The sequence below is a fragment of the Microtus oregoni genome, unplaced genomic scaffold (genome assembly GCF_018167655.1).
Source record: "Microtus oregoni isolate MIOR12 unplaced genomic scaffold, Mior012 000065F_ref0000479, whole genome shotgun sequence".
Taxonomy (NCBI): domain Eukaryota; kingdom Metazoa; phylum Chordata; class Mammalia; order Rodentia; family Cricetidae; genus Microtus; species Microtus oregoni.
The window spans coordinates 10,061,300-10,193,002 of NW_024543875.1; the positions used below are offsets into that span (position 1 = coordinate 10,061,300).

A 131,703-nucleotide genomic window follows, 5' to 3' on the forward strand; every position below is an offset into this window, starting at 1 on the left:
ACCCACCCAAATTCTAAAGCTGGACCCTTCACTCCAGAACTCCTAGGCTGAGGGTCACGTCTCAGTTAGGGTTTCTATTGATGAGATGAAGCACCATGACCAAAAAGCAAGTTGGGGAGGAAAGGGTTTATTTAGCTTACACTTCCACGTTACTGTTCAGCATTGTAGGAAGTCAGGACAGGAACTCAAGCAGGGCAGAATCCCAGAGGCAGAAGCTGGTGCAGAGGCCGTGGAGGGGTGCTGCTTACTGGCTTGCTCTGCATGGCTTGCTCAGTCTGCTTTCTTAAAGAACCCAGGACCACCAGCCCAGGGATGACACCACCCACCATGGGCTAGACCCTCCCCTATTGATCACTAATTGAGAAAATGCCTTACAGCTGGATCTCATGGAGGCCTCTCCTCAACTGAGGGTCCTTCTCTCTGATGACTCTAGCTTGTGTCAAGTTGACACACAAAGCCAGCTAGTACAGACCACTTCTGGAGGCCTGTGTCTTGAGACTTTCCAAGGCTGCAGGCTACGTTTGTTTCACAGTGAATTGCCAGTGTTGAGAAACTCAGCAAGCATCTGTGTAGGCCTCCTGGTGAGGCATAGTCTGGTTCTGTTTTGTGGAATTCTAATCTGGGACATGGAAGGGGTCCAATATTCTCCCATCCAGGGTAAATAGTGAGATGTTGCCTGCCCACCTGGTTCTGGTTGGTTGAAAAGTTTTGCCTGTTTTGTTTGAAAAGTTTTGTCTGTCCATTTCTTCCATGGATACTTTCCAGCAGAACGATTAGTATCTAAGTAAGGCATTGTGTTAGTGCTGCTGTAGATACAATAATTAGAATAACTGAATTCTAATTGTTCATAGCTCGGCTGTAGAAATGCAGCTGATTTTGCTTGCTTCTCCTGAATCTGGAGCCGTGTGAAAGGTTCCAGGAGCCTTTTGCAGCTACCTAGGTAAAAAATATCAAATATGAGTCTTTTCTCTCAAATACTATAAATTTGTGTTTAGTACAAGGAATTAAAATCATTTGTCTTCTCAACTTTGCAGACTTTTATGCAAATGTTTTAATCTACTCCCACCCACTTTGTTTAGACAAAGGTCCCAGGCTGTTTTCCAGCCACTGATTTCTTGGATTTTCTAGTGTTGAAGCAGTCTTGAATCCTTGCAATACAACTCACTCGAGCCTGGTTGGAGCTATTTCAGACAGCTCTAGATTTTGCCTGCTAATATTTTATTAAGGACTGCTGGATTTGTGTTCCCAAGGAATGGGTATTAATCCATTCTTACTGGGGGAGAAGGGGTTCAGTTATACACAGCTGAGGGCAGTCCTGGGTTTGAAAGTTAAGGGGGAAGGGAATAGGTGTTCACCAAGGGCTGGGGAATGCTTGTGAAAGCCAGGATAGAGATAGAGAGGGCTGTGCCGGGAAGGGGAGTTTTAGAGGAGCCCCTGTCTTTGGCTGTGCCTTTTTTTCTGGTCTGCTTCCTCACTCATGATATAGGAGGGTTTATTGGGATCAAAAGCTTTTGATTGGAAGCTTTTAATCCAAAGTTCCCGGACAGATTTTGTTAGGGTCAAAATTACATTTTATCTCTATGTGTACTTTTCTAGAGAGAGTCCTACAACTTGCATAAGATTCTCTGAAAGGTTTATAGCTGCCAAAGAGTTAAGAATAACAGCTTCTGGCAGGAGAAATTTCTCAGACTTTATTGTATTGGCTAGAAAGAGCTTTTGGCGTTTTTATGGGCAAGAAAGAGAACACAATAAATTTAAGTTTTAGATAACCGAAAAATAAATTTAATCTAATAATAAATACTTAAACTAATGTGTTTTAAGAAGGCAAAAAAAATGTACAAAAAGAATGAAATGTTCTTACAACTACTCTGCCCTCTGAGCATCATAACATAATATTTATATAATATTATATAACATTTATAATATAAAACATATCAGATGAACCTACCACATTGTAACCTGGCATTTCCACTCATTATAAAGTCAACAGAGGTTGGGGAGAGAACTCAGTGGGTCCCCGTGCTAGCATGATGCTCTGTTCGGAACCCCAGTACTCACATAGAAAGCCAGGTTTGGCAGTGAACTGTTTTTCCAGTACTGGGGAGGCAGGGACAGGAGGATCCTTGGGGCTTCCTGGCCAGCCAGTCTAGAAAATTGGTAAGAGAGACCCTATTTCAAAAAACAAAGTAGAGAGCAATTGAAGAAGACACCCAACATTGACCTTTGACCTCCATACAAACATGCATGCTTGCACATACAGACATATAAAATGAAAATAAAAAAAATAACCCTTAACATGAAGGGAAATGAGCACCTCCCTTGCACTATCAAACAAGCATTTTCCTGGGATGTCTGTTTTCATGGCTGCAGAGCCTCCTGGTTAGGACCTTCTGGGTGCTTTCCTTGCCGGAAACAGAGGTTTTGAGACTATGTGCAGTGTGGTCACCAGGTCAGGGAGAACTGGGCCCTCTGAAAAATGCTAGGGAGACCTGCATTCCCAGCCTGGTTGGAGTCAGAGAGAGAGAAGTGATGGGTATGTCACACACACACACACACACACACACACACACACACCCAACATTGAATTAATTTCCAGAATTGGGACTTGATGGGGCGGGGCATCCTAAGCACAGTGACGAACCCGAAGGATTCCAAATAGGCCCGAACAAGGAGCCAGAGGCAAATTCTGAAGCAAAGCCCATGGGAAAATGGCAGCCGTCCCCCATGGGTGGACTAAGGGAGGATGGAGCCACTGGACTCCCTAGGAAACACTGCTGATTTCCCCGGCTCCCAGCTCCTCTCCTTCGCTCTGCCAGGACTCCCTCGAGCAAAGCTGTTGGAGAGTGTGCCCTGTGTGGAGGACCCGGACTCTCAGAGCTTCACCGTCCCAGGAGGTCCTGGGCTGCTTTCAAATTTGCTGAGCCCTAGGTGTTACCCTTCCATCCTTTGAGTGTGGAAACACCGGCCAGGATTGTCCAGTAAAGGCCCAGTGTGAAGGAACTGAAGAGAGTGGGGAGCAGAAGGGGCCCCCAAAGAGAGCCTAAAGGCTAAGAGTGTCACTAGCCTCCCTGGAGGTGGTCAAAGTGGTCTGTGGTGAGCCTGACCTGTGCCTTTAGAAAGACACGGTTCAAACCGGTAGCTATGAATACTGTTGAAAAGATCGCTGGCTCCAGAAGCCACCACAGGATCCTGAATTAAGGTTGGGGCTTCTTCAGGATAAGGCCTGTCTTGAGGTATCAGGGGACTCTAGAAGGCGACACTGTGGTCTTTTAGGTAGAAGCTTCACCATGAAGAGGAAGGGCTGGGAGTGCAGAAAGAGGAGCTTTTGTTGTCTGGAGGTAGGGAGACCTGGGGTGGGGTTTTGAGGTTTTAGGTCTGGAACTAGTCTGGTCCATGTTGTAGAATGCACCTGGGAGTGGCTAGAGCCTCCTCTCTCTCCAAGGTAGAGCTCAGCTAGGGTTATTTCCACAATTCCTTCTGGGGGTTCTTAACCTGGTCATTCTCTCCTCTTTTCCTTAGGGGCTGCCTTTCTCCACCAGGGCTGAGATGCTTTCCCCACCCCCATCCGGCACAGCTGCTGTGCTCTGGCTATAGATGGCCAACAGAAGTGCTTCTGTGTAGGTTGCAAGACTCAGAGGCCCCAGACAGGCCGGGGCATGTACCTAAGAGCAGTGACCATCTTGGCTTTGGAAGTCTATAAGCAGATAGTGCCAGCATTGTTACCCTGATGACCATGTGGCACTATAGGTATTCTGTAGTGTCTCCTTCAGCTCTAGGTCACTTTCAGTTTCAACTTCCAGAAGGATGGGGGTGGAGTACAATTCACGAGATTCCCCAGAACATTCCATGGCTTCCTCAGAGCCCTCCGTTAACTAGCTACAGTGACCACGTTAATTGGGTATACTGAGAAGCCACCTACAGCTCTTAACGCGGTGACCAGGCTGTGTTCCAGAAATCTCTATGTGAGCCAGTTTTTGGAACTCCGAATGCATTTCCCCATAGAAACCAAGTTATAAATGGTGGTTGGTTTTTCAGGCCAGTCCACACATTTCTATTTAACTCATAATATTCTTGCAGTTTATTGGGGAGAGAGGAACGTTAACTTAGGATGTGGGGAAATGTATTTCAGGTTTCAGTTTGGTTATAGGAATATGTATTAGTTTGTTTTCTCATTGCTACAACAGTTCACCTGACAAACAGGACTTAAAGAAGTGCTCATTGTGTCCCACAGTGTGAGGGTATCGTCCCTCATGGTGGGGAAGCCACAGAAGCTGGCCACATGGCATCTGCAGTCAGGAAGCCAAGAGATATGGCTGACTGGTACTCAGCTAGTTCTCTTTTGGGGAGTCCAGGAATCCATCCCATGGCTCACATTTAGGACCAGACTTTCTATCTCAATGTACCTAGTTTAGAAACTGTTATAGACACACCTAGAGGTGTGTTTCTATGCTGGTTCTAATCACATCAAGTAGTGGATTAACCATCCTGGCATGCATCTCACTTCTAAGTGATGTTAAGGGCCTGGGAGCTCCTTGGAATGGAGGGTGGGTCAGTATTTTGGGGTACCAAGACACACACACACACACACACACACACACACACACACGAATGGACAATGTGGATTCTATGCTACTGCAAAAATCCCACACTGAGCTGTGGCAGGGGCACAAACCCAGACAACAAACATTTCTTTCCAACCTCCTTGGGCAAATCAGTCATGTGCCTGCATACATGATCTTGCTTGTAGAAGTACCCGAACCCGGACTAGCCAAGCTAGTCCCTGATTGCAGGCAGGCTCCATGCAGGCCACCTGGAGACTATTTGGTTGAGAGAGGCATTGGGGAAGAGAGGAATGCAGAGCTAATTTTCCTAAGTGCTCCACGTTTGGACGGAGAGATAGAGAAGGACTAGATCAGCTGGGAGCCAGGAAAGCCAGGGATGGAAAAGATACAGGTTTACAGGAGGCAAGGGCAGGCATTGAGCCTTGTCCATCAGACAGAAAAGATGCTTCAGAAAACAACCTGGGTCTGAAGCAGCCTGACAGTGCCACGTGAAGAGTCTTGCACTGCCCACTGTCAGGACAGTTCCTGGCTAGTGTACGGGGCAAAATGGAAGAGTTAGAGTTGACGGCAATGGAAAAGAAGCTTTCAACCAATGATGGGCGGAGAGTCTATCTTATTGACCAACACAAGATCAACGCTCCCCTTGATCAACCGTATGGAGGAGAACACTCCATCCTGGATGGGAAGAGCTGCAACGTTGCCTTACCAAAAAAAGGTGTGCTGGATGCTATGGTGGGGAGATAAAGCCCATTTAACAATCTATCACACATTTCCTTCCCTGTCTCTCTTCCCTACTCTCTTGGCAATGTCTTCTTGGGGTCACTTGGAATAAATACTTAAGCTGGAATATTGGAATCAGGGTCTGCTTCTGAGAAAACCTAAACCATGATCCACACAGCATCACAGGAGACTGGGAACCAGCCAGAGACTTAGTTCCTAGGCAGGGCAGCTCAGGACAGGCCCCGGGAGAAACCTATCTGTCATCTCCAGTTCTGTTCTGATAGACCCTGGCCTCGCTTTCTATTTCTTCAGCAAAGCCCAGTTTAGTGAGATGCTGGGGAATTTTCCATGAACCCAGGTATGGGCCAGAAGAGAAGATGCAGATGACGGGCCCATTTTTAATAACAGTTCTGTACCTCAGATTTTTCCAGATATGGAAATATTCCTGCATTATTTTGAGGAAGTGTTCATATTTCCAGTTTTCTATATTCAACACACACATACAATGGCACATGTGTGGTGGTCAGAGGGGAGTCTGGGTGGAGGTGGATGGTGGCAGTGGAGCAAGATGGTCATCTTTGGAAGCAGTGAGAGACAGACATTCCTTCTTTCCTCTGTCTGATTGTGAGGCTACTACATGAAGATGCGACGACAAGGCTGGGTAACCATTCTGCAATCGTGATGATAAACTGGAAAACAAGAACCCAAACACTGGCAATTAGGGTGAGAAGATTGGAAAAGCAAACCACCACCAGCAGCAGAAAACACAAAAAACCACAGGGCCTTGATTACCTGAGCCTCTACACCTAGCTTGCTCTCGTGGCTCCTCCCACAGTGGGTCGTAGCAAGTCAGTAATGCATGGATTTGTGGTTTAAGCCTCGAGTGCAAGATTTCCTGCTCATCACAGTTGATAGTGGCCTGACGAACAGCACTCTCAAACCATGTTTCTGGTCTCTGAGTCCTCTGGTGCCTGCAATGAAAGCTATGACTCACTGCGGTTAAGGACAACTAGCAGTTTGCTCATGCTGTGTTTATTGCGTGTGTCTGTACACCAGGCACTTATTTAGGTTCGAGATTGGAAGTCCAAGACCAAACTAGGAATCTGTGGGAGGCAGAAACTGGAAAGAGACTAAAGAGGTTTTCTCTCAGTGCTGTGAGTCTAACTACGAGTGTGGAAACTGGGGTGCTGGGAGTCTAACTATGTGCACAGAAACTGGGTTGTTCGAAAGCTGTGCTAGTATTCACCTTTCAGTGGCTCGCCAGCTTCTAGTAGGAGGCAGTGGCACAACACTTGGGGTGCACATGAAGAGACCAAGGCTCCAGGAGGCTTCTCCATGGCAGCTTGACGAGTACGGGTTAAATCTCTGGCCCCACACTTGATCCCATTTCCAGGCAGAAGGAAAAGAACATGCCTCAGTAGAGAGAACAGGAGGAAGTGCCCTGTTTGTTCCATCAGCGTGCCTACCAGGTGGTTGGGCAGTCTAAGGGAGCAACAGACTGACTGGTCAATTAACAAAGGGGATCCACTTAATCATGCATGAGGTCTACCACGTGCATGGTCAGCGATGGGAGGTGCAGGGGACACGAGGGTGGAGCCGGTCCCATCTGTGCCTGTGAGGCACTGGCGGCTAGACACCAGCCTGGTCAGAGGAGGATGTGACAGGCTGTGCTCTTTGTGTGCTCAAGAGGCTCCAGAGCACAGGGGAGAGCCCCTGGGACGTTTCACAGTGGAGTTGATGTTTTCCCAGCATTTAAAAGCAAGACTCAGGAAAACAGTTTGAAGGTTCCTTTAAAAAGTTAAGCATGAAATTACCATATGACCCAGAAACCCTTCTCTTAGATATACATCAAAAATAACTTGGTTCTGGGAGCTAGATATTAAGCTCTGGTGCTCACACGCCCCTGACCTGATAGTGGCTGCCGGGTAGGAGCAACCCGGGGTTACAGAAGGACGAGGACATAAGCAACACGTGATGCATCTGTGCAATGGCATGACAACCAGTTTATGGGATGTGTGTAAAATTCCATCAGTGCTTCAACATGTGAAGGCATTATATCAAGCCGGAAACAAAAGAATGCATGTTTTATGACTACTACCAGAGTTAACCCCAAATAGGCAAATTCACAAAAGTGATACATTATCTATGTCCTACCATTTTCTCTTTTTTATGATTTATTTTATTTTGTGTGTATGAATGTTTTGTCTGCACATCTATCTATGTACCACATGCATTCCTAGTGTCTGAAGAAGTGATGAGTCTCCATGTGGGTGTTGGAAATTGAACCTGGGTCCTCTGCAAGAACAGCGAGTTCTCTTAACCACTAAACCAATTCTCCAGCTCCATGCTCCACTATTTTCAATACCAACCAACCAACCAACCAACCAACCAACCAACCAACCAAATAAATGAGATTCAGGTTTGGCTTAAACTTTGTCCAGTTTGAGACATGTTGCGCTTCCCCCAAGCACAGCAGAGAAACAAAAATGACATGTCGTGTCAATCCAGGTCCCAGACCTCGGAGCAGAAGAAGGGATTTGTGAGCAAACAGACTAGCAATTCAGGCTGCTTGGCCTCCTGCTGGAGTTGGAGGAGGGCAAGTGTGACCTGGGGATGGATAAACTCTGGAGGATGCAGATGCTTAAGTCTTCAGGAGGATGTAGATACCTAAGTCTTCTGGAGGATGCAGATGCCTAGGTCTTCAGGAGGATGTAGATACCTAAGTCTTCTGGAGGATGCAGATGCCTAGGTATTCTGGAGGATGCAGATGCCTAGGTGTTCTGGAGGATGCAGATGCCTAGGTCTTCAGGAGGATGTAGATGCCTAGGTCTTCTGGAGGATGTAGATGCCTAGGTCTTCAGGAGGATGCAGATACCTAAGTCATCTGGAGGATGCAGATGTTCAAGTCTTCTGGAGGATGCAGGTGTTCAAGTCTTCTGGAGGATGCAGATACCTAAGTCTTCTGGAGGATGCAGATGCCTAGGTCTTCTGGAGGATGCAGATGTTCAAGTCTTCTGGAGGATGCAGGTGTTCAAGTCTTCTGGAGGATGCAGACATCTATGTCTTCTGGAGGATGCAGATGCCTAGGTATTCAGGAGGATGCAGATACCTAAGTCTTCTGGAGGATGCAGATGTTCAAGTCTTCTGGAGGATGCAGGTATTTAAGTCTTCTGGAGGATGCAGATGTTCAAGTCTTCTGGAGGATGCAGATGGCTAGGTCTTCAGGAGGATGCAGATACCTATGTCTTCTGGAGGATGCAGACACCTATGTCTTCTGGAGGATGCAGATGCCTAAGTCTTCTGGAGGATGCAGATGCCTAGGTCTTCAGGACAGGCAGATGATGAGACAGGAGTGTTGCCAGAGAGTGGGATGGCTTTGAGGAGAAAAGGCCTTAGCCACTCCACCCCTGCTGGAGTGCTAGGGTTGTGATACAGGTGTGGCCTGCCAGGAGATGACTACATGTCCCTCGTACTCTTTGCTCAGGGAGTCTCCAGGTATCTCAGAATCATTTGATTCCCAGCTTGTGAAGGAACCTAACAGCAAACAGTCCTTCCTGTGACCAAATTCACTAAGCCCCTCCCTGCCAGAGTAAGCAATGAAAACTGGGAGCCCCTATCATATCAGCCAAGCTGCAGAGAGGATTCTCTGCAGACAAGTCAAGCTTTGAAGAAAACCCTTAGACCAGCAAGCTACGCATAACAGGCCTTGAGATGAATGTGCTGCCAACACTTGCCAGACTTTCCCTTCAGACATTACTGCCATCTCACTGATGAATCCTCTGAGCTTAAGAATTTTTGAGTTGGGGCTAGAGTGGCTACAGAGATGATTCAGTGGTTAAGAGCACCGACTACTTTCGCAGAGGGCCTTGGTTCAAATCCCAGCACCCACAGGGCAGCTCTCAACCATCTGCAACTTCAATTCCGGGGAATTTGATCCCCTTTTCTGGCCTCCACCGGCACTGCATGTATATAGTATGCTGTTACACATGCAGGCAAACACTCATACACATCAGATAATAGAAATAATAAAATCTTTTAAAAAGACTCTGAGAGTCCTTGGGGACGGTAACTCACACCTGTTAAAAATGGTTAGTGATGCAGCTTCGTGGCAGAGCAGAGCTGGCACAGGCAGAGGCTTTGGTGCACAAGGCACGAGCCCCTGGATTGATGGGATAGGTGGAGTCAGAAAGCAGGAAGTCCCTCGTCACCAGAAGCCTTGCAAAGATCTTTTGCAACCGGACCCTCCCCTTCCCCGGCAGCCTTCAACTGCAGTAGCTCTTCCCCTAGGGATGGGGAGCTGTGAGCTCTTCTGATGCATGCAGAAATAGGTACTGTGTGGGTCTCTGAAGGCAGCTACAATCGCTGGCTCCATGGGTAGGGTAGCCGTGTAATGCCCAGAGGGCACTGTTTTGCAATGGCTCTCTCTGTGCTCTGACTTTCCCAATCTTTCTGTCTGCTCTTCCAAAATGGTTCCTGAGCCTCGGGGAGGGGAAGGGGTGTGACATAGATGCTTACTGATGGTTGAGCACGCCACAGACATGGATTCTCTCCACGTTGACCTGTGGTGTCTCTGTATTAACTGTCATCCCCTGACAATTACAAGCTTCTCTGATGGGGATTTTCAGCAGCCCAGGCCTCGTCTCTGAAGGATGACTCAGAAACAACTCGGTTCACTGAGGGTCATGCAGATGGTGAAGCAGAAAGCAGGCTGAACCACCCGAGGCTCAAACAGTGGCCTGGGAATCCAGTGTCAGAAAAAGAGAAAATCTGTATTTCCTGTCGCGTTAGAATTTCTTTGGGTTTTTCCTCCAGGTGAGGCACGGTGCTCTTCAAGTCACTCTGATCAAGGACACCCAAGGATCTTCATTGCCACAGATCAGTGCTGGACCCTAGTGTCCGCATGGTGTCGAGTGCTGGGCATTCGGTGCAGAGCAAAGCTGGGACAGAGCAGCTCCATTTTGAGCTGAAGGTTAGCGTTCAGAGCTATGCTTTCCTAAGAGGGGCCCTGATCATCTGCATGATGGAGGTGGTACTTATTAAAATACGCAGGTCCAGGAGCTGAGGATGCAGCTCAGTGGAAAAGCGCTTGCCCAGGTTCAATCCCCACTACTGTCAAATAGCAAAATACCAGAAAAAAAAGATATTTAGGTTCTAGGGTCCTGTCCTGGGTGTCCTGAGTCTCGAGGTCTGAGATCCAGAGACACTTCTGTTAAATAGGATGACTGGTATGTGTGTGTGATGAATGCATGTGTATGTTTGTGTGCATGTGTGCATGCAGGTGTGCTTAAATGTGCACATGGAGGTCAGAAGTTGGTTTGGGGCTCCATTGTGCTCTGTCTTATTTTCTGAGACAGAGACTGAGAACTCACTGATTAGATATACTGGTTGCCCAGTGAGCTCCAGGGATCTCTCTGCGTTTGCCTTCTTAGTGCTGGGATTTTGCACCAGGCCATGGTGCAAAACTTTCTGCGTTGGTGCAGGAGATCCGAATTCAGACCCCATGCTTGCAAGGTAAGCACTTCGCTAACATAGCCCTCTCCCAACCCCTCCACCTGATTCCTATGTACACCACAGTGTGAGCAGTGGCTCCTGGGAATGGTACATCTGTGGATCGCCCTGTGCTGTCTGTCTCTGTGTGTTTCCACCCCACATCCACCCACCAGTTAAGAAAGAGGCACTGAGGGAATAAAGAATCAAGATGAGGTCATACTGTCTCTGTTAGCTACAGGGAAATTTAAGTAATCCTTCCATCCTCTCAGAGCTGGTTTCTTCATTACACCTTTAATGTTTACTTAATACTTCAGGTCTGTAGGCAGAGGCTGCTCATTCATTCCTGGCTACCCATCCCGAATAATCACACAAGAAACTGTATTAATTACAACACTGCTTGGCCAATAGCTTAGGCATATTCCTGGCTAACTCTTATATCTTAAATTAATCCACTTCTGTTCATCTGGCTATGGCTTACGCAGTAAAGTTCCAGCATCTCTCCTTCAGCAGCTACATGGCTTCTCTCTGACTCCACCTTCTTTTCTCCTCTATCTATGCTTGGAATTCCCATTTTGCTCTATTCTGCACTGCCATAGGCCCAAAGCAGATTCTTTATTAACCAATGGTAATAAAGCATATTCACAGCATACTGAGGGGAATTTCACATCACTGGCCACTCCCTCTGCTTTCCTTGGTGAACTCTCCGTGTGCATTTTAAAGCATGCAAATTTGCAGTTTACCATTTCAGTAAGCCTGAATTTGGTCTTGCATCATTGTCAGAGCATGTCACTTCTGCCTAGTGCACACATGGGGAAGAACAGTTATGGAATGTTTGGATACCTGGTTGTAAGCTATGACTTGAATGAGACAGAAGTTTAATTTTTCTCCCTGTATTTAAGAAACTGTAGGAGTACTGTCCTGGGGTTGGTGTGAAATCACCCAGTGTGGTCCTTTGAATTTAATTGGCACCCATAAACGGATAGGGAGTGGCACTGCTTTGGAGTAGGTGTGGCCTTGTTGGAGGAAGTATGTCACCGTGGGGGCGGGCTTTGAGGTCTCCTATGCTCAAGCTTCGCCCAGTGGGGAGGCAGTTTACTTCCTGTGGCCTGTGGGTCAAGATGTGTCTCCTTCTCCACCCTCAGCTCTTTCTCCAGCACCATGTCTGCCTGTATGCTGCTATGTCCTGCTATAATAAAAATGGACTAAACCTCTGAAACTGTAAGCCACCTAATTAAATGTTTTCCTCTATAAGAGTTGCCATGGTCGTGGTATCTCTTCACATCATGACTAAGACCCTAACTAAGACACTCAGTATCTAAGACATTTCAAATTGCCCCTTCAGCATCTCCAGCCTGTCCTTTCCACTTTATTGTGTATGGATGCTCCAGTTCCAGCCTTTATACCCACCTTCCAGTTAGTACAAATGATACCAAAAAGAAGAAAGGCATAACTCTCTGCCTTGACGAGCATTTGTTATAAGTCCACATGCAGTTCTGCTTGCATCTCATTGGTCAGAAGTGAGCCAAGAGCCATGCTTGACTGCAGTGGAATCTGGGAAATGTAGTCATTATATTCAAGTAAGAATAAGAGGTTACTTCATCAACAAAGAAGAGCAGAGCAGATGCCGGGGCTGCTAGCAGGTCCTCAGCATCACTTTGGTCGTCTTCTTGTCCAGTCAGAACATGCTGAGAGCCAAACCACTGTATGGGTAACAAGGAGAAAGCTTGCCCTTCAGAGCTGAGTTTGAGAGGCCTTTGAGTGGTGCCACTCTGGGTTTGGGGACAGATGGATTTGGCACGGCTTTTGGAATCTCATGTGTCATAGGAAAGCTGTCGGTAGAACATTCTTTTCCCTGGTTAGGAATGTTCGGTGTGTTCTCCTCCACCCTTGCACTTGTGTTCAGACTCAACATGATGTTCTGGTACCTGTTTTTTCAAACCCACCTAACTGATGTCCGGGCCCTGTTTACTGCCCTGCTTACTTTGTGTATGGACACATTTTTTGTCTTAACCCTGCACACCAACTCTCACAGTGCTGTTGCTCCCTGCTGCCTACCAAATACAAGCTTTAGATCCTTGCCAGGTGCATGAATGCATACATGCACACACACATGCAATATGCACATGCACATACACACACACACATGCACACACATAGGCACACATGCATATACACAGACACACACACATGCACACACACAAAGACACACAGAGATACACACACACAGACACAGATACACCATCATATTTCCTTGGCCCTCTGCATAAGCTATAACCAGCAGCATGCAGGTGTTCCCTTGCCACCATTGGAGGGCGTGCTGTAAGCAGCTAAAAGAGGCTAAGACAGGAGGAGTAGAGTGACCATAGCAATGCTATCACAACAGGGGCTGACCCAATACCATCAGAAGCAAGAGCCACAGGATGGCTACTAGGTAAGATGGCTACTAGCCAAGGATGGTTACTAGCTACTTTGTTTTGCTTTCTTTTACTTTTGAAAATAATTCAAAGACAAATGTAGGAAAAACACATAATGGACCTTCATGTATTTTCCCAATTACTAACTCAAAGCCTGTCCGCAAGGGTATGGTTTCATTTATATGCATCTATCCTCCTTCTGCTGAGCAGTAAGAACCTTCCAGACCAGTGGTTCTCAACCAGTGGGTTGTGACCTCTTCGACAAACCTCTATCTCCAAAAAGTATTTACATTACAATTCATAACAGTAGCAAAACTGCAGTTATGATGTAGCAATGAAATAATTTTATGGTTGGGGTCACCACAACATGAGGAACTGTGTTAAAGGGCCGCAGCATATGGAAGATGAGAAAACTTCTGCTCTAGATAGCTTCATATATATCATCAGGTAGGGGAAAGGTTGTGCAGACACCACTGCAACACCACTCTCTGTTCTGAACACAGCAGTCCTCAGAATCCCAAAGGCCAGCTACCGCCTTTCCCAAATTACACAAGTTACGTTTCACAAAAGCCTAGATACCGCGTGGATGACTGATCTTTTGTGCCTCTGCAGGCTTCCCCTCCGTCACCCCTTTTCTTCTGATAATTTAGTTTTGATAGGAATGGTTGGTGTGTCCCGTTGAGCCTTTGACCTGCTCATCATTGATTTTATCTCCAAAGGATTTTCATTACATTTCCATTTCCTATTGATTGATATTCTCTGGGGTGTTTGATCAGAGTCTTTCTGATCAAACTTTCTGATCCACTTTCTGGAAAGACTAAGGTGGTGGTGTGTCCTCAGCTGGTAACTGTTTTTGAGCAGTGACACGATGTCCCATTGCCTTTCTTTTGCTGATAATGGCAGTCAATCGAGGTAACTGCCTGGAAGTATGATGTCATGTGGGTGACACTATAAATTCCTTCTTCATTATTTCCTATTAAATTCACATCTTAGCAGCCTGCAGTCAGGAGAGGAAAGGGAAGGTTCTAGCCTCTCTCTAGAAGGAGCGGTGTCCTCTGAGAAATCCACCCCACGACATCTCTGAGTTTCACTGCTAGGACAGTCAGGGGCTAGGATCATTTCCCTGTGGCACTGGAGAGGGGCACTGTACATGTGGGGACTTGGCTAGAGCGGAACTACCTCATTCTGCTCCAGCATTTGCTGGCACCCAAGCTCTGCTGTGACTGCCTGCAGAGTACGAATGGGGAGTCCGGTCCCGTCTGTTCTTACGCGTAGCTCAGCCCAGCCTATCAGATCAGCCTGCACACAGAGCTACATCCCAAATGGCTGAGGGTCCCCTCCACCTCCCTCGCCTTCCTCCCCGGGCTCCCCCCACCACCCGCCAGCACCTCCTCTTTCTTTCTTTGAAATTCCTTCTGAGACTTGTCCCCAGTGTCAAATCAAGCTTCTCAGCCTGTTCAGATGGATCCAAACTTTAAGGTCTTCATCTCAGCCTGACCCACTAAGAGAATTTCTTGATTATTCAATCCCACCACACCCTCTCCCTGGCCTGTGTGAGAGGTTCTTCTTGACCACTTCTTTTTCTTTTCTTCACATAGCCCTGACGGTCCTGGAACTTGCTTTGTAGACCAGGCTGGCCTCACACATACTGAAATCCGCCTGCCTCTGCCTCCCAAGAACTGGGATTAAAGGCATGCATCACCACTGCCTGGAGATTCTTGAGTTTATGGCCTGACCCTCAGAAATTGAGGCACTTTCTGCAGCTGACTGCCTCTGTAAGCCCAATCATGCTCAACACGGAGGCACCAGTCTGGGGGGTGGGGGAGTGTTCACTCAGAGAAGAACCACTGCTTTGCGCAGACTTTGATACCAGCACGGCATGGAGATGAGGAGGGGATTTTTCATCATTAGGCTCGGACATTTTTCTATCTCCTTGACTCCTGTGGTGGACTGTTTTCATCTGTGGATTCAAGAGCAACGATTGTTCACAGCTTGGATCAGTGCTGGGCTCTGTGTTAGCTTTGCATCTCTGTGAAAAATACTTGAGAAAACCAACCAAAGATCAATTCTGGCTGCAGTGCTTTAGGGCCCAGAATAAGACGGACATCATGGTGATGAGCGTGGAGGGGTAGAGTAGTGGGGATCGCCTCACAGTATCCAGAAAGCAAACCGAGAGGAAGGGGCCAGGGGCCAGGTTCACCCTTGCAATAGTCTCCCTCCCCCTAGACCCCTCCTTTTAATAGTGCACACAGCTACAGATTAATCTATTGATTAGGAAATGCCTTTGTTCAATTACTGCTCAGTAACTCCCCCAGCTGAAGACCAAACCTCAACACATGAGCCACTGGGAATATTTTGTATCCAAACCGAACAGGCTCTGAGGCTGTTCTCAAAACAGATGCTCTAGGCTCCAGAAACATGTTGAGCTGTAGAAAATTTTTTTTTTTCCGTGGGTGGCCACAGTGGAGCAGGAAGAGAGGACTGGAAGTGTGGGTCTGGGACAAAAGATAGCATTGACTCTGTTCAATCTCTGCCTTTTCTCTATAAATTAGTTAATTAATTTTATGTGTATGGGTATTTTGCTTGCATGTAAGTCTGTGTACCACGTGCATGTCGGGTGCCTGCAGAGGCCAGAAGAGGGAATCAATCTCAGATGACAGAGTGTTGTGAGGCACCAGGTGAGCTCTGGTAATCAAACCCAAGTCCTCTGGAAGAGCAGCACATGCCCTTAACCAGAGCCTTCTCTCTCCAGCCCTCATTTATTTGTTTTTGCTGTCATGGGGATTGGCTTTAGGATCACATGCATGTCAGGGAGGGGCTTTGCCACTGGGCTGGACCCCTGTCCCTGACACTGCTGACTCTAAAGGACCATGTTTTCCGTCTTAGCTCAGCAAGTACAAACGGGCCTTCACTGTTTGTTTCGTAGACTTGTTGAGACTCACGCTAAGCCTGCAAGCAAGCAGTGCATGACTTTGGGCAATGGACGGAAACAATCTGTGAAGAAGCTACCGCCTTTCCTCAAGAAGTAGAAAATGTCCACAGAACCATTTCATAATGGGAATATGCTTTAGTGGACTTTCAGTAGATTTTAACTAATGGGAGGGAGAGTTGAAAACACTTATCCCAACATTATGGGTTTAAAAACGAGAGAGAAATGAGTTATACCTAGACTCTACCTAAGGAGCTATGGATTCAGGCTCTAACTCAGCCTGGAATGATGGCTGCCTTGTTCACACTCTGTCTCTGAGCCCGTTTCCTCATCTGTAAAGCCTATGTGGGCAAAATAACAACCACGCTTCATTCTTGGAGCCCCTATTGCATTTATGCTTTTGTATTTCTCTGCATTATTTTCAGTTACTCCTCATGGCAAACCCATGATGATGTAGATGTGTGGCAGGAGATATTGTGCCCATTTAGACACTTGGGTATATTGAGGCTGAGAACTATTAGATGCTGGGTCAAGGTTTCGTTAACATTGAAACTCCTCTTCCTACTCCACAATAGTTCCTTCTTCACAGACCTGTGCTGTGGTGGATGTTGGTATAAGGAGCAGTGGGCACTTGGTGCTTGAATTCAAAGTTTGCAGTTCTTAGGTGTAGTCATGATTGCTGCTCTGTCATTGATTACTTTTGTCTGCTGGACCCTGAATGCATTAAACAGGCAGTCATAAGTGGTACTGGATGGAAGAAGGTGATGGGTCAGGAGAGAAGGACAGGTTGGAGAAAAGCCTGTGTACTCTCCTGGCCCCCAATACACTCGCTCAGATTAATTCTAGGGTAAAGCTGCCGTCTTTACCCCCATTTTCCAGACCTAGGGTTGAAAATTTGTCAGAGTCAGGTTGGGAAGCCAGGCAGGCAATCTGGTGTCAGAGTTTGCACTCTTACCACACTGATGCCAAGACTGAACTAGATAATAAGAAACCCTGTGAGCTGCTGTAACTGAATGTGTGATTAAAAATAAAATGCCTCCCTAAGGCTAGCAACTTGACATTGGAGCGGACATAATGTATGTTGTTGTAGTACTGACGAGTAGGTTTTATTATTTTTTTAACGCAGTATATGGCAAGATCTGCAAAACCTTGCCTTCTAGGACTAAAGAATGCCGGGCCCAGGAGTTTAGTCAGTTTATGGTTCAGCCAATGCAGGGGGCCATGTTCTATAATAATGGAAAACTGGGAACGAGTCAGTAGCCTAAGTAACTCATGACTAAGTAATTTCGTACCACACTCACTAGCTGGACTATTAAAGGGCAGGAAAATGAGCCACGTGTTTAAATGTAAAAATATGTAGATTATGACAACAGCGGGAACATTTGCACGTGCACGTGGCAGGCAAGGCCTGGAGGAGGACAGAGGAAATTCTTGTAGTTCGGGGTTGGTTAAAGTCTTTGTTCTTGGACTTTTTTAGTGGTGGCATGTTTAACAGATAACAAAACAGGACAGAATGGCTGGCAGGCTCGCTTGAGGTGATTACGTGAGGGCGGGGCATGGGGCTTTGCTAGGTTTCCCTGATTGCCTTCATCCGCAGTTCGCTGGGGCTCGCCAGTCTCAGGAATGTCCGAGGACATTTTGCTGGAGTCCTTTCAACTGCTCCGCTAGCTCCTACCCCTCTCCAGGGTAGCTACCTCCCTTTCAGAGCATGCACCCGGTGGCGCGTCTGTGGCTCGCGGTGGTAGTGAGGCTCAATGGGATTTCCTCTTGGCACTACTGAGGCATTCTGGGCTTGTGTAGTTCTCAAGCTTGTGTGCACCAGCTCTCAGTGCCGTGACTGAGCACAGATGGATGTCCTGAGTGGGGTGAGATTCCTTCCACTTGCATATGTGGTTTCCCAGCTAGTCCATACTAGATGAATTAAAGTAGTCACTGGCTTTGATATGGACTGGGAAGCCTTCACTCTGTCTTTCTACCAGGTAGGCCAAATGTGCTGGAGGCAGTCTGGGCTGTCTACTCTGTCTACAGAGTTTTAGAAGGTGTTTTGATCTCCACATATCTAGCTGGCTGGCCAAGGGTCACACGTGACATGGTACCTGGGCTTCCACGTGCAAATCTGCACCTATTTGCCTGTGAATGTGGAAGTGGGCGTGCCTGTGAAATGGCTGGAGATGCCGGAGCCAGAGCAGGTGAAGGGTGAAGGCAGCTTGGGTTTCTGGACAGTGTGTTATTGCAGTGGTCGTGTGCACATCTCAGGGAATGTGTGCTTTTCAGTTAAGCAAATTTTGGGGAGCTTTATGCTCTGCAAGAGCAAGATTGCAGTGTGTCGGGCAGAGAGCTAGGAGTGTGCAGTCTTACCCGCGACTGCATTGTGTGTCCCCATCTGTGTGTCTTTGGGAATGCGTTTTCGGCACGCATCCTGCTTTCACAAGGCATTTGTTCGTTGTTGTGTGCAAATGTGTCTGTGCGGCAGTACCCGGGTGCTGTTTGAGGCTGCTTGCTGGCTTTCCAGCTTCACTTGCGCCTGCAGTCAGGCTCTGCACGTGCGCCAGCCTCTGTGCGCACGTCCCCGAGTGACCCGTGTGCGGTGCCCGGGGACCTCTGGGTCGTGTGCACTCGCTGCCTGTCACGGCGCTGACGAACGCACCTCCACATGTCCGAAAGCACGTCTCCCGGCGTGTGCATGCTCCGTGTGCACGCAGCCCGTGTGTGTGTGTGTGTGTGTGTGTGTGTGTGTGTGTGTGTGTGTGCAGAGCGCCGTGCGCTGCGGCCGGAGGACCGCGCCAGGCTCCACGCGCCCCGCGGCCGTCCCCCCTCCCCCGCGCGCACCGCAGCGGGCCCCGCGATTGGCCGCCCGCTCCTCTAGCCGTCACCTCCTCCCCCGCCCCGCGCGCCCGCGGTCCCCGCTGTCCCCCGCGGTTCCGGCGAGGCCGCGCCGCGCTGCGCTCCGCTCCCATTGGCTGCGCGCGCCTTTGTGTGGCGGCAGCTGCGGCCCCAGCGCCTTTGAATGTCGAGAGGGGCCGGGAAGGGAGCCTTTCCATGGGCCATCTGTCTCCCCGCCAGCCGCCGCCCCGCCGCCTGCGCCCCGCGCTCCGCCTCCCACCCCGGCGGCTCCCGCAGCCCCGCCGCCCGTGCCCCGGAGCCGCGCCACAAAGGGCCCGCGCGCAGCCGCCGCCGCCGCCGCCGCGCGAGGAGCCAGGATGGTCCTGGTCCACGTCGGCTATCTCGTGCTTCCAGTGTTTGGCTCTGTGCGAAACAGAGGTATCGCTTTTTCCTTTCGGGGGTCTGCTTCCTTCCGAGCGCGGATCGCCGCAGGCACCGGGCGGGGGCGGGGGCGGGCGCGGCGGGCGGGGGCGCAGGCACAGCCGCCGGGCGAGGCAAGCAGTGCTACTTCCCACCCCCTTCTGGGGAGACCCCCGAGTGTGGGGTGGCACCCTCGCGGGAGCTTTTATAGTGAAGTTAGGGTTTGGTGAATTTGGGTCCCTTCTTCCCCAGCCCCATATTTTTTATTATTATTTGCGGCGGACGTGGTTCCTGCAAATCACAGCCCCTTCCCCTACCTAGCCCTGTGTGACCGAAGGGAGATGCATGCTGTGTGTGTGTGTGTGTGTGTGTGTGTGTGTGTGTGCGTGCAGTGAGAGAGAGAGAGAGAGAGAGAGAGAGAGAGAGAGAGAGAGGGTGGTGGTGGTGGTGAATAGATTTAATTTTCTGTGATTTCCTTTTTTTTTTTAAAGGGCATATGTGTATTTCGTTCTGTTTTGTAATTTTTATTTTGGGAGCCTTAAGGCCAATGGCCAGTGAGCTGGGATCAGCCGTATCCCATGCTCCAAGCTCTTCCCTCTCATGGGTACTTACACCTTCTTGTCCCTTCCTTTTCTCTCATTTAATCCTTTTTTTCCATTGCCCTTATTCTGTGGCCCTGCATACCTCCCTCCCCGCAACTGTCTTTGTATGACAGTTGCAGTTACAGGTTCAAAATGCTTGTATGTATGCGTGTGCATGTGTCTGTGTGTGTATGCATGTATACATGTGTGCGCGCGTGCTTACGCGCTTCGGAAATCAGACGTGCGCTGCCTTGCACCCCTGGGCCCGTCCGGAGAGGGTTGTCTGTTTCTTGGGTGTTGAGCTGTGAGTGAGGATGAGGTGGGAAGCTGCCCCACGCCAGGCCTTAGCCCGGGGCAGGGGTTGACCAAGCAGCAGGCTGGCGATGTCTTTGTTTTTAACTGTGGTATATGGGGTGTGTTTGCACGGTCCCTTTTCCCACACCCCCTTTTCCTTACATTCCCCTGCAACAATAGCTTGGTTTCCCCCTATCTTCCCCCCACTCCACATTTCTTCCATTTTCTTTTAATCAAAATTCCCACCACCCAAAGCAAATCTGAGATACATCAATTCATTTTTTTCCCTTCTTTTTGTATTCTGCCTCTGGACTCACATTTCTCTTGGAAATGTTTCTTCTCTCCCACTCCACGTTTGCATAAATTCCCACTGGCTGAGCACCCCCTCCCTCTCCAAGAATGATGTCTTTCCTTCGCGGATCCCCTCTGGTCTTCCGAGTCAGAGCGGGGGAGGGGGTCGTAGAGCCAGCGCTTTAGTGCGCCCCAGGGGCCAGACTGCACCAGGCTAGGAAAGCCCAGCCCTCTTTTATTCAAACTGTCCCCAACCCCGCGCCTCTCCCCAGAAACCTAAAGGCAAGGTTGGTCCCGTAGGCCTGTTTGAACTGCAGTTTTTTTTTGTGTGTGATGATAGAATGATGACATTCTGCATTTATCAAATCTTTTTTTTTCTTCATTGTGTAGCTCAGTGAATGGTCAACTCGCTGCTGTGTGCGCTGTGACCCTTCTGCCTCCGCATTTAGCTGTATTGTGACACCCTCTTAACCATTTCCTGTCTCCATCCGAGGAAGGCATTGCTATTTAAGCGGCAGTATCCCCTATCTCAGGCCAGTGTGGTGATGGTTGGGGGCGAGGAGGAGGTCAGGCTAGATCATGAAATGCCACCCCACCTCCCCAATACACAATTATCTCTTATTACTTGGCATTTCCTCTTAAAACGGGTGTGGAACATTACACTCGGCAGAAATTCAAAAATGATTAAGAAGGGTGTTGAGCCTGAAAGTATAATTATCCTGATTAAATCATTATCATCCTCATTAATACCACCAATCTCTAAATACCATTGCAGCATGCTGGTTCCAGGTTTTGAAATTCAAATTGTTCAGCTGCCTTTAAAATTTATTTTTAATAACCCTCCCCTCCACCAACAAAACCAATTCTGCCCCGTCAGAATTGCAATGGCAAACTTTCACGGTAAACACACCCACTGGAAATTTTAGGGTCTGAGGGGTGAGTTGGGCTGTGAGTAAAATTCAGCACAATGTGCTAAGAGCTCATGACCTTCTGATAGAGGATACTAATGCTTAATTCAAAGGTCCTAAACCACAATTTTCTTGTAAAACTATTAGATAGTCTGCTAGCTTAAGCCTGTTCTTTTAGTTTCCATTGTAGTAGTGTAGGCCATTCCAGAATAGATGTAGAGAAATAACCATTTTTGTATCTTCATCTTGTTTAGCTGAGTACATTGCACTGTAAATCCCTGTTAAGTGGATTCCTTTTGCCTTGGCTTGGAGGCTGTAGCAGCCCATTTTCCACTTGTCTGGGTGACCATCAGCTGGCCTCCTGGCAGCACCCAGGCATAAAATTTAGTTGGAGGCAAAATTTATTAAATATATAAAAGAAAATCTCTGATGAGAATGACAGTTGCTGCTATTTCAGCCTCTGAAAAAACTGGTGCACCAAGGTCCCTGGTTTAAGGGCAGCCACCGTGGCCATAGGGTCCTAATTGTTTAATTGTACAATGTCAAGAGCATCTTTGGACATCTGCCCTGGCCCTCGGGGCTGCCCCTTTAACAGCCGGCTCCCTCTGCTGCCTGGCCAGCCAGACCTGCTTGAAAACGAAGAACAGCAGCAGTCATGAAAAAGAAGAAGGCGCCTACTTTGAGGGCCCTTCCAAAACAGTCATAAGTAGCCTCCCCAGAGCGCTCTTTGGCAATCTGAACAGAAAAAGAAAAGCACAAAAACAAAATAACGCAAATGAAAACAAAAACCTCAGCAAAATGGTTTTCCATTAAACAGGGGTAGCGTGTTCCGCTGTGCTGAATTACTTCCTGTTCTTATTTTGTGGGTAATTTTTTATGTATCAAATATCCTTTTGGTTGTGTATCTTTTCACCTTTTCTTGTACTAAAACTAAAGCATGATCTGTATTTTTTTACATCCCCCAGTTGACAATGTACAACGCTCGGTTAGAGACGTTCCCCTGCTGAACCGTACTGTGGTCGTGTAGCCCGGCCATCTGCTCATTGTACGCTGCTTTTGTTCTGTTACCCTTCCGAAGCATGGTGGGCCCAGCCTTTTCTTTTTCTTTCTTTTTTTTTTTTCTTTTTTTTCTTTTTTTTTTTTTGTATCGTGTGCATGATGACATTGTTACACACAGAATCCACTAATACTAATATACAATCTCAATAAAGAACTAGTTTTCCTATATTAACCTAGTGTGCTTTTTCTCTTGCTGTTTTCCCATTTATTGTCGTTCCCTGCTGTTTAGAACCTCCTTGCTTCTCTGTCCTCAACCTCGCCCACCCACCACCCCCACCTCCCATTGTAAGATTTGAGTGAATGCCTTTTCTTTTACTTTCCTTTTTTTCTTTCCTCTCTCTCGCCCTCTTTTCCTTTCCCCTTTTTGTGGTATAGATATGGTGACTCTAATCTCATGTAGCCCATATCTTATAACAATAGAAGCCTGGGGCCATGGGAAGGGTCAGTTGTCACACTGAAACAGCCCAACTGCATAGAGATCCTCTATCTTTGGCCACCTGTGTCCTCAATACCATCCACTTGGCATCTTAGTGTCCAAGCTACAAGGCATTGGAAAGAAAGGAGAAATCACACTGGGGCTGAGAAAAGGGGTACTGTACTTAACTAGCAGTCTTGTAGTATTGGCTCACCTGAAAAACCCATTTTGAGTTGTGTTTTAACGTTTTGTTCACTGTCTCATTGATTTACTGTCCTTATAAATCATTCTGGGGGTGACACGTGACATGTAGCTGAAGCCATGATCCAAAGTGCTAAAACATCCCTCCCTGTGTGTATTGACATCCTGGAGACCTACAATTGTAAGTTTGTCATTTGGATCCCTGGTAAGGAAGATGCTTGGGACAGAAGCCCCTGAGGTCCCTCCCCATCCCAGGGCTGTCAGCCCCACCTGGGACTGTTGGAATAAGAATCTGTCTGGTCTTTCTGTGGGCTGTGAGCCAGTTAAAGCTGATTATAGCCTGCTAGCCTGACAGCTGCTTCATCTGTGGCCCCAGGGCCTCTCTGGGGAGAAAGCAAACCAGATCTGGCCATTGTCTCAGACTGTGTGCTCCGTGGAGTGGGGGTTGGGAGGTCAGGAGGAAAGTCAGGACCTGTGTCCAAATTGAATCGCAAGAACCCTTCCAATGTCTTTACCCCCTTCCTATAATTGCTCTGGAAAAGCCAACAGAGAAGTGTTTTCCCTGCCCCCAGAGTGGAACCCAAATTCAAGCATTTGTCAATTACATCTATTCAGTTTCAGCCCAGAACAAGCCTTGTTAAATGAGGCGTTTTAGACACCAGAGGAAATCAGTTGATTAAAGAAATTCATGGTTCCTTCAAGGGGTCATCATTTTGAAGCCGTTTCTCTTGGTGGATGTTCTCAGTCCGTGCTTTCTAGGCAGTCTCGGGGCGGGCCTCCAACCGTCCCCTCAGGGAGGATGGCCTGCTACCTCACTGCTGCCTGACCACAGCACTTCCTTGCCTTCTTTGTGGCCTCGAGAGACACTCCCCACCCCCAAGAGCTGCCCTCTTGGCTCTGGCTCTTTGTTCTTTTCTTCCCAGCCTGGGTGGAAAAGCTGAAGTGATTTACTGTGACACATGGACACACACGGATGTTCTTGGCGGAGGCTTGTGCTGTGTGGTGTGTGTAAAGGGAGACATGCAGGTCTACAAGGCCAGACCCTTGAAGGGCTTCTGGGTTTTCTTTAATTGATTTTCTTTTGGTTTATTTGAGACCTAAGTTGGGTAAAGCAAACTAACACTTCCATCCAACCTCAGTGACAATTAAAACAAACTGGGTGGCCACTTTTCATTTCTCCCTAAAGATAGATCAATATTAATCAACTCTAATATTTTATTTTTTTAAGTTAATGTTCAGTATTTCAGAATTCTCCAGCTAGCAGTACATCTCAAGGATAGTTTTCAATAATCCGAAATAGTACAGAATGCAATTGGCTTAATGGCCTTTGTGCCTTAGCAATACCCACGACCTGGGTTATCAGAACTAAATATCTAACGTGTTCCGAAGAATTCTCCCCCAACTTAAGACCCAACGGCTACAAAGTCAATGCACGCTGTCTTCATTCTCTCAGCCATCCATCTGCTGTAGGAACACTGACTTCAGGATCTTGCACAAGTCGCCTGTAAATGGATCAGGTACCCCACGGCCCCCTAGAAGATGGAGTCTCGCTCTTGTTCCAGTTTTCTCTGGATTTCTCTTCTGACCAGCATTCGATAAGCCCCGCTAGTTAACTAGTCTTCTTAAGTAAAAATTTCCCACAAAGCAACAAATACTATTGTACTTTCCATATGGAGGGGGAAGGCCGCCCAGACTGGTACTCACGTGTGCAGATGCCAGCCCAGCAACCTCTTTTTCCGTTTTCTCACCTTCCTTTCCCCATGTCCTTTTTCTCTTTAAATAAACATCTTGAAGTTTCTCTTTGGAACTTCAGTGGCTTCCTTGGGTGGCGAAGCCACGGCTTTGGGCTGAATCTGGTGTTAGGTGGAGGCCAGAAGACAGTCGGCTCTTGACTCTCACCCATGACTGTGGGTGTCTCAGTTCTATCCGGGCCACAGCTGCCCAGATGTCTAGAATACTTCCACATTAGTTTCTCCATGGATGTAAATAGCTTTCAAAAAACTCCCAGCTTAGCATAGTGTGAAGCAAATTAGCGTCAGCTTCTGGTATGGTTCAGCCACACCGGGGCTTTCCCTCGGAGCAGTCGGGTCAGGTGATTGACGAAGCGCTGGCAATGCCTGTTCCTCATGTGTTCACCCATCCATCCCACCACTCGCTTACTTGTTCATTCATTTGAGTTAATGAATATTCATTAGATACCTGCTTGGACCAAACACTGCACTAAGAGGTGCCAAAGAGAGACCCACTAAGACTTAGGCTCCCCGAGACATCTGAGCAGATGGCCCACAGGGGTGGCAGAGTGGCCTCAGTTGGAGTAGTCTAGAACTTGAGTCCTGGCTGTCTTGACCTGGAAGGGGAATTTAGGGACCGTTATGAGCATCATCTGGATAGTGACCATCTTAAAACCTACCTCCTAGGGTGTGTAAAAACTATGCAAAGGCACCTGGCTCAAAGCTGGTATCAAAGACAAGGTAGATAGCTGCCCCCCCCCCCTTCCCCGCAGTTTATAGCTGTAGGTCTTTACTGTCCCGAGGATCAGGATCATGTAAAGTCAGAGATGGTATTGTGGAGGGATGTTGGGGGTGCCTCGAAGGTGGTATGTGCACTGAGGTAGATTACCAGGTGGGGTGGGAGACAAGTGCCCAAGAACAGGATATGCATGTAGTATGTGCGCATGCGTGATGACGGAGAGACCTGTGTGGAACTGTTGCTTTCTACAGTTTCATCATGGCCCTGTGCTTGAACAAGTCTCTCTAAGTCCTAACTCCAGGGCTGCATAGCACAAGGTCTCTAGAATGTAGACCCTAGTCTGGAAGGGGGAGACCAGTTTCTGAGGCCTTTGGGATAGATGGTCTTGCTTCTTTGGCCACTGGAACTCACGGGACAAACAGAGGTGTTCATGCAACTTATTCTGAAACCAGTGTCTGAGAGCTGATACTAAGGGACTGAGGCCAGGGGGAGGCCATGCAGCCTTCTAGGTGTGCTAGAGGCCCAAGGTTCAGGTCTAAGGACTGAGAGGAAGGCTTCCATCATGGGCCTTGCCATGAAGAGGGGGATGACCAGGATCAAGTCGATGTGGAGGACCGAGAGACAGTAGGTCTTCAGTGTGCCTTGGACAGTGTAAGATCACAAAGACAGAGACAAGGGGAACAGCCAGCTTTGGGGAACTATGAGCAGCCCAGCATGTGGACAAACATGGAATTCGGCAGAGGGAAGGGGACTTTGACAATGTCTGGGAGCAGAGACCTCTGGGATTCTTTTGTAGACTTAGCGGGAGCGGGACACAAGCTTCACTAGTAAGAGTTGCCCATACTGTCTTGATGCTCTCTCCACATCTGAACAGGTAGCCCCTATCCACTAGGCTCGCCCTGTGAGCTGCCTGTCTCAAAACCTCAGCTCCTCTGGAAGCTGTGCCAGTCTGTCCAGATGTCACAGTCTGAAGTTTCAACCCTTAAGGAAAGAGACTCCAGAGCATCTGAATGCCAGGGCCCTAGCTGGGTTTGCAGAGAGGTGAGAGGAAAAGTCACCTGTACCATGGGGGAGAAGAAGCTAGAAGGAACCAATCTTGGGGAATAAAGTTGGAGAATCAAAAGCTTGGGTGTGGCAATGAGACCAAGAAGGGGTGTGTGTTTCATGTGAGGTGTAAGCTCAGGGTTGGTCCATTGTCATCTCATTTCCTCCAGGTATAACTATAGCCTGTGATGAGAAATTGAGAACCTGGAAGGAAATTGAGGCCCAAAGTGCCAAAAGCCTTTGCCACCCTTTCCTTGTTGATACAAGTGATTGATCCAAGGTGGCCACCCAGTCTTGATCCCCCTGTGTCTTCTGTAGTTTGTAGACTGTCTGGAACCCTTTCCACCCCACTGCCACCACCAACACTAAGGTAAGCATATGCGAGGAGTATTTGCTTGGCGTTTGTATCTGTTAGGAGCAATTCCAGAAAGCCAGGCTCTGTGTCCATATGGAGATGTCAGGCTATGAGGAGGTTTCTGTTCTCGGCAGGGAGCCAGTGTCCCCACAAGGGAGCTGCAATACAGGGTTAGAATGCCTGGAGGACTGTCCCCATGTCTCCAGCTGGGAGCTGTGTCCTGGGATGGTAAGTTCTTTACCTTTAGATGCTTACCCAGAGGCAGCTGCCAGAGGTCTGAGAGGTGCAGCCTGTGCCCTGATTTCCACAGACAGACAAGCGATGCCTCTCATGCCGGGAGTCTGTGTTGCAGTGTTTCTTAGAGCACCTTGGCGGCATCACAGAGGACATGCATTACATCACAGAGATGACGGAATCCGGATCTGGAAAGTCTAGAAAGTAAAGTGAGGGCATTCACTCTGGTGTGATCCAGTGAGCACGTGCCCGTGATGCCTTCCACACTTACCCTGGTGTGATCCAGTGAGCATGTGCAGGAGACGCCTTCCACACTCACCCTGGAGTGATCCAGTGAGCACGTGCATGTGATGCCTCCCACACTCACCCTGGAGTGATCCAGTGAGCACATACACACCATGCCTTCCACACTCACCCTGGTGTGATCCAGTGAGCATGTGCAGGAGACGCCTTCCATTTTTTTTTTTTTTTTTCAAGACAGGGTTTCTCTGTAGCTTTGGAGCCTGCCCTGGAACTTACTCTGTAGACCAGGCTGACCTCGAACTCACAAGATCCACCCACCTCTGCCTCCTGAGTGCTGGGATTAAAGGCGTGCATCACCACTGCCTGGCTCCTTCCCGATTACCTGTATATGCACTTGGTGTGCTCCTAGAGTTGGCATATAAACAGTGTATGTCTCCAGTACTGGAGATGGAATCAGGTCTCATGCATACGAGGCAACTGTTCACTCTTGAGTTCATCCCGTCCTTTAAAAATACCCCCCCCACCCATTTTTTTGCTTTTTGTTTTTAAAGTTTTGAGAGTCTTCCCAAGTTGTCTAGACCAGCCTCAAACTTCCTGCCTCAGAGTATAGCTGGGACTGGAGGCTTTCACCACTAGGCCCAGCTACACTCTCCATTTTTATTTAACATCGTAACATGAGCAGCTCAGCAGTTTTCTGCGCTGTCCTCAGAGGCATTCACTTTTAGGGACTGTGTAACATTTCCCTAGAAACGTTCCTGGTGCACCACGGTGTCATGAACTGCATGCCTCTCCAGGTCGGCCCACCGCAGCTAAGGGTTACTGTTGGAGTCCCTGCCCTCTACCAGGCCCTTCTGTCTTCACGCTCGATGAGGGTACAGGCGAGGGGCTAGAGCTGGGATAAACTCAGCAGCAGCCCAGGGACTGGTCCTTCTTCCACCAGGAGGGAGCATGTCTTCCCATCAGTTCTGGGACTCTGCTCAGCAGATGGTGACTCCGGAGTTTGTGCTTTCTGGGGTCTGTCACATGAAGAACGCAGAAAAGCCAGCCAGAGGCAAGAGTAATATAAAGGCCCTTGTAGAGCTCAGTGGAAGCAGCCCTGACTTCCTCTCTGTCACTTACCGCCCTGTGAGCCTGGCCAAAGCTGAGGCCTCTCCGACTTCACTTCCTGTCTGCCAAGGAGATAATTGGCGTAATTACCCTTCCTGCTCTAAAAAGCCATGATTTCCTCTTGGTGTGAACTTGCACTTCCTCTGCCCTTTTTGCCTTTTCTCTGGGAGGCAGCCTCTTGTGCCTTGGCACCTGGTGAGTAAGTGCCCTTCTGTTGGCAGGTTACAGGGTGCTGCAGGCAGGGAAGGAGTGGTGCTGGGCAGGAGGCGACTTTCCTTGAAACATGAATGAGGTGTGCTGCCTAGGGCATGGTCTCTTGGGCATGGCGATGCCAACATGTGCTTCCTAATGCTTAGGGCTGGCCTCCCCAGTTCAGGAGAGGAGGTGTCAGAGATGAGGTGGAGGGGCAGGAGCCTCAGACTGGAGGGAGCAAGGCTCAGCTAGCACCTGTCTCGAGGATGGAAGAAACCTGAACAGCGGCTGCTTCTCTCCCCTCTGATGCAGGAGCTGAGGGTTTGCCTTGCTCCCTCTCTCACCAGACAGCTCAAGTTGCTCTAGTTTTCCTCCTCAGCTTCCAGAATCCCCCTTTACCCCCTTCCTGAGAACTCGGGGCACCTTCTGGGCTGCCTGCCTTTCTGGCCTACCCCTATCCCAGAGCGACAGCTTTGGCTCCTGAGCTCTGTGGGAACATGGATTAATGTGACCTTTCCCACTCTGGGCTGTCCTAACCAAAAGACCTCAGCCTACTTGACAGGGCGCATTCCCTGGAGTGAAAAGCCCCAAGTCCTCCCACTACCTGTCTCTTTACCACCGAAGTCTTGGCCCTCTGACCAGAGCTGAATGAAGAAGGTCCTGTTCCCCAGAAAGAGGAGAGAGATGGAAGACAGGTCTGGACATCTCTTCTCACATCTCCCTGTACTACTGTTTTCATCCCACAACCCAAACTGTATCCAGCTTCTGCCAGGGGAGGGTGACCACAAGGGTGTGGGGACAGGCCTCAGTCTTGGCCCAGTCAGCGTTCCCCAGAGCCCCTCACCTTGGATGCCAGAGTGAGCAAGTGACAGCCTAGGCCTCACCTTATGGGCAGAGGAAGAAGTCAGCCCAGGTCAGGAGGGAGGCACCCTGCGCTAGGGAACTGAGGGATGCTGCAGTGGCCCCGCTGCAGGGTGTTGCCTGCTGCAGAACCGCAGGGGACAGATGCATGGGTGAGAAGATAGGCCAGCTGCAGTGCGAGGCCCTCGGCTTGGGTGCCGACCTGGGGTGGTGCTTCTTCTGGAGGGTCCCCCAGCCTCCCCAGAGAGATACGGGAGCAAGCCAAAACAGACAGGACAAGAGGCAAGAGGGGTGACAGAGACCAGCTCCATTGTTGCTGCCCTCAGGCTCTCCCAACAGGGGCATTTATCAATTCCATGGATTCCAGGTCTGTGGGCCCCCTGGCAAGTGGGTGTCTGCCTCTAGACAGCAGGGAATCTAGATATGTGCTTGGAAGAACCCAGAACTCTGAGTCTGGGGCCAGAAAAGGGCCTGGAGTTAAGGCGGGGCAAACTGCAGTTTCCAGTTCTGAATTTGTAGAAAAAGTAACTTTTAGATAGATTAAGCAAGGAATTCTACTTTACATGAACTTGAGGGAAAAGCTAGAATTTTGCAATATATTCATTCTAGGCCATGCCCGATTGTGGGGTTGCATCATGCCCCTTCTAAATGGGAGCGCTTAAGGGGAGGAATACTTGGTTGACCCAAGGCCTCATCTTTCCTGTGCTGGAGACCCCAGCTATCTAGTGGCTGGAGGTGGGACTCTGTTCTCCATAGTCCCCGTAAGGATGAGAGCCAGGTCTTTTGACTCTGAGGGCCAGTGGGCTCTTGGGTCTTGACCTAAGACAACGTAGAAGTGCCATGCATCCCCTCCCTCTAGGTGGGGCAGTTGAGGGCGGCTCTAGGGAAGATGGGCCTGAGTGAGTCTTGAAGACAACAGGGCTGTAACTGGGCTGAAGGGGTCAGAGCTTGAGGATGAATCCACGGTTGGGGCCTGAGAGAGGCCTCCTGAGGAGACAGTGGGAGCTGTCCCTGGTGCCCTGAGATATCTTAAGGACTCTCTTCTTCCTTTGATAAAATACATATCTCATAACATTTGCCTTTTAAATCAGCGGTATTACATATACCCACACACAGTTTGTGCAGCCCTCACTGTTTGCTGTCTCCAAACCTTTCTAATCACGGCAAACTAAGGTTTCTTTAGTTTTTCTCAATTCCCAGGTAGGGCTGGGGCTACATTTGCTGAGTGTCCTTCAGAAAGGCATGGTGTAGTGGTGGTGGTGTGTGTATATGTGGGGGGGGGGGGTAGGAGAGAGCAGAAGAAAGGGACACACACACACACACACACACACACAGTGATAGCAAAGAATGCGTAGCTATTGCCCTCAGGTAATCTGGCTTACTATTTGCCAGTAGGGCAACTTGGTTGTCTTCTTTGAACCTTGCTGTCCCCTTCTGAAAAGTTGGGATAGAGTTGCTTTAATCCCAGCATCATGAGAAGACAGACGCCAACTATGATGCCTATAGAGTGTGAGATGTGCAAAGGCCTGGAAGTTCTTAGCCAAAGATGGTCATTTTCTGAGCCTCACCGGTGTGCTTCCTGCCCTCCTGCAAGCACTGCCTGCCTGTCGGGGTCAGAAACGGTCCCGAGGGTACTGGGAGGTCCATATGAGATCTAGGCAGACAGGAAACGGCCAGGCTTGGCGCATGTAGCTTACTTGTCTAAGCACTTAATGAGCCTCCATTTTGGGTTGTGGGTGGCAGAGACACAGATGGCCCATAGCCACAGCCTCCCTGGGGACACCTCTGAACACCCCTGAAGCGGGTAGAGAACGCATCACCAGACTCCATAACCAGAACTAAGCCCGTGGTCTGTCTGGGGATCAGCGGACCAGTCTTTTGCCACATGGGATGGGGAGAGGCCACACAACCCCACAGAAGTCTGGGGGTCCTCTAAGGGAGGGAGGTCTGGATTCTGTAGCTGTTAGGCCAGTTCTGGCCCCACCCCGCCCGCCATGGGCCCACATCCAATCCAAGAGGTAAATGTCAGAGTCCTGTGGCTGACACTTTTGTCTGAGTCTTCTTTTCTTTTTCTGGAGTATTGGGTCCCCCTCGCCTCATCGTCATCCCACCCATTCCATCCACTTCCTCCTGCCTTCCTGCTGGTCCTGTCATTTCTGCTGTTTCTCTGCTTCCTCTCCTGTCCCTCCCCTCTGCTGGTCTGAACCTGCCCCAGTGCCCTGGTGGGGGGCTTCCCTGACTTGAGAAGAGCCGGGTGAGGGGTGACGGGATGTCCGAGGTCTCCTGTGGTCAACCCTTCCGGGCCATTGGTTCTAGTCTCTGACGATACGGTTCTCATTCTCGCCTGCCACGATGATGTAAGCTGGGGATGTCCTGCACCTGCGGTGAGGCCTGGTGTGCAGCAGGACGCCTCACTGTTACATGTGGCTGCCGGCTGGGAGTTGCCATGTGCAGACATCCTCTGCTGCCTCCTACCACCTTGAATATGGTAAGAAGAAGAAAGTTGAGCCTCAACACATTCATCTGTGAAATGGGAACCATCACAGTGACCTCCCAATAGGTCATAAGGTTATAAGGAGGCCCTGATTAAGTAGGTGTGAGTTTGTTCAACTCATCTAGCAGATGCACACTGAGCACAGGTCTCTGCCTTCGGCCCAGGACCCCATGCCAGGTTCTAGGGACAGAAAGATGGCATCAACACAAGAGCATCAGCAGACATCCGTGTAACGTTCACTCTGTGCCCATGCGTGGTCCCAGTCCCTTACCTGCCCTGAAGAAATTGAACTCTGTGGGAAATGGTTCTCTTAGTCTGGGGACGGATATGATGGGGGAGGAGGTGCTGAGGCTGAACAAGGGTTAAAGGATGCTCCCTGAGCTGGCCGGGGGTGGGGGTTCATGCTGCAGGGAAGGCAGGGATGGCGGGGCAGGAGCTCTGTTGAGAGTGAGGTGACTTGGGCCATCGCCAGCCCTCCCAGTCAACCCTAACGGACAGAACAACATTGCCTGGTGCCCAGGGATCAAGCATCCATAGTCTACTCCGAGCCCAGGCTTGTGAGTGAGGTGTTGTTCTAGAAGACCATGACAACACACAAGGATCTCTGCAGTCTCCCAGAAAGCAGTGATGGGCGGTGCTCTCAGTAAGGGGTTAGCTAGCATGCTTCTAGGGCATGGGGACTGGGAGGAGGAGAAGCAGTGGTGTGTGTCCTAGAGACTTCTAGAAGACGCAGATGGGAGTGAACGTGACATAGGAGCTTGGAGTGCAGTCTCATGCCTTTCTACCAGATGCCAGGGCCCTTTACTGCTAGGTGGCTTTCCCGTGGGAAGGTTACGGATGCTCACAGTCCTGCAGGGTTGTAATATGCCCCTGGCATGAAGAGTTTCATCTTGTGTTCATTCGGAGCTCGGCAAGGGCCTGCCATAAGAAGAGATCTTTGGTTTTCCTTCACTAACATTTCCCAAGCTGTCCAACCACAGACATTTGTGTTCTGTATGTGCGCACATATGTGAATCAGGGTGTATGACTTCTAGAAACATCCATTAAACTTGATGTCTGCAACACGACATGGGAAGGATTAGCCTGGGAACCCAGGTCAAGGCTGGTCAAAGGCAGCCCCCATATTGAGGGGGGCGGTGTGTTGATTGGGGACACCTGGATCTTCCTCTAAGTCCTTAGGACTATTTGAGTCTATTCCAGTTGCAATAACAAACACAGAAGTTCATTTCTTATTGTTCTGGAACCTTGGAAGTCCCGGATCTAGATGTCAACAGATTTGGGGCGTGGAGAGGGTCCACTTCCCGACAGCTGTCTGTTTACTGTGACTTCACATGGATGAAGAAGGAGGATCTCTCTTGTTTGAGTCATGCGCACTTAGCACTTACTGCTTCCGTGTGTGCACGCACACATACTCGTTGTTCACAGGAACTCAAGCTTTAGTGTCTTGTCATTGGGTTTTCGCCTTCTTTTCTCCCACCTGTCCCCTGAGCCCCATGATACCCTCACACTGCCATCACCAAATTCCCAAGATAACTATCGCAACATAGAGACAGAGGTCATTAGGTTCATCTTCAGGCCTAGCCAGGCTGACTGTGCTAATGAACCCAGGCTAGCCTCAAAGCGTGGATGTACATACCTATTTAATCACTGTCCTCAGGGCTCTGCTGCCTCCGCGAACCCTTGTGAAACACAGGTGGAGAGGGGAGGCCACTGCCGCCAAACATGGTGGCCTTGCTGATTTGGTGTGGTCTCTATCATTTTTGGTAAAGCGGACATCCCAAGGCCCCTGAGTGACGGTGAGTGGCCTGGGAGGGCACCCGGAGAAGGCGGATCTTGAGCTGGGACAGAGTGGGAGAAAGGAGGCACTGGGGTGTAGACACCACACAGAGGGCACCGGGAAGAGTTACTGGTTGTCCCGGTCCTAAGGTCTGAGCATCAGGTACGGGCACAGTCCACGGAGGTTGAACCATGGCTGGTGTTTCCCCTATTGCCCCAGGCATTGGTCCTGACCCCGGCTGAGGTGGCCACTCACCTCTGCTACCCCTGCTGTGGAGTCCAAGAGGCTGGATGATATTAATGCTGCTGCCTTGTTTTATGAAGTGCCCTAACGAGCTGGAGAGCCAGACACACTCAGTCTTCTTTACGGGCCGCTATGATTTCTCCAACATCGAGATTAATTTGACGATAGCTGTTTATAAGCTCTTCCATCATCAGATGTGCCTGGTACCTGAGAGGAGAGGAAGACTGGGTTAAGTTTGTGAGCATCCTTCCAGGTCTCTCTGTGCACGAGCCCCAGCCATCAATCATGGCTGACGCTGGCACCACTGAGACCAGAGGGCGGGAGCTCCTGCTAGGCAAACCCCAGCACTCACGTGCCAAGGAGAAGTCCTGGCAGGCAGACTGCTCTGCAGATAGATCAGGACAGGTAGGGACACTCCGCCATCCATGCTGGGAGGGAGACCCTGGGGAGGGTGTCATCTGGCTGGGAAATTTCACTTTCGTGAACCTACACTCTGTAAGAATCATCTGGAAGCTTGCTAAAATGAACTGCACACATTCCTCCATTATCTAGTCTTCACCCTGCCTTCAGGGTCCAGATCTTTCTCTGGGAAATGCAGGCTCCCACATGCCTGTCCCCAGTCAGGCTTGGCCTGTGGCGGTGACTCTGTAGAACTGAGCAAAACGTAAGATGGCGATCATGACGTGCCTAGCCCAGGACTGGTATAAATAGACCCTCGTCTTGGTTACTTCTCTGTTGCTGTAACCAAGGCAGCTTTTCTGTTGCTAGGAAGAGATGCCATGACTAAAAAAAATTATAAGAGAGTTTACTGGGACTCATGGCTCTAGAGGATTAGAGTCTATGATCACGGAAGGGAGCATGGCAATGGGCAGCCAGGCAGCCATGGGGCTGGGGCAGTGGTTGAGGGCTTACATCCTTATCCACAGGTGCTAGACAAGGGGGAGGGCATGGTGTGGGCTTTTGAAACCTCAAAGCCCACCCCCCAGTAACACATCTATTCCAACAATGCCAGGCCTAATCCTTCCACCAAGTGAATACCAAACATTCAAATATATATGCTTGTGGGAGCCATTCTCATCCAAACCACCACAACCCTCACCAGAACTACCCACAATGCCTCAGTTTTCTGAACTGAGTAATGGGATGGAATTGTGATATTTCCCTTGGGTTGATGGAGTTCATAGGAGGTACCTGGCACAGTGTCCGGGTCCTGGGTCAGTCTCTTCAGTGTGAGCCAAGGCATGAAACCTCCCAAGCCAGCTGTTGGGAGAGTGAAGTGAGATCCATTTTGTTTTTAACTAGTTTTATGGACTTGGTGTTAGCCAGTTCATGGTCCCTGGCCTCACTGCTCTTCTGTGTCTCTGTCTATAGATGAAAGTGAAGGAAGTGTTCTGGGAGAGAGTGAGAACGACAGGCCCAGGGCCCAGCTACTGAAAGGTGGAAAGCCAGGACTCTAGCTTCTTAGATCTATGCCTACCACCCTCCACTCCTGCCCAGCTCTTCTCTTTTCTGAGGAAATGAGGCTGCACTCGGGAAGAGACAGGTAGACACAAGAGGCCCATGGTGAGAGTTCAGACATCTGAGCCTGGGACCTGGAATAGCAAGGTGGGTGGCTTGGTTGGGTTCCAGGTCATTCTGTCTCCTAGTCCACCAGAACATAGCTCTTGGGGTTTGTAGACTGAGAAAGCCCTAGAGATATTTGGCCCCCCTTACCCTTCACTTTCTGGGAGGGGAAGGGACTTGGCCAAGGTCCTTCACCAGGCAGAGACACAGAAGAGCAGGAATCTCAAAGTCATCCTGAACCCTGCATCTCTCCCTTTTGTCTGCTCACAACTATAGATTATTATGTTCTGTTGGTGTTTTCCTCCATGCTGTGGTTCAGAGAGGGGCATATGTATCGGCAGAAGTACCATCAGTGGAGGAGGGCAGCCTCTGGAGGGGAGGGGGTGGTAAAGGAGGAGATGGTGGTGGAGGAGGAGGTGGAGGAGAAGGTGGTGGAGGAGAAGGTGGTGAAGGAGGAGGAGGTGGTGGTGGTGGTGGTGGAGGTGAGTTTTTCAAGGTCAGGAATTGTGAGCCTGAGCTCAAATGCCAGCTCCAAAGCTCACTGGTGCATGCTGAAGGGCAGGTGTGGAAAAGCCAGACACAGTTTCCAGGGTTAGGGTGGAGGAGCTCATGTAGCCCACAAACTTCGACAATCGTGTCCTCCTTATAATGAAGCTAAGGTTCCCACTATATGTGTTAGCTTTTATGACTAATTATTATTTATGATAAACAGCTGAGAAACAACGTAAAGGAGGGGAGCTCTATGTTGGCAGTTGCATTCTGTGCTGGGCTGGCTCTGCTGTTTCAGGGCTACGATGAAGCAAGACATCCTGGTAGATGGGCATAGCTCACCTCAGAAGCAGAGGGAGAGTCAGGAAGGGGCCTGGGCCAAACAGAAGCTTCACAGGTTGGCATTCCTCCTCCCAGGCCTCACCTCCAGTATGCCACTGAGGAAGAAAGTCATCAATGGGTTAATTCACCAATCCTCACTTCTCAAGAACACCATCTAGAAACCAAGTCTCCAACACATGGGCTCTGTGGGGTGGGAGGTAGGGCGCTTCATAGCCACACCATAACACAGAAGATGTGACAAGCAGAAAGCCCTGTGGAACAGGCACATGTCACTTCTCAAACCATCAGTGCTATTGGCAGGATGGTGATGTGCTCTTCCGTCTTACAGGCTCCATGGGGAAAACCCTTATGAGAGACTTAATGTCAGTTGGACTACTTTCTGGGTCTCTACCTGGTCCTCTTTGGGGTTTTCAAAGAACATCTCACTACTATTAGCTGTCATATGATCCGAAAGTACATACATGTTCACACCTCACATCTTAGGAACGGACTATACTTTCTCATGATGGTGCACCCTAGTTTAATTTCCTCCTGGAAGTCTTTCAGTGGTTCATAAGACATGGTGAAACCGAGGGCCTTCTAGGGTTGATGCCATTTGACATCCGTAAACAAAGCTTTGGAAACCACAGAATTCTCAAACAAACATGGGTTTTAAGACGTAGGTTTCTTTCTTACCTTAGTTGTTTTCCTCTGTCACACTTGTGACACATGTAACTTAATTCAGGCTGCCCCTCCGTCATGTTTGTGCCATGTGTAGTTTACTCAAGCGCTCGAAGGGACGAACACATCCAAGTAGGTCAGAAGTCAGAGGATTAGGAGGTAAAGTTCCAGAGTCCCCAGAAGGCCAACCTGGTTCTCTTCTCTCATGGCCCAGGGATGCACACACCTCCTCTTTTTTCTTTACAGTGTAGCCCCCAAGGAAAATCTCAGAAGATATGTGATGTTAAGAAGACTTGAAGAGGAAACACAAACCCCAGAATTAATTCCAGAAAAATCACTAGCTTCAGCCCTCCTCCCCACAGACCGGTCACCGAGTCCCCTTCCTGTGCCTGGATGAAGTCAGGACACCAATCTCCCCCATACAGATGATCTAAAAGGATGCTGTCCCCTCCTTGTTTCTTGTTTCCCCAGCAACCATTATCTCTAAGTATCTTGGAATGGCTTAGGTCCCTGTTGTCCCTGGCTCCCTGGCTGCCCCCTCCGTTTCTCTACCCCTCGGGTGTTGAGTTGCCTAGTCCTTTCCCAGATTCAGCTCTGCACACACGACCAAAGTCTCGCATGGCTCACTGTGCTCGCAGAACAGCTCCACCTAAATACCCAGATTGGTCTTGCCACATTGGGTCCACTACCGCCGTAGGTGACGATGACGGTGATAGCTTTGACTGTGATGATCTAGAGGGCTCAGCAGTGAGTTGAGTGACCGCTGCTGGCCCAGGCACTTGTCGGAAAGGGGCTGGAGATTGAAACTCACACACACACACACACACACACACACACACACACACACACAGAGAGAGAGAGAGAGAGAGAGAGAGAGAGAGAGCAAGAGAGAGAGAGAGGTAAAACCAAGAATTACCCAAGAATGCCCCCTTTATTGTATTCCAGGGCAGCTTATATAGGGCTCCCCTTCACTAATGGCCACGTCCTAACTCTCAGCTGCAAGCCCTCCAGAAACCACTCCCCTGCCATCAGGAACTCCTGAGGGTCTTGTGCTCAGAGCAGCTGCAAAACAAGTTGCTTGCTCAGAACAGGCATAGGAAAACAGGTTGTTAAGTTGTTTACTCTAGCAGGCGGGGGTCATAGGAAATTCAGGGTCTGGGGGTCCACAGTCCACAACAACCCTTATTATTGTTTTTATTTATTACTAAAGTGTTTACTAAGGCCCTACTCTGTCAGGAACTCTGCAGAATCTGAGAAAGATACTGCCTTATGAATGCCCACACATTCAATTCATTCATTCATTCGTTCATTCATTCCCTCGCTCACTCGCACATTCTTCCAAAGTCCATTGCCGCCTCTGCCCCACTCCTGGCATGCTCTGGTGCCGAGGACGCCGTGAGTAGTCCCGACTTGGTGGAATTTGTTCTCTATTAGAGAAGATGACAGTAGACAGGTCAGTAGTGTATCGGAGGTCATGTGTGCCACCATGCAAAATGACCCAGGTGAGGGGGATGTGGTGCCGGTGAGGAGGTGGAGAGAGGAACTTGCCCTGTGTGCCATGCAGGGCAGATCTTATTCCTTGATGCTATGTTTGCCAGTGCCCTCAAGTTTCGGGAGCCCTGTGGACATCAACCATGAGCCTTGGGTTCTGTCTGAGTGTGACATTATGTGGCTAGCCTGGACACTTCAGAGGGTAGTGTCTTCAGCCTTCCACACCAGTTGGTTCCATATCCAAGGATTCAGCCACTCATTTCTGGCCACAGAAAACGAGAAAATGTCTTGTTTCTGTATTGAACACAGACGTTTCTTTCTTGCCCCTCTTCCCCGAACAACGCAGTTGAACAACTGCTGACACAGCAAATTTGTGTTTATTGCTGTTATAATCCAGAGGGATTGAAGGCGCATGGGGGATGTGCGTGGGTTATATGCAGCTGCTATGCCACTTATTCAGGGACTTGACCACCGTTGGGGTTGGGAATCTGGATCTCAATTCCTAAGCGTCACTAAGAGTCAATATGAAGGACAGCCATACTCACCTGAGCACACACTGAATCAGACCCCATGAAGCCTCCATGAGTCCTGCCTGAGACACCAGCCACTCACACTAGGGCCGAGGGGTTCTAGGCCTCTACACCCTCTCCTTCTCCAGGCTCTTCTCTAAGTCCTTGCCATGGGCTTTTTTCCCTCTTTTTATCTCTTTTAACCACATGTGTGGCCACTTCTCTATAACTCCCTGCATCAGGTCTAGACCTTGGTCACTTGTAGTCATGGTGCCGGTGACAGGATTCACAGCATGGAAAAGCAGGGACTCCAGAGGGTGTGGGGGTGTCCTCCAGAGTGGCAGAGCCTCCGAGAAGTAGCCCTCTGCTCCAGCTGCTGTGCCGGGGTCTGACTGCGGACAATGCCCTTTTGCTAGCTCCCGTCCCCTACCGTCCCCTTACCCTCTGGGCCCCTTTCCCGGAGGTCACAGTTGTCAACACTTGAGTATCCAGCCCAGCATGAGACATGACGTGGAGTTTATCAGGCTTAGCCTCATGGAAGCGACAGCGAGCGCACTATCCACAGAGAGACGTGTGCGTGTGAACATAGAGGAGGTGGCAGTCAGGATAAAATGTCCTGACCTTCCCAGAATTCCTTGTGATTGTGAAGGAACTTGGGAAACCTCAGGTCATCTGTTAGGCCATCAGTCTTTATTTATTCCTGCTCAAGGGCACTGGGCTTGAAGCCTGGGGTGCATGGGGAACAAGACTCCTGATGCCTTTGGGCTCATTCTCAATTTGGGAAGGAAGACATCCATCTATCAGACATGGTAAATATTGTCCTAGTGCCATAAACTGTACCTTAGAGCAACGGCAGTTCTCTCCCAGCCCTGGAGGATGGGGTCATGGACTCGAGGGGCCAGCAGTGTCCCCAGCCTGTTGATGCTGACAGTCCTTGAGTCCCTTGGCTTGTGCACATAACACTCCCGCCTCTACCTCTGTTATCACCTGTGTCTTCTCTGTGCATCTCAGTGCCTCTCTAGGTCGTATAACACATTAGTTACTAGGATCTCACCTTAACTGATCCTATCTGCGGAGATTTTATTTCCAAAGAGGTTCCCATTTGCAGGCTTTGGCCTAGGACTCCAGAGTACCATTTTTGGGGCAATACAGCTCAAGCCGCAAGGATAAACTGTGCAGACTTGGGTACGAGGCAGCATAGAAAGAGGACTCAACAGAGGGAGACTGGGTCCCAGTGGGCTCCAGGAATGGGGACCTCCATAGTTTGGGTAACTCAGTGGTGCAGAGATGATGATGAACAGTGAATGATTGAATGAAACAGTCGAGTTAGGAATGCATAAACCTCGCACACTGCAGGAGCTGGATCCTGACCCCCTCCAGCTGCCTGCTAGAACTGTAAGGCAGGGACAATGAGGACGCAGAACTTAGGAGGCTACAGCCCGTCCTGGAGGCCATCCATTTGCCCCTCCCTTGCAGGAAGCATTATGGGGTGTGTGTGTATGTGTGTGTCTGTGCGCATGTGTGTGTGTGTGTGTGTGAAGACATGCTTCTCTGACCTTTCCCAATGCCTGGACTTCAGACATGGTGGCTAAAGAGAACTATGATGACTGTACTCTGAACTGTTGGATAAGCTGACACATTTCACCCAAGCCTTGGCCCCTGACATTCTCCAAACACCCAGAACTGGCCTTTCTTTCCTTGTTCTACTTGTGTTGTGGATCTGCTTTTCTCCCATTTCCTTTCCTTTTTGTGTGTCTGTGGAGAAACCTGGGTGAGTGAGACCCCTCTCGTCACTAGACTGATGGCCCCTGCTCCCAGTTTGCTCACAGAACCACAACAAATGGAAAGACTCAGTCACCCTACTAACCCCTATTCTTGTCCCAGCACAGCTCTAGTCCCCTTCCCCTGTATCCATCCCACTGTGGGCTCTGATTCTGGCACTGATCGTGGGCAAGTCCTGGTGTGTGAAATGGAGGTAGGACGATCCACCCAAGGCGGACATGAAAGAGCCATCAGCTATGAGAAGCTGGCATTCCGTAGTGTGGCTTTGTGCTACCATCTGAGGTTTAGCCCAGCAATTCAAGTGTGATGCCTGGGCCCAGGGACTGACTTAAGGTGGACAAGCCTGGCTGCTCCCTGCCTGGTGGGTTAGGGCCAGCCTGCTAGGAAAGGTGAATCTTAGGTAAAGCGTTCACCAAGCGATGACACTCTACAAAGGGTCAGTGTGGGCAGCTCTGGGAGGGCAGAAGGGAGGGAGTGTCAGGTAGTCTTCTGAGAACATGGCACATAAGAGGGACCTGGTGATAAAGCGACATCAGGTCTCAGCAGAGGGTGTAACATCTGGGTGGCTGGAGCCCCTGACCTCTTTGTCCAAACTAGGATCTGGAGCAAGGACCTCGTGAAAACCGATGCCAGAGAATCTAGAGGTATTCCACCCAGAAGAATTAGCATCTAATAATTCTAGTTGGTTGATAATTATTTTATTTTACTCATTTGCTTAGGGAAAAGTTTGTAGATAGAAAATCTGGGACTGGTGTGATGTTCCACATTGTCAGACAGTGTTAGGCTTCTTTTACTTCTGTGGCCAGTTCTGTTATTGGTAGTGTCTGCTCCAAACGTCACTCATGACCAAGGTGGCTGCTAAAGCTGCGGCTGCTAGATTTATTAATTCTTCAGCAAAGTGCAGAGAATATCTTCAGAAAGGAAGGTGTTTCCTAGAAAGTGTGAGAACCATGTCCCTTTCCCCTGAAATCCTAATGGATAGGTTTTGGTCAGTTAGCTGCAAGGGAAGCTGGGAATGCATCTTTACCCCAGGTGTTTATGTGCCTGTTAAGATGGAAGGAGGGGAAGAAGCATGTTGGGGGAGGCCCAAGACCTCTAGCACAGTCAGTGATTTGTACTTCAACTGACAAGTGGTACTCTAGGTCCAGATTAGCTGGAGATGCATCAAGAGACCATCCACTCTTGGTTGGCTCAAGCTAGGATGTCCCACTCATGAGAATCATGCAAGAACGGCCTCTTCTCCATGAGGCCGAGTTCTTTACTGAGGGTGTTGTGAGGTTCTCTGCTGCTAGGACAAGAAGGGCTGATGTGTTTGCAGCTACCAACCATGGAGCAACACAGAGGGTAGTCTCTACAGGGGCTAAGCTAGACGTCAGAAAGTAATATTTTTATGTCTGCAGACTGCTCTGGGAGCTTGAGGTTCCTAAGGAAAATGCAATTGAAATCTGGATCCCTTACAAAAACACTTTTGAAACCCAAGTGGACTGTGTCTTTTTCTCAAAGCTATTTCCACAGCAATCCCAGTTTTCCACCTCATCCCTTCTTTCCTCCCGTCTCCTTTCTGTAGGAAAGGGTAGTGAAGCCCCGGCAGCACCAGGAAAAGCCCCTATTGTATTAGGAAACTTGTCAGTGTTCCTGGAGGAAGGAGGTTCAGCTGCTGGGGAAGAGTCCCCTAGCCCTGGCCTGCCTCACCACCATCCTCACAGGCCTGTGTTCTCTGTCTCCCTTGGGCTACAAAGCAGGTGTAGGGATCTCTGGGAGCAGCAGAAGATTCCCAGAGCTCACTCTGTAGGGGAAGTCCATGCATGTCCAGCCTTGGATTGCTCCCCCTGGACTATGGAGCTCTGGTGTAGCAGGGCCTTAGCTCCAGAGTGGGCATCTTTGGTGTCATCCTCTAAGGGGGTTTCCATGGAATCCTGCATCTCTAAGTGGGATTGACCCTTCAGCTGCCCTCTCCCAAAAGTGTAGGGTAGGAAGAGGACCAGCTTACCCAAATTCTTGCCACCAGCTGGTGACAAAGGAGGTGTAGGTGTCTTTTTCTTGATGTAAGCTTTGGAGCTTCTCTACCCCACCCAGCCCATGGCCTCTGGTCTACTTGAATCAGGTATTGGTGTTCAGGCACTCTGAACTGGACGCTTTCCCTCTCCAGATGTTAAAACATCTCTTAGCTGTGCTCTGGAATGAAATTTCAATCCAGTCCCTGTAGACTTGCTTTTCTAAGAAGAACAAGAAGTGTATTAAGAGACATGTAAAACGGCATAGAAAACACTGTGTGTAGTATGTGTATATGCATATATATGTTATGTATGTGCACATTTAAGATTTGATTGGGAATTATAGACACATAGCACAATGGCCTAAGGATAGGCACTGTGTACAAGCAACACTCCTTCCCCAGGCTGGTTGCCCTCCAGGGTTTCTTTCTGGACCTTTCCAAATATTGTCATGCTCATTCCGTCTCAGCCCCTTTGATCTCTGTGATTGTCATTGTGTGCACACGATCATAGAACGAGGCAGAAGCAAGCCAACAAGCTGGCTCTCTATAGAAGAGCCCTTCTTACATAGAGCCGAGACCAGCTCCTCTTCGAGTACAAGCTAGAGACCCCAGAGACCACTCACCCTCTCCTCTTCTGTTTGTATGCTCCTGGTGACGCTCTCTGTCCCTCCCCAGTCCTTAGACTTCTGCACTAGCAGGAGAGGGGGTTGGGTGATATGCTTTTGAAGATCCCTTTTAGCTCAAATTTCCATGATCCTATTATCTACTTCATGCCCCGTTTCCCCACTTAAAGAAATTAGAAATAGAGCAGCATTGAAGATAATAGCTCATTTGTGTCCCTGAAGGATTTCAAAGGCATTTCCAGATTGCAAGCAAAATGGAGCTCGAATTTGACTATGCTTGGCTTGCTAAAGGCACCCCCTCCTGCTCCTCCCAGCTCCCACTCGTGAGTGGAGTGCTATAGGGATGCCTTAGGTTTGCTTGGGGGCAAGTTCCAAGATAAGGAAACAGATTAGGGGCAAACAGTAGCTTCTCTCCAGAGGCCATGGCCTGGGCGCAGCAGACCCTTGGGATGAATTATTGGGAAAGCCGGTTTACCCCATAAGGATTTTGCATGCAGGGTTTACATGCCAGCTAGATGCTCCTAAGAAACTTCTCTCAAGAGGCTCGACGTAAAGGAGTGGGCTGTGGAGCAGAGAGCTGTGGAGGCCTGGCAGGCCATAGGAGCTTTGGGCTGCTCTACCAAATCCTGGGGTTCCGTTCTAGATGTCATCCTTAGGGCCCAGGCTTTAGCGTCACTAGGAACCCCGAAAGGTAATATAGAAGCCACTCAAACGGACAGTGGCTCAGCTTGGCACCTCTTGTTGGGCAAAAGAAAACCCCCAAATGTTGCCATTTGTAAACAGAGAATGTGTAAGCCTTCACCAGTGAAATCGGGCAGCTTGTGTCCGGGGAGCTCAGTCTGCAGAAACTCAGCCGCCCTCACCTCTGTGTTCAGAGCACTCTACAGTTAGTTCAGCTCCACTCACTTGCTTGTCTTCACCCACTCCGTCACCCATGTGCTCAGCACATGGGACACAGTGCCCCCTCTGAATCCAGCACGGGGCTGGGGGAGCTTTAGCAAACACAGCCATCTCCAAGCAGGAAAATCCAAGTCCGGAAAAAGATCCTGGTGTCCTGCTGGAAATAAGGGGTTTCCTAACACTGGCTTGGGGCCAGTTCCTGCACTCATCTGCGATTCACACCAAGAGGAAACTCATCATATACTTAACTTCCAGGAAAAAAGAAGTAAGTGACCAACCAAAACATTCTGAATCCTCTAAAGCAAGCAACAGGAAGACACAGGCTGGATGGATGAAAAGCTCCTGCAAGGCTGCTCCAGTGCTGGGGGACATAAAATTTTTTTATTTTATTTTACTTATTTTATTTTACTTTATTTACAGTTACAGAATTTGGCAGGTTTGCCAAAGGCCTTTCAGGATGTTTAGCTTCTCATCCAGCGTTTTCTATTACTGACTCCCATATCTGCTTCCCAGATGTCGGATAGATCAGATGACTCCTGATGTTTCTGTCTGCCTTAAAATTCGACAGTTTGGAGTTTTTGCAGGAGACTGGGATCTGAACTCCAGTTGCGGGACTGCACGCATAGGCAATGGGGGCAGCTTGTTCATAGCAGAGGCCTGGAAGGCAGCGGGCTTCAGCTTAGAAGAGAAGGAGTAAGCTCTGCCTCTGCTTGTTTGTACTAAGACCGTGACCTAACGGTTGGCTACGGAGGGGTAGAGAGGTTTGTCGGGCCCATTTCTTGTTACCCTTATAATCAGATTGTTCAGAGAAAAGATAGGCTTCTATATAGGGTTTTAACCCACACTCCATAAAACCGACAAGGAGAAAGCTGTATTTGTATGACCCTCAGCAACATACTCTATCAAACTGGCTTAGGCTACTCGACCTGCAACTTATGGCTTTGTACTATAGTGAAGATCATACCCTAGAGCCCGTGGATGTGAGGTTAGAGGCTAGTTCTCACGCATTCTATCTGATGCTTACGACAAGAAACTATTTGACTGAGGCGAGGCCTGGTTAGGGGACAGGTGTATGTTTTCTTTCCCTACATCCTTTACTCATATCCAGTCTCTCTTTTTATCAAACAAACCCTTCCTTTTTATTTTATACTCAGCTCAAATGTCACCTTTTCCTGGGGGATCCTTGGGAAAAGATACTTTTACTCCATTTCTACTGAGATATCTATACTTTTAACTACTGGATACATGGTTTTGAGGCCCAGTCAGGTTTGAGAACCACTACCTGAAACCACTGAGTCCCTAGATGTCATCTCCTAGGCAACACTCCCTCTTGTAGAGTTTGTTAAACAGGTGAATTTCCGGGCCTCTCCTCAGAGCTACTGAATTAGAAGCTCTGAGGTTGAACTTGAGAACCTACGTGGGCACTCTGATGCACACTGGTAGTGTGTTCTAGACCTTGTTTGCTTCTTTGAATCTCTGGCACCCGTGTCTTTGATGAGAGAAATCCTCTCAGTGCTAAATCTGGTTAGAATTCACTAAATGGATTCATCCTTAGAGACAGAGATTGTGCGTATATACTCCTGTTGGGTGAGATAGACTTGGGTTCCAGAGACCTCAAATAGAAAACAAAATGTATTTGATAAGACATTTAACTCTTTTTCCACATCTTAATTACTTTTTCATTGCTTTGATAAAACACCATGACTGAGGCAGCTTATAAAAGAAAGCATTTAATTTGGCTTATGGCTTCAGAGGACTAGATTCCACGATGGTGGAGGGAACAGCTTACCTCTTGATCCACAATCAACTATGAGGCATGGTGAGACTTTGGGAATCACAAGTCTTTTGAAACTCCAAACCTGCCCCCAGTGACACACCTCCTCCAACAAGACCACACCTCCTAATTCTTCCCAAATAGTCCTATCAATTGGGAACCAAGTGTTCAAACATAGGAGCCTCTAGGGGCCATTCCCATCCAAACCATCACATTCTGCTCCCTGACCCCCACTGAAGTGTGGTCATATCAGAATGCAAAATGCATTTAGTTCAACTTCAGAAGTCCCCATAGCCGTTAACAGTCTTAACACTGTTTAAAAACCCAAAGTCTCTTCTGAGACTCAAGGCAATCTCTTAACTGTAATCCCCTACAGAATAAGAAAGCAAATTATATCCTCATAACACACAATGGCACAGAATGTATATTACCATTCTAAAAGGGGAAGAATCAGGACAGAAAGGGGAAATGCTGGACCAAAGAGAGACTGAAGCCCAGCAGGGTACACTCCAGAAGCCTGTAGTTTTAAGTCTGCTGTCAGAGGGCTTCCGTGACTCTGCCCTTCTGGCTTTGCTGACATTGCTTTCTTGGATTCTACTCCTTGAGTGTAGCTCTTCTTGGCAGTTATCCCATGGCTCTGGCACCTCTAACACCACAAGGTCTCCAGTACAATCCAGCTTAACACAGTAGCTGCTCAGGGCCTCTATCCATGCACTCTTCTGCCACACCTTGGCCTCAGCAAGTCTCCTTGACTACAGAGAGAGATTTCACAACCCCTTGTGTATGTACTTGTGAATCCTTCTTGACTTTAAATCCAGAACCGTGTACACAACTCTGCGGGGCAGCTGAGCGTGGACGCAACCTGGTCCCCTTGAATCACATTTGAAGCCTCTTTCCTTTTTTGTTGCTTTTTGGGAGCAGAAAATTCCTTTGCCTTTTCCTTTCACAAGTTGGAATCTTAGCTTGTTGGGTCTTTCCCTGAGGGTACCCTTCTCTTTGTTCCGGTCAGGATTCGTCCTCCTCTCCTCATCTCAGCTCAAGCCTTGGCTCTTAAATTTCCTGGAGCTCTTTTCCTTTTCACACTCTACACTTTGGGTTTCTTTTTGCCTCATTTTCTCCTTTTCACTGTAAACCTGCCTAAGAGTGATTGCTGACAACCACGTGACAGCCGATATTAGACTGTCTTGAAACCTCCTCTACCAATGAAATTAGTCCATTACTTTTCAATTTAGCCTCAGGAGACTTATTAGGGCAAGGAGAGGAAGCAACCACAGTCTTTGCAAAAATATCACAAAAATGGTCTCTAGCCCAGTTGCTGATATTATTCCCCCCTGAAACCTCTTGAGCAGGGCCTCCATGATCCGCATGGCTCTCAGCACCAATGTCTTCCAAGTTCCTGCTAGGATGGCCCAGGAAGCCCCACTTACAGCACTCAATGCTTTCCTACCCTGAAGTCTTGCATATTTCCCCCAAAGCGAGTGCAGTTAGACCTGTCACAGCAACTGCCCACTCCCTGGTACCCACTTTTATTGTAGTGATTTTTCTATTGCTGTGATGACACATGATGACCAAGGAAACTCATTAAAAAAAGGATTTAATTTGGCTTATGGTTTCAGAGGGGCAGAGTTCATGATGGCAGAGCAGTGGGACACCTGAGAGCTTACATCTTGATCCACAGTCAGCTATGAGGGAGAGAAAGAAGCTGGGAATGGCATGAGTCTTCTGAAACCTCCAGGCCCGCCCTCAGTGACACACTTTCTCAAGGCCATGCCTCCTGATCCTTCCCAATCAGTTCTGTCAACTGGGGACCAAGTCTTCAAACATATGAGCCTACAGGGGCCATTCCCATCCAAACCACTGCAACCAGTATCCATCCTTCCCTCCCTGCTTCCTTCCCCCACCCTCTGCCTGTGCCACCACCCTAAATACATGTGGTCATTGAGTGGGAACCCCAAATTCCCAAGTCAAAGACTGGTTGCAAGACACAGGAGAGTGAAGATGCCCACAAGTTTCTCCAGCTTTCTTACGGACCAGGGATATACATGTCACCTGCATCAAAACCTAGCCTGGCCTTTGTTCCTGTCCCCATTCATCATATAGAAAAAGCCACATGAAGTTTGTTCTGGGGCAGTATAGTTCTGCTTTTTTAGGGCAACTTCATTGGGATTATTCTGTTTTAGGGAGTCAGGGGGCAGTGCGTGTACCATTGTGAAGGTCTGTGTGAAGCCTGGGGTTACAGCGTGGAAACAAAACGCACAGAATTAAATTTAAGCCTACTGTGACTTAAGAGTCCACATTTTTCCTTCTCTGTGTGAGTGTTCTATGAAAAACTGGAAAATATGTTGTAAAATTGTATGCAGAGCCAGCGTGTAGTTTGTAGGTTGAGTCAGGGACTGCCTGTATTAGACTCGATGGAGAAGCAGGAGAAGTCTGGTGTGTATGTGTGTGTGTGTGTGTGTGTGTGTGTGTGTGTGTGTATACATGTAACAAGACAAGGATAGAGACAACACCTGGAGAATTCAGCATGTGGATGGGGTGAGACATGGGAGCCTCTGGGAATGTTTGCTCACATCTGAGTACCCAGGGAGGTGGCAGGTGCCTCAAAAGGCGGCTTCTGAGGTGTGGCTTTAGGTATTCAGGGTAGGATTCCCTTCCCCTAGTACCCGGTGCAAAGCTCAGTCAGCCTGTTGGCCTGGCGACTGCTCTGCCTTCAGACGGGGCTGGTTTTCTAGTTGGCCTCACTGGGCTCTGCTCAGCTTTTCTCCAAGTGCTTCAGTTTCCAGGGCACAGAGACAAACTTCACCCCTCCATCTCACCAAGAGGTCAGGGAGCCTGGGGCTGCTCTCCTCCTGGTGCTGTCAGGGCCCATCTGCTGCCAACAGCCAGAGTGCTCCAGCCCGGGGACAGCCGCTGGTGATCCGTGATCCGCATGCGTGTGCAAGGGTGCACTCATTTGGAGATGGTTTGACCCGGCCACCTTGGGGAACAGGGGAGCTTCTTGCTATTGGGGCTCCCCTTAAGGGGAAGGAACTGGAAAATTTCTTGCTGCTCCTGTCCCCACAAAACATCTCCTTCCAGCCATGTCTGCCTGGGTCCCTCCATCTCTTTTGAAAAAAAAAATAAGAGAGATATAATGAATAGTAATAAAAAAGACAGACTAGAATGGACCAGCCTTGTCTTGTTCAGTGGGCTTCACATCTATCCGTGGAGCATCCTCTATGGGGAAGGTAGAGACATGTAACATTACAGAGAAGGAGACCGAGGAATGGCTCATTATCTTGTCCAAGACAAGACCACTAATAAGGGGTGGAGGCAGAATTTGTGTGAAGGAGATCAGTGTTCAGAATTTACTGCCTGGCCTGGTTCTGAACACAGCCCTAGTTCTGTGAGCAGGGTGGTGGTGAAGAGAGGCTAGGAAAGGCAACTCTCTCAGCAGGTCTCTTGATGTATTTTTTCCCTTTTTCTGTCCTTGGGTATAGAGAAAAAAAATCACCTCTTCACAAAAGCATCGTCCCCAGGTCCCTGTCTCCACTTTGAGCTTGGACATTCCAGATGGGGGTCAAAGTCTCTCCATGTCCTGCCCCCTGTCAGCCCTAAAGAGATACCTTGTTCTCGGGAGTCACTTTCTAGGTGACAAGGCTGGAGGGACAGTTGTGAGGAGACAGGGGTCCCCACATTGCAGAAGGTCAGCCTAGAGAATTGTGGCGCCCAGGGAACAGAATTAGTGTGGGCTCTGGGGGATTAGTAGGAATTTGGTACAGGAAAAGAGGCATTTGGGAGGAAAGGAGGCCAGCAAACAAGAGGGACAGCTGCAGGGGAGGGATGGGGCATGGCGGAGTTCAGTTGAGTGGGAAGGGTAATGCATCTGGGTTGGGGGTGGGGTGTCTGAACATGGAACAGTCTGAGGAATGACACAGCCCTTGCTGGATCCCCAGTCACACATGTAAGACTCAGCAATGCCCTCTGGTTGAGAGAGAAGTTAAGGGAATCGTATTTTACAAAGTTGTGCAAACACAAAGATTTTTAAAGAAGCAATAGGTTTGGATGATGATGTGGGCACAGAGCCCCCATCTAGTATCTGGTATTGAGGAGACAGCAGGATTAGTTTACTTACATAGGAACTGAGAACTGAAATCATGGTCTGGGGACCCGCTCCATAAAGTATTGTTGCTTATCTGAAAGCTTTGCCCTAGCTTTACGTAGGGTTTGTTCCCAGTGGTGTAGCTGAGAGAGTGAGCAATGGGCCCGCGTCACAGTGAGGCAGTGATAGATGGGAGCAGGGGTCTTTTAGCAAGGTTGCAGAACATGTGTATTTCAGAGGTGGGTGGGTTACCCTTTTGTTCATTGTTCACACATATCTGCTTGTCCAACATCTATGCATTATAAACGGACCCACAGTGAACTGGATTTGACCATAGGTCATTTCTGCAAGCGGAGTACAGAGCCCTGGATGGGCAATATTGAACAGTGTCTTAAAGAGAAGATGTGGTACCCTTAGGGTAGATCAAGGGACTGACATCTACTCAGAAGTCCACTTGATGGCAGGTGCTGGGGACGGGGGTCGCTTCTGTGGCCATAACGTGGCACCTGAGCCTTTGCATGGGACTCCTCAGAGGACACTTACGAAAGTCACCACAAGCTGGGTGCTAAGCCATGGGATGCCACAATCCACTCACTGCATCCTTGGTCATTCATCCCACTCCTTCCTGCCTGGCTTCCATCATTCCTCCGCTAGGATACGCCACCACCTCTCCCGAGCTCCGTGTGGGGGCCCCAAAGGAGCCCGAAAACAGTGCTATGTGACATCAAGGACATCCTTGTCTTTTGTTACCACTATGTGGGGCCACCTTACGAGCCTCATTCCCAGCTTCCTTCAGCTTACCGAAGTCCCAGAAAAGAGATCCACTATTTGTGGGACCAAGTCCACGTTACCATGGTAACAAGCGGGGGTGTGGATGCTGACCTCACAGGAGTCTCAAAAGGGCTAGTCTGAGGTGTATCCTCTTAGGATCTGGGAGTAGGAGGGAGTGGAGTCTCCCACTTAGCTACGGAAACAGGTACCGGTTGCCTGCAGCCAGGCTGTTTTGTTCATACTGTTCAGCTTTGGACATTTGGAGAGACTCTAATCTGACCTTATATTGCAATATTGTCCCATGATGACTGCATGGAGTTCAAAAAGCCATGAGGGCACAGACCAGAGAAGCTTCACCACCACACCTCACCCTACAACCTCCAAGTGGCACCAGCACAGCTTCAGTGATGGGGGGAGGAAGGGAGGAGAATGCATATGTGTGTATGTGTCCGTGTGAGTGCGTGTGGGATGTGCAGAGTGGACTCACGCTCAGTGGTGATAAAGGGACACAGGGTTTGTTCGTCCTTCCGTGTTGCACACTGACATGAGCACAAGAGCTTCTTGCCCTGGTTGTCCTAGCCAGGAAATCTGTATTCTCTTCCAAGGCCTCCCGAGACCTCAGGGCCTTGAGCCTGGCAGCACGGCTCTTGCCCTTATCCCTGTGTGGCTGTGGCCTTGTAGTGTGAGGGTTCCGTGTCTACCCTTCATACCCAGAGTCCCAAGGAAGGTGACCAGCCATCCAGGCTCATGATGAAAGGGAGGCGCCGAGGGAGCTTGGAGGCCTGGGCTAGAGGTGCCGGGGAGTTGTGAGCTCTCTACAGGCTTTCTGAGTTCCATGTCCTGGGAAGAAGGGGCTGGCAGAGTTGGCTGCATACTAGGAGTGAATGGTCTCTGTGAGGGCACCTCTGGCGATGGATACCCTGTTGAGAATGTTGTGGCAAGAGAGAAAATACAGTGCTAGCCGCAAGAGCTTAACAAACCCTGCCTACTTAAACCTAGATGAGGGCTAAGCACCCAGATGTACCCCCTGGGCTCTGAAGTCAGCACATCCCTGAGGTGGATAGGTGCGGCTTTGCATGGTTCTTCCTGGGACTCAGCCCTCTGAGGATTCTCCAGGGGACTAGAAGGAGCTATTATCTGCATCACACACAGGGGTGCTGAGCTCAGAGTAACTCAATGCCTAAGGGAGCAGAGCCGAGGCGTGCTGGGCTCCCAGACCTGCCTGTGCCCTGAGCCCTCCTGGCAGCTGCCTGCTTTCCCGGAAGCAGATGGAAGGAGGTTCCCACAAAGAGGCTGTGGCGCCCTGTGCCGCAGTTCCCATGGTAAGTTCAGGCCCCTTGTGTTTCTAATTACTCCTGGTGTTCTTTTCTTCCCATGGTGTGAGTGCAAGCTGGGCCAGGGCCATTCATGGTACCCTGTCCCCCACATCCCCTCCCTACCAAGGACAGCCCTCACAAACAAGAGCACCAGCCATGGGAAGCTTGCAGGGGTCACTAAGAGACTTGGGTACCAGCCAGATGACTTTTAGTTCATTAAAATGGTTACAGTGTTATTGTGGTCAGATACATAGAATGTATGTTTGGCTTTTAAATCCATGTTAAGTACTACAATTAGTGGCATAAGTACATTCACAAGGGTTGTACCGCTCTCCCTGCCGTCCATCTCTAGAGCAGCGCTACCTATTATTACGCTCTGATTGCCCGTTTCTCCTCAGCGGACTTTGGTCTACATTTTGCTTGTGGATTTATCCACTCCAGGTCTCTCATAGACGCACACCCGTGTAAGCGTCTGAATGTGTGCCTGCCTTATTTCTTTCCACATAATGCCTTCAAGGTTCCTCTGTGCCGTAGCACGAATCAGAACTGTCTCCCCCAGCCAGGTGGCTCGATGCCTTTTCTTCTACTTGCGGGCCCTGATGTCGGGCACATGAAAGTAGTGGGCCGTTGTTGAATTGCGGAGTGTGGGGACCAGCTCCGCAGCACAGCCTTGGACTCTCTGGAGACACCTGCTGGGGGCTCTTGGGTTTCTGCCTTTAATAGACCTCATGTCCTGGAAAAAGGGAGCAGAATTTGACTAACCTCAGGTCACAGAGCCCAACTGTGGGCGCCGAGGAGGAGGGCCTTCTCCACTGCCACGCCCCCTGCTGCTCTCCCAGCATTCCCCCTTTGTGTCCTCCTCCAGGCTCAGGCCCCAGCCAGGTGCCCAGACCATTTTCACACGAGTAGAGGTCGTGAGACAGGCTCAGTATTCATTGTCTGGGGCACTTGGGGTTTTTCCATACATATCTTGTCCAGGCTGGCTTTAACTGGCCCCGCCACTCTTCCCATAGTACCTCACTGTCTGTTCCCTACATCCTCCAAGCCTTGCTTGCCCTTGGAGACTCCCATTCCTTGGATTCAGAACTCTTGTGGAGGTCCAGATTGCATATGGAATTTCAGACCCCGTGATGGACAAGACAGGGACAATAATTGTGGGATAGGAGTAGCACATACAGCCGAAGCTCTATTGAGAAAGACATCAATTCATCCCAACCATCATGGACAGCACACCAGACAGTTGTGTGTTGATGGCAGCTGCATCCCTGTACTCAGGGCACAGATAACAGGCTTAATCCTTGCCCTTGACAACAGTCTGTAGTGTTGGGCTACTTACCTCCATCTTCTTTTGTTTCCACTTGCTCATCTGCAAAATGGGCCGATAACATTTCACTGTATAGTCTGGGGATCAGTGAACTCGTTAATGAGTGAGTGAGCCAGTGTTAGCCCAGAGAGCACTGGCTGCCAGAGTGTTTCCTATCTGGAGCCGAGAGTCAGCAGGCTCCCCCATATACCTGTTGTTAGCTCCCGACTTTTACCAGCCTAGTGGCAAGGTGGTTACCCGTCCATTCAGTTCTCTCAGATGACAGTAGATGGCAGGGGACTCGTAGGAGCTGGGCACTTCATCTGTGGGCAATCATGCTTGCTTTATGGACAAGCGGGGCAAGGAGCAAGCCCAGTGCAACCCAGATGGACCCAGACAGAACTTTGCTCTTGGACAGTGATAACAAGGAGTGTGGGCATAGAGTAGCCAGCAAGTGTAGCCCCCGTGGAATGTGTCTTCTTTTGCTATGACAGTACTGAAGAACGGTTAGCTGAAGGGAGAAAGGGCTTGTTTCACCTCATAGATTTGCTCCATGGTTGACTCAGTTGGCACACACACACACACACACACACACACACACACACACGGGTGGCGGGGCTGAGAGCAAGTCAGAGCTCTCATAACTTGGTTACTTCCTTGAACAGCTGCACTGGAGACTAGTCTCCTCTCAGCACCTGCTCTCCTGGGAAATGCTTTAGATCCAAAACATAGCAGGGATGCAATTCCTAGTCTGGTTGGTTGGTTGGTTGGTTGGTGTTTTGAGGACCCCGTCCGTGGTCCTGTAGAGCCCACTGGACTGTTAGGCTAGCCATTGTAGGATGTTGCTGGATCACGTCCTCGTGACTTGGATAGGAGCATCTTTGGGGGCCTCGGTTCATTTGAAATTCATTTAGCAAGCACCCACTAAGAGTCACTTCTGTGCGTGTGGGAGACTCCGAGGTGAAACCCACACCATCCCTGGGTCGCCTCCAGGCTAGGAAGGAGGTGGCCATCATCTCTCTGTCCTGAGGAAAGATTCTGTATGTCCTTATGACGCCAGAGCAGCACACGGTCTGACCATGCACTTTTTCTAGTGGGGAACATGCCAGACCTGAAGAAGGTTAAAGAGAAGTCATATTTAAATTGCAGTGTCAAAGCTGGGCACAAAGTGTGCACAAAGGTGCCCTGTGGTACCAGTGCTCCAGCACTGTGGAGGTCGAGGCAGGAATTCATGATTTTGAAGCCGATCTGGGCTGTGTAAGAAGCTCTTCTTTTGAAAAACTGAAACAAACAATTCCATACTCTAAGCAGCCAACCTTGTACTGTCAATAACTAGATTTTAACACGAAACTAAGCCTAGAAATTGGAGACGGTATTAAAATGTGTTCCCTCACTCTTTCTTGGAACACATTCTGCCTAGGGCATTGTGCTAGTCACAGTGGGTGTGTGTTTTTCAGTAAGGTGGTTGGAGCAGGACGAACAAAAGGCGGTGTCAACACAGCTCCAAAATGTCTTGACCAGCTTGAGACAGATGGTAAGAAGCACCGTGGAGGAAGTTATAGAAATACTGTCATGTTTGCCAGGGGAGACTTGGGGGTGGGGGGGATGACAGACACGGGGCTGGAGAAAGCTGATGTTTGAGAAAAAGGTTCCTTTGTAAACAAGGTCTGGGAGGTGAGAGAAGGGTGTAACTGGTTTTGCTCAAGGGCGGAGGCATGGAGGTAGATTTTTTTTTTCTAGAGTTGTCATATGGGACATTGTGGGATGAATAGGAGTTCACTAAGCAAAGTTTGAGAACATTTCAGACAGAGGAAGTGGTATGAGCCAATAAATACGTGGCATATTTAGACAATGAAACATGTTGGTACAAAAGTGGGTGGGGCTTGCCATGAGGAGAATTCTGTGGCAGGAGGGCCGCTATGGGTGCTGTTTGGCTGTGTTGGAGGAGCTGCAGTGGGAAAAGGCAGATTCAGGTGTGTGTGTGCTGACAGCTGAGCCATGGCTGTTGATGTTCATAAAAGACAGCCTTGGGGTCCACAGTTGAGCTAACTCTTCTGCCAGCTCCTAATGTACCTCATTCATGCTCACAGAAACCCTCTTCCCACCGTCTGTCAGTTTGCACCAGGAAGCGAATATGTGCAGTTGGTGTTCAAGGGTGGATGACTAGGTGGGTGGGTGGAGGGCAGGGTAGTGAGAGGACCAGCAGTCAGGCTCTAAGACTTCTAAGCCTGAAAAGCATCCTCTAGATCGGCGGTCCTCAACTTGTGGGCTGTGGCCCCGTTCATGTCGAACGATCCTTTCATGGGGTTCACCCGAGATCATCGGAAAAACAGAAATTTACATTATGATTCATAACAGTAGCAAAATTACAGTTATGAAGTAGGAACAGAAATAATTTTATGGTAGGGGGTCACCACGACACGAGGAACTGTATCAAAGGGGCCACAGCCTTAGGAAGCCTGAGAGCCACCGCTGTAGACCCTTCCTCCCTGTCAGCACCAGAGCAAGAGAAGGCTTTTGCTGTGCTTCCTGGAACTTCCCAGGCCAGCCCTAAGGGCATGCAAACCTGTGGTCAGGCTTAGGTTCTTCCATGTTGGGCATCTAGCCTACCCACTCTGTGTGGTTCAGATCTGAAGCCAGCTGTGTGTAAGGTGATGACCCCAGTGTCCAGGACCCAGGCAGACAGATAAGGAGGCATCAGAGGGTCGCTACTGGATCTGGTCTCCAGTACCTGTGAGGATATCTGATTTTTGCCCCATCATCAAGAGTTGCTGGGATACTGTTGTCCTAGCTAGCGACTCAGGCAAGGACAGGTCTCATAAATACTGTTTGGGGCATCCATCTTAGAGTTTGTAAGCTTTTTGGCTACACTTTGACAGACCCCAGACCTTCTTCTAACACTCGACTTGAAATTAAAAAACGAAACAAAAAAAAAAAACAGGCCAATTCTGTAAGAGAAAGTTCTGGGCTTGAAACCATATTCTTTCAGGCTGTAGGAAACCCCATGTTCCAATTGACTATTCCTCTTCACGCCTCTGCAGATGAGGAGACAATCCTGGAGAGACAAAACAAGCTTCCCACGGCCCCCACCCCCACTGGGGTTTGGCCAGCTGCTCTGTCCTGAGCTCTGTCTGGGCCCCTTTCTCTCCCAACAACTGACAGGCTGCTCTGCTACTTCCCTGCGGAGCTAACGGAGCTAACGTCCCTAGTCTATAGGGATGTGCAGCTGCTAAGTCTTTGCCTGAAGTGTTTGAAGCCAGGGGTCTGCTCAGGGTCCCTTTGGGGGACACGTGGAGGCTACCCTGTGTATGTTTCTGTCACTAAACTCTGCCGGAACTCTCTGCATTGCCCACTCCTGTCTTGACCCACACGGAGGGTCCTGCTACCTCGAGCGCTCTCCTATCTTAGGTGGAACTGTGCTGTATTAGAAAGTGGGCCACCAGCCGAGGCCTTCTCTGCCTTCAAATCCCTCCTGACCACCAACCTCGTATGAGCTGTACTGTGGCATTAACTACCTTCTCTGTATCTTTTAAAAACTGGTCACTCAGAATTCAAAGAGGGAAGCACCTTAAATCACGCTTTTTTGTATATCCTTGCCCTTGCCTCAGTTTGCTGGGATGGAAAGTGGGAGGCTGGGGTTGGAAGGTTTCTGCACATATTAGCCCTACCCATCTCTTCTGCTGCAGCCAGTCTGGACACGGGCAGGGTGTGCAGGGGGCATCCCTTGTTCTGAAGGAGGCCTGCTAAAGTGTCATTGAGAAGTGAACATAATGACACTCTTGCCCGTCTCCTCAGAGGCCATTAATGGTCACGGTGAGGGTGGGCGATCCTTGCGTGGTGTGTGAGCTGGATCAGGAATTGTTCACAGCGCTTCACCTCTGTAACTCTGTTATTAGGGGGCCTGCGTCCTTCTTTTGGCTCTATTTTTCTGGTCTTGCAAGCGTACCTTCTCAGGGAGACACTACGCTGTTGCTGAGCATTGGAGTGTGTGTACCCCCCCCCCCCCGTTAGTGGTGGCTTTGACTTCTGAGTTCCCCAACATCCACTGTCCAAGATTCTGGAGCCTTGAGTCTAGCCTGTGTGTCCCGGGCTGTATGTTCAAGCGACACCTGCCAAGAGTAGAGACCTGGGAGGGAGCAGCTGTCCCACCCAGGCTGGCTGCCCCTTCCTCCTGGTCTTGGAAACCCCAGAACCTACCCATGGTAGAAGTGGAAGGAAGGGGCTAAGGAAGACTACTGAGAACAAAGGCTGCCCTGGGTGCTTCTCTTTCAAACCAATCAAAACAATCTTTGGCTCTGGCAGAAATTCCTGCCTTACGTCCTCAGACAGACAGGGGACAGTGTCGATGCCTTGGTTGGGTGTACCCTCCACTGACTCAACTTCTCAGCTGCAGAATAAAGACAGTGCTGTCCCCGAGACCCACTGGGATGGGTGAAGGTAGCAGAGTACCCACCAGGGTTGGAGAGAAAGGCAAACACGTGATTTGAGGCTGATGCCTGGTTCCTGCCTTGACTTGCTGTCCCCTCCAAGATCTCCGAGAGAAGTTACAGTTTTCTGTTTAAAGCCACAAGAGCAATCCCAGTTCCAGGGAGCTGGTGGAGCTTTCATGCTGAGGCAGGGGTGGGTGAGGTCGCCTTCTTGGGGAAAGGAGACAGAACAGGGGAAGAACTTGAGTCCCTGGGCCAGGACTGCATACACATATCAGCTAGCTAGACCAGTTGAGGTAAGAGATGGAACCGACCTAGTGCTTCCTTTCTTCTCAAGGAGGTGGAATAAGAGCAGGCCTGAAGGATGCAGGATACTGGACCTGATTCTATAATGCCTACAAAGGAGATGATTTAGATTTCAGCCAGCCAGGGAAGGCAGTGAGTTTTGGTGGTGGTGGGGCTGAAGTTGGAAGATCAGGTCTAATAAACAGCAAAGGTAAAGTTTTAAAGTATAGTTATCTTATATTTTGAAATATAAACAATTATAAAATATATCAATCTTAGAATTATCTTATATCTACTTACTTATACACAAGTAGGTAGAAGTTTTTTTTTAATTACAACACTGTTCATCCAATGACTCAGGCATATTTTCAGCTAGCTCTTACATCTTGAATTAACCCATTTCTATTAATCTATGTATTACCACGAGGCTGTGGCTTACTGGTAAGGATCCAGCATCTGTCTCCTTTGGCAGCTACATGGCGTCTCTTACTCTGCCTACTCTCTTTCTCTGTCTCTGTTTGGATTTCCTGCCTGGCTTTAGTCTGCTAAGCGTCTTTATTAACCAATGGCAATGAAACATAATTCACAGCATACAGAGGGGAATCCTACATTATCTCCCCGTTTCTATCTAAATAAAAAGGAAGATTTTTAACTTTACATACGTACACCAAACAGTTATCAAGCAAGAATTATAGTTACAATATTTAGTCCTTTTACATAGGGCAAAACGAGTAGGGAGAAGTTTATTAGTTAATAAAGGAGTCATCAAAGCAATTCCCTTGGTTGGAAGTAATATATAAAAACACGTATGTGCATAAATGCATGCACACAGAGGAGAAGAACGCTGGGCATCATGGGTGATGAGACCGTCATCTTCGGGATCACTGAGCACAAATGACTGACCCATTCATTCTCCAGTGACGGTCCTTCTATGCAGTTTGGTTCAGCTTAGCTGTAGCTAGATGAAGTGATGCTGCAGGCTGACCCCAGACAGGTCGGGCAGACCCTTTGCTGGCACGCCTTTGGAATGATTCTTAGCCAGAGCGCACTGCCTCCTGTTCTCGGTCTGCTCCCAAACCTATTGCTTTCTCCTCGAAATGTTCTCATGGATACCTGCTTCAGTCACAGCCACCTTGGTACGTGCGTGACCCTTGCCGTGAGCAAGCCCACTGACTTAGATGCCTTGTGGCAGCCGGAGAGGAACACTGTCGAACACGCTCTCATTCGCCTCTGCTCCATGGGCTGTGGTTGGCCTGGCCCTCTACCTTTGCACGAAGTAGGAAATGCTCTTTCAGTTCACAGAGGCTGCCCTGAGCCAGGGCTTCATTCCCACTGGCTCCTTGCTGGATACCTTTATCTATAAATGGTGGCTTTGTCCCCTCCCCACAGGGGTTTCTGGAGTGGTCTCCAGGGACCCCTCAAATTCTCAGCTGGCGAACCTCTCTAATATCGACTGGAAGATGGCCCAGCAGCCAGTGCTGTGCATCCTCAAGGGTCCTGTTTACCACACGGCTGCCAACCTTACCGTGTCCCAGAGAGGATGTGTGATGTCAGGGGCCAGAGGAAGGCCGTCCTGTCTCCGAATTAAAAGGTTGCTTTCTAGGTCCAAATCCAATAGCACAGTAATGTGAGTCACTTTGCCAGTTCCCTTGGGGAACAGATGTGGAGGCTCATCATCAAGAGTGGCTGTAAATACTGACAACACATTGTCTTGTCTGGAGGGCTCTGAGCACTAGGCAGACTGTGTGTGTGTGTATGCACCTGCGTGCAGGGGCACTGAAGAGGAAGGTGATGGATATCAGTTTTGGGACTGGAAGATTTTCCATGGTGGCTCTGTTGACTTATGAGGACACAGAACAGCCTGCCCCTCCAAACCCCCAGTTCTGCTCCTCCCTAGGAAGCCTCCCCCACCCCTATCCCCAGCCCCCCAGTTCTGCTCCTCCCTAGAACAGCCTCCCCACCCCTATCCCCAGCCCCCCAGTTCTGCTCCTCCCTAGGACAGCCTCCCCACCCCTATCCCCAGCCCCCCAGTTCTCCTCCTCCCTAGGACAGCCTCCCCACCCCTATCCCCAGCCCCCCAGTTCTCCTCCTCCCTAGGACAGCCTCCCCACCCCTATCCCCAGCCCCCCAGTTCTCCTCCTCCCTAGGACAGCCTCCCCACCCTTATCCCCAGCCCCCCAGTTCTCCTCCTCCCTAGGACAGCCTCCCCACCCCTATCCCCAGCCCCCCAGTTCTCCTCCTCCCTAGGACAGCCTCCCCACCCCTATCCCCAACCCCCCAGTTCTGCTCCTCCCTAGGAAGCCTCCCCCACCCCATCCCCAGCCCCCCAGTTCTGCTCCTCCCTAGGACAGCCTCCCCACCCCTATCCCCAGCCCCCCAGTTCTCCTCCTCCCTAGGACAGCCTCCCCACCCCTATCCCCAGCCCCCCAGTTCTCCTCTTCCCTAGGACAGTCTCCCCACCCCTATCCCCAGCCCCCCAGTTCTCCTCCTCCCTAGGACAGCCTCCCCACCCCTATCCCCAGCCCCCCAGTTCTGCTCCTCCCTAGGACAGCCTCCCCACCCCTATCCCCAGCCCCCCAGTTCTCCTCCTCCCTAGGACAGCCTCCCCACCCCTATCCCCAGCCCCCCAGTTCTGCTCCTTCCTGCTGATGCATGGCAGTAGGAACAAGGCTGGCTTTTCAAATGCATACAGCGATGAATCTCACCACAGGCCACAGCCCTATCTGGAAGTGTCAGCTCTCACGCCTGGAGTGTGAGCCAAGCGCCCCAAGTGCCCCATCCCCTCTCACAGCTTCTCTGTGCCTCCCCAGCCTCCCCCCTGCTCTGCATCTGTGGTTTGGCAGGACCCCACTGGAGGTTATTAATTAATAAATCAGTGTTTGCCTTCTTCCTGGAGAAGTGCTCTCTTTCCCTCTGTAAGTGAGAGGTGTTTCAGTGGAGCCTGGCGAGGTGTCTAGGGCTGGAGGAATCGCTTTTATTCATCCATGCCGAGGAGATTGTAATGTTGTCTCCATGAGATGAGCTGATGGGGCTTGACTGCCTCATGGTGGCCTCTGCCGGTCCCAGCGCGCTAGCTTCAGGAAAACGTTGCTTCCGGGGCATCTGAGTGTCTTTTGCTGAAAAGGAGGTTCTGGGGTTCACACCCAGCTTCATGAGGCCTCAGCAGCAAATGCCTTGGCCCATTGGTTCAGACAGAATGTTCGTGTTCCCTGCAGCTCTTCCTTCTGGCTCCCATGTTGAATAAAGCCTTCTCCATCCACTTGCTGTGACCTCTGACTCCCTGGCCACTCTTTTATCAGAAACATCACCATTGCCTCCGACCTACACACAGTCTGTTACAGGGGTAGCTGGTGCTGGGCTCTCAGGCTGACAGCCTGGCTCTTGGGATGGCAACAGTTTAATTGACGATGGCGTTTTCCACCCCAAGTGGAATGTAGCATCAGAACCCTTCAGAACACAGCCCCCAGGCTGCGACTTCCCAACATTCAAGTTGGTGTTTGAGGCCCAGGTAAACCTCTTTGCCAACTCCGATCTGGACCTCTACCCCATTATTTGACATAAACCTGAGGGGAGAGATGATTTGTCCAATGTCACATGACTCATGTAGATTAGAGCTGAGGAAAAGCTGGCAGCTACTTAGTAAGGTGGCCTTTTCAGAAGGAGCTTGGGTTCCCTGGCTGGATGAGCTTGAGAAATTCCATTCAAAACAGCTGCTTCCTTTAAAGGCTCTAAGGAGAGTTGGCAGGAGCACCTGTTTAACTCCTTACACTCTGGGTGCTTGTGGGTTTGGTCCTGGGGCCCTTTGGAAGCATAGAAGCTGCTGCTTTGGGACAACTCACTCCTGGGAGGCATGGATTCCTCTGACCAACCAAGAGGACAGGTACAAGGTAATATGCATTCCCAAAGTCTGCCTTGCCCATGGTCACAGGCTCGGGAAATTCATGGTGTCTGCACTAAATAAACTTGCCATCAGCCAGGATCTGGGGTGCAATGGATCTTTAAGGCTTTTTTTTTTTTGCCTCTGGCAGGTTAGGCTTACTAAGTCCTAGTCAAGAAAAAGAGGTGCTTTGGAGAGGTGCTTTTAGGACAAGTCAAAGAAAGTTGCACATCCTAGCGAGGGGAATAGCCGAGGAAGAGCTGGAGAGATGTCATTGTGGGCAGGAGTTCCAGCGACATGGTAACACCCACTTACAGTCATGAACACAGACCCAAGGGCTGGGAGGTCGCGCAGAAAATGTGCTTACCTGCATTCACCGCTGGCCTCCCAATCAGTGATCACATCAGATCAGAGCCAGGAAGGCAGAGGTTAAAAAGCCCACGCTCCCGGCTCTGGCACAGTTCATTGGATTTCCTTTGTAGTTTACTGACTTCCAGTTTATGGACAGCTCCACCAGATCTGGAGTAGCCTCCAAGTCCACAGCAAATGGAACAACCCTTTTGAAGGGGAGTCATGGCCTTAGGGACCCCAGGAACTGACAACAAAGGACTCATGCCTACTTCCCCGTCTCATAGCTCAACACTATGTCATGAGGGTTCCACAGTAACAAGCCCACCGTGTTTATTCCCTTCCCACGGAGCCAAAAACGAGCAAGGGTGAACATGTAGGAAGGCTTTCTACACTAGACACGTGTGTTTCTGCTGTGGGAGAAATTCGCTTGTGTGACTCTTCCCTAGCAGTGTTGACAAGCATGCTGTCACTCCCTATAAATTCTCAAAGCTTTTGATAAATTCCTATGTGGCAGATATGCGGTATGTTATAGAACACAATACATGTCTGTTATTGAATTCAACTCTTGTCTTTGGTAGGCAAAGAAGCATTGAGTAGGGCTCTGGAGGAGTCACCCTGCTGAATGCTCACAGGGAGTTTCCCACTCATGGTCCAGAGTGTGCTGTTGTCAGGGGTAACTGTGGTGGGAGGTTATTACACCTGCTCCTGTCCACCCCTGCAAACATGGCCTTCCTGGCTGTGGCAACGTTGGCCTGCCCAGGGTCTGTACCTTGGTGAGAGAAGCAGAGAGGTCAGAGAGCTGCACAGGCCTGGAGTCACTTAGCGGCAGGACGAGTGCTTTGGCGTGTGGGATGCACAAGCTCTCCTGGGTTCCCACGTGTGCAGAGTCTACGCTTAAAAGCTGCAGTAGGGAGGCTGGTGTGGTGGTTCATGTCTGTAATTCCAGCACTTGTGGCAGGTGGATGGCTGTGAGTTTGATGCCAGCTTGGGTTAAATAAAAACTAGAAATAAATGAAATAAAAGCACCCCTCAGAAAGGTCTTTGTGTTATGAATGCTAAGCTGCAAGACAGCCTGGCCGCATTCTCCTGAACGTTTCCTGTTATGTGTGTGAACACTACCAAGCCTTTAGGTCTCAGGTGAGAAGGGCAGTTGGCCAGACCCCACCCGACCCGCCAGGGGCTCTCTCTAAGAGTGGGACTGCCCAAATAAAAGGCCACATTGGAAGTCCATGCCACATCCTCTTTTCCTCGGGGACGTAGAAATGCAACTGGAGAGGCCGGCTCCCTTCTTTTTCTTCCAAAGCTTCACTTCTTCACAGTTCAGGCCATGGCGCCTTGCTCTCCATCTAGCAAGACTCCAGTTTGTCCTCACACCATGTGACCCCTTGTCACTCACTCCGGATGTCTCTCAACCTGGATGAATTCTCCAGGTGTTTCACTCATCTCCCTGGGAAGACATGTCCCAGTGTTCCGGAGCACTGGCTGCTCTGTAGGGGTCACTGGGGACATGGCCTGTAAGTAGAGAAGACACAATGGCTGTGTGGGAGAGACTAGCAGTTAGGAGCACTCCTATGGCCCAGCCAGACTGGATCTGCGAAGCCGAATGCAAGCCTGTCTGCTGCCCAGTAGCTGTGTGGTGTTGAGTTTCTGTTCTGCCCCATCCCACAGCTGTTCATCCCAAAGAAACACACAGAGGCTTACATTAATTATAAACTGGTTAGCCTATTAGCTCAGGCTTCTTATTAACTCTTATAACTTATATTAGACCATAGCTCTTGTCTGTGATAGCCATGTGGCTTGGTACCTTTCATCAGCGAGGCATTCTCATCTTGCTTCCTCTGTGTCTGGATGATGGCTGCAAACTGAATCTTTCCTCTTCTCAGAATTCTCTTGTTCTCATTGCCCCACCTCTACTTCCTGCCTGGCTACTGGCCAATCAGCATTTTATTAAACAAGTACAAGAAACAAATCTTTACAGGGTAAAACCATTGTCCTACAGCAGTGTGGCTCTGTAACCCTTCTGGATACTGTCAAGCTGTCTTAGTTTCTTGTCCCATCGCTGTGATAAAATACTCTGACAAGGCCTCTCGAGGGAGAGAGTGTCTCTTTTAGCTCACAGCTCCAGGAACCATCCGTCATGGCAGACGGTCAAGACGGCAGGAGGTTGAAGCAGCTGTAGCAAGCAGAAAAGAGACTGAATACCTACTGCTCTGAGCTCTTTTTGGCCATTTTATGTATCCCAGGATCTCCTACCCAGAAAATGGTCCTTCCCACAATTAAGGTGGGTCTTAATTGGTTTAACCAAGCTTAATCTTCACGGGCATGCCCAGAGGCCTATCTCCCATGTGGCTTTAGATCCTGTCAAGTTGACCATTAATATTAACCCTCTTGGATGCCCAGTGAGATAAGATGCCCACCGCCTTGCTGGAATATAGGGGCTCCAATGGAAGGTTCTACTGGGTTGTCTTCAGCACCACAGGAAGCAGATAGAATCTGAATTAGATGAGCTGCCTTCCCCACTAACCTCCTGCTGCCCCAGAGAGTGCACATCTTGTTGGAGACCAGGTTGTCATTGATCTCCTGCGTCCAGAATATTCTTTTCACTTAACTACAAGTGACTGAGATGGTGAGACAAACGGCACCCATCCCTTGCAGAGGAGAGACTAAACAGGGTGAAAAGGGGTCCTGAAGTGACAGGACCTTCCCTGACGTTATTGTGGCAACATATTTCTGGGACAATGGCAAGTACAGCCCTCATCTGGGAAGCTGTAGCCCTGGCCAGTCATGTCTCCTGTCTCCTGAAGCATTGTCTCCCCGTCTAGCCTGCCAGCTGTCCTGGAAAGTGAGCTGTGATGGGTTCGATCCTGCTGTGCCTCTCCCCTTCCCTCCCAAATAGTCTGCTGCAGCCGGGCGGTGGTGGCGCACGCCTTTAATCCCAGCACTTGGGAGGCAGAGGCAGGCAGATCTCTGTGAGTTCGAGGCCAGCCTGGTCTACAAGAGCTAGTTCCGGGACAGGCACCAAAGCTACAGAGAAACCCTGTCTCGAAAAACCAAAACAAAAAACCAACAAACAAATATAAAAACAAATAGTCTGCTGCCTGATGCCCACGTGGTCCTTAGAGATATTTCCTGCTGTGAATTATGACTCTCCATCCTCTCCTCACCATGGCCAGGCCTGGCACTCAGTCTCCCTTCACTCTCGTGACTACGGTGGCAGAGAGCCCTCTACCCAGATTCTACCCAGATTCATCAACCGGTTTGAGGCATGCTTGTGTCAGTCTAGAGACCCCTCTCTACACCATCCCCAGTCCCAACAGTTATGAGATCCATATCCCCTCCATGTCCATCGTTGTGCAAGAGCAGCTGTGGATCTCAGAAATGTCCCCACACTGTTTCTGCCACAGCCATGGGCTTTCTGAATCAAGTCTTTTAAAACAGACGCCCTGTGGGAGGGTGTCAGGGGAACCCTATGAACCCGGCGCATTCGGCGAGCCAGGGCCTTGGATGCACGGGCTTTGCTCCAGGCGTGCCGTGAGTTCCCTGCAAAGCCTCACTCCTCCTGGTTGTCAGAAACCCAGGGTGACGCCTCCCTGCCAGAGTGCAAGCTTCCTGCCTGAAGTGGGAGGGTGTCAGGGGAACCCTATGAACCCGGCGCATTCGGCGAGCCTGGGCCTTGGATGCACGGGCTTTGGCCCTTTGGCCGTGAGTTCCCTGCAAAGCCTCACTCCTCCTGGTTGTCAGAAACCCAGGGTGACGCCTCCCTGCCAGAGTGCAAGCTTCCTGCCTGAAGTGGGAGGGTGTCAGGGGAACCCTATGAACCCGGCGCATCTGGCGAGCCTGGGCCTTGGATGCACGGGCTTTGCTCCAGGCGTGCCGTGAGTTCCCTGCAAAGCCTCACTCCTCCTGGTTGTCAGAAACCCAGGGTGACGCCTCCCTGACAGAGTGCAAGCTTCCTGCCTGAATTCGGCCCAGACAAGCTGCACTCTCTCCAATTTTTTAGGCTCTGGGTTGGGTGAATTCAAAACAGAAGGCACGTGGCTCTTTGTCAAGCATATTTGCTATCAGTGTTCCTTGAGCCCCCGAAGGATGCAGGGGTTGCCACGCCCCACATTCCCAGGGAGTTACACAGCCTTCACCATTATCTTTTGCCGTGCTCTAAGAACCGGATTTCTTAATTTCAGTACCCTGGACACTGGCTGGGCAGTCTGGAGATCTGTGGTCATCATGGTAGTTTTTTTTTTTTTTTTTTGAGCAGCATCTCTGGCTTCTCCCCACTACATACCAATGGTACACCTGCCCAAGTTTAGCAGTTATAAATGCTCCTAGAAGTCCCCAGATGTCCCACACGTGTAACATGCAGTCTTCATGGCAAGGCTTTGAGGCCCCAGCTCAGTACCATCCCTGTTGTACAGATGAGTCTGCCAGGCCTGAACAAATCAGCTTGCTTCTCTGCAGCTAGTAAATGACAGACCTGGGACTCAAACCTGAGTCTGCTCGACATCAAAGTCTGTGGTTTTTATGTGTGTGTGAGAAAGAGAAGTGTTAAATAGTCTTCATTTGTGGTGTTGCGCATAACCACGCTAACATGCCCATCAGTAGTAAAAGGTAGTGTCTTTTTACTATTAGAGACTTCTAATTAAATTAGCATACTCAAGAACAATGGGACACCTGCCTCCTTATCTTTAGCTGTTGCTGATAAAGTTAAATGATCACAAATTGAAGCACAAACCAACCTTTGCTCAGTTTTGAAAGGGTGGAGAGGTTCAGCCCCCCAGTGTTCAAATATGTTTACATAATCTTCATATGAATATAAGTATAATACCAATCTTCAGTAGATTTTGAGGTGCCATCTCTCATCTTTGAGGAAAGTCAAACATTACTAGCTCACCCCATCTTTAGAACAAGATAACAGTAATAGTATTTATGGAGCTGGAATTGCTATTTTTAAACAAATTTTTAAACAATTTAAGAATTGCTATTTTTAAATAAAACCAATTTCACGTAAGTTTGGACTCTCCAGCAAAAATTTTGTTATCCATTCATGATCTGAATTCTGGCATACAAATTAAATTGTGGTACACATTACACAACACCAGGCATTTGTTTTTTTTTTATGATGAATCAGATGGCAGCTGTTACTTACTGGTAGACTTTTAACTAGGCCCTGCCCTTCTCCCCTCTAGTCCCAGGAGAGAGAGTTTTTGTTTCAGGATGTACTTTTAGGGATTCTCTAACTATTTCATCGGTGTACCCTCTCTGTGGGTGATGCCTTTGTTCTTTGTGGCATCTACGTGAGAGAATCCAGAGGCCTGGCCTGTCTTCCATCCTGATTGGCCACTGGGACTTGACCCCGCCTCCCTTGTCCACAGAGTGGCACTGGGCACACAGCTGGACGATAACAATGACTTGCTCAATATCACCTCTGGTCCACACCATCAACATTTTGATGCTGTAGGAAATCCTACAGCCAGTAGCCTTTAAGTTACCCGCCCACTGGGGGCGTGGCCTCTTATACTATTTATGCCGATGTAAAGTGTGCATCCAGCCTCTTTTCTGGCTGTGGGATTTGGGTTGCTGTTCTCCGTTCCAGCAGAAGATATTGATTTGTGAGTCTCCCCCTAAATAAATAACCATCTATTATTCTCAATTCTGAGCTAGTGTGGGATTTCTTTTAAGTGTCCATCTTCATTATGACACAAAGCCAGACCTCCTGCTCTCTTCCAAAGTTTGTTTTCTTGACTTTTGACCAGGATTCCTAACTCTTTCCACACACAAGATCTCCCTGGAGTGGAGGATCTCAGCCGTGTGCACCTAGTGACCCACCTAGGTTTGCACTGGGGAAATGCAGCTTATCTAGTGTCCAGAGCGGGTGCCCCACGTTCTGAATTATCTTCTTCGGTGATGGGAGGAAGCGGAGGGAGAGGCCGTTCTTCTGCAGTAGATTGTCTGCTTTGGGTGCAGGTTGGTTACCATGGTCACAGTAATGCTATACAATCACCCACAGCTACGAACACATCCACTATCATCGCTCATCCTTCCACACGTGTGTAGACTCAGTGGGGCTCATCCAGGCAGGTGTGACTTGACTCTCTGGTGTCTGTGGACCTGGGTGGGATGGCCTGGCCAGCCTGGCTTTGTTCCCTGCGGCTTCCTTGGTGTGGTGGGTGATCTCAGCTTTGCTCGGATGGCAGGAACAGGAGTCTGAGAGAGAGTGGTGTAAGATGCTCAGAAGCCTAGGCTCAGAAGGGGAATAGTTTCTGCCCTTCTCTACTGGCCAGTAACTTACCAAGCTAGCCAACTTGCATGGCAGGGAATAGACCTCCTCTCCTGACCAGAGACGATGAAGAGTCACCTTACAGTGGAGGTGTGGGATGGGGTGTCCTGGATGCCATGCACAGCAGAGGTGTGGGATGGGGTGTCTCAGATGCCATGCTGTCCTGGCATAGTGCTTGCATAGTGCTCACATGTCCTGACTTAGCTATGGGAAACTCAGGGTCCACCAGAGAAGACGGGGAAATATCAGCGGGCATAGGCATCTGTACAGAGATTCTTGCCACCCAGACACAAAACAGATCCCTGCCCCTGCTCAGGATGTAAGCTCTGTGACGGTATGGTCATTATCCGCTAGCACGTGAGCACTAAGATCTAACATGTGCCTGGCTCACGGTAGACTCTGTTAATAATGACTAAATATAAGCTTAATCCAGTTCATTCATACCAGCTCCCTTCAATGGAATTTGATGGCAGTGGCCCTTGTTAGTACCTGCTGCCTATTGGATTCAGCTCAGTCTTCAGTCTGGCTGACAAGACCATGCCCACATATATAATCACGTTAGTTATGGGACTGTAGGAAAGCGATCTGAGCAACTTTGGTAATGCCGGCCTAGCGTACTCCACTCGGCCAAGACAGCTTGAGCCATCAAGAGGAAGGTGTGGCAGAGGCCAAGTCTCTGGAAACTCTTTACAAAGTCTTGGCATGATGCGACTTGGGTGGATTTTCCGATGGCTTAGTTCAGCCAAATGCAGCGGGCGTCTGAAACAGCCTGCTGGCTCTCCTTCCCTTTGAAAGCCTGAGAGCTCTGGAGGGGAAATCTGAGACAGGCTTGAGAGTCATCACAATGCTGGCTGTGTGAAGCAGCAAGGGCAGCACTGCCTTTAAGGCTGGATTCTTAGAAGCAGGATGCTGTCTGTGCCAGGAGTCGGGGAGCTTCGCCTCCCCTGGGCCAGGCTAAGGCTCAGTGCTGGCCAGAAGGGCCTGTGACAAAGATGCCACTACTTCCTAAGCCCAGCTTGGAAGATGAGGGACAGACCTTAACTAGGCGGCATTCCCATATCATGTCCTTGCCTGTAGCCCTTCCTGGGCCCAGAAGCAGGAACTGCCAACAGAGTGGAGGAAACCAGGTAAGTTTGCAGTTGTACTGCAGCCCCCTAATGGACATGATTATCCGTGGACATGGTATTGTCAACTAAACTGTGAACTGAGCACTGTCCTTGGCTCCTCTTGGGACAGCTGGAGCTGAATTCAGTAGACAGCAGATCTGGAACAAAGACCACTGAAGTCAAGTTTTGTTGAAGTGAGTTGTCAAGTCTGCAGACCAAGGTGTGCAGTTTCTTATGGGTGACAGGAGCTGAGCCAGAGGATTGTGTAATGATAGTGCAATCAGAGGGAATGTGTGTATATGCATGTTCATAGTATGTGGAGAACATTCTCATGCATGTGTGGTGGGATGAAAAGGTGTGTTTGTGGGAAGGTATGTGCATGTGTGGGGAGGTGGGAGGATGTGTGTGTGTGTGTGTGTGTGCGCGCGCGCACGTGCGTGGTCAGTCATGGTGAGATGGGAAGGGGTGTGTATGCATGTGTGAGGAGGTGGGAGGAAAGTGTGTGTGTGTGTGCGTGTGGTTATGGTGAGGTGGGAAGGGGTATGTGTGCATGTGTGTGGTTATGGTGATATGGGAAGGGGTATGTGTGCATGTGTGTGGTTATAGTGAGATGGGAAGAGGTGTGTGTGCATATGTGTGGTCATGGTGAGGTGGGAAGGTGTGTGTGTGCTCGTGTGTGCGTGTCTGTGCATGTGTGTGGTCATGGTGATATAGGAAGAGGTGTGTGTGCATATGTGTGGTCATGGTGAGATAGGAAGGTGTGTGTGTGTTCGTGTGTGCGTGTCTGTGCACGTGTGTGGTCATAGTGAGGTGGCAAGAAAAGGAATCATGCAGGATGGTAAGAAGAATAAATGCCAGAAGACCAGATATGAGCATTAAGTGTCTGCCAGGTTCCCTGGGCCTCTCCAAAGCTATGGAAGGATCAGAAGAAGCATCTTAGATCCAGCCCTAGGTGCTTCGTGGTGGGGTCATGAGCCTGACACAGGCAAGACAATTGCCAAGGGTTCTGGATGGTGTTCTTTGAAGCATGCAGTGGTGTAGCCAGGGCTTGAGGACTAAGGCATCGGAAGAGGAGAGGGGAGGGAGGGACAGGGTTGGGTTCTGCTCTGCTGGCACTTCAGGGTTGGTAGGATTTGGTGAGGGATGGCTGCCACCAGTCACCTGCTGTTGAACCAAAAGCCTGCTGCTCGTAAAATTCCTGGGAATTTTATGGAGACCACTGGCCTGTGGCTTCTGCCCTTCTCTAATCTACATCTCAAAGGAGACATGCAACTGATGACCTCTAAGAGACACAAATCCAACCCCCATCTAGAACTCACAGATAGGCCAGTGACTAGAAATTTTACTAGGCCATAAAGCTCCCAAGAGCGTCTGGGAGAGAGCGACCTTGGTGTGGTCCTAGAGATCCCGATGATAAAAATTTACATGGAACAATGACGATGTGTAGTTAACAACGTCTTGGTGGGTCCTGAGGAACTGCATCAAGCCTTATGATTGACAAAATACCTCCAACTGTAGGGTGTTCCTTGAACTCACTTCCCTATGGGATGCCCAGCTGTGCCCACTATTTAGATGATTGCAGGCAGGCATCTAGGAGAAGAGCCAACTCAGGGTCAAACAACAGGGATGGAACTGGGATGACAACAGACTCTCGGTGCCAGGGCAGTGCTCAGAAGTGGCTGAGAAGAATGGGCTAGCCTGGTCATAGGCGGGGCTGTGCTGGGGCCCATGAATACAGGGACCCCCCTACTCCCTTCCTCCATCAAATTCCTCCCGACAGACTAACAGGACCTCTTGGGAATGTGTGCTCTTGAGCTGGCTTTGAGAAGAGGGGAAAGGAAAGACAATGAAGCAATGGTTCGAGTTGTCTTGACAACTCTGGAGGCATGAATTGGCCTATGCTCTTGGGAGTACAGATAGAGCTCTGGGTTTCATGCAGCCACAATGGAAGATTTATCTTATATCTTCTATCTATCTATCTATCTATCTATCTATCTATCTATCTATCTATCTATCATCTGTTTATGTATGTATGTATCTATCTATCATCTATCTATCTATCTATCTATCTATCTATCTATCTATCTCTACCTATCTATTCCCCCCTCTCTATCTCTATCTATCTGTAAGGAAACCAAGAAGCAGACAGACTTGCCCTAAAGCCACTCCCTTCGCTGTAGGTTGGACTCTCAACTCACAGTTAGTATTCGTACTTTGTGACCTCTGGTTAAAACACTTTGGTTGCCTATGTTCTTCCCTGGCTAAGCCTGCTCTTGCTTTCTGGTTGTCTGTCTAGCTTTTCCCCCTCACTGTTGGTGGTGTTTGCAGGGCACTTTAACACACACTCTCACCTGTGGCCACACAACCTGGGAGGGGTTCTTTCTGTAACGTCAACTTTCTGCAGCCCTATCACTGTGTCAAATACTGACGTGTAACCATTTGATTGTCCTCATGGTCTCTCATTTGAATGAACTCCTGGCCAGGGTCTCAGAGTTAGGCTAATGGAGGCATTTACAACCTATGATCCCCTGTGTTTGTTAGCTCTTGATTGGTCAGGCAGAAGGACAGAGGACGGCTGTGAGGCACAAATGATCCCACAGGTAGACAGCCCCCCTCCCAAACTGAGTCTCCAGCTGAAATTTTGGGGGAGACCACCCCTGTAGAAAACAAGGAGCATTTCTGTCCCAGGCTGAGTTCTCAGGGTCATAGACACAGGCTTACAGCCTCGGGATACTGTGTGCTTGGCCCCCCAGGAACCGCTTGGTCCTATGTAGAGGTAAGGACAAGGGCAAGGCTGCTTCCCTGCTTCCCATAAGCCCTGTCTGCAAACAAAGACATGGGAGCTGCATGTCCATGACCCAGGGAGCTGACTCCTGCCCCGCCACCCCGGACCCCTGGGCCAAGTCTCCCCAACAGTAGTCACAATCGTGTTAACCTTGCTGAGGCAGGTCCCATGGCTCCTGCTGAGCGCGGCGGACCCCAGACTTACCCTTGCTGGGACTGCTTTCAGGCTGGCCTCCCAAGCCTCTGGGCACCTCACAGGTGTGACCTTGGCTGTGCCTGTGAGAACTCATCATGTCAGTTTGGTCACACTTCCAGGCCATTTGAATCTTAGGGAGTACAGCTTGTCACCTAGCAAAGTGTCCTACTCTGCCAAGATTGAATGTCGTCAAACTGGGCTCGCCCTGCTTGAAGGTCTTCAGTCAATAACTGGCGGAGGAGACATGATCCAGCACACCCGCCCAGGGGTGCTTCTCCCCCTTTTTCTTCTTCCCTTCAGCCCTCTTTGTGAACCACAGCCCACAAGGTGGGGCAGCTGACCGGAGTGAGGTAGCTGTTACCTGGACAACATCGCTCATCTCTACCCATGAACATTTCAGGGCAGCCGGCTTCAATTTTCTGACCCATTCATTTCAATGACTATATTGAAAGCTTCCTTACACAATGTGGCAGCTGTCTGGTGAGAGTGAGATTCATTACAATTTAGTGTCCTTCATCTACAAACCTGGCTGACCCCATCACAAAGGTACATAGTTTAGGGAGCTGCGCTGGCCCCTGGTGAGCCTCGGTCCCTTCCTGGGCCTCATCTTTCTCAGCAATCACAAACCATTTCAAATTCCATCATTTGTCAAGGTGCTTTATATTCCCACAGCAAGCTCTGGACCTCATCATTTTTCCTTGTAAGAAATTTTAAATACAGTTTATAGCCTGCAGCCCCTGCAGGATTCTTGAGTTCTCAGTATGGCTTTGTTGGTCCAGGCACATCTGCAAGCTCTTTCCTGGTGCCCCACTATAGTTGCCTGTGCTGGAAGGTTTGGGTGCAGCCTGGTGCTGAATGGCTCCGTTACTTCTTCACTCGGGAGTTGTGGGGAAGGCAGGTCAAGGATGGAGGAAGGGTGGTGAAAGCGTGGACCATGTGAGATCCCAGATAGCATTAGGATACATTGCTTCACCTCCCTCTCAGAACACAGCAGCCCTGACGGTCAGTCCCATTGCAGAGCTGGGGAAAGTGAGGCTGAAGAAGTTCAGAGAAGTCATACAGCTACACGGACCTCTGGCAGATATGGAACTCTCATTCAGCTCTGTTGGGCCCTGAGGTTTCTTACCTTTCCATAGTATGCACAGTATAGAGCTTAACTTCAAGCAAGTGCTGGGTGGCTACTCTGTCCACTTTTTAGATTAAGCTCATCAAGTGGTTTCCTCTAGGTAGAACTTTGTTTCCAAATGGTAGCGTATTCATTCTGGACACATCTGTTGTGTGTTCTCTGGGACACAGAGAGCTCAGGCGTTTTGTGGCCCATACCAGGCTTTTAAGCTCAAGTGCTGGGAAGTCACTCTTCGATTCTAAGGATTCTCCAGAAGTTACAGGGTCAGGGTGGGCCTGGGGTCAGAGAGGTCATCTGTGCAGCTGCTGGAAGCCGGGGAGGGCTGGTAGTTGGAAGCAGACTGGCTGAGCATGCCAGAGTGGCAGTGGGGCCACTGTATAAGGATACACAGCTGAGGCAGGGGGATGAGGTGGTTGTTGGGGATGGTTACAGGAGTGGAAGAAACCATAAAAGCCATAGAAGAGCTGGCCGGAAAGAAAGAGGGCAAGACAGCAAAACCAAATGCTCAGAGGATCCAGGGTCCTGCATCCCAAGAGAGAGAACCGGGAGTCGGAGGGAAAGAATTTGCTTTGATGAGTCAGGGTAATATACATGGGGTCAGAGCAGAGCTTCTTACAGTCTGGAGGGGGTGACAGTTTGGGAATCGTGCTATAAGGGGAGCACTTCTTGGAGGTGTCGGTTTATAAACCCTCCAAAGCATCCCTGTCAACACAACTTCTCTGCAGGACCATCTTTACACATACACACCCACCCACACACCACACGCTTCCGTTTCCCACGTAACATTCCCCTCACACACATGTGGACACACTCCAAATGTATTTGCCTTTTATGCCCCTGCACTTACGCCCACACTCCATTGTATCCACGCATCCCTAGCCCCACACGCTCTCAGTGCATACGCTCAGACACATACAAGCCACATGCATGTGTGCCTTCTCACTTGGCACATACTTCAGGTCCCAGTCCGCCCTTGTTCTGTATATTCATATGCTCTCAGTCTCCTCAGATAGTGGCCGTCATTGGGGACTGATGCCTAGGAGCTGTGCCACGGCAGCAGCCAAGTGGTCCATAGCGGGGTACACCGGCTCCCCACCACCGTTGACCTTGTGGATGCCGGCTGGGCTCAGGAGCCACAATGACACATCTGTGGTGCTTGAAGCCCTCTAGTCTACTAATTTTAGACCAATGGTACCCACCAGGGCAGATGGCTTTGGAACGTGATTAATCTCATCACTGTAAGAAGCTGAAGGGCTCTTCACTTGGCTCTGTGTGCGCGTGAGGGGATCAAGGCTCAGGGAAGGCTTGCCAGACTGGGACAAGCTGGGCACTGAAGCCCCAGGTATGTATGTTTGAGCCAGGTGTCCTCAGAGCAACGGGCTGGCAAGTTGCGGTTAGACGCATGTTCTAACTTGCGTGAGAGGGTGAGGCACATGACACCCTGCCAGCAATGACCGGGTCCTGGCCTGTGGGTCCACATGTGCTCCCCACATGCCCTTCAGAGAGCTGGCTTAGTGTCTGAGACAGGATGGCTTCTGGGAAGGTAGGTGTTGGGTGGCTCTGAGCTTTGGCCCCTTCCTTCTTGATTCCTGACCTAATGGGAACACACAAGGATGGACTAGCTAAACGGTTAACTGTTTTTCCTGACACCACCTCATCTTGTTGCCAGAAAGCCAAATTTCCCTTCAAAAAATGACTACAGAACTCTTACTTGAGAGTTGCCTAAAACTTCTGTGCCCTTGACTTTTGCCCCTGCCTCTACGTGGTGGGAAATGAGTTTTAAAAGTTGTATCTTACACAGAAAACTGGCTTTCATTCGTGAGACCTATCTGAAGTCGTGGGATTGGTGCCACAGGACCACGCCCGCCTTTTCTAGTGTCACTTCAGTCCTTAACCCACATGTGGGGGAACCAGTTCTGGCCTAGCAGCTCCACTCCCAGCCTGCTGCCAGTCTTTCCGAGGTGTCCTGTCTCCTCCCTTTAGCTGCCCTTAGCATCCCTCAAGCATGGCTGCTGATTTGTTCATGTGTTTTTCCTCTCTGGGATACACTGTTTATTGTTATTATTGTAGTTACACGGCTCTAACTCTCCCCATTACAGAATCATGGATCAGGAAATGTGACAAATATCCTTTCTAATCCCATCACCCATGGGGTCCACGTTAGCCGATCCATCTAGATTTTCTCCCCAGGCAGGTGAGGGCTGCTTAGTGTGTTTTGTTTTGGTTGTTATTTTATGCTGGAGGCTAGTCCCCTCTAATGCCCAGGGCATTTTCAGACCTGAGGCTCCAGCGGTGGTTTGCATGGGAAGAAATGAGTCATAGCTGGATTTTTAAATTAAGAGCAAGGGAACGCTTGCTGTGAGCTGGCATAGGGCTCTAAACCTTGAGGCATACCAAGTAACTCTTGCATAGAAGGAGTTTGCAGTCTACAAGATCCACTCATCTGAAAAGCCCAGGTATTACATCAACACCAATGTCACAAGGCCCCCTGAAGGCCTGCCTGATTTAGTGAGAAGCATGGCAGGGTCAAGGATGGGGGCAGGCATAGCAGCGTCTTCAGGAATCCAGCCTTGGGGCTGAGCTGCGACGTCCAGTTTGGAGGATGAGCAGGAAGTATCTGATTCTGCTCTAAGGGACAATGACTGCCACAAGAGTAGGTGAGTGCATCTTTCTGGAAACAGGCCCTGCCCGCCATCTCTTGTCCCCATAACCTTCTCTGAGCCAGAGCTGGCCTTGGACTACCCTGGCCTCCAACTGACCTGACAGGTGTCAGGTGCCCATGTGTGTGCTTAGCTTCATGAAGTTGCTGTGTGATTGTTTTCAGGGTGCCAAGTGGAGTTATCAGTTGGCTGGGGTTGTCCCTTCCCATGGCCACTGCCAGACAGTTCTTTGTGAAGTTCGCACCAAATTGCCACACCACTGGCAAGCTATGGGCGTGACTGGTTTACTTGTAGGGCAAGAAGTAGGCATCCCTGCGATGTTCTAATTATCTCTAGCCTCAGGTAGCATGGCCCTCGAGCCCTGCTGCTCTCCTGCACCGCAGGCCTCAGTCCTTCCCTTTCTGCTCCTTAGCTATGGACAGGATGCCATATTGCCATGAGGACACATGCTTTTGAGTCAGCTTAGTTTTCACCCATGCAATAGAGAGGACGGTCAGGCTACAATTTGGATTTCCTTGCCAAGTATTTTTTCTAGTGATGGATTTATTTCAACACAGCTGTGGTAAGCTACTGTCAGAAGCTAGCAGCGAGGCCAGTAGCTAAGCTAAGGTCCTGCCTCATGGAGGTGATTCTCCATATGTCTGTTAGTGGTACGTATGTGTCAACCTATGACCAAGACCTCATCCATATGAGGGGTGCTGGATCTTAGGGACATACCTTGATAAACTTCATATTCTAGAGGCATGAGGCTCCCCAGGGAAGTCTCTGCCAGGGACCTTATGTTGGGGGATGCTCACCTCATGCAAGCAAAAGAAGCAAGGAAAACGGGTTCTGGAGTACAGACTACGGTGTGCGGACACTCTACCTCCTTAATCCCTCCATCCAGGGCCCTTGGAAGCTCAGTGAAACACTGGCCACCATGAAGCCTAACACCCTGGAGTAGTATCCATGATCCTAGCTCTCCAGGCTAAAAGCCTCTCCTCGGCAGGGTAATAGGACCTGACTTGCAGCAGGCAGGGAGCAGAGGTATTCAAGGCAGCTGGGGCTATTTTTAAACACCCTCTCTCCCTAAGAGCGGAGCTCCAGCTCAGCGGGAGACAGCGGCTCATCCCTCAGCCTTGGGAACCAAAGCACAGCCCCCTCCCACTCCATAGCTCTTTCACCCCTCCCTTCAGTCTCAGATCCCCAGTTGGGGAGCCACTCACGAACCCTGCATGACTACAGGGGCTGGTTTGTGGAAGGGTGGACTCTGGAGGTCTTGGGGGTCGGTGCTGTGGCACACTGTGTTGTGATGGTGTTGCCGGGCTAACTGGAAGCAAGCCACGGTCCTGGCGTCTTGGTTGACTGGCAGCCCAGAGGATCACCCTGAAGCCGGTGAGCAGATGTGTCCCTGCCTGCCTCTTTGTCTACAACTCTTGGTGGCAGCTCACAGCTGTCTGTCAGGCTCAGAAGTCAGAGAGAGCAGCCACCTCTCTGTCTGTCACTCCTGCTGGGAACTGAGCTGTCTTGCCTCTGCCCAGGGAGGTGGAGAGGACTCTTGAGGGTCAGGGAGCTCTCTGGGGTGACAAGGCTGCAGGTGGCTATTTTCTCACCTGTCCTTCCTTTCTCCCAGCTCTACCTCAGGTGCTGCCTGTGAGATGTTCCCAGGGCCTGAGGGCAGAGATGCGGGCAATTTCAGGTGGTTCTTACGATCTCACCTCTCACCGCTATTAGATACAGACATGTCACCTCAGAGGGAACTTTCACAGAAGTGGAGCCTGCTGCCCACAGCTGACATCAAGTGACCACCTTTCACGCTCTAGATGGCACACTCAAGGCCATATGATACCACATTCTCTCACCACATGTCAGAGAGGCCCAAAGGGGGAACCTTTGGCCAAGCTCACTGCCACATCCTCTCTCTCCCTGATCAGAACGCCTCCCTCTCCCTGAAGACCTACCAAAACTTATGAGGCCTTTGGATGCAAAGAATGATTCCAAAACCACAGCCCAGCTCTGAGCACTTGCAGGTGTCCAGGATTCTTCTTGTTAGACAGTGGTTGTCAGCCCCCCAATGCTGCGATCCTTTAATACTGTTCCTCGTGTTGCGGTGGCCCCTAACCATAAAATTATTTTCCTTACTACTCCTTAACTGTTATGAATAGTAATATCTGCCTCATGGAGGTGATTCTCCATATGTCTGTTAGTGGTACGTATGTGTCAACCTATGACCAAGAACTCATCCATATGAGGGGTGCTGGATCTTAGGGACATACCTTGATAAACTTCATATTCTTGAGTTGCGAGTGTTCATGGCAGCATCTCTAACATCAGGCCTCATTTGTGAAAGTCACTTTACAAAAGCCATCTCCTGCAGCATGTCTCTTTTAACTCCTGATGGCCCTAGAATAGTGATGACAGTGTAGCATAGGTCAGGAAGCTGAGGTTCAGCCAGGCTAAGGTATCTGCTAAAGTCACACAGCAAATAAGGCTGGACTTGCGTGCAGCTTGCCTGACTTCCCAGGCAGATGCAGCCTGATGTGTCCTCAAGAAAGCCTCTCTGTTGTGCTGGCATAGAACAGTTGCTTAATTTTAAAAGTCACTGGAGCCAGGTAGAGTGGCAGAGCCTGTATCCTCAGGACTCAGGAGGCTGAGGCAAGACTGCATTCCAGACCTGTGTGGGTTACATAATGAGACCCCATCTAAAAACTCAAAAGTACTTGACCTGGGCACTGTAGGCACTGCCAATAGGCAGGGTGACTATCCCATGGGGTGGGTGGATGCTCAGGCCACCCACTTTCTGGTTATGTACACACTCTTGTACACACTACATACACTTTCCTCTCTCTGTCTCTGTCTCTGTCTCTCTGTCTCTCTGTCTCTCTCTCTTACACACACACACACACACACACACACACACACACTTTAGAAGGTCATATACCACTTGTGGAATCAAGATCCTCAGGACTTCTCTTGCCTCCGCAAAAGGGTGGAAAGGGGTTGTAAGAAAGGTTACACTGGGTTTGCTTAGGATCCGTTTTATGTCGTCACAGTGTTGTAATTGGGAAGGCAGGACTGACACCCGGGGCTACAGGAGAATGTGAGTGATCAGGGCCTCATCTTAGCCACACTTCCCTGGGCTCAGTGAACATCCCACAACTTCAGGTAACATCTGGAGCCTACGTCTAGAGGATGGGGTGGGGAGGGGGCAGAAGCCAGATCACCCCACTGTGCTGGAGCAGTCTGGGGAGAGACCCCCCCCTACTAGTGTTTGTCTGACCTTGACCTGTTAAGATTCAGCCATGGTCCCAAGTGACTGGCTCCAGGAGCTCCTCAGCTGCATACCCTTTACACAGAATATGGTTTGACAATGCTGACAGGGGGTGAAAGACAGGACCACAGGCTTCAAATCCCTGACCCAGGCTTCTTATCTCTGACCCCAAATGAGCCCATACTTGTCCCTGAAATAGTGATGAGCTGGGAAAGCTTTCTAAGATGTCAAGTGATCCAGTGCCAATTTGTGGCCCTCACAGAGGGACAGCAGGAGAGTTTACAGGGAAGCTGGAGGCCCAGGGTGGGAGGACCACTGAGCATGGAGACAGGAATCAGTGCGGAGCAGAGAAACCAGAGTGTAAGGGAGAGCTAGGGAGCCCAGTACTGGCTGGCTGGGCAGCGCGAAGGTTTGTCCTCAGCCTTCTTGACTTTGCTGCTGGCATTTTTGCTGCTAATTAACAAGGCATGGGGGTGGAGAGGGAAAAAATTAAAAACAATTGATTTGTCTGTTTGCTAGCACGTCTGGGAGAGGCTGGGTGTGGGATGTCAAAGCAAGCTAGTCAGTACTTCGCGTTCTAAAGAAAACATGGGGATCGGCAGGTTTCCCATTTTATTGCTAGCTCATGGGTTCTGTCCTAAAAGTTCTAGGAAATCAAAGGCTCTCTGCGAATTCAAGAGAGCAGTGGACAGGGAGGGAGACAAGATGTGCTCTTTCTGACTTTGTCAGGAGAAAGGTGATAGGACCCTAGCTTGTGATCAGAGATCCAATTAATGAACACTCACCATACATCCTTCCTATTATCTATCTACCCACCTGCCCTCCATCCATCCTCCCATCCATTCATCAACTCACCCACTATCCCTCCATTCATCTGTCCAACTCATCTGCCATCCATCCATCATCCATCCATCCATCCATCCATCCATCCATCCTGTTCATCCACCCACCCACCCCATCTGTCATCTAGCTCCATCTTGAGGGTCATCTGGGTGTTAAGGGAGAAAAAGGAGGCTTTTGCTAAGTGTTTAGATTAATGTAATGTTCAGACCAATTAGAACAGAACTTAAAACATAATCTTGATCTCACTAACTGGCAACATTATCAGAATGGTTAAGTTTGACCCAGAAAACAACAACACTATTTGTTCAGCTTGCTTGGACTTGGCTCAGCGAGGAAGTCATTTTAGTCTTATCTGGGCCTACCTATCTATCTGTGCTCAGCTGCTAAACAGCCACCAGACTGGCTTGCACAAGGCCACTTCAGGTCCTCAGCTAGGACAGTGTGCATCACATGACCTCTCCCCCTGCAGGGGTTAGCCTGTGCTTACGTATGTTCATGGTGGCTGCTGAGCGAGGGGTGAGGAGAGAGACAGACTGAGAGTTATTGAGAGACAGAGAGAACTTCAAAATCTTTTGAGGTCTAGGTTCAGAACTGGCATGGGGTCACTCTGCTCTGTTTTCTTGGCCAAAGCCAGTCACATGACCAAGTCAGCTTCAAGAGGTAGGAAACAGTTCCTGACAGAAGAGCTACAGTGGGTGACTATACGGGAGGAGGAGGCCATGTTAGCAAATTATCAACTATACCATTGCTCCTTGTCCTCTGTCTTTCATGTTCCACTTTGACCCCACATGCAAAGCTGGCTCCCTCTGTCTAGAACAGAGGAATATTTTGGACCTGGCCAATCATTGCTCCTTCTGCACCATTACTGCCCTGGCCCAAAAAACCGTTATCTCCTGTTCAGTTTTTTTCCTGGGAGGTCATCACATTCTTTTTTTTTTCTTGGCTGCTTAATCTCATTCAGAATGGAAGTCAATATGTATAACCAGTAATGCCCTGCATGATCTGATGCCGTCCACTAAAACTTGTATTGCCGAAATCTTAGCACACAAATCTCCTAGGATGCTTCCAGGGTCATTCTCGCCATGGGGCATTTGCATGTGTAGTTCATCTGCCTCTGCTTGGCCATGTGCCTCTTTTTTTTTTTTTTATGAGAAAGGTACCTTCCTGTGAAGGCTCTCGTGGCCAACCTATTTGCATTGGGGCGGCCCTCGCCCCATCCTTTCCTGCCTTAGTTCTCTGCATAGCTACCATCACCACCACCATTAACAGGTGACTTAAATTCTTCTGTGTCTATTCAGCATCTAGACCAGAGTCCTTGAAGATACAACACAAGACACTTTTTTCATTTAAACTTTTCTAGCAACCACATAAAAATAAAAAGAAATGGGTGAAATTAAATCTAATAATATGCACTATTTAATCTAATAGATCTAAAATAGAATTTCAACATATAATCAATTTAAAGATTTTTTGTTTTGTTTTTAAATAAGTTGCTACTAAGTCTCTGGAGTCTGGTATGTGCATTGTTTCCTGTTGAACTAGTCACCTGAGCCCTGCAGAAGGAGACCGTGTTTCCCCGGGGCCAGGGCTCTTGACTGGTTTGCTGTGGCTGGACTCCGTGCACTCAGACTACTTGCACATAGTAGGCACATAATCGTGCCCCTCCTGCTCTTCATAGCCTTATCATTCTGAATGAATAAGTCAAGTTCTGAGCGACATCTAATTTTGCGGCATGACAGTGTGACCCAGAGAGAGAGAGCTATTAAGCACTTTGTTCGATCCCCAGCTGCTGGGGCGGAACTAGGCTTTGTGCCCCAGCCCTGCCACCTCATTTGGCGTTGCCATGGTTTCCCACTCCCCCACCCTGCACAGTAGGGATTTAATGTATTACCCTCTGTCACACATCTCCACTCTGAAAATGGGTGAGAGGATCAGTGGTTAATCCCAAGCCACAATCCCCTCCCGGAGTGTTTGGCTCTAGCGGGAATGCTCTTACAACACCATGGCTTCCCAGAGTGGAGTCCCTGGTTCTCTCCTAAGGTGGTGTCAGCTTGGGGTGCTGCTGTTGGACAGAAAGGGGGGCTGGCAGAGGGGAATAGGTGCTCTCATCATCTTGGGGGAGCTCCAATACCAGAACGGCTGGCTCTTCAGCCGAGCCCAGTGTCTGCAGTCAGCTCTGGGCTGGCCCAGTAAAAACTGAAAACGTTTCTACTTGGTGGGACGCCCGTCACAGTGTCACCTGCTACCTCAGACAGTCGGAATGCTAAAGGCTTGCCCTGAAGATCAGAAGCTGGAACCAGAGGTATCTGTCCCACTTATTTGCCTGAGGGCTTTCCAGCACGGGAGCAGGAAAGCTGGACCTGAGGCGGAAGGCAGGCTGGCCTGAAACATCCATGCAGGATTCTAAATGATTAGCAGAAGCCACAAGGTCCAGCTAAGCCAGGTCTTCTTGGGGAAAGGTAAGAGAGGGCTAGTCACAGTACAAACCAGAGATAGCCAGAGGGCTGAGGGAGTCACGTGAGATTAGCCCAAATGGGCCTTGCTGCAAGATCAGCCTCTGGGATCCGCCTGCTACAGCTACGAGAAACCTTCAACTCTCTGGTTCCCAAGTATCCTCTTCCCTCTCCTGCCTCCCTCCCGCCCGACCGCCCTCCTCTCTCTCTTTTATTATCTCCCTTCCTGTTCTTTATAACCTTATCTTTCTCCCACCTTCCTTTTCCTTTTATTTCTACAAACATCCTCTCTGTGTGTCTCTCTGTCTCTGTCTCTCTCTCTCTTTGTTGCACACACACACACACACACAGAGATACACACAGGCACACAGGCACACACAGGCACACACACACACAGTGCTAGATGGAGGATCCCAGGAAGGTATTGGTTGGGAATTTAACCGACTCTGGCTCCCTCCGAAGGCAAGCAGATACCCAACCACCTCTCAGATGCCTTTTGGGAGGATGGAGAGGCTGGAACAGCAGTGTGTTACCAGGCTATTGTCTGGAATCCCAGAACATCGTCTCTTGAAACAGATGCCCCCGAGAAAAGCCACCGCCAGAACTCGCCTCTGTCATCCTTCATCGCTGCACAGGGGTCAGATCCAGGCAGAGAGGGGAGCAGTGATCTGATGTCAGAATTCTCTCTGAGCAGTGGAGGCCAAGGGAGGATGTTGGAGTCTGTCCTGTCCACACAGGTCAGTTTGGCCTGTGTGTGTATAAGCCTTGCTCTGCATTCTCGATAGGGAGGTCTGGGTGGGGTGTGAACTTGTTCCACTGCTCTGAGCACCCAATTAAGTGAGTTTATGTAGAGAGTTTATGTAAGTGTTTATGTAGAGTGGACTCATTTAGGAAGATGTTGGGGTTGGAAAAATAATACTCTTTTTCTTAAGAGTATTATTGAGTGTTTTTTTCCTTTTCTTTCTTTTTTTGTTTTATAAATAAAATCTATTTATTTATTTTTGAGACATGATTTCACTATTCACTGTGTAGCTCTGGCTATTCTGGAACTTGCTCTGTAAACCAGGATGGCCTCAAACTCACAGAGGTCCATGTGTCTCTGCCTCCCTAGTGCTAGGATTAAAGGCATACACTACCAGTGCCTGGCCTTAACTTGAGTTTTATTAAGGATATAAGTTAAGAAACTCTCTGAACTCATGACCTGAGAAGACTTTATGATTTATGTAAGTTTACTATGCTGGGACTCCATTGTCATGACAAAGGTCTGAGAAAATTATCTTAAGACGGAAGGCGTTTTATTGGTTCGTGGTTTTAGAGGTTTCCATCCATGGTTGCTTCGTCTCATTGCTTTGTTCTTGAAGTGAGACAGAATATCAGAGACTCACGAGGACATGACAGAGGCTGCTCGTCTCCTGTCAGTCTGGAAGCAGAGAGAGGCACAAGATATAGCCCTCAAAGGCACCCCTCCCCACAGCAATTCACTTCCTCCATTCAGGCCCCACCTACCACAGTTTCCACCAGCTCCCAGTCATCTACCCAATTCTGAGTCCAGCAGTGGATGAATCCACTGATGAGTTTAGACACTCATAGCCTGTCTCTGAACATGGCTTTGGGAACAAAGCCCTTGATGCATGAGGCAACATTCTAAACCACAACACCAACCAATGCCTTTGCGGAATAGGGTTTCTACCTCAGCCATGCTGACAGCAGGGAGCTTCCTTTCGGCTCTTGAAGGCACTTCTTTCTCTGGGCTAGTGATTCACACTGACTGCTGCCTCACGAGACTGGTCATGTGACTCAATGCTGGTTGCAAAGAACGGTTTTCCTTCCTGTATTTCTTCCAGGCTAGCCTCCCTGCTCGTGTCTACTTGAATGATCTCCAGTCCCCTGACATCTGCAATTCCACACTGGGTTTACATGCTGGGAGGCGTTGACCTGAACTCTCCTGAAGTTTGCAGCCTAGTGCCGCTTCCTACACACACTTGTCCATACGGCTTCACTCAGTCTTCATTTAGTGAGGCTTCTGTGTGTTTTGGTGTCTGTTGCCAGGTGCTGGGATGGAGGGGAAGGAGGCAGACCTAGCTCTAGCCTTGGGTAGCACGGTCTTTGGACTCCAGATGCTTTCCAGAAAACGCTCTGTTGTGCCTGTGGTGAGGAAGAGTGCTTGCCGACACCTTAATGGCTTTAAATGGTTTCTTTTCTGTGATTACATCCTGTCTCTGACCACCCACCTCTCATCGTCCCTCTCTCCTGCCCCATGGGGCAAATGGAGTCAGGACATTGGTCCTTGCTTCTAGCTGGAGGCACACTGCTTAATTGCCTCAAAACCATGGACAAATCGGTTCCCTCAGACTGCACAGTCCCCTCCCTGCAGCATTTTGAGAGAAGGAATCCGGCTCCTTGGGAGAAGCTGAGCTTTTCATCAGAGATCAAAGACTGGCCCTGGGGAAGCAGCACAAAGCTGCTTTGGGCTGTAAAGGACCCCTTTGGGCATATCACTTCCTGTCTAAGCCTCCATTGGACAGGGAGCCAAAATATTGAGAAGGAGGGAAGCAGACATCTGGCTGCCCAAGAGACTCAGCCTGGAAATAGGCCTCCTAGGGCTGATCAGTGCAGAACAATAGCAGAGCAGAGTTACCTGGAGGTGAGGCAGGCTGCAAGAGGGGCCTGGGCAGCTGGGTTCTGGGCAGATGGCCCACTTTCATTTTCTTCATCTCCAGTTTGCCTGGTTGCAGACAAGTAGTGACTTACAAAAATACACCCCAGCCTCCCAGGCTGTCATTCATGACTCTCTGCTGGGTCCCCTTCCTCCTCTTTTCCTGTGGCGCTTCCCCAAGCATCTGCTTCTGAATGAACCACAAGGGATACATTCCCTTGTCCCAAGGAGTCCAAGTCTGAACGTCTCCCAGAATGCAGTGAGAATATAGGAAACAGGACTGTAAACTATGTGATATCGGTGTTGATGAGCTCTGAAGGGGGGCTTGCATCTCCTTGTACCGTCGCTTACTCTCCCTACTGTCCAGCCCCTTCTGACCTCCCTCAGCATGAAGGCTATCATACTTGAGGTCGACCAGTTGGCAATTTCACCTATGATTAACTAACATATATAAAGGGGAATAGAGGGTAGATAATGCCAAGAACTTGGGCTATCTTTCTGGAAAACCCAGAAAGCACCCCTGCCCCCTCCCCTTGAAAGCTGGCACTCTCTCCCCTTCTCTGTGGCATCGTCAGCGATCAGGAACTTTGGTGGACAAAGTGTCTCCTGAAGGATGTCCTCCTGATGTGGACCCCGATCTCCCTGTCCGAAGGGCTTTGTCCCTTTGATGATGGCTCTGACTGATTCCCTGATCACAACTAGATTTCTATCCATTCTTCATGCTGGATAATTTGAGTGGCCTCTCAACCCCGCTCTCCACCATCAGGGGCCGGTTCATGAATGTCCACCTTACTACAAGGTGTCTGAGTGGTTCCTAGCACTCTAGACGCGTCTGCTCTTCTATCAGTTAAACTCTTGTCTTGCTAGAGAGGCTCTCATTTTGTCACGATCTTGGACTCACCCTTGATCTCAGCCCAGAGAGAGGGCTGGAGCCACTGACCAGCATGGCCTGAGCCATCTTGCTATGTGTTGTCCCTCAGCACCTCTCCATCTTTCCACGTGACGTCAGAGGCAGATGCATTGCTCGCTCACAGTTACTTCCTTAGGCAAGAATAGACGTATTCCTAGGGTAGCTTAGGAAATGCATGGAAAAGGGAAGGAGGGGGTTTACCAGGGTCAAGGCATGTCATTCCTTTCAGCATCAAAAGTCTGCAGGAGGATCCATCTCTGGGAAGACCGTGTGCAGACACGGACAAGTGTATGAGGATGCCAGAGAGGGAGGAAGGATTCTGTGGCAGACAGGGCAGGGCACGGCACACCAGGATCCAGAGTGTCTAAAGTCTAGTTCCAAATGCCTGAGAGCCCTGGGACACATCATCCCAGCTTTCATGGGCTCAAGGCCCTTCTTCATGTTGGTCTCATTTAGTTGGAAGAACTGACAATCTGAAGAATCAATTTCCTTATCAGCTGATAACCTAAGATAGTGAAGATGTTTCTTCTTTCTTTCTTTTTCCTACTTCCTGTTTCCCCCTCTCCTCCCTTCTCTTATTTCCTGTTCCCTCGTAGAATGTATCTAAGTCCCTGAAAAGGAAGTGTGATTGCCCTGAAAACAACCACTTCACAGCTTTCGTTGGAGGTAAAGTTCCTGTACAAACCCCAAGTACAGCAGGCAAGCCCCACACATCAAACACAAGGGTGATTTCATCATTAGGGATGAGCTTGGAGGGCTCCATGGACACTTGTCATCTGCCCCGGCAGTCAAGGTGGACAGGATATGACAGCCCAGCTGGAGGAGGGGATGCCTCTGCCACTGTTACGGATAGAGAGCAGCCATGGAGAGCCCAGAGGCAGGATAGGACCCCGGTGTGGGGGCGGGGCGCAAACTGGAAAAGATGAGAGAAAAGATTACACAGGTGGAAGTGGAGCTGGGAGAGAGCCTACTGGAGACAGACTGCTCAGAGCTGGGCTTGAGGAAGGTGAAGGGTAGTGGTCCCTGGAACACCCTCTCTCTCTCTGTCTGTTACCACCTCCCAGCATCGGGTGCCCATCTCAGCAGGGCATGGTGGCCTGGGACTAGCTCAGACCTATCTAGCGGTGGGGCCCTCAATTTGGTTCATCAGAATCTTCCTATGCCTTCTGCTTGGCTTTCCTGTGATGAGTGGGAGAGGCCTGTTCCAAAGGTATTCATATCTGGGGGCTCCTTGTTAGCAGATACATAGGTCACAGGTCACCGTGAGGCTCAGAGAAGTCCACTATGACCATGAAGAGAGGTGGTCTAACCTCTTAGATGGAGCCCTGAGACCAGCGGGTATGCCCTTGGAAGTGGCTTGCCAAGCGGCCTCTGTGGACAGACATTGGCTCTGAGGAGGACTTGGTCTCTTGCTCGTGTAAGTTTTACAAAAAGGAGTACACAAAGCTCCACGAGTGAGACTGGTCCCTCTCTCCCTGCTGCTGGCCCTGTCCTCTCTCTATACCAGTGTAGTGCCCCTGAGGAGGGGTCTCTCTGGCCTGCACCTTCGCTTCATTCTCCCAAGGGCTCTGTTCCAGTACCTGCTCTCTGTTCTGTCCCAGGGCTGATGGGGAGTTGCCTGGGTCAATGAGCTGAAGCCAGCAGGAAACCAGACACCCTGAGAACCAGTCTGAGCAGGAGGGGGCAGGCTGCCAGCTTCCTAGAGGCCCTCCTAGAGGGTCTGGTTCCCATCCTCTCTGCTCCCCACCCCCAGGGTCTTGCACCTACTCCTGGGAAGAGTCAGGGAAGGTTTAGCCCAGGACAGCTGGGAACTCTGACACAGGCCTGTGCTCAGCATATCCATGGGTAGAAGTTATCCGTCACCCAGACAGCTCCATCTTTGAGACCTTGAATGCAGTTGTGTCTCAGTCCTCAAGTTTTGAGAATGTGAGTCACTGCCTGTAGAATGAATTAACTCTCCTCTCCCCCTCCCTCTGTGTGTGGGTGTTCCCTGGAGGAACTTCTGCTGGTCTTTGGGATCTTGGCACTGAGCACTCTGGTCTTAGTTGGGCTCTTGGCTTCCACCTAGGCCCAGTTCTGACTCCACTGCTTTCATCCAGTCAGAGAAAGCTTCAGACATAGCAGGGTGTCCTCTAGGTCCCTTCTTCCTGTTCCTGCATCATCCTTGTTTTAATTTAATTATCTTGTTACTGCAATACGATACTCCACAAAAGCAGTCTATGCAGGAAGGTTTATTTCAGCTCCTAGTCAAGGGGATACAGTTTATCTTGGGAAGGCATGGTGGTATGAACAGAGGTGGCCAGTAACATTGTGTTTACAGTCAGGAAACAAAGGGACCAATGTCGTGCCTTGCTTACTTCTCTCCCTTTTGATTCATTCTAGGACCCCAGCCCAAGGAATGGTACCACCCACTTTTAGGGTGGGTCTTTCCATCTCAATGAAGCCCATCTGGCTAACTTTTCACAGCCATGGCTAGAGAGTTATTGACATGGTGATTCCCAGTGATATCAGGCTGACAATAAAGATGAATGGTCATAATTGTCCTCTGTGGGGGCTCCACCCTGAACCCCTTGGGTTCCTATAACAAAATCCATAAACTGGGTGACTGGTAAAGAACAGACATTCATTGCTCACAGTTCTGGAGTCTGGTCCAAGGTCAAGATGCTGGCAGACGCCGTGTCTGGGGATGGTTCTCCTTTTCCTAGACAGTGCCTTCCAGCTGTATCCTTCCACTGTGACGGGCCAGCGCGAGCTCTCTGGGGTCTCTTTTCTAAAGATATTAATCCCTTTCTGAGAGTTAATCACTCCCAAAAGGCCCTACCTCCTAATACAACCACGCTGGGAGTTGAGATTTGAACATGCCGACATTCAGACCACAGCTTCTTTTATGGCTGCTCGAGGCTCCTGGCTCCTTTGGCTCTGCCCATCTTCTCACTGTGGCTTTTAGGAGACATCTAGGCTTAAATCTTCATCTGTCACTCACTCCGAGGGGCGTGTGCTATGCAAATCAGTAAACCTTTCAGACTTGAGAGCTTGCTGCAGTTAGTGATCTCAGTCCTTAGACCCACCCACTCTCCAGCTGCTGGCTTCTTTGGGTTCCTTGCCTGAGAGGCATGACGCAACCAGTTCTTAGGCATTTATGGAGCATCTGTCTTGTGTCCCATGTGTACCAGGCGAGCAGCAGGTGAGCCACACACCTGTGGGCTTCCCTGGTCCCAGTTGTTCAGGCCTGACCTGAGCTTCCCATCCCCAGCCCTGCACCTGCGTCACTTGGGACCAGCCTCCCCCCACTCCACCCGCAGTCAGCACTGCTCCTGGCCAAGTCTCAAGAGGTGGCAATTGTCAGCATCTATTTCCACCATCCTAAGACATACATTTCCCCCTTCTGATAGCAATTTGTGTCTTATAATTGATGTGTTTATTTAATATGGTGGGTTTTGTTTATTTCCTTACTCACTGAAAATGTTATTTAGTCCATGATGAATCTTGCAGTCGGTGGCATTTTAACCCTGGGGACATATGATAAATACATAGAATAATCAGGGACATCTGGAAATTATTTTTTAATGAGATGGAATGACTCTAATGGGAAAAAATGTGGGTTGTCTCCTAAAGGGCGGGGGGTGGGGCTGGAGATGTCAGGGTCGTTCAGATATCTTTGGCTGTTGGCTTGTAAAAGACGCCACATTCTCCTGAGTTTCACCGTTGGTTTTGGAAACCAAACCAAGCAGCTGTTTTCATGAAGACTACACGACATAGGGCTTAGAGTGTCCCCAGCTTCTATGCACTTTTGTAGAGGTCATGAGGCCCAGGAACTCCCTGGGAATGCCTGCTCCCACAAGAGAAGAGTCCTCTGCAGGCAAAACTTGCATTTAGTGTTATTTGACAGGCACTTCCTCCGCCACTCACTCTGGAGACGGGCATCTGTCTTCCTTTTCACATAGGCCAGCTAGAGTGTGAATCTCCCTTCAAGGAGCAGGAGGGACTGTGGGATGGGAGGGGCAGCGGCTGCTCCTGGCAGCAAGACAGAGTCCAGTGGGGTAGAGGTGGAAGACCTGGACGCTGGCTTGATCTGTCCCTGCTCTGCCCTTGTTAAACCCATGGCTCATCCAGGACCTCCTTCCTCCTCTCTCACTGCCCATTTCAAGCAGGTTTGAGTTCAGTTGGCCCCAGACCCTTAGCCCCTCTGTTTCCCCCCTCATTTCCTCCCATAACCAGGCAGAAACCCGGGCATTCAATGACATCCATCCACACCATATAGGACTTAGGGAGACTAGAAGGAGAAGCCTTAACACCAGGCTATGGTGTGTGGGTTTCACGGGTAGGAAGGAAAGGGCTCCCCATTCCATTGGAAGGAAGACCATCTGGGAAAGCCTGGATCTCTGTGGTGTTGGCTTCTTCCTGATAGCTGTATTGTCCACAGGGAAGCCACATACCACAGACTCCACTGGCTGGAAGGCATTGGAAGGGCAGAACCACAGCTGCCCATGGAGACCTGTATGAAAAGAAGACAACAAAGCTCAAAACACTCTTATACTGAATACCTGTTAAGAGACCATTTTAAGTATATTGTTACATGTTCTTAAAATCAATGTACCTGTCTCTTTTGATGTGAAAATTTAAAATTACCTGTGTGTATCTCACATAACTCTAGGCAGAGCTGACTTTAGTCTCACCGATATCCTTTAAAAACAAAACCAGACAGACAGACAACTCCACTTCTTTCTTTCCAGTGTAGTCCCACCGTCTTCTGCTCCTGTACCTTCTCAGAGCAGCCTTTTCCTTCTTCTTCAAGCCCTCTTTCCCTCTGTCTTGCTGACTCGCTTCTCCCCTGCTAGTGTGTCTGATGATGGACAGAGGCTTGAGAAGGGGGAACTAGTGTCTGCCCTCTTAGGCTGCAGGTTTTTGGATACCCTGAGCCAGAGTCATATGGCTGAGGGACCTGACTTATCCAGATGTTCATGGGAGTCAAGCAAGAATGGATTTTACTTTCACATCACATCCCAGATATGCAGGTTACAAAGCTGTGCAGACTGTGCATTGTCTACAAACTTCAGCACGAGATAACTTTAGCCAAACAACTATTGTCTCTCCTTTCTCCTTGAGAGTCAAATTCCCCAGGGCCTCTATCTCTTTGGAGCTGGGCATTTACTTCCTGAATTACACACATTACTATGTAAATTTCAAACTAAATCATTAGATTGCTATTTGTTGATTTAAAAATTCCTGACCATTGCTCATGTTCCTCATACTGTTTTTGTTCTAATAATATTCTTGTTCTTATTATTTGCTTTATGGTTAGTATCCATTGTTCACTGTTGAGCCAAGTAGTGTGAAATAATTACACTTGCTTGCATAACTTTTTATCTCCCTGGAGATGATCACTGCCCCTTTATGGCTGCCTAGATTCTTACGGTATTTATGCAAATTCTTACAGAAGTCTCTATCAATGTGTAAAATTCCTTCAAATACTATTTCCATCCTCCTGTTCCCAAACAACCTTTCAGATTCCACAGCCTGTTTGGGGTCTTGAGCAGCTGTATGCTTGGGAATATCCCACCTCTTCAGAGTATGGCCTATTTCGTTACTTTTCTTTCTAAATATGTGTCAGCATCTCTTATAGAAGGAGCAAAGAAGGTGAATGTTTGGACCAGGCATGCCCATAATCCTAGCACTCTGCAGGCAGAGATAGGAGGATCATAAGTTCAAGGCCATCCTTGAACTCAGTAAGTTCTAGGCCAGTGGGTCTCAACTTTCCAAACACTGTGACCCTTTAGTACAGTTCCTCATGTTGTGGTGACCCCAACCCTAAAATTGCTGTTTGTTGTTTATCGTATGCCCTGGTGTGTGGTTCTTGCCACTGCCTGTCTTGTTGGCTGCTGAGACTACCTTTCCTATCTGGAAAAACAGATCGTCTGTCTGGGAAGTATTTTTTAAAAATCCTCCCCCAATCATTCTCTCCTCAGCGTCTCCTCCATCCTCTCCTCAGCGTCTCCTCCATCCTCTCCTCAGTGTCTCCTCCATCCTCTCCTCTATCCTCTCCTCTATCCTCTCCTCAGCATCTCCTTTATCCTCTCCTCCATCATCTCCTCGGCGTCTCCTCCATCCTCTCTTCAGCATCTCTTCCATCCTCTCCTCTATCCTCTCCTCCATCCTCTTTTCAGCATCTCCTCCATCCTCTCTTCAGCATCTCTTCCATCCTCTCCTCAGCATCTCCTCCATCCTCTCATCCATCCTCTCCTCTATCCTCTCCTCAGCATCTCTTCTATCCTCTCCTCCATCCTCTCCTCTATTCTCTCCTCCATCCTCTCCTCAGCATCTCTTCTATCCTCTCCCTTCTTCAGAGTGTGGTCTCATCTGCATCCCAGGGAGTGTCCTCAGCTTGCCTTCCAGCCCTCCTATTGAACTCTAGATTTTACCTTGTGATTTTAATTTCCAAGCGCTCTCCATCTTTGTCATTGTTCCCTTTGAGAGCACTTCCTGTTATTTCACAGATTTCATATCTTATTTTGAAAAAGATATTGAAATTTTTTTCTGGTCCCTGCGTTATCTCTCTTCTCTTGTTTTTTTCCTTTCTTTCCTCTCTTTCTCATATGAAAGTTGGTTTGTTCTCGCTCTTCACTTTGTAGGGTTTCCTGATTGTGTCAGAGCAAGTCACTCCATCCTCTCCTCTATCCTCTCCTCTATCCTCTCCTCCATCCTCTTTTCAGCATCTCCTCCATCCTCTCTTCAGCATCTCTTCCATCCTCTCCTCAGCATCTCCTCTAAACAGCATCAGCTGTTTAGAAGCCTGATGCACACATATAGAAATAATTTGACAAATGGGCTTCAGGATACAGAGACATTTTATTGGGGTGTTCTGAACCACAAGCACCCGTAGAGCACTTTGGGACCAGTGACTTTCTTTGAAGAAGCAGCCCCCAGTTTCCAACCCGGCATGCCTGTATAGAATACAGAACAATGCCATGTAGCTGTTGACAGAGGAAAGTAGGGGTCCCAAAGTCCCATAGATTTCGGGATGGATTTTCACCGGACCCTGTTTGGCTTTATTAGTACCCCTGCCTTCTGTGCCTAGTGTCCCCTCCCCCATGTACTGGGACCTTTCTGGGAGGATGGGAAAGGGGAGGAGCTGTGCAGGAGCCGTGCACTGTAGCCCCGCTGTCAGACCTAGCATCCTTCTCCCTAGGTTTACAGTCCCATGATGTCTCCAGCCCACCTTCCAAAGTAGCTGCTGCCCCCATTCCTGACCCTTTAGCCTCACAGGGCTTCTGCCCATCGCTTGTGACTCACCCTGACCCTTTGGTAGGTGGTGGGTTTCTGATTTCTCAGTCTTACTAATTTCTCCATTTGCTTTCCAAACTCTGTTGTCTGCTGGTGTCACCTCTCCTGTTCCCTCTGTCCCTATCTTTTTCTTATCCTTGGCTCTTATCTTAGTGGGGTTGGGGAAGAGCCAGATGCGGATTAAATCTACCAGGTTTTTGTTTGTTTGTGGTTTTTTTGAGAGTGGGTTTCTCTGTGTAATAGCCCTGGTTGTCCTGGAACTCGCTTTGTAGATTAGGTTGGCCTCAAACTCAGAGAACCTCTACCTATGCCTCCCAAATGCTCAGGTTAAAGGTGTGCCACCATCACCTGGCTGAATTACCAGTTTTAACAGGAATTCCTCTGGGGATCTTTCTACAGTGTAAAATCTGCTGGCTGCCCCATGGGAGGACTTCTCTAGTGCTGATGCTCTGCTGTCCAACCAGGCATCTGCAAAACGTTGCAATTAAGCTCAATTCTATTCACAAAATGCTGAAGCCTAAGTTAAATATTATGTGAGTCTAGCTTATACCTAAATTTGTTTCTTCTAAGTAAATTCTAATCTTTTTTTAAAATTTTATTTATTTATTTATTTATTATGTATACAATATTCTGTCTGTGTGTATGCCTGCAGGCCAGAGGAGGGCACCAGACCTCATTACAGATGGTTGTGAGCCACCATGTGGTTGCTGGGAATTGAACTCAGGACCTTTGGAAAAGCAGGCAATGCTCTTAACCTCTGAGCCATCTCTCCAGCCCCCTGGTATCTTATTTTTTGACTAAAAAATTTTGTTTTACTTCCCTTCTTCCCCCCCCCCCCCCTTTTTTTTTGAGACAAGGACAGCAGGGCTATGTAGAAAGACCTTGTCTCCCGAGTGCTGGGATTAAAGGCCTGAGTCAACAACCTCAGGCTTGATCGGTATTTTAAAAGGTCAGATTTTCTGTGATCCCTTCCTGCTTAAAACTGCAACACAAAATTTTAGTTGCTTATACTGGAATTAGAACTTGCTCCGGAAAGCCCAGGGCTTGGCTAAGTCGCCCTGAATTTTCTCTGTGTGCACATAAGAAATTGCATGGGAGGAGCCTAATTCAAGAAAGCCAGGCCGGCTTTAGAACCTTTAAATACGTGTACTTCTCCGTACTTGAAAACAAACGCTCTTTCTCTGCCAGCTCACAGAGGACCTTTACCCGGGAGCGTTAAAGATGGCGGCACCCATATTAAAACCTGTAGGATCAGCTGTGTTAGGAAGGTCTTGTCTTTCACCAGCTCCGATTGCCCAGGGGTGGGGGGACCCCCGCTGAGCTCAGGTGGGAGAGCCCTTTGCAGGTCCTCACGGAGACCTCTTTGTCTTTTGCCTCTACAGGTGCCCCCTTTCAAAGGTCTCAGCATCCTCACGCTACCTCCTGCCGCCACTTCCACCTGGGCCCCCCGCAGCCGCAGCAGCTAGCCCCGGACTTCCCGCTGGCACACCCCGTGCAGTCGCAGCCGGGCCTCAGCGCCCACATGGCCCCGGCCCACCAGCACAGCGGCGCGCTGCACCAGTCGCTGACCCCGCTGCCCACCCTGCAGTTCCAGGACGTCACAGGTCCCTCCTTCCTACCTCAGGCCCTGCACCAGCAATACCTGCTGCAGCAGCAGCTCCTGGAAGCTCAGCACCGCAGGCTCGTCTCGCATCCCAGGTGGGCAGGGGCGGGGCCGAGGAAAGAGGGCGGGGTCGCGGAGGGGCAAGGGTTGCGGCTGGGCTTCTAGCAACCAAAGTTGGATGCAGTCGCAAGTGGTTCTGCAGGGGATGACTTTTTGCTTCAGTTAGTGGCATTCATTCAGGTCAGGGTCTAGGATGACTCCTCACATCACCCAGGTTAGGGGTCAGCGGCACGATGAACGTTTGTAGCATTCGGGAGGTTTGACTAAAGGTCTCTCAAGTCCCCGCCAGCTCTCATGGTGGCCTGATTTTCTTTTTCCTCAAACCACACCAGGATACCAAAGGGAGCCTCCAAAGGGCCAGCGTCTAGTTGGAGGCTGGCGTTGGCGACTGGCTGTACACCCGTGAAACCGAATACAATTAGCAGTGACCAAATGTCCTAATGTCCAAATATCCTACCTGCACCTCAGCTGTAAAGAAGAAATGGATTAGCACAGCTGGGCGCCTCTCAGTCTTCTGGGTTCCGGGGGTTCTTTTCACACTAAAAAGTAACGACTACGAAGAACCTCTGCTTACAGGGGTTTATCATGTTAGAAATTTTAAAGCACCTATTAATTTATTAAAAATAACAATAGACTCCTCGTGCTAAATTAATAAAACCTTCTCTTTTTAATTTATCTTTTATTGAAAATAGATTTTTCTTCTCACATAATATATCCAGATTATGATATCCTCTCCCTCTGCTCCTCCCAGTTCCTCAGCACCTCCCCTCCCATCGGGATCCATTCCCTTTCTGTCTCTCATTAGAAAACAAACAGGCTTCTAAGGGGTAATAATGAAATGAAATGAAATAAGATAAAATAGACAAGAAATTAGCAGTCGGAATTAGACGAAACAGACCAACATCAAGAAAAGACACAAGAATCAGAGATGCACTCAGGAATCCCATAAAAACACGAACCTGGAAGCCATAAATATTTACACGGAGGACCTGGTGCAGACCCCTGCAGGTCCTGTGTGTACTGCATCAGTTTGTGAGTTCATATGAGATTTGATCATGTTGATTTAGAGGGTGTTGTTCTCCTCGCGTCCTCCATTCCCGCTGGCTCTTAAACACTTTCCATCTCTCTTCCTCAGGGTCCCTTGAGCTCTGAGGGGAGGGATTTGAGAGCGATGTCCCATTTAGAGCTGTGTGTCCCAAGGTCTTGCCTGCACTGTGTCCTAGAAGTTTGGTTATGTTACGTACTTGTTTTCATTCAATTCTAGAAAATCTTTATTTTTCTCCTCCTCCTCCTTCTCCTCCTCTTCCTCCTCCCCTTCTTCTTCCTCTTCTTCCTCCTCCCCCTCTTCTTCTTCTCCTCCTCCTTCTCTTCCTCTTCTTCCTCTTCTTTTTTCAAGACAGGATCTTACCATGTGTTTCTGGTTGTCCTAACGTGTGGGTGGGGGCACACGTGTGTATGTGTGTGCGTGCACGCGTGTATGTGTGTGCGTGCACGCATGTATGTGTGTGCGTGCACACGTGTGTATGTGTGTGCATGCATGCGTGTATGTGTGTGCGAGCACACACGTGTATGTGTGCGCGTGCACGCGTGTGTATGTGTGTGCATGCACGCATGTGTGTGCGTGCACACGTGTGTATGTGTGTGCATGCATGTGTGTGTATGTGTGTGCGTGCATGCGTGTATGTGTATGTGTGTGTGTGCACACGTGTGTATATGTGTGCATGCATGCGTGTATGTGTGTGCATGTGTGTTTTCCCTCTTTGATTTGCTGAACTGGGGTTATTTATTTATTTATTGTGTTTTCTTGGGTGTGGTTAACCTCTTTAGGTTGGAGTTCTCTTTTTAGCACCTTCTGTAGGTTTGGAGATGTAGATAGTCATTGAATTTGGTTTTATCATGGAATATCTTATTTTTTTTATTTTGTTCATCTATGGTGACTGAAAGTTTTACTGGGTGTGGCATCTGGGTCTGGGCTGGCCTCTGTGGTCTCTTAGAGTTTATAGAATGTTTGTCCAGGCCCTTCTGGCTTTTAAAGTCCCCATTGAGAAGTCAGGTGTAATTCTAATAGGTCTGTCTTTATATGTTACTTGGTCTTTTTCCCTTGCAGCTTTTAGTTTCCTTTCTTTGTTCTGCATGCTTAGTGTTCTGGTTATTATGTGCCAAGGGAGTTTTCTTTTCTAGTTCAATCTGTTTGGTGTTCTCTATGCTTCTTGTTCCTGGATAGGCACTTCCTTCTTCAGGTTAGGGAAATTTCCATCTATGGCTTTGTTGAAAATATTTTCTGTACCTTTGACTTGGATTTCTTATTCTTCTATTCCCATTGTTTATAGCTTTCATCTTTCAGAGTGTCCCAGATTTCCTGGTTGTTTTGTGCCGGGATTGTTAAAGAGTGAACATTTTCTTTGAGTGAACTATCCATTTCTTCAGTGCCTGAGATGCTCCCTTCTCTCTCTCTCTCTCTCTCTCTCTCTCTCTCTCTCTCTCTCTCTTTTTTTTTTGGTTTTTTGAGACAGGTCCCTTCTGTCTCTTGCATTCCATTCATGAGGCTTGCCTCCGAGGTTCCTGTTCTGTTCCTGAATTTTTCATTTCCAGATTTCCCTCAGTTTGGTATTTATTTATTGATTCTCTTTCCACTGTCAGGTCTTGAATGGTTTATTCCTTTCTTTCCATTGTTTCTGTTTTCATAGAATTTTTTAAGGGTTTGTCCATTTCTTCCTTAAGGGCCTCTATCATATCTACAAAGGCTGTTTTAAGGTCTTTGTCTTGTGCTTAAGCTGTGTTAGAAACTTAGGGCTTGCTGTGGTAGGGTTTCTGGCTATTATTGTTTGTGTTTTTATGCTGTCTGGGCATCTGGGTTTGGGAAGACTGAAATTCCAGGTACTGATGTTTGGTCTCGTCTTTGTTGGGTGCTTTGTTCCTTGGTTTCTGTTTCCTCTCTGTTTCTTGGGAGAGTGTGGTGACTGTGTGTTGCCGGGTAGGAGATTCTTCTGAGATCCTGACAGCTGTGGCCACTGGGGTTCCAGGCAAAATGTGTTTCTAGGTATTGGGAGCTGACACTTATAAATGGGGATGGACTAACGGGGTGCTAAGGAGGTCCACAGGAGGGAGGATAGCAGGGTGTTCCATGAGGATCTGGCTAATCCCCTGGGAATGGGACAGAGGGGTGAGGAGAGGCCACAGCAGGTAGTCTGCTACAGAGGTGGGATGAGACTGGGGGATTGGATCTGGAGAAGGAGGGAGAGGTGAAGATCTGCAGTTAGCCTAACTGCTTCCCTGGGTGGAGAGACCTGTGGATTCCCAGGGCTATAAAATATTCATATGAAAAATGAGCATGTATCAGTTTAGTGAGAAGAACCACTCAAAATGTATTTGTAAGTCTCTGTGACACACAGCTGGGTAGAACTTACCTGTGCCCTCATGTCTGCTTCTGTACTAGATCTCGAAGAGTCCTGTGTCACAAAGTTTCCAGAAAGTCCCACTGTTTGCTTGCAAGAGAGTGAAGGGTGAAAGGGTTTTTCACTCTCAAGCTACCTAAATGGCTCCAGAGGCTCCTAAGGTTCCATGATAGGTATAGGTCCTTAGGCATTTGGGACTGGATGGCTGGGGTGGCTGGGGCCGCCGGACAGTGTCGTGAGAAGTTAAGGAGCAAGGCTGCCATGGTCTGGTGTGTTCAGGGAAGGCTTCTTGGAGAAGGATGGCACTTCCTTGAAAACTAGGAAGAGTGTGGTGGAGAGATGGATGGTGGGAGCAGATGGAGGATACAGGGTACCAGTTTCTGCTCACCTGGGAAATTCGTTGGTGTTAGGGAACTCTAGTTTCTGTGGGGATAGCAGAGTGGGGGCATTCTCAGTAGATGGAGGGAGTGTCACTCAGAACTCTTGGGAGCTTGCCTGACCCAGGCAGCCCCTAACACAAAGGCTTCTTTTTTTCTGTCCAGGCGGAGTCAGGATCGAGTGTCTGTCCACCCCCACCGCCTCCACCCCAGCTTTGACTTTGGCCACCAACTGCAGACACCTCAGCCCCGGTATCTGGCTGAGGGCACTGACTGGTGAGTGGGTGGGTGGGTGGGATGCTGCAGAGGCGCAGGATGGAGGCAGAGAGATCTCGCCAGACCTGTGGGTTTTCGTTTTGTATCACTTTCGAAGGGTACAGGTTAAACCCCAGTCTACTGAGACCCTGTGTCTACGTCAGTCACCTACAGGGTGTGGTTACAGGAAGGAACTCAGTGTAACCGGACACTATCCTGGGCCAATCCTGGTTGATGGTCCTGCCAGAAAGAAGAGAGACAGGATGTGAAATATTTCCCAGGTTCAGTAGAGCTACAAACCAGTAGACTCTAGAGGACTGCTTGGGAGGAGAACGCAGAGATGCCAGGGTGGTCAGGAAAGGCTTTCTGGAGAGGATGGTCTGGAAGAATCCACAGAGCTATGGTAAAACTCACCAGCAAGGCCATGCATGGGGTGTGACTGGGCAGAGGTTAGAAGTAAGGAAAGGACTTAGGAGTGAAAGAGGAAGATGGAGTGTGTTGTGTCTTAGAAACTAGTGACCCCTAGGAACTTTTCCCATGCTTCTGGAACTTTACAGCCCATTCACCTCCTCAGCTGTCACCCAGGAGAAATCTGGCCTTAACTAGAGTCAGACTAGACCTCCCCAGATAATTTTAAGAGACCTATAGTTCACTGGGTATTTCTAGGTAAAGGGCATCATGGATTTCCGAGTAATTGTTGATAAAATTCCTTTCCTGGGGAAACGGGACAGTGTCTACACACTCCCTTCAAGGTCCAAATGACAAATCAACAAAGTTGGATTTCACCACAGTTTCCTCTTGAGAACCAGTGAACTTATTGAGCTTCCTTCTAGGGGCAGGGAGATGCTTACAGGAGCATGGGGAACCCCCAAAGCAGCCTCACTGGACAGTTCAGTGGTCCTTTCCATCCCTCCTTCTCTGAGGGGATGTCAACAGTCCCCAGGCCCTGTCCTGACTGATGCCCAAGTAGGCACAGCTCGTCTCATGAAAGTGGTGGCAGTTTTGTTCAGAGGACAGTGATATACTGCGGTAGTTCACTCTAAAGAGGGATGCACATATAGACATATATGTGCCCGTCTACACATACACCTATCTATCTATCTATCTATCTATCTACCTATCTACCTACCTATCTATCTACCTACCTATCTATCTACCTACCTACCTATCTATTATCTATCTATCTATCTATCTATCTATCTATCTATCTATCTATCTCTCTATGTGCGTACTTATGTGCACCTAAAGAGTCACAGAAAGAAACAGATAGGCTGTAATGGTCACTTTGGGGGGAATGGAGGTGAAGCAGATCCTGGAATTCTTTGTTTTTCTTTTAGATAAAGAATACAAGAAGGGGTGGGTAGAATAGTCCTCAATGGAAAGAGAGCGTTGACAAGCCAGTGTGTCATCTTCCACACGTGGGACCAGGAAAGCTGGTTAGGTCAGGGCGGCTTTGGGAGCCCCTTCCGTTAGAGCTGGGACTGATTTCACTGCTTCCCATGCTTCTGGGCGCCATGTGTTGTGAGCGTGCTCTGTTGGCTGCCATCTTTAGCATTCTCAGGTACTCCCTGCTAAGCTGAACAATCTCTCTTAAAAGACGGATCGCACTACTGCCAACTTCCGCCCAGCCTTTTTCCCAATTAGCAGATTCAAATGAGGAAGGTTTAATTGCAGTCTGGATTCAGTTCTGTCCCTCAGCAGTAAAGTCAGCTCGGTTGAATTCAATTCAGCACACACGGAGCCCCCAGAACCCTGTCCACAGCTGAGCGATTTGAACACAAACACGGGGTCTGACACGGTGTGGGGTACTGCACAGGTGGGATCTACCATGGGACGTCACCCTTGGGAGGAGTCAGGAGCAGTGCAATGCATCATCCCTGTCCTTAGCTGGTTTATGCATCCAAACCGCATCCTCTTTCTCTTGTCAACCTCTCTGCATTCCCTGCTGTTCTGAGAAACATTAAGAATAAGGATCTGGGAGGCTGGTGAGCCTGGTCCACATTCCACAGTCCTGTGTGGACCCACCCCTGAGCTCATTCTGCTGGTCCTGTTCCCACCCGGGCAGCAGATTTTCCTCCTTGCAAGGAGCTCTGCTTCAGCAAGGGTGGACCCAATGGTGAGAAGGCTTTTTTCCCCTTTGTTTTTAGTCCACCACTCATGCTAACTGTATCTCTATTCTCGTCCATGGAGCTGCCTCATCTTCCAGGAGACAGCGAGTAATTGGGTGACAGGAGATGCATTGTAGGGAAAGATCTTCTAACTCTCTGCAGGGACCTCCTGGAAGGGAAGGGGTTGTCACAACAGCCACCACCTCCCCAGTCCTTTCCTTTAGTACCATCAGAAGTCACTGAATTCCGCTCTGGGTCATTCAGAGGATTGGCCTCAGGTCTGGGCCAGCCCCAAGTTTAAGGCTATCCTGGTCTTACTATGTGATATCATACGCTTCCCAGTCAATTCTTCAAGTAGATATCCTAAGAGTGAGTGAGAGCATCAGGCCTTGGGAGATAATTCTCAAATAGCCCCCTTCTCCATCCATGTCTAAAACCTGACCCTGAACTTGAGCCACAGCCCAGGGTCTCCATCCTTGTCATGGGTCCGCTCTGGGTCACAGCTCTGTGCTGGTTTATGCAATATCTGAACGCAGATGCTGTATAGTCTGTCCAGTGGCTCACAGTGAAGGAAAAATGCAATCTCTGCTACCTTAAAAGGAAAGCAGGATGCCTTTAATCTCTCTCTCTCTCTCTCTCTCTCTCTCTCTCTCTGTGTGTGTGTGTGTGTGTGTGTGTTGGGGAGGGTGAAAAACTAGACTGCTCCTCCTGTTGAGTTCCCCTTATTTAGTTTTTGCTGTTACATTCTGACCACTCCGAAGTCACTTCAAGTAATCCTCAAAAGTAGACCAATGGCAGCTCATGCCTGCAATCCTAACATTTTAAAGGGGCAGGAGGATTGTAAGTTCATTTCTGGTCTGGGCTACAGAGTAAGGCTCTGTCTTAAGAAACCATTTAAAAAGTTCCTAGTTCTCTCTGTCTCTCCCTCCCTCCCTCTCCCTTCCTTCCTCCTTCCCTCACTTTGTCCTTTACTTTCCCTCTCTCTCCCTCTCTTGTTTCTTAGCAGAAACACTTTGGGAATATCACTATGTTTTTCTATCAGAAAATACTCTGGTATGGCTGCCTGTCCTTCTGTGATGTTGGCAGCAATTGATGACCTCTGTCTGGGTCTTTATTTATTTGGAGGATGCAAAATGGTGTCAGATAATTTAATAATTTCTTGTTCATATGCTTCCTGGAAAGCTTCATATGAGAAATGACCCTCATCAGCCCTTTGGTTACCCTGAAAGTACCTTAATCCGGGAAAGGGCAAGTCAGACGCTTGGGTCTTCCCTTTGTTTACTGGGTGCTGGGTTAGGAGCTGGTCCCTTGGCATCCTTCAGAGAGGATCTTTTGTTCAGCATCATCTCAGCCCACATTTAATGTCTTTCATGGACTTCACTATCTTTTTGCAGTTAGTTCCTGACATGCACATTATCCAAACCTGGCTGCTGCAAGCCTCTTCTGGAAGATTCCATCTGCCGTGACCCTGGTGCACATTAATAGTGTTCCTGCCTTTGGTTATGGCAGAATGTTCCAGTTTCTCCTCTTGCATGTTCTCCACAGACTCCAAATGAGCTCCGTTTCTCGTTAGTCACCGGTTCCTCTTTGTTTCTTTGTGAGGATCTAAGTTCTTACTGTCATCATTTTCTTCTGTCTGCAGATCTTGCTTGACTATTTTTCTGGTGCTGGCCCATCAGCACCCACCCCATACCTCCTTCCAGCCTTTGCTCGTCCAACAAAGCTTTGCTTCATCTTCATTTTTACTGGATGCAGCCTTCATGCTTGATATTATCTTTTTGATTTCTTCTTATTTCTGTTAATTCTTTCTCTTCTGGCTGCTTCTGTGATAATTTGTACCCTTCTCTATCCGAGGGGCCTTTTTCTTTAATCTCAGGTTGGCTTTAAACTTTTATCTTTATTATTTTTAAAATGTTATTGTTATGTACATTGAGTTATTTTCTTTATGTTACACTATTGAAATTTGTTTATCATTTTGAGCCTGTAGGTTTACAGTTTCCGTTGAATTTGGAAATGTTTTAGTGAAACTCATGTTTAAATAAAGTGAGTTTTTCGAAACTTTTAGGAAGTGACAGGGTGGATTGGGATTCCTTTCTAGCCTGTATGGTAAGCAGTCGATGGGAGTCACTCGCCTGTGGTTTTATGGAGTGGGGAAAATATTTTGATCACTGCCCATCCTCAATTTGGTCCTGGCTTCCTTTGCTCAGTATCCCTGACATACTCCATTTGGACTCTTCCATGGGAGCGAGCCTTGGGCTTGGTTCTTGGAGAATGGTTCTGGGCTGCTCCAGGTGCCTCGAGTCTTAGATGCGGGTCCGGGGAGGGGGCGAGATGGAGGGAGACATGGAAACTGCTCGTTGTGGGTAGGCAGCTTGTAGGAAGATTAATCAATGCCATTTTCTTCCACTCTGAAGGGCAGAGTTCGTAGCATGAGTTCCGACTTAGCCCCAAGGTGGTGTGTGAGACCTCGTCTGAAATGGGTTGGTACCTCCCCGACCTTGTAACTCACGAGGCTGTGTCCCCACAGGGATCTCAGTGTGGACGCTGGCCTGAGTCCTGCCCAGTTCCAGGTGCGGCCCATCCCTCAGCACTATCAGCATTACCTAGCCACTCCTCGAATGCACCACTTCCCCAGAAACTCTTCCTCCACACAGATGGTGAGTCCTGGAGGCGGCCGGGGAGGGGGCGGGGGGGGGGAGGGGCGGGGTATGAACGTCTTCACTGCCTCCTGCGTGCTAGCAATGAGGTGAGGCTAAGCTCTCCTCTCAGGTGCTCAGGGTCCTCTGAGTCCTGGTTCCTAGGCAGACCAGTAGCTGCCATCTACTCTCAACCCCAGTTCTTATTCCGGCTTGAGGAAGATGAGACAGAGCAAGTCCAAATGCCAGCCCTGCTGAGCGGTGTCAGGTAGAAGAGGCAGTGCAGCAGGCTGTAGTCTTTGGGGGAAATGCCCAGTGCTGAAAGACTCTGCCCTGGGGCCGGGGAGATGGCTCAGTCAGTAAAAACTCTTGCTGTACAAGCATGAGGACTTGAGTTTGATTCCCAGCGCCCACACCAAAAGCCAGGCGTGGTGGTGTGTGCCTGTAACATCAGAGCTGGGGAAGTGGAAGCCAGCAGATCCCCCCCCTCGGGGGGGGGGGCTCACTGACTTGCCAGCTTGGCCTTATCAGTGAGCCCCTGGTGCTTCTGAGCACCTCAGTCTCACAAAATGAAGAGGGCAGCTCCTGAGGGACAATACCTGAAGCTGACCTTAGGCCTACGCACGCGCGCGCGCCCGCACACACACACACACACACACACACACACACACACACACACTCCTATCTCTCTGTGTTTACAGAGGTTTCTGTCCCTTCTGGTCCCTCAGCTGTTCAATCCCAAAGAAACACATAGAGGTCTACATTAATTATAAACTGGTTGGCCTATTAGCTCAGGCTTCTTATTAACTAATTCTTACATCCTGCATTAACCCATAATTGTCTGTGTTATCCATGTGGCTTGGTACCGTTCATCAGTGAGGCGTTGGCATCTTGCTTCCTCTGTGTCTGACTTAATCTGTGATGACTACAGACTGAGTCTTTTCTCTTCCCAGAATTCTGTTCAGGTTGCCATGCCTATACTTCCTGCTTGGCTACTGGCCAGTCAGCGTTTTATTAAAATACAAGTGACGAATCTTTACAAAGTATAGGACCACTGCCCCACAGCATCCCTGGGTGTGACTATGCTTTTTTTTTGGTGTGAGATGGAATGTAGACACCACACGTGTCTCTCACAGGGCTGGTGAGAATGTCACAATAGATCCTAGAAGGACCTCCCCACAGACCTATGATACCCACTCCCAGGAGTACCCCTCTTGGGGCTATAAAACCCAGAATGTGCCAGAGAACTCAGGGTGGGTTTGAGGCTGCCAGTGACACATAATATCAAGAGAAACTCTTGTTGCTGTCCCCAAATAGAATTCTCCCTTCTCAACCCTTGTTTCTGTCACCTAGCCACCCCGTGGCTTGGGAAAGGAGCACTTACTAGACACGATTATAAACACCGCATATAACTAATCTTACTTCCTCCTGCCAGTACCCTGTGCAGCCAGCCATGATGTCCATTTTGCACACTGGTAAACTGAGGCCTAGAGATGAAGTAATTGGTTCCATTGTATGCAGTGGAAATCTTGATGGCAGCTGGTCTGTCACCTCGCCAGGGTTATGGAAGGCTGAATAAAACAGATCAGCAACTTTGGGGCTAGAGTCTGTATTTAAAAGACTAATATTTTGTTCCTCATGGGTTTCTAAAGATTTGTTTTTACTTATTTATTTTTATTGCATTACACTACTGTTTACCTTGGTTACTGACCTTTTTGGCCCTGGAGATGACCTGCAGCTATCCTGTTGCTCTTGGAGATAGTAGAGGAGGCTCCGCCACCCAGTTGCCTGAGCCTGAGTCTTGACTCTGTCACTTGCTTGAGTGACATGGGCTGATTATTTAATCTCCTGGTGCCGTCTTCATCCCCCTCAGTAGAAGGGGGATTTGTAATTGTCCCTGCAGGTTCCATCAGGTGAGGCAGTGAAATGCTTGGTCACAGGAAGCACGCAGACTAGCGCTACGGTGTAGCCTGTGCTCAGTCAGGGTCAGCGTCACCATATTGATGGTCATCAGAGTCTGTGCACAAGCTTGGCTCTTCGTGAATAGGGTAGAAAACAATCAGGAGGGGCATCCCTGCTGGGCAGTAGGTCTGGGTGTGCTCTCTGGTGGTTGAGAGAAGAGGGGTTGCCTCTCAAGCCCAGGAGAAGCCTGGAAAGGTTGGTTACTCTCTCCAAACTGTTTTCTTCCTGTCAGGTTGTCCATGAAATTCGAAACTACCCTTACCCACAGCTTCACTTCCTCGCGCTCCAGGGACTAAATCCTAGTCGGCACACCTCTGCTGTTCGGGAGAGCTACGAGGTATGTTGCCCCAATTGGATGGCAAGCTATCGTTCACACACCATTCTCTCTGCCTCTCTGTACCAGTGGGTAGATGCCGATGGGGGTGGGGAATGAATCCCGGGATTGAAAGTAAGAGAGAACAAGGGCATGAAGAGAAATTGCAGCTTCCCACACTGCACCAGCACTTTCGGCTGGCAGCGTGCCGGCTTCCTGCACACGTCTTCCTTGCTCTTTCCTCTCGCCTGTGTTTATGTCTATCCGTACATGTTGAGCACACGTTTGTGTTTTCCTTTCTACAGGAGCTGCTACAGCTCGAGGACAGGTTGGGAAACGTGACCCGAGGAGCTGTACAGAACACCATCGAGAGGTTCACCTTCCCTCACAAGTACAAGAAGGTGAGGCTGCTTAGACTGTCTGCACAGTCAGGGGCTGGGAAGGGAGTTGTTAGCGTGTCTGCTTGAACCAGTCCCCTGGCTATCTGCAGGGGACACAATCCAAAACCCAGAAGCCTTTGCTCTGTTTGAATGACTCCTCAGCATTTTCTCATAGGCACACAGCAAATGTGGTCAGGAGGGAAGATGGAACCCTACACAGAGATGGGAGAAAGGCTGAGTGTGCAAATGTTAGCCAGAGTGGTCACGTGCGTATTTATGCATGTGTAGCAGTACAGACACATCAGTGTTTGTGCACCGGTCTGGTGAGCAAAGGGATCCTACACACAAGGCTAATAGAAAATACCTTAGAAAACAATTCAAAGCCCTATTGCATAAGGACAAAGGGGTAAAGAAGGCCTCTAAACACTGTGGGATTGGGCTCTTCTGGGGATGTTTGAAAGTTTCAAAACTGTGGAACGTACCCACTGACCTTAGAAGTAGAATCTGTAGGGCTGGTACCCACAAATACGAGCTTTTAAAGCATTATTTTAATTAAAAGAAATGAAAACATGGAAGAAGCCAAAGTGTTCTTTAATAAGTAGACAAGTAAGCATACATAATGGGTTATTGTTTTATAATAAAAAGAAATAATTCATTAGCCATGAAGAACTGTGGAGGAAGCTTAAATATACACTAAAAAGCGAAAGAAGACAGCCCACAAGCTGTAAACTGTATTCTGTGAACTATATGGCATCCTGGAAATGATACAACAGAAAGAATAAAAAGAAAAAAGATAAGGGATTGCCATTGCGGAGAGAAGGCACAGGCAGAGTGCCAGGATTTTGTTAGTGCAGCAAATTATTTTGTATGACATTGTTATTTAAACAGGTGACATAATGCATTTACCAAAACCCCAAGGCAGGATCCGCCTGAGTCAGGTAGCTTGCTCATCACTGCGACAAACTCCCCGAGAAAGCCTCCTCCGCGAGGGAAGATTCTTTTGGGTTCAGAGTTTGAGAAGTCTGTTTGTGGTTTCTTGTCTCTGGTTCTGGGACTGTGGCAAGGCCTGGTAGATAGGAAACAGAGTGGGTGAAAATGCTGGGAAGGAGGTCCACTCTTCCAGGGAACGCCCACAGTGACATACTTCCTCCAACTAGGTCGTACCTCCTGGTTCCCACCACCTATAATGTTATCAAATTAGGAATGCAACAGTGGATTAATCAATTAATAAGATCAATGCCCCGACAACACTTTCCAAAGCCACCAGTGTGCAGTCAAACCTGCAACATTTCAGCTCCAACCCTTAACTCATGGAAACTAACAGGCTTGAGCTAATAATGGCCAGTATTGGTTCATCACTTGTCCCAAGTTTACCATGTAATATGAGAGGTGGGGCCACATCCTGCTTGTGGCTTGGGTCCTAGAATCCTGGCTAGGGGCAGTGAGGGAATGAAAAAACACAGACACACATACAATGAAGCTGGGTTCAGGTAGGGTTCTCTAAGGTGACCACTGCAGCCCGGAACCTCAGCATGGCTGGTAGTCTCTGTAGGGAAGCTGGACGCAAACATCTAGGCAGAGGAAACTGAAGTTGCTAGTCTGCACACCTTGATGAAATGTATGTAAACACTCAGACTTTCAAGAGAAGCTTTGCCATTTCTTTTGAGACCCAGCATTATGGGTAACAGATTTGCCAGTTGTCCCACGAGTCTGGGACTTGGGCATCCTTGACATGACCATACACATGTCAAAATACACACTCAACAAGGATTTCATCACTCATTGCAGCGTACAATGCCTGTCTGCGCTCTTTGTGGTACAATATAGTTCGCGAGCTTTGGGTAAGGGGCTGGAGGTTGAGAAAACACAAACACACACAGAGACAGACAGACACACGGATGTCTAATCACTGGTACAAAGCCCTTTATTTCATAACACCATGGAGGCTTAAATACTCAGCAGTCAAGTGGGCCAACAGGTGAAAACCCCATCCTCCGATCCTCTAGGCAAGGCACAGCTTTTAGTAACTCCAATCAGAAGGCTTGAGCAGGGAAGAACAGCTGAAGGCCAGGACTCCAATTGGTCCCAACAACTCAGGACTTCCTTTGCTCCCTATAATGGAAGTTGAAAATACATTATTGTTGCTTAGTTTTTGTGTAACCTTGAATCACTATACCAAAAAGGTTAATGCCAAATGAAAATGAAACAAATTTAGAGAAAATAAGGACAGGCCAAGGTTCATCGTGGTGTACCCAGAGACCTTCATTCACTCTCTTGATACCCAATGCAGCAGTAGTTGAAATCACATGGGACTAAAGTCAGCCAGTTTTGAGTTTCACTTCTTCTGAGCATGGCTGTGTGGGTGTGGACAGTGGCCCATTCCTTCTGTTTTCAACGTGGCTGCTTCAGGACGCAGTGGGATGGTGAAGCTTCATACATAGGGCCGGGTACTTGCCTGGTGTCCAGGAATAGCCAACGGTGAGCCTGTGTGCTGGGTGTCAGTATCAAAGAGCACAAATGAGCAAACAGTGTCCCCACCACGTTTGTTACTTCTGTTGTCATGATAAAACTTCATGACCAAGTTAACTCATAAGAGAAAGTGTTTAATTGGGCTTACAGTTTCAGGAGGTTGGAGACCCCATTGGCAGAACAAAGGCATGGCAGAAAGAACCTCTGAGAGCTTACATCTTGATCCAAAAAGAATGGCACAAGTCTTTTGAAATCTTAAAAGTCTGCCTCCAGTGACATATGTCATCCGACAAAGCCACACCTCCTAATCCATCCCAAACAATTCCACTAACTGGGGACCATATAAATATATCAGCTCAGGGAGCTGGATCAGTGAGAATAAATAGGAGTAGTAAAACTCAAGCAGAATCAAGAGAAAAATATTGTAGAGAAGGAATGGGAAGAATTAAGGTAAGACAACTTTAATAAACCTTAGGATCCAAATACAATGTTAAAACAATTTTAAAATTTTTAACAGAGACTAAAATAATATAAAGTAAAAGTGTATTTTAACTAATAATAAAAATAGAATATATAGACATTAAGAATAGGACCATATGAAAGAAATAAGAATAGGAAGAGGAATGAAAGCAAAGTATAAAATAATCAAGGTTAAGTCAGGAATGGTAGGTAGGGCACACCTTTAATTCCAGAACTTTGGAGGTAGAGGCAGGGGATCTCTATGTTACAGGACAGTCAATGCTATACAGTAAGACCCTGTTTTGAAAAGCAAAAAAACAAAAACAAAACAACAAAAACCAAGATTATCAAAGTTAAAAAGAAATGCTGATGAAATAAGAAGGTAGATGAGTAGTGAGTATTAAATAAATGCTGAAAAAAGTTGAAGTTAAAATCAAAGTTGCACCAGGCTTTCTTTTGGGCCACAAGCCGCTCCAAAATGACAACACTTACCCTTAAAATTAGTTATGAATGCTTGGTCCTAACTTGTGCTTGTTCCTGCTACCTCTTATAACTTAACCCACTTCTCGTTGTCTACATTTTGCCTTCCTTCCTTCCTTCCTTCCTTCCTTCCTGCCTTTCTTTCTTTCTTTCTTTCTTTCTTTCTTTCTATCTTACTTTGCTGCTGTCTCCACATCTGGCTGGAAGCTGCCTGGCTTTTGGCCCCGGGATATGCCTCTCTTTCTCCCCTTTTCTTTTCATTATTTTCTTCTTCCAAGCCTAGATTTCTCCTCCTACTTATTCTCTTGCTGGTCACCCCGCCAGTCCCTACCCTGCCTTACTACTGGCCATTCCTCTTTTTATTAGCCCACTCAGGTGCATTTGGCAGCAACATATCTTTACATAATTGTTAAACAAATGCAGCAGAAACAAATGTCACACATCTTTACATCATTAACAAATGCAGCAGAAACAAATGTAGCACACCTTTACACAAAGTGATAATCCACAGCAGAAATAAGTGTAGCACATCTTTGCCTAGTTAAAATAATATTCCACATCACAAAGTTCTGTAGACAGTGGAGAAAAAGAAAGATTTAAGAGATTAAATATTGAGGCTAAAAAATGTGCTGTGAAAGGAGAGAAGGAAGGATTAGACATAGCTGAACAAGACAGTGCTGAAGTGAAGGTATGACACAAAAAGGAAATCATAAAAATGGTGGCTAAAAGCAATAGAAACTAGGCATATGGCTGGGGCTTAACGCTGTTCGGTTGGACATTGCTCTTCTAGCGGAGCCAATCCTGCCACAAAGTCTGCCGACCTTCAGCAGGCAGAGGGTCATGACTCTATTAATACTAAAAATGATGCGTGGCCAACATGTAGGATAATGGATACTCTTGGTTTTCTGGATAAAGGGACCTTGCAGCAGCCTGGCATCACTTGCAGCTGGGACACGGGGCACACGAGGGGGTGCAGCCAGTGGAAGCAATAGGCTTCCTTGTGTGTTCTAACCAGGGCGGGATACCCCCAGATGAAATCAGAGTAGGGAGCTTTTGAGCTCTCAACTCGGGAGGTAGTCCTGACATGTACCCAATGTCACTCTCTGGTCTTCATCTGTGACTCCATGTGTCTCTTTGCAACATGACTTTGCAGTTTGCTTGCCTCTGGAGCGAGGCCAGATTGGATGACTTTCTGTCCGTGGTTACTCTCATCCTTACAACCAGACATCTGCAGCGTGGGGCATAGGGACGTGGAAGGCGCACAGATTTAATTCACTGCTTACATTTTTTCTTCCCCAGAATATTTATTAAGCAGCAATGACATGCCTTGTACTTGGCCACAGGTGCCACTTGAAAACGATCTGCAGAGTGCTTAACTGCTGTCAAATAATTACCGTAGAATCAGGGAGAGAAAGGCGTAAATCGGGAAGTATGAACAGCAGCTGCGTGGTGTTTGACCTCGTACTAGACCTACCGCTTAGTAGCTTAAGGGAACTTTCTTGCTAGGGAAAGAAGCACAACTATAGAAAACAGTTTAGAACCACGTGGTACAAATTAAAGGAGTTCAGGGTGGTGGAGAAATCTTGTGTTCACCTAATAATGAGAGCATAGATGAATGGACATTAGTGGAAAGAATGAATGAGGAATGTGTGTATGAATGAATGAATGAATGAATGACACATTCTGACTTAGAGGCAGGGGTACATGTTAGACAGGGTGTGAGAGGGAGTGGACAATGTGAGGGAGACAGGGAAAGCCAAAATTCTCAGGCTGTAGCTCTGCACAGGGCAGAATGACTAGGAGCCTAGGTCCTTTGCAAACCCCGGGGCCCCTTGACAATGTCTAGGACAGCCACCAGCAGTCTACCAGCCTCTTCCTCTCTTGCTTTTAACCTCCCTGCAAGAGTGAGGAGATAGCCATGAGCTAAGGAAGAGGCTACCAGTGTGGGAGGAGCCTGTGGGTGAAAGCCAATGGCCAGCAAGAGCTGGTATCAGGTAACTAAAATGAATGTTCTTTTTTTTTTTCTTTCCTCTACTCACAGCGAAGACCCCAGGACAGCAAGGGCAAGAAAGACGAAGGGGAGGAGTCAGACACAGATGAGAAATGCACGATCTGTCTGTCTATGTTGGAGGATGGAGAAGACGTGAGGTAAGAGGCCACTGCTACAATGTTTCATGGTTGCACTAGTAAAGCAGAGGGCGAAATAGTCTAGAGGTGGTGACCACGAACATGGGGGCGGGGCGACAGTGTGCTAGCGGCTCTGAGGGGTCTAAGCCAACGCCAAGGCCTTTATGGAAGAAGGGCTTTGAGAGTTACTTGCAGCCATGGTTTCTCATCTCAGCCATAGTCTCACCCCTGGGTCTGGGTTTATCCAGAAAACCAACTTTCCTCTTTTCCAGACGCCTACCTTGTATGCATCTCTTCCACCAACTGTGTGTGGACCAGTGGCTCGCCATGAGCAAGAAATGCCCCATCTGCCGAGTGGACATTGAGACACAACTGGGAGCCGACAGCTGAGGGAGGAAGCTAGCCAGTGGACGCCCCGTTTCCTTCACCAGGCCCCGCCCCCTCGCCCCCCCACGGCCATAGCCCTTGCAGCCAAACTTTGCCTTCTGAGCCATTTGACGTAGAGAAGAAGCCTGCAAGCACATTTGGTGGAAAGAGAAGTTGGTATTAGTGTCTGAGGGAGAGGAAGGGGTGGGGGGACCCACCCATCCAGAATGGTGACTGCCTCATCGCCTTGCTGCGCAGGGGGAGGGAGCTGGCCGTGCCCAGAGCAGGGGCGGGAAGCGGGGGGCCCAGCTGCTGAGAACTAGATGTGATCTCGAGGGTACTAGCTGGTGACCAGCCCCTCAATCCTGTCCTTTGAAGGATTGTGTATATACCTCTTGACCACGTAGAAACCATGTAGGGGTCTCTAGCTATTCTGTGGATGGCAGCCAGAGCATGTTAGCTTAAGAAAAATGTCGTGTGTGGTGCTCTCGTCATCTGTGGTGGACATGTCGCTATTACTGAACTTGCACCAAATATTTCTCATTGAGTTTCTTGTTTTGGTGCCTGACCGAACCAACCAACGACAGCCCCAATCTTCCCGTCTTTATGAGCAAAAAGGAAAAAAAAAAAAGGAATCAAAGGTTAAAAAAAAAGAAAGAAAGAAAAAGAAAAAAGCCAAATCCTGTTTACGGTGAAAAAGGATGAAAATTTTTCACCCAGGTTGGGAGGCGGGAGGGGGGTTCTTGTTTGTTGTTTTTTTGTTTTTTTTTCCTTGGGCTTTGTTTTTCTCATGTTTACAGTGCACGGAGTGTGGAAGGGGCATCTGAAAAGGGGGTAGGGCTTAAAAGGAACAGATGGGGTCTCTCTGGGTTTCTGAGGCTTTTGGGGAAGGCGAGGAGGGCAGAACCCTCGCCACTGAAGGGGGCCCATATAAAGGTGAGCTCCCAAGTCCTGGGTCCCATTTGCTTGGTCCCAGCTGTCTTCCTAGGTTCCACACTGAACCAGGGAAGACGCAGTCTCCAGCCACAGTGGCCCTATGTTCCTGGGAGCCAGCAGCCCCCTGCGCACTCCAGTTCCTAACTTTATCCTGAGCTCTCGTCTTGCCACAAAGAGGCAATGTAGCCACTGCCTCCCTATGCAAACAATTAACCAGATGATGCAGATGAAATAGCATTGGCAGCGTACACTTGGCCTTGGCCAACGCTCTCGCTAGCACTCAGGGCTGAAGTCAAGTCCCTAAATTTGGGAGTAACTTGAGCATCCTCCAGGATCCTGTCTGATTAGCCCCTCAGAGATGGCCCTTGCTATGAGATCACTTGCCTGGGCTGGGAGGCCCGTGTCCCTAGCCTCTTGATTGTTTGATTCTGCTAATTCTAACCCAAGTGTAGCTCTTAATCACGTGTAAAAAAAAAAAAAAACGACAGGGCACCTGGCATGCTGTGACCTTCCTTTGCCCCTGGCCCTCCTCGTCGTCCCTCATTGGCATTGCTCTCAGAATCCAGCCCAACCTCGACCCCTAGCCCGTCTCAATGCTCCTGTATCAAAGAGCTAGGGTGCTGGTCGGATAAAGGAAGAAACCCCATGAGGATGAATCAGGACCAAAATTGACAGGGGACCACTGGACTTGAGAGAGAACTTTCTAGCACAACGGATACCATCACGAAGGAGCGGCTGTCTATCCACTATCCAGACGAAGGTTACACCCACGACCCATCTTCTGATGTCTCCTAAAATCTCTGTTGAGTGCCTACTGGGGCAAGAGTTGATGAAGATGATCACTAAGGCAACGTCTTTGCCTGGTGGAATTATGAGAGGATCAGGGAACATCCAACATTGCTTATGGTGGACGGTCAGACAGTGAAGACCAGGACAACTTTGGTTGCTTGGACAATGTCTCCAACGCCAGGGCTGGATACCCACCAGGTGGGGAAAGAATGTTTGAGTCAGGATGTCAGGGAGCTGCTGACCGAAAGCCACCAGGACTTGTGAATTCTCTCCTGCTCCTCCCTGGGGCCATGCCAAAACCAAGATTTCACCATAAGACTGTGGCTCAGAGATAACTGGGGTGGTCCAGGCAGGTCTTTGCTCCCCGAGGCCACTCACTCTCTACCCTTTGCGTTGAGGCTGTCCTGCAAGGCTGGCAGGGAAAGAGAATTGGCCTGGGGGGACTGGAACTAGTGTCCCTGATTCTAGTCCCAGCTCCTCACAGGCAAACGGAGAGATGCTGGAACCTCCACCCACACCCTTTGCCCTGCTGGGCCTCGGCTTCCTCAGCTGCGACCCAAGGAGGTTGGATTGGATGCTCACTAAATTCTCCCGATACACACCTTCTGTGATTCTTTCTAAGGTCAATGCATCCTTCAAGTAGAGTTGTTGCTGCCCATGCTGCTGAGACTGAGAGGCCTTTTATGCCCCCACATACCTGCTTCAGAGGCTGAGGTACGCAGGCTGAGGGAGAGGGTAGAGTGGTTTCTCCTTGTTCCCGTTCACGCAGGCTCTTTGCAAGCCCCAGCCTGGGGCAAGGGAGGGGTTGTTCCTGCCGCCCCCTCCCCTTCCCACCTACCTGGGGTCCCTGTGTCCTGATGGTAGGGGCTGGAGTAGCACTTAGAACCCGCCCAGTCCCCGTTTCGGGACTTCTGATTGGTTGGAGGAAAGCCTCCTCTCCGGGTCCCCAGACTGGCCATTGAGCCAGAGCTGAGTGGAGATGAGGCAGGGCCAGGCCTCGGCATCTCACATCTACCATCTCCAGGAGAGAGTCGTATGTAGTTCTCCTGCTCAACTCAAGGGACTCAGACCCTTTTCTGACTGAGACGCATGAGTGCCTTTGACAGCGGCCCCAGGTTCAAGTTGGGCCTCCTAACCGCAGCCATGGCTCAGCAGGTCCGCCTAGGACACCAATCAACCCAAGCCACGAATCCAGCTGGGCACAGGCAGAGGGCAGCAGGGGCTGCACGTTCCGTTCCTCCACCTGGCTAGGCCCCCAGGTCCCCGTGTCATTTTCGCCACCACCTGTGACAGGCCTCAAGTTCTCCTCTGCAAAGGCCCCCAGCCTCCGTGCAAGCATTCTTAACTCTTTACGCCTAACGAACAAGCACAGTTTTTTCAATGGTGAAGAAAAAGCACCAGACTATTGTTTTTTTTCTTGAAGAAATCCCCCAAGCCGCCCTGCCTGCGGGACAAACATTCCCCACGTGGGGCTGTAGCAACGTCTGTCAGGTCCCCTTGTGTTTCATCTTCCGCGCGCGCGTGTAGAGCAAATGCTAGAGCGATTTCAGCTGATAGAAAAACAAAAAAAGAAAAAAAAAACACAAAAAATAAAAAACATGGCACGTTGCTAGTTTACAGGGTTTTGTGAGTTTCAATGCCTTATATTTAACAATCATAATTTATGACTAACTTGTAGATATCGTGGGTTCTTATTTAATTATTTTTATAGTTGTTTTGCATTTTTAATTATAATTTATTTATTTAGAAAGGATACTAATGTTTTTTATTGCTCCTATTACCTCATTTTGGCGTCGTTTCTGGGAGTGGAATGCTTTGCATGCATTGGTACGATGACAACTGCGAAAACAAACAAACAAAAAACCCATTTTAAATAAAAGTCTGCGAACTTTATTTCGTCCAAACTATCAGGGTGTGTGATTGCAAGCTGTCCTACTGTGGTGCTGGCCTCTTTGGATACATTCCATACGAAATGCAAACCTTTGATTCTGTATGCTGTGATCTAGTGAAAAGCTCCAACATAGTGACTGTATTTAGCACATATATAAATATAATTTGCACTCGTCAGCAGGCTGGGGTAATCCTTTCACTTGGCACCCTTGGCCCCTCCCCCAGCCCTCTTTCCCACCTCAAGCCTGCTTCCCTTGTTCCCTCCCCCTTCCTACCTCCTCAAGCCCACTCATCCTCCCTCCCCTGAGGACTGTCTCAGGGCAAAGGGGGTCATTGGCTACTCCTGGGCTCCCACTCACTATGGTTCCAGAATTGGGGTCCTTCAGTCACGGCGGGCATGGTCCTCTGAAAGTCAAAAGGCCTGTTTTATTAAGGGGAAGGCCGGAAGACTTTGGTTTTTACACCAGCTCCACAGCTGGCTCCCTGGGATCAAGGGCAAGTTCCGGGTTTTCCTGAGTCAGCTTTCTGTTCTTGGGGGGGAGGGGCAAGATGGGTCCCCCAATTCAGAAAGAATATACCACAGTCCCAGGTGAGATCACAAGGATGGGTCTCATTCTCTTGGGAGAGACGGAAGAGGAAAGGAAGGGGGAAGGCACGGAGAGAAATGGAGACCAGAGGGAGTCAGTTAAGAATGACCTTAGAGAGCTGGTCAGAGCAGGCACCCGCAGGGTCCTCTTAAATACTGCGTCCTGCAGGTGGCAAGGAGGCCAACTAGGTAGCTACATCCTTGGGTGTGAAACGTGGACTTTCTCAGGGCTAGGTCATTCCCAGATTGAGCGGAGATCCATGTCCTGTTGCCAGAGGGAACTAGCTGGGAGACTAGAACTCCCAGACTAGGGTGTTTGGGATCCGCACCCTCCACCACCACCAGGCTTGTTTGGAACCTTCGTGGTTGCGCCATCCCTCGTTGGCCAGCACTGGGATATAGAATTGCACCATGCCTTCTCCCCACCACCGCTCCTTGCCTGTGTTCCACAGAGGCTGCAGATACTGCAGATACTAGCGCCTGCTGTGGAGTTAGAGGGGTCTGGCTCCAGACTCGCAAGTCTGTGTAAGAGCTGATGGTGAGGAGGCCTCGAGGAAGCGGCCATAGATTAAGCCTGTGAGTGGGCAGGCACCCTGGCATGCCGACCCTCCCCTCTCCCTCTTCTCCTCACTCACCCCTCCCCCTTTCTTGGCTCTTGACATCACTGCCTTTGCCTGGTGGGTAGCTCCACCCTCCACAGGAGGCCCCGTGGGTTTGGATAGCTCTGGCACGAAGGAGGAAATTAAGACCTGGGGTTGCCACACCACCTACCTGTGTGGCTAGACCAGATGTGGTCCTTCGGCCCCACCCCTGGGCTGGGGCTTCTTGCTTGCTGCTGCCTTGCTTCTCCTCTGCCGATACCCCGGAGCCTTGCTTTCCTTGGAGATGGCCTGTGGAGTCACCCACCACGCTGGTGGAGCACAATCATCACACACTGCCAGACCTGGCAGACACTGCCCCCTTCAGGGCTCCGCATGGCCGTGTTATGCCGTTGTGTGGGGTCAGAGGAAGACAGGCCCTACGCTCTGGCTGGCTATGACCCACCCTGAGCCTCCCCACTCTGGGATGCGGTCTTTCCCCCCTCAGCTGTGGAGAGGGCCACGCCAGGCTCTCCGAGGGGTCATTTGCTGCCCCTGGTAGGTGAAAGGATTACCCCTGGTGTTGATTGTCCTTCTTTTGTAATCCTCCTGCTGTTCTCTTCTGTTGTGCTGTGCAACCTTTTGCTACATAGACTATTTTATAGCAGAAAGCTAGAAAAATATTTATTATGACTATTAAAGCAATAGTGCATCAACGAGCAGGCGGAGACATTAGGAATTGTGTAAACGCTTAGATTCACTTTGGGTGGATTTTTTTGTACTTTATTTACAATGAATAAAAACGAACTGCATTGCTAACTACACCTCACGAGTGCAGAGTGTTTGTCTCGGTGCCTGTCTAAGGCACGTGGAAGGGGAACGTCAGAAGAACTTCTGCTGGCCACTGTGTTCCCCAAGGGCTCATGTGTTGCTTGGTCCCCAGCTAGGTGCTTCTGAGAAGTGGGAACCTTTATGAGGTGGGATTTGGTGGAAGGATGTTAGGTTACAGTGGCCGGGAACTCCAGTAGTGTCATGGGGGCTTAACCTCCTCTTCTCTACTTGTAAGCCACCAGGCAGGGACTTCCTCAACCACTCCATTCTGTCATGGTGTTCTGCTCCCCAAAACTGGAAACCCGAATGATGCTTTCCTTCTAGTATGGTGATTACAGCAGGCATTTTGACACAGCAAAAAAGAAAGCTGGCTAACAGTTTCCTTTGTCTCTTAGCAGAGTCAGCCACCTGCTACCTGTCTTCCAAACTTTATAGATTTTTAAGGGGGAAGTTCCCAGTTTTGATCAACTTTCAAACAGCCTGTTATATATTTACTTGTTCTGTAGCAAAACGGAGCTTGATTTAAACAGTTGGAGTGGGTTTCCAGCCCATCGGAAGAGCCCAAACTCTTGGGCCATGGACTTAGTTGCAATGTATTGTCTCGGAGGCCTGAAAACTCACGTTGTCTTATAAGCTACAAACAGACCATAGCAACCAATTACAAAAAAAAAAAAAAAAAGCAATGGACATTTTTTAAAAAGAGTGGTTTTAGACTCATAGAAAAAATGCAGATAAATTGCAGAGAATGTCTGTATAGACACTCCCCCCCACACACACATACACCTGACGACCTTCCTCTGCTCTTAACACTGTTCATTAGTGCAATACGTGAGCCAATATTGACACATTATTATTAAAGCCCATAAGTTACATTATGTTAATGAGCCATTTAAATTCTTACTTCATGTTCAACCAGAGGAACCGAGTTCTGTCTGTGGGTTTTTATGCATTTCTTTTCCATTGGAATCATGAGTCAGGATCTTGGTCCTTGTCTCAGCAGCCAGCTGCCATGCCCGCTGTGTGAACATGGAACATGAGTATAACACTGTCACTCCCGGGTGTTCAGCTAGGTCTAGCTCTCTAGCCCGGGTCTCTACAGACCCAGCTCTTTCTAGCTCCTGTTTATGATTTAGGTGGAGCAGGGGTAGCAGGGTTGTGGGAGCTGGTGGGGATCAGGAGCAGCTTCCCTTAACTTGGCGTCTACTCTCCACCCATTGAGCCTTCCCGGTCTTTCCTCTTGCTCCCTCACTGCACTGCCAGGAGGAAGGTGGTTTCTCAGGAAGCACAGGGGTGAACTCTCTCTGGGCTCCATGAGTTAAGGCCACTAGAATGATCCTCAGGCTAAGGAGGAGAAGAGCCTGTCCTCGCTCCCGGGTGTCCTTGGTGCCTCCAGGACACACCGCCTGCAGCAACACACCCTGCCACCAGCTTCTGCTGCCCCACCTCCCCGGTCCCAGAAGCACCTTCCATTCTTAAGCCTTCTCTTACCAGGAACTTTCCTTTCTCAGACACAGCAGGTACGTGTCGTTGCCCACACATGCAGGGCACTGCCTTTGAACTGTGACTGGAGCTGCTTTCCTATGTTTCATCTGATGGAAAGCTCTTGCTGTGGGTTCCCCATGCATTCCTGGTAGCTGTGTGACGTTGGGAAGGTTACTGAAACTCCCGAGGCTTCACTTTCTCCATTGATTGATATTGGAATAATCAATAGCATCTGTTTCATTGGTCTTTATTTTAGTCTTTTAAACTTTTAGCACGTTGAAAACAACCACATCACATAAGTACACCGGGAAAAATGACACGATGGCATACAAGCACTGTGTGTGTGTTACATATGTGAATCTACTCTTACTATTGATGTCTATAGTTTCGGAACAGCATAGCTTAGACAACCACACACTAAACTGGTCAATTTGGCCATAGAATCATAGTCTAAAAATCGGAATGAATGCCCTTAGCTACATTTTGTTTGCTTGGTTTTTTGAGACAAGGTTTCTCTGTGTAGCCCTAACTGTCTTGGAATTCACATTGTTGGCTAGAAAATCACAGAAATCTTTCTGTCTCTGCCTTCTGAATTCTGGGACTAAAAATGAGCACCACCATACCTGACTTGCTCACCTACATTTTTTTTTCCATTCTTGGGAATGTTTTTTTTCCCCTCTCTTTTAAAAAATTTTCTTGTTTTTACATCCTAACCAAAGCTTCCCTTCCTTCCCCTCTTCCCAGCTCCCACCCCCACCCACTCTTCTCCACTGTTTCTCTTCAGATTCAGGTGGGCATCCCATGATATCAGCCAGCCATGGGATGTCAAGCTGCACTGAGACCAGGCACCCACTGCTCCACCAATGTTGGATGAGGCAATCCAGTAAGAGGCAACAGAGTCGGAGACAGGTCCCGTTCTCACTGTCGGGAATCTCACACAAAGACCAAGCTGCACAAGTGTAACATATATGCAGAGTGCTTAGGTCGGGTCCATGCAGGTTCCCTGGTTGTTGGTTCAATCTCTGTGAGTGCCTGTGTACCCAGGTTAGTTCATTCTGTGGGTTTTCTTCTGGTTCCCTTAACACCACTGGGTCCTACAATCTTCCCCCACTTCTGCAAGATTCCCTGTGTTCTGCCTAATATTTAGATGGGGGTCTCTGCATCTGTTTCTATCAGTTGCTGGGTGAAGTTGGGCTAGGCACCAACCTATGAATATAATAGAACAGCTTTCATGTGATCTAAACCAAGAGCCCAGACGTGTTAGCAGGACTCTGGGCTCCAGTGGAGTGTTTAACTTAGATCTCCTTCCTGCATTTGTGTTACCCACCTCACAGCATCATTGCTGAGTCTTTAATGTGACATTAGATTTGTTATACACATAAAAAATATTGTCACATTCACTAAATAAATGATTGCCGCCTTCATTTAAAGGTAGACCTTAGAGCTTCAAAGCCTTAAAGCTTCAACCACCTACTTTTCCTACTTTTTGCCATTCAGATACAAGCCAGGTGCAAGGCTAACCAGAAACAAGCCCTAAATCAGCACAGCTGTATCGTCCTGAAGTTCCAAAGGCTTTGTCAATGTTTCAGGAACTGTGGGATAACAGAATACTTGGAAGACATTACTAACCTTTATTTACCACGAACCTGAATTTGTTTTCCCTGAAACAGAAAAATATTTGGAACTATGAAAATCACACAATGCCCTTTAAAGATCAAATCATGGGCGACGATTAGTAATGGCATAATTTTTGCAGTTTTAACGTGGACATTACGATGGCCCACTGAGCATAGCAATCATCACCTAATATATTATGTAAAGAATGAACGCCAGCAAAAGGCCATCTCAACACTCCAACTGGGGAGGCAAGCCTGTGAATCTGAGGGGCAGCGTGAGAAGCCATCACGTGTCGGCCCTGAAGACAGATGAACTTCGTTACCTCTACTGCCGAATGTGGCAGGGTCAGTGACACTCCACGTGCCTGGCAACTGGTAAGGAAGAGTAGACTCTGTCACAGCCAGACCAGAGTCAAAGGAACAAAAGCATTAAGACTGAGGATGGGAGCCTGTGCCTTGGGCCATAGAACTCATGATAGATTTCCCAGCATATACACTTGAGGCAGAGAGGGTCTCACATGTCCAAGGACGCCTCCCACTTTCCATGTATCTGAGAATGACTTTGAACTTCTGCTCCCTTTGCCCCCATCTCCTGAATGCTGAGGTGAGAGGGGCGCATCACCACACAGCTTATGGGTTGCCGGGGATCAAACCCAGGGCTTTTGGGAATGGTAGGGAAGTTCTCTATCAACTGAGCCACACCTTTAAGCCCCTACCCCGCCATTAACTGGTCAGCCTTTTCCCCAAATGTCTTTAGTTTTCAGGTAGAAACAAAATGGCAGAAGCTGAAGGAAACTGGGGAGAGTCTGTGAGATGTGTATTGGAAATACCAGGGGCAACTGTCCAGTCCTTTGCAGTTTAGGGCCTGGGTTAAAAAACATGAGGGGGTGGAGGAAGCAGGCTAAACAACAAGTTTTAAGACGGTAATGATAAGGTTATCCCAAGGACCTAGATTCAAAGTAGTCGCTTAAAAAAGTATTTCTTCAGATCTGAACTCCTGAGGATAGGTACATAGACATTGCTAATAGAACTGGAAAAATAAAGCAATAAATTAATCTAAAAGCCAAAAAAAAAGTATTTCTTCAGTTTTGTGTTGAAATCTGATGTAGATACCTATAGTATCTATTAAGAGACACACTGCATATAGCTTTAAGACATCTCCTGTGCAGGATTTCAGGGCTTTGTAATGAGCCAAACAGAGTCCAGATAGGTAGGTTTGATAGGAAGATACAGAAGAAACTGAGGGAAGATTCATTACTGCGTGTGCATCCTAAAACCTGCTGTTTCTGGATGATGTTGCCTTTGGAAGTCAGTGATGGAGCTTGTCGACACGGTTTCCTTGGAGATGATGATGTCATTTCCACGATGTTCATTGCTCATACACATTGGAAGCACACAGATGGTTACAATGCTAGGAAGTCCTGTGTTGGCACTTACAAACACGACCATGAAGGGTTCACGTGGCTTCTGTTCTCTTGTCTTCAGTGAACAGAGATAGGTTCCCACAGCAATCCTAATACTTGAGAAGAAAGTCCCTATCCAGCAGGGCTGCCATGGTCTTGGAAGGACACACACTGAAAGGCTGTGTGTTTTGGCAAGTTGCCTAGGGGGCTACTGTTAGCATCTCCAGTCCATGATGGTCCATGCATTTCAAGTTTGCACATGTAACCGGGGCATTTTGTCTTACCTGGTAAATAACCCACTGGAGGAATGCTGAATTTTCCAGTCTTTGGACCCTAAATTTCCTCCTGTCCCCTAGCACCAAGCTCAACGGGAAGGACTTCTCTTCAGTCAGATGGCGGGACACTAGGAATTGGGCAACTGTAGGTGTTTCTGGAGAAATGTCCTTTGAAAGGGTAGAACCATAAGAATTTGAGTCCCAGGGCAGTGCCAGAGGGTGTTTGGGAGGTTATTCATGGTAAATGGGGCAAGTTTTCTGTAGGAGAATAGATGTATGGCTTCCCTTCTATGGGTATCTTACACAGCTAGGAAACAGCACATATAAAGATCTAGTTGGATACTTTAGCTGGGCTCCACACACTTTCCTGGATTCCTAGGATAAAGATGTTCATTGCACTCGGAGAATAAGCCATTTCTGATTCCTCAGCACAGACTCTCAGGCATTCATCACACTGAAAGCCGCTTGCTTCCTGTCACCAGCATCTAAAACTGTCGTCTTTGGCTTTGAGCTTGATGTCTAGACATTAACAGAACTGATGGACCTTTGCCTTCAGTTTATCCTGCTGAGCATGAGTTCCCTCCTGATACTGGAAACCACTGCTGTGTGGTTCTACTGCCTCGAGTGGCATCCAAAACCTGATGAAACTTTTCTCTGAAGCTGCCTCACTGTTCAGGAAGTTGTGGCTGCTCTCCTCATTGTCAGTTAGCTGCTCTGCTGCCTGTCTCTGGCCAGCCACTCTCATGGGGGAGGGATGCTCATGCTTTTTGTGAGGTGAGCGGCTTTCTCTTTTGCCAGACCTGCCTACACTTTGTCCATCGCTCAGCTCAGGTGATGCGTTCTGATGTTCATCATATCAGAACAGAAGTCAGATAGAAGTTGCCATTGAGGTGTTCTTGAAGAGTCATCCTCTTCCTGATCCAGGGAGATATAATTTCGCCCACTTTAATTCTACCACAGAAATTTTATCGTGTGCTCTACCACAAAATCATCTTCCAGCTGGGCGGTGGTGGCGCACGCCTTTAATCCCAGCACTCAGGAGGCAGAGGCAGGCAGATCTCTGTGAGTTCGAGGCCAGCCTGGTCTACAAGAGTTAGTTCCAGGACAGGAACCAAAAAGCTACGGAGAAACCCTGTCTCGAAAATCAAAAAAAAAAAAAAATCATCTTCCAAGAAACAAAACAACTTCTGGTAGAGTCTTCTGAGAAATTTGAAGTTATCCCCCAAACAGTCTTATTAGTGTGTGTGTGTGTATGTGTGTGTGTGTGTGTGATTTAAAACATTGTAGAAGACACAGAGGTAAGAATTCACTTTCCGTCAGAGATGCGGATGTCCCACATTCTGAGGTTCAGTGTAGAGGATCAAGGGAATGTCTGAAAAGCATTTCATTGTGTACAAATCTTACACAGATGATGGAGGAAGGTCATTGGCTAATAAAGGAACTGCCCTGGCCCATTTTATTGGTTAGAGGATAGGTGGGAGGAGTAAACAGAACAGAACGCTGGGAGGAAGAGGAAGTGAGCTCAGAGTCTCGACAGCTCTCCTCGCGGGATCAGACGCCTGAGAGAGACGCCATGCCCTGCTCCCGGGATGAAGCTCGGACCCAGGATGGACTAGGCTAGAATCTCCCCGGTAAGCGCACCTTGGGGTGCTACACACAGATGATTAGGAATGGGCTAAATTAATATGTGAGAATTAGCCTAGAAGAGAATGGGCCAAGCAGTGATTAAAAGAATACAGTTTGTGTGTTGTTATTTCGGAGCATAAGCTAGCCATGTGGGCGGCCGGGTGTGGGGGACGCAGCCCTGCCGCCCCATATTACTACACACAGATTTCTTGATATCAGTGGTATTTCAAGATGTTCTTGAAAGTAACCCCAGGACAAAAGAGGCCATACACAATAGGTTTGGAACCTGCGACAGTTCTGGCCAGGGTGCAGTCTTCCTCTTTAGGGTCCACAAGGAACAGTGCTGTACGTGACTCGTGTTCTGACAGTGCCAACTGTCTGTCACAGACAGAATATGTAACAAGACCATGGGGCAGAGATTATTACTCTACCCCATATCTCTCTCCACTGTGGTTGCCTGATGTGCAGTTGCTACCCAGGTCTCTTTCTGTGATATCGGGTGAGTGGTCCTGTGCTCTGTGTTTTAATTTTCAGACAGGTCTTATTTTTTCTTTCTCTTTAGGGATCTCAAGGAAAGGCCAGACTCGTCATGGAGAAAGAGTAGGATTTCTTTTTTTTTTATATTTATTTATTTATGTATACAGTGTTCTGTCTGCATGTATGTCTGCAGGCCAGAAAAGGGCACCAGATCTTATTACAGATGGTTGTGAGCCACCATGTGGTTGCCGGGAATTGAACTCAGGACCTTTGGAAGAGCAGACAATGCTCTTAACCACTGAGCCATCTCTCCAGCCCCAAGAGTAGGACTTCTTTGTAAAGTCTTCTAGGAGAGTTTTCAGCATCCTTATAGTCCCCAGTCCTGCTATTGTTTTCTGCCATTTGGTAGCTCTTCCCCTTTCTAGGTGCTGCCCACTGGACTGGTTCTATCTCCACCATTTTGAATGAAGAACCGGTTTCTTGGGTTGGCCACTAACCTTACGTAGGGGTTCCTGGGTCCCTAACAAATTTTATCACATGAATCCCTGTAACCCTTCTGCCATGCTGAGGCCACGGGTGGAGAAGAAGGACACTGAGCTCCTCTGGAATGAAATCACGTGAAGAGAGAGGCTGTGGCATGCTTTGTTATTACCAGGTTACTGGGTCCAGGGTTGGCTGTTGCACCTATTCCTGTCCTCTATCCTAAGAAAGAATCGAGCAGCACCTTTGAGAAGCCCCCAGAGAAAAGCCTGACTGAGTTTTACCCCATCTGCTTTGCTTTTCAATGACCCCCTTCCCTATTCTAAGCAGAAAGCAGGGTCACTGGGACAATGTCAGACAAGCAAGGGCTCAGGACACAAAAGTTAAAGAAGTGCCCAACCTCAGTACAAGCAAGTACAAGTCTAGCTGGTCCACAAGAATGGGGGCCCCCTTATATTTCCCACCCTGGGCATATTGCCTACTTCACCATAGTCCTGACCCCAACAAGATTTTGTTCTATATGCAGCCCCCATGGAACTCTGTGCCCCAACAGTCCTTATCCTGAGACCATGAGGAAGGGAAAACAATCCCTTTTGGGAAAAAAAGGCCCCTTGTCACCCCATCTTTCCCTGTTGCTAACAGGGCCCCAGGGTCTTTGCTGGTCCTGCTCTGTGACAGGCAGATAGGCTAGTATGTCATCTCTTTTCTGGCCGTGCTCCTCACTAGAGCTCGAAGTCAAGCAAACAAAAGGAAGATTGTCTTTTCATCTCCCCACCTGCTCATTCCCACCCCAGCCTCTCTGAGGAATGAGGGCTCACACAGGTAGCAAACTCTTTTTTTTTTCTTTTTCTTTTTTTAATTTTTTAACAGGGATGGCTGGTTGAGCTCCATCCTTCCTTGAAAATTTAGGGACAAGTCTGCATTCGAGACTATTTAGAGAGAACTATAGTGGTATTGCTTTCGAGTAGTTCTTAAGAAAGTATTTCCAAATAAATATTCCCGGGGGGTCTACCTTAATGAAAAGATAAAACCCTCTGCTATTAGTACAAGCTATTTACACACAAATGGGTGCATGAAGTCTAGTAAACATTTACGCTCTAAGTGGGTTCAAACAAAGCCTTCCCGGCTGATTGTCTTATTTTCTCAGGTTGCAGGCTAAAGAGCTCTTTCCAGCCAAGATTTTGATGAAAGTGAAACCCAGCTTAGTCCAGATATGCACTTTCTCAGCTCCGGTGATGTGCGTCCAGAACAGTATTGTGGGTACTCAAAGGTGGATTGGTACCAGGCATCTAATGCTCTTCACACTGTGGAGGTCTCTGTATGGGACATGGAACAAGACGTGGGCAGCAGTAGACGAGGTCAGGGTAGGAGAGGGGCCCCATGGGACCCTCTATAGTCCTGCTTGTCTCCTGGCAACAGAAAGGTCCAGGTGACATGAATGGTCTATTATCTATTGGCAGAGTCAGGCACCGTCTAGCTTCCGGAGGTTCATGTGGAGGGTGGGCAGATGAGTCTCCAGTTTCTCATTAGCTCTTAGACTACTATTAGATTTGAGTTCCTGTTTAGAGACTGGTGTTTTCTGTTTTATTAAACATTGGAAGTGTGTTTTCATTTATGTTTCTGTACCAATGATTTTAGTAGGAGAGTCTTTGTGTGTGTTTTATTTCTGACACAGGGTATTACGATGCATAGGCCAGGTTGAGTTCCAACTAGTAATCCTCTTGCCTTGGTCTCCTGAGTGCTGATATTATAGGGAACACACCACCATACTCAGTGGTCTTGACTTAGAGTTAGCTAATGCCAATAATATATGAAGTAAAATTTTTATATACATGCTTATGTGTGTGTGTCTGTGTGTGTATGCGTGTGCACACGTGTGTGTATGTGTATTTGTGTGTATGTGTGTATTGCATGGGTCAGCATCACTCAAGTGAAATGCTGGAGGCCAGACAGACTTCAGATTTTGTATTGTATCTGCATATACATGATGTGATATCTCAGGGATAAGACCCAAGTTTAAACACAAAATATCACTTAGGTCCCATATGCACCTGACACGGAGCCCAAAGGTAACTTTGTGCCATATTCTTAGTGCACCCGTGTTTTGACAGCGCCCTTCACAAAGCTGGCTGGGGAATTTCCCACCTGTGGTGTCCTATCAGCAATTCAAAAAGTTTCAGATTTTGGAATGTTTTGGATTTCAAATGTTCTAAATAGGGCGATGCTTAATCTGCATTTATTCATTGTTCAATTACAACCAAAACATGGAAAGTCAAACTTGGAGATAGCTCCATTCAAATTTTAAGATTAAAACTCGTTTGAACTGAAAAGTTTGGGCAGAGGATCACAGACTAAGAACCACTTCATCTACTGCTTCGGAGACAATAGACGCCTGAGTATCCCAAGGGGAAAGCGGGTCCATGAGATGAAACCAACTGGGCGAAGAAAGCTAACACATGTTAGGGGTCAAGGAGACGCGGACGAGCGCCTGTAAGCAGATGAGCTGATTCAGTTAGACCCCTGGGCCTTTATCACACACCACTCACTCCTTTGCTGGGTCCTTCTGGGCTCTTCTGTGCCCACACTTCTGATAAGGATTCATCTGCCTTCTCATGAGCTTGATGGGTCACCCTAGACCAGAGACCATCACCTCAGAGATGGTGGGAATGAGAGCTGCACACTTTATTGGGTTTGTTGTTGATGTTATTGTTTGGTTTTGGTTTTTTTTTTTTTTTTTTTTTTTTTTTTTTTTTTAGACAGCGTCTTACCACGTAGTTCTGGCTGGCCTGAAAGGCTCCAAACTCACAGAAGTCTATCCTTACCTCTGCCACTACCCCCTGAGTGCTAGGACTAAACGCCTGGGTTACCACGCTTAGCTGCACACCTTCATTGAACATGAAAGTCCTGGTTCTATACCCCGAGACTCTGATGTCCACTCTCTCCCATTCTTGGGGAGCTTGTCCTATTTTGTGCAAGGGTATAGGGAACTGATTGGGAGAAATCACTAATGCCCCAGCAAGCCTAGAAGGCCACACAGTGTTGGTGTTCTTCAGTGGACTGCAGATGTGGCTTTGGGGACAGAGGGTGAGGCAATTCGGCAAGAGAAAGAGTACCCAATGCACTTAGCTCCTGGAGGTTGATTGCATGAATGAGAGACCCAGAGGAAAACTGAGCTTGTGAGCAAAACACAGTAACCACACTGGGCTGAAATGTTCCTTTGCCCAGTGTAGGTATGATTAGAGGCATTTCCAGAAGGTTCTGTAATGTGGAGGCATTTGCAGAACTTTTTAGTGTAATTTCCAGAAGGATGGGTTGGGGTGAGAGGAGGATGCAGTTGCTATAAAGAATCAGCTTCCTGGGCAGGGAAGTCTTCTGCCAAACATGCCACGCATGGGCAGGAGCCCAGAAATCTGGGAATAGACAGAAAAGGCAAAGTCAAGGTGCGTGCTTACTGGCTGGAGGCTTGGGAATACCAGAGAAGAGAAAGCAAGGACGATCCTAAAATTGAAGCTCGTCTTTATAATTTGGCCCCTATTTCATCTAAATTACTCTGGAGGCTGAAGTCATCCTGGTAACTACAAGGAAGCCTGTTCCTCCACAGTTGTAGGGTGGCTTCCAGGCTGTTGCCTCTTTTTGAGGCGAGAAAGGCTTAGGTTTGACTCTTGCTCCTGCAGAGATCACAGTTGGGTAGAGCATGCAAACAAAGACAGAACATGGAGTCACCAGTTCCTAGAGGATGGGGTAGTTGCACTTCCTCGGTCCTCATGTAAACATGCTGGGCTGGTTACTTAAAACACTGGGTTTCAGGGGGCTGGAGAAATGGCTCAGCAGTTAAGAACACTGACTGCTCTTCCCGAGGACCCGGGTTCAATTCCCAGCACCCACATGGCAGCTCACAACTGTCTGAAAATCCAGTTCCAGGGGATCATGACACCTTCACACCAATGCACATAAAATAAAAAAAAGATAAAACACTGGGTTTCTTTCTAGTTTCCAAGGAAAATGGAGGCAGAGGAAATTTCTCACAATATTCCCAGGGTTATAGAGCTAGAACCCAGACTCTTACCCCATATTCAAGCCTTGACATCATATTTCAGGGGTGTCCTGGGATGCCCAGAAGAAGTAGGAGGTGCAGGAAGAGTCCCTTCTCAGAGTACGTCATTAAAGATGTTCTGTCTCGAGTGTGGCACGTGGTTTCAATGCCCGCTTCTGTACCCTGATATCTCAGATGTGGTAGCTCCTTTTTCCTGCTCGCTTACGAAGCAGATCAGCAAACTTCAAGTCCTTGCTTCCCTATGCCTTTGTCTTTGTCAAGAAATGCTGATTCAGATAGCTGTGGTGGCTCATGCCTGTGATCCCAGCACTCGAGGAGCTGAGGCAGGAGGATCACCACAAGCTCAAAACCATCCTGGGCTACAGATGAGACTTTATCTCCAACAAACAAACCGACGTTGACTCCATCCTTTTGTATGAACAGCTAAACAGTTTTACCTCCATCAGCGCCTCTTTGAATCTCACATCTCATGTCCAGCTGTTCAGGACAGCACGTGGCTCTGCCTTCCAGAGAGAGCACAACCAGGCCATTCTGAACGTGTTCTTGTTAAAGCCACTCCTCTCTTGCTTGGGTGACTATCATGGCCCCATCCGACTTCCTTACTGCTGACAAAGCAGCAGTCCGGTGCTGTCAACATGGAAGTTAGATAGTGCCATCCTCTGCTCATAGGCTCCAGTAGCATCCCTGATGGAGGAAGGTCATTGGCTAATAAAGGAACTGCCTTGGCCCATTTTATTGGTTGGAAGATAGGTGGGAGGAGTAGGCAGAACAGGACGCTGGGAGGAAGAGGAAGTGAGCTCAGTCTTGACAGCTCTGCTCTCTGGAGCAGACACCTGAGAGAGACGCCATGCCCCGCTCCCAGGATGAAGCTCCGACCCAGGATGGACATAGGCTAGAATCTTCCCAGTAAGCGCACCTTGGGGTGCTACACACAGATGATTAGAAATGGGCTAAATTAATATGTGAGAATTAGCCTAGAAGAGAATGGGCCAAGCAGTGTTTAAATGAATACAGTTTGTGTGTTGTTATTTCGGGTATAAGCTAGCCGAGCAGGCGGCTGGGGTGCTGGGGACGCAGCCCCGCCGCTCCAATTACTACACATCCCATTGCGGCCCAAATGTATGAAGGGACGTGCTGGTGCTCAAGACTGGGACTCACCACTACTGACCTTGTTAAACACTGGGCTCCTCCAAGCTTATGCTGCCTTCTTCCCCAGCCACCTTAGCGTTCTCCCACTTTCTAAATTCGCCGTTGATGTTCCCTTTGTCTGGGACTTTCCCTCTGATGCAGACATGTTGCCTCTCCCGGAGGGACTGATTCACTCCAGGATGCCTTTCCATCACATAAGTTAAAGTGACCCTACATCCCGATTACATTTTTTTCTCTAATTTAATTTTCTTTATTATAAAATTTCACCTGACATACAGTAAGTTTATTTATGCTTTAATAGACTTATAAATACCAGGAGGTCAGAGTTTTTATTGC

General features: G+C 48.9%; 1 protein-coding gene across 1 annotated transcript; it reads left to right on the forward strand.

Moving 5' to 3' along the window:
* The first annotated feature begins 18,965 nt into the window (after positions 1-18,965).
* On the forward strand, positions 18,966-118,788 carry Rnf165 (ring finger protein 165). The gene is made up of 8 exons (XM_041640848.1): positions 18,966-19,376; positions 95,588-95,903; positions 99,806-99,916; positions 104,531-104,660; positions 106,834-106,938; positions 107,220-107,315; positions 112,744-112,850; positions 113,102-118,788. Exons 1-8 carry the CDS (start codon positions 19,316-19,318, stop codon positions 113,217-113,219), a joined length of 1,044 nt encoding a protein of 347 aa, XP_041496782.1. The 5' UTR covers positions 18,966-19,315; the 3' UTR covers positions 113,220-118,788.
* Positions 118,789-131,703: the final 12,915 nt, after the last annotated feature.

Coding starts and splice junctions, on each gene's coding strand:
- Rnf165 (XM_041640848.1), top strand. CDS start 19,316: ATGGTCCTGGTCCACGTCGGCTATCTCGTGCTTCCAGTGTTTGGCTCT. Junction 95,904..99,805: donor AGGCTCGTCTCGCATCCCAG/GTGGGCAGGGGC, acceptor TTTTCTGTCCAG/GCGGAGTCAGGATCGAGTGT. Junction 107,316..112,743: donor TCCCTCACAAGTACAAGAAG/GTGAGGCTGCTT, acceptor CTCTACTCACAG/CGAAGACCCCAGGACAGCAA.